This window comes from Panthera pardus, unplaced genomic scaffold (assembly GCF_024362965.1).
Source record: "Panthera pardus isolate Hobbes unplaced genomic scaffold, ASM2436296v1 HiC_scaffold_17, whole genome shotgun sequence".
In the NCBI taxonomy this organism is placed as follows: domain Eukaryota; kingdom Metazoa; phylum Chordata; class Mammalia; order Carnivora; family Felidae; genus Panthera; species Panthera pardus.
The window spans coordinates 102,770,882-102,915,060 of NW_026526732.1; the positions used below are offsets into that span (position 1 = coordinate 102,770,882).

The following is a 144,179-nucleotide window of genomic DNA, read 5'->3' on the forward strand; positions in this document are numbered from 1 at the left end:
CACCTGATGTGGGACTTGAACTCTTGAACTGTGAGGTCATGACCTGAGCCAAAGTCAGATGCTTAACAAATGAGCCACCCAGGGGTCTGGGACATGTAGATTCTTACGATAAATAATTAGTTGGATTAGAGTGAACTTTCCCAGTCTAAGAGAATCATTGGATTGCCCTATTAGTTAAGAGGTGAGTGCTGGAAGTAGAAAAGTGTGATCTTCTGGTTGCATACAGAATTTCAGGTAGGGGAAAGAGATACCATCTCCTGTGTTTAACCGTCTTGGTCACAGACAGGTGAGGGGAAAAGTAGAACCAGGGATGTCATGGCACATGTGAAGTGAAGGGAATTTGTCTCTCCCTTTCCAATGTTCCATGGGGACTCCATCTTCTCTCAGCTTGTCACATTCTCATGGACCTCCACCACCCTCTCAATTAACCCTCCCATTTCTTGCTCCCCATCTTTTTGTTGGGTTGGATTCTCCGGCAGTGCTTGAGCTACTTGAGGGAGATTGGTGTGCTTTTATATGCTTCTTTCTGTCTTCTGATCCATTTTCTCAGCAGACTGCCCAGAGAGGAGTCCTTGAAACCCCCTAACCCTACAAAGTCCTGAGATGGCCTCATTCTTTGTGATTAACTCACCCCAAACTGCCTAGTGGTTTCCATGGAGATTTTACCAGTGTTGGAAATGAATTATGATATTGAATCTAAATACGTTGTAATAAATGAAGAAATGTGATTAAAACCAACAGTCCTTAGCACACACTCATACACATTCATAAATACTGCTCTGAAAGTCATAGGGGTTTTCTAGCTTACACAGTTCTGATTTTTACCAAGGAAAGAAAAGGCAAAAAGGAGAGAAAGAGAGGGTTAAGGAGAGAGATATTATAGTGGATGGGGGTGGAGGGATGGTGGGAGAAGAGAAGAAAATTAGGAAATCAAAACAGACCCAGTCCTGGGGATGCAGGCATCAGAGGTGAACTTTGCTGCCCTCCCTGTTCTAACCTTAGTTCCCTATTCTAAGATAGTAGTTTTCAAACATGACGGTGCTTTAATGGGGAGCGCACTGTTAATACTCAGGTTCACCCCTAAACGTCATGATTATGTAAATCTGGAGTAGCGCCTAGGGATTTTCTTTTTAACAAAGACTTCAGAACATTCAGATTCAGGCTGTCCTTTGAAAGCTATAGGAGGGTCCGTGTGTGTGTGTGTGTGTGTGTGTGTGTGTGTGTGTGTGTGAAAGAGGGAGAGAGAAAGAGAGAGAGAGAGGGAGACAGAGAAAGATTATTTTAAATAAATGTGACCATACTGGAAATTCAGGGCTAACTTATTTTGACAAAATAGAAACGATGTCCAAATCAAAGGAGGGAAGATGTACTGTAATTCTTTTTCTTTTTCTTTTTTAAGCTTATTTATTTATTTATTTATTTTGAGAGAGAGATAGCAATCGTGAAGTGAGGACGGGCAGAGAGAGAGAGAGAATCTCAAGCAAGCTCCACACTAACAGTACGGAGCCCAATGTGGGGCTTGAACCCACGAATCTCGAGATCATGACCTGAGCTGCAACCAAGAGTCGGATGCTCAATGGACTGAGCCACCCAGATGCCCCGGTAATTATTTTTCTGTTGACATCTGTGATGTGAGTAGATGTAGGGTCTGAGGTTACAAAAACCGCAGGCTAGGCTTCCTCATAAAACTTTCAGAAAGTGGGGCCATTCAGACAACAAGCTATATTAGGAGAAAACAGAGTGATAGAAATAACCCGCCAATCTGACAATGAGGAGTTCTCGCTCCAACTTTGGTGCTGCTTGGGGCAAATTTTCTAAGTTCTCTAGATCATTATTCTTACCTCTAAAGTGAGTCTGGGAAAGAGGGTCTTTTGATTCTTTTCTAGCACTGAATTCTCCAGGAAGACTCTGCAGTGTTCTTACTGAGTGATCCATCACTATTAAAAACTGGCTGTCAGGTTAGTCCATAAGCACCAAGTTGTTAAAAGACAAAATACCAGCAACGATTTTACTCAGCATCTACCTGGTACCAGGATCACTGCATCACCCTTAATGTGTATTCTCCTCATTCTTCCCCAAATCCAGCAACCTAGGTTTCTTTACTATCATTTTATAAATGAGGAAAATGTGACTCAGGGAAAAGAGGTGGCATAATGTAGGTCTTGAAAGCAAGAATTCTAGAACCTTGAGCCCTGGTCTTCAATCCTGACTCCACCACCTATTAACTCAGTGACTTAAGTATGTAAAAGTTACTTAACACTCTCTGTGCCTTAGTTTCCTCATTCGTGAATGGGGATTATAATCTCCCTTCCCTCAGGGGGCTCTTATTCATGGTACATACTATGCAAGTATTTGTTTTAACAGTTATTAAATGTTTTGTTAGAGCTGAGATTCAAACCCACACTTGTCTGAATCTGAAACCCATTCTGGTTTCTCGCCTAGGGATTGGAATAACACGGCCATGCCACTGTCCAAGCCCAAACACAGCCCCAGTGAGTCAAGATGCATGATTCAAAAGTGAATGTCAACAGTAGCTTGCAAGGGAGTGTACAACATGACCCCAAACTAGGACTGATTAAAATTTTAAGCCATTATGTTTCAAATAAACCTTTTCACATACACACAAACACACAGTGTTTGTCACCCTTGGTATGCTTGTAATGTTGGAGTAAAAATTTTAGAGGTGGGTGAACGAAGGCACAAAACCATGCAATTATTTACTGAATGTTCTGTTAAGTGCTCTCTAGGACTTTACATTCCAGTAGGGCTCATAATTAAATAAATAAATGTATTAAAAATTATGATGTTTTGATAAGGTCTTTACCCATTCATTTATTTATTACTTGACACCAATTTTCCTGTGTTCTAAACTAGATCTTTTCCCTTTACAGAGAATCTTCAGTTTATCAGTTATCTGGACATTGTTTAGAATCATCTCCTTCTGCATTCCCTACCCATCAAATGCTTATCATTTTAAGTGTTATCCCAGTTTTATTTTGCTGGTTTGTAGAAGTTTAGTCTAGTTCTGTAAAGAGGCCTAATACAGTTGCAGTATATAGATACTCGGGATTGTCTCTCAAAATATTCTATCTATCTTTCTATAATCTATATCATTTGAAACAATGGCTGGCAGGTGATAAATAATTTGTTGTTATATGAAATAAAGAGAGAGCAGCCATTTCTTCCACCCGCTCTAGCAATCTAGTTGATGGGTAATAACTCCCCTCATCTTCCAGCAGAGGGCAGTAGAATACGCTCTCTAGCTTGTCAAGGCCTTGGGAGCTACTGCCGATATTTTAAAAGGAAGCACTGTGTTCAGATAAATTTGAAGAAAGAGTGAGAATTTTTGCTGAAAACAGATTTATAGGAAAAGTGGGGGTTATAAATCTGAATAAAAAATTATTTCTCATTGTAACTTTCTTCTTCTTTAGGGAATTGGTCATTGGTACGTTGTTCAAAAGCATTTAGCACCACAAAATTCTGTACTTTTCAAGTATTTTTGTTAATTATCTTCTATATTCAAATAATATTTTATCTGTATTATATTTCCTTGTGAAATAGATTATAGGGAATATAAATCTGCCCCTAGAGTTACTAGTTTATTTAATAAGGTAAAGCTGCCTTACAGTGACTAAAATATTTAGTCAGATAAGTTCATTCATTCATTTGTTTATTTATCAGTTTACTTACTAGTTATTTAAGAAACTTTTAAAAATATCTTTAAAAATGTTTTCAGGCAGAGGTCATTTTCTAGAGCCCCACTCTAGATAGTTTTTTTTTTTTTTCCCCCAAACTTTGTTTGTTCATGCCAAACCTATAGATGTGTTAAGATCTGGAGAAAGTTTTCTCCATTTTCGCCTTTTGATCTCACTGCCTGTTTGATCATATTTTCATATTCTGCCACTCACATGTACATATCTCTATCATCCACAAATACTCATACCTCCCTTGTCCTTCCTTCCACTGTGGTTATCACTGGCTGTGCAATTTTCAGTTAGGAAGATAAAGAGTAAAAGCAGTAAGACCATCCAAATGTTCCTGCAGACAATAGCTCCTTGAGGTATCCTGGGGTTGGAGACACTTAGCTGCTTCTTGGACATGATGAAGGTGGCACTGGAATTTGGGGAAAGATAGGGGTGGGGAAAGAGTGGATCATAAAGAAGAGAAGGAAGGATTTGCTGAGCAAAGTCACACACAGCAGCTTGTGTCCTGGATAAGATTTAAAGGCTATTATCTTCTCAAATATTGTATTAATTCTTTTTTTGTAAAGGACTAAGAGACCGGGTTGTATTCCATCGATGCTTCATTCCAGTGTCAAATTCTCTAAATAGCTTCTCTTACCTGAATGTTTGTCTGAGTGGTCTCATGTAACAATCTTCATCAACTTTTTCTTCTGTCCCAGGCACTATAGGAATAAGATACATTAGGTCTCTGCTCTCTCGCAGACTTTACAGTCCAGTAGCGATCATAAGTGAATAGAGAACAGATAAAGAATAAAGAATTATGTGATAACAGATGGTAACTTAGACTTATTGTGGTGACCATTTCATAATGTATATGTGTCAAATCACTATGTTGTACATATGAAACGAATGTAATATTGTATATGAACTTTACTTTTACTTAAAAGTAAAATAAACTGCAAATACCCTTTGGTAAAAAAAAAAAAAAAAAAAAAAAAAAAAAAAAAGAATGATGCTGCCCCTCCATTTAACCTTTATTTATTTGACTAATGTTTATTGATGACATACTCTGTGTCAGTTACCTCACTTCCATGAAGACAGGAAATCAATCAGTAAACAAATAAACAAAACTTCACATAGTGATAAGTGCTATGAAAAAAGTAAATATAATAATATAATATGGATTGGATGGGAGAAGAGTGTGTTTGATTGGATCTAACTTTGATTTAGAGGGTAGTTTTGGTATTAGTGAAGGATATCACAGAATACTTACCAAAGGATATGATGTGTGAACAAAAGTCCAAAGGATTCACTGGTAGGAGAGGCAAAGGGAACCTGAGGGAAAGGGAAAGAGAGCATTCCAGTGTGTACAAGATCTAGGTACACGATTGCTAAAAAATGGTCAGCATCTTCCCATCTCTGAATGAGTGTGGTGGGTGGTGGGGCTCGAGAGGCTGGAAGGGCAAAACCAATGAAGGGTCTCTATGCCTTGTTAAGATATTTGGACTTGTCACAAGAGTAGTGGGAAACTAATATTCATTTAAATAGAATTGCTTCAAGTTTTGAGAAATATTTTCCAAATATGCTTTGGTACAGGGTGCCATTTTCTACCTTGTGAACTCTTACTTTGGGATTGGCAGAAAGTTTGTTTTTTTGTTTTTTGTTTTTTTTTGTAAGAACCCTGTATTAATCCTGTATTAAACATGAGTTTTCCAACAAACACTTTTTTTAAAGCAGGGTTTACCCCACCATGGACCCCAGTGCGGGGCTTGAACTCACAACCCCGAGATCAAGACCTGAGCTGAGATTGAGTCAGATGCTTAATTGACTGAGCCACACAGGTACCCCTCAAAAAACACTTTTAATTTCATTCATCTATTCATCAATATTTAAGTGAATACTTCACATAAGGCACTGTTTTGTGTGATGGGGATACATCAGTGAAGAAAACATTAAATTTCCCCCCATCTGGAGCTTCATTTGTAGGTATAAATTGGAAGAGAATTCCTTAGGGAATAGTTTTGTCAAGAACTGTAAATGGTCTGGGGCGCCTGGGTGGCTCAGTCGGTTAAGCGTCCGACTTCAGCTCAGGTCACGATTTCACGGTCTGTGAGTTCAAGCCCCGCATCGGGCTCTGGGCTGATGGCTCAGAGCCTGGAGCCTGCTTCTGATTCTGTGTCTCCCTCTCTCTCTGTTCCTCCCCCGTTCATGCTCTGTCTCTCTCTGTCTCAAAAATAAATAAACGTTAAAAAAAAAAATTAAAAAAAAAAAAAAGAACTGTAAATGGTCTGAAATTTTACTTTACTTGGAAACTAATAATTTAATCTATGACAGTTTCACAGAAGCTGGCAGAAGACATGGGACTCCTAGGTCAGAGACTAAAGACTTTATTATTTATGGTAATAGCAGTAGCCAGAATATAAGCATGTGGGCCAGTTTCTAGTTCCCACAGGACAATGTGAAGAGGGCCAGTTGATAACTACACATGCAGTGAGTTGTGTTATAAGAAAGGAAACCCAAGTTTATGAAACATAAACCTTTTATAAAGGGCAGTTTAAAAAAAAAAAAGTATGACTATCCTGTCCCCTAGCAGGAGATTGTGGGTTCAGCTTTTGCCTTTTCCAGCAAAGCCGAGGATGGCAGAAAGGATTACTCAAGACTCCAAGAGAGGTGAGAGGGAGGCTAAGGGAAGTCTCCTGGAGCTGTTGTCAAGCTTTCATATTTATTAAGCATATATTCAGGGAAACATTGCTCAATAGGTCAGTGGGCTACACCATTAAGAATGTATAGAAAGTGTGCAGAAAAACAAGGTGTTCCCAAGACTACAAAAGAGCAGATGCAGAAAAGCAGGGTGGAGAACAAGATAAGATATTCCATAGATAACATGGTGGAAGGAATTCATGAACACAGGCAGAGACCCAACCCCTACATACGCATTAACTAGATACTGGCCTGCTGTTTTCAGCAAGGCCAGAAAGCAGTGTTCTGCTTTGCAATATGTTCCCTATAATCTCCTAACCCAGGATATAGCTATTTCATTTCCCACGAGAGATATCATCTCTATTTGCCGAGGCTGTCGGCAAACCTGCTTTTGGTTCCAGAGGGAGACACTATCTCTGTTTTCCAGGCCTGTTCACAATATAAACATCCTTGAGGACCTAGTTCAGATGAAAGCAGTTAGTGCAAAAGACGTGTGGAAATTCAAGGGAACTGTGCAGAATTGTCTCCCAACAGGTTTGTCTTTGTTTTAGTCAACTTAAAGCATGGGTCACAAAATTATCATATGGCCAAAATAAAACTGAAAGTTTAACTGCTTCTTTTATTAGAGACAGTATTACTAGATATATCCTTAGTGAGTCTCTATAGGTGAGCTGCAGAGCTGCCTCATTGCATTAGATCTGTACAGTTTAGTCCTGTCTACAGACATGGTCTCAGAGAAGCTGAGAGGTTTGAGGGTTCTATATACTCCTTTTCATGTCTCTTTTTACTCCTTTTAGCACACTTCAAGGGTGCCTTTTATGTTTATGTTGAATTTGTGTGCTTGTGTAAAATGATAAGAACTAGGTGTGATAAAAGGTACTCAGAAATAAATTTCTCCTCAAAAATTAATTTGTAAAATGGTCAAGGTGGTAGCTCTTAAGAAACTGTCATGAAGGATCTTCTGACCAAATTTTTAATAGACATTTAAGATTGGGGATCCTCTTGATGGATCTTGCCAGTGCCTTTAAGTGATTTTCAGTCTTATGTATAATATTTTAATTATGGCTTATTATTTTTAACTCTAGAAGTCTAGTTAATTTGACATTTAATTTTATAATATTTCCATGGAACATATTTAGTTCTTTATGCAACAAGAATTATGAATTTTTAAAATAAGAAATGCTATACTTGTGAAACATACAGAAACGTCTAAATTTTTGGGTTGCCTGAATCAAAGTATGTTTGAAATACTGTAGGAGACAAGACCAATGGCTTATTTAGGTAGTCATAGGATATTTTAGAAAATATATTTTAGAATATTTTAGAAAAGAGAAATCACACTTGAAAGATACATTTTGTTTAAAACCGCTGCTCAATCCAAAACAACATTTAACTCTACATGCTCTCTTTTTTGGAAAAACAATTGCATGGTAAATCTAGAAGACTTTTACCTCACGGATTAAATGGGCATACCTTTCCATTTTTTTCTCTCAAAGATGATAGGGTTGGCATTTTATGCTGATGTTATGAATGCTTATATTTCTTGGTATCGGAGAAATACTCATAGTTTTAAAAACTAACACATCATAGGTTGGAGTTCCTCAGGCCAGTCTTAGGATTTAACTGCTTATTTTGTGCATCAATTTTGGTAACAATCTCTTACATGTGACACTATTAAACTTGGCATGAGCCCCATGTTCTTAAAAAACAGCAATGGTTAAGAAATCCTCCCACTCTTTTGTGTTTGTGAACATAGCTTAATGGCAAGAAACACCCTTCTCCAAATGACTTAGATGCCCCCTAGTTGATCTCTGACAATGCCTGACACACACCCTCCAAATACCCATTCTTTGTGTTATTAATGATTCCTTGAACTGCTTATACCACTGACTAATCTGAACAAAGTACCTGCCTTGACCAAGGTAATCTCCTTCCCCAGGCCCCCAATTCCACCCCCACCCCCCAACAGCCCTTTGAGAATCAGCTGACCCAAAGGAAAGACATTCCTGGAACAACTGTCCTGTGACTCCACCCACTCTCCCACACCAGACTCTCTCTCCAGCCTGGTTACCATTCATATTGAGAACAAGTCCTTATTGGCTTGACCATTGACGCTCTGCAGACTTTGCAGGTGTAATGTTCTCTCTATTGCAACAGGACCCCCTTTCCTTCTTGCAATGATGCCTTTGAATTAAGATTTCCCTAAGCCCAGATTAGTTTGTTTTTTTTTTTAACACATGTTTAGTCTCCAATACTGTTCTCCTTTTCACTGCTCTGCAAGGAAATTATGGACCTTGTCTATATGGAAAATTAAGTTCAGTTAAAACATATAGCCCATGTATGGTGATAGATATAACTAGGCTTATCATGGTGATCATTTTACAATATATACAAATATGGAATCATGATGCTGTATACCTGAAACTAATATAATGTTATATGTCAATTATATCTCAAATGGAAATAAAACAAAAACAAAACACAGCTATTATTTCTAGAAATATTTGGAATGTGTCTAAAATCTCAAATTCATTTTTAAATAATTTTTTAAAATGTTTATTTATTTTTGAGAGAGAGAGAGAGAGAGAGAGAGAGAGAGCATGAGTGGGGGGAGGGGCAGAGAGAGAGGGAGACACAGAAACTGAAGCAGGCTCCAGACTCTGAGCTGTCAGCACAGAGCCCAACATGGGACTCGACCCATGGATTGGAGGCTCGAACCCACAGATAGGGAGATCATGACCTGAGCCAAAGCTAGACACTTAACAGACTGATCCACTCAGGCGTGCCCTTCAAGTTCACTTTTCAAGGAATCTACACTGAAGATAAAAGATGATGTAGCTTATGTTTGCAAATCAATTGGTTGTCAGAGCCACTATTAACAAGCCTCCTTCCAGGGAGTTAGAAACCTTGGACACCAAAAGGAGTGGTTCTATGATGATCTTTCGTTGGGTGTCTTCACTGAAGTCTTCAGTGACCCTGAGTTTTGAAGATGAGCATCATCTTGCTCACATGTGTATCTCTGTACCTGAGGGCTAGGGTGGGTGCTGAGGGCTGGGCAAATACTAGAGTGTCCCCTTGGGATCTTGCCAGTGCTCCCTGTCCATCTGGTCCCATGGGCACACACATGCTTTCCTAATAAAATGTTATTTTATTTTTTAACATTAGTTTCAGGTGTATACAATTTCTATTTTGAGTTTTAGAATATTGCAATTTGTTTGGACTCAATGTGAATTACATTTACATCACAACCAATTCAAAATCCATTTCTACTCCACAGATTTTTCAATTTGGTACAAGCTTTTAGTATGATGATATTCTCAGAAAAAATTGTATTTGTGTTATTATTGAAAAAGTATTTAAAAACATTTATTTCCAAGCTCCCCATATCACCCATCTGCTTTGCAACTAGAAGCAAGCTGGAAGAAAAAAAAAAACAAAGAGTGGGATAAGATAAAGGTCTAAAGAGTAGATGTTAAGAAGCATCAAGGACTGAAAACCTCAATTGGTTTCACCACTTTCTAGATTTAAAACCGTCCCTATTGTATTTACAATGAAATACAGGATCTTCAGTGGGGCCACCCAGCCCAGAACATTTCTGCAGCCTCATCTTCACCCCCAATCCTGGCTCATCTGCCACTGGCTTGCTGTATGGCAACCTCACTGATCTCTGGCAGTTTCTATAAACTCCAAGCTCTCTCCCCACTCAGGGGTTTACACATACTGTTCCTCTACCAGAATACTCTTCCCTTCCCCCTTTACGACTCATCCATCAGGCCATCTTCCCATCCATTAGAGAGGTTTTCCCTATCTCTCTTTGTCTAAATTAAATCTCTGCCATTCTGTATGTGTTAATTAACTTTAATAAAAATATAGGCAAATGAATATTTACTGTGAGTCAGGCATATGCTAAGTACTTTACATAATTTATCACCTTTAATTCTCCTTCTAATATTTATTCCACCTTATACAAGATTTAGAAAGGTTATGGAACTCCCAGGGCACACAGCTAGGAGTGGTTGAGCCCATATTCCAACTAAAGCAGTCTGACTCTAGCACCCTCCTCACTCCTAACCCTTTGCAAAATTGCCTCCAAAATAACTTTTTCTTTGCTACCTCTCTGGTAAGCAATTTGCATGCATTTGTTCAGTTAAGCCTCACAATAATCTTGGAAGGTAATACTATTAGTATAAACATCCTCATTTCACAGATAAGAAAATCAAGGCATGGAGAGTAATTTGCCTAAGGTTATACGCAATTTGAAATGGCATATTAGCACAAGTAAAGGACCTTCCTGAAAAGTGGCCAAGCCAAGATCACCACCCAGGCAACTTGATTCCAGGCTCTGCTTTAAACCAGTTTTGTATATGACCCCCAGTGTTGCTCTCCCACTCTGGTTCCATGGGTGTCAATTTTATTTAGCATCACTTACCCAGTACAATGCTAAGGTCAGAGGAGTGAATCAACATATATTTGTCCTCTGAATGAAAAGATGGTGGTTAATCTTTTCAATCATGGCTGGAAATTTGGTTTGCTTAGATCATCATGTATTTTATCATCAGAAATTATTCTCCAAAAACTTACAAATACATTTTTTATATTGAGCTGTGAAACCGTTTCCTCCCATTGACCGTTGGTTCAAACCTGTGGCAATTCTGGAGCATTTCCAACAGACAAATCATTAGCTCACTCAGAGAAAAGGTCATACATCCTTCATTGGTCCCTCAGTTTTTCAAAAATGATGTCAACACATTTCTAGTATAACAGGTTTTAAAAAAAATTTTTTTTAATGTTTTTATTTATTTTTGAGATAGAGAGAGACAGAGCATGAGCAGGGGAGGGGCAGAGAGAAAGGGAGACACAGAATCCAAAGCAGTCTCCAGGCTCTGAGCTGTCAGCACAGAGCCCAATGCGGGGCTCAAACTCATGGACTGTGAGATCATGACCTGAGTTGAAGTCGGATGCTCAACCGACTGAGCCACCCAGGAGTCCCTCTAGTATAACAGTTTTTAATTGGTAACTATATCAGTTACACATTGCTGGGTAACAAACCACCCCAAAACTTAGTGGATGTTAACAGCAACTCTTTATTATTTTTTTTAGTAAGTCTAAGGGTTGCCTGGGCCATCCTGCTGATCTGGGTGCATCTCCACTGTGCTGGTTGGTCTTGCTCATGCATCTGGTTGAGCAAGTTGGCATGAGCAGGTGATCACCTGGTAGGTTGGCTGGTAACTCACCTCTTTTTCCACAAAGCCCCTTCTTTTCCAGTATCTTAGTCTAGATTTGTCCTCTAGACAGAGGCAGAAATTTAAAAATGGTGCGGGGGAGAAAGAGAGAAAGGGAGAAGGAAAGGGAGAAAGAGAACAAGTGCTTTTTCAAGGCTCTATTTGCATCAAGTTTGTTACTTTCACATTAGTTAAACTAAGCCACATGGCTAAGCCCAGAGTTGGTGTGGGAGGGCACCACCAAAGAGTGTGAGTACAGGGAAGGTGGGAAAATTAGACCATCAGTATATCAGTAAGCAAAATGTGAAATACTATTTACCTAGAAGGACAGTTTTGAAGTCACTGCAATCTGATACCCATTAGAACTTCAGCGGAGAGGAACAGTCTTCTTAAAGTCCTGATAGATATCAGTTAGCTGCTCTAATATAACCTGGATTTAAGTCAGGCCAGTACAGGGCTAAGTAACTGGACAACTATTCTGACCAAAAAGGGTCTTGTTTCTACCAAACTATGTTTTGATATAATGCAATTTGTCTAAGGAACAATCTTTCTCTTGTTGGATCTACTAAAATGGTTGTTAATGATCAAAGCATAGGGGAGGGACTTTTAGCAATGTCTGGAGACATTTTGGTTGTCACAGCTAGGGGAACAGTGCTACTGTCATCAAATGGGAAAAGTCCAGGAATTGCTGCTAAATACTCTATAAAGCATGGGTCATAACCCCACAGCAAAGAATTACCCAGTTAATATATCAAAGGCACCAAGGTTGAGAAACTCCAATCTGCTGAAAGAACGCTGTTCATAGATCTTTTTCCAAAGATTCTTTTGAAAACATTTTTTTCCCCTCTAAGTGTCAGAAATAGTTGTGTATCTGCAGAGCAATTGTTTTGGCTTAATGTTAAACACAAACACAGTGAATTGAATAAATAATCAACTTTTCCATTTTTCAATGGCTGTTAGAAAGCTCAGGGTTGGGGCACCTGGGAGTCCCAGTTGGCTAAGCTTCCAGCTCTTGACTTTGGCTCAGGTCATGATCTCATGGTTTGTGTGTCGGAACTCTACACTGGGCTCTGCACTGACAGCACAGAGCCTGCTTGGAATTCTCTCGCTCCTTCTCTCTCTGCCCCTCTCTCACTTGTGTGCTCTATCTCTCTCTCTCTCAAAATAAATAAATAAACTTAAAAAATTAAAAAAAAAAAGAAAGCCCAGAGTTAAATTTGTTATACACCTGTATGTAGCAAACACTCATAATTCTAATTTTATTAGTCTCATTTCTGGCTTTATTTTATCACTTTACCATTTATTTGCCTCTTTATTTCTCAGCCATAGTATTTTATCATTTGTATAAGTTCCTGAAAGCTGTATTGAAGCTTATTTTTGAGGCTCTAGAAGGATAAATAAATAAACACATAAAATAAAATAAAATCTTTATAGTCTGTGAACAATGACTTACTCAAAAATAAATACATAATGAGAATTGCTACTTATAGCCAGTAGAAATAAGCATGAGCTCTCAGATCTAGGACTTGAAAGTAATATGAATCTTGAACAAGACCAATGGAAGCAAAGAACTGAAAAAGATTTAAAGATCCAATGCTGAACTTATTGAACATCTATTATATGGTTAGCATAGTGACTGATATATATTAAGTTCTCAAAAAGTATTTGTTGAATGAATGAAAGAGTTTAATTGGTCTCCATTCTGATAAAAACAAAGAAAGGATTTTATTTTAAAAAATTCTGGGTTCTGGGAATGCAAGCTGGTGCAGCCACTCTGGAAAACAGTATGGAGGTTCCTCAAAAAACTAAAAATAGAACTACCCTACAACCCAGCAATTGCACTACTAGGCATTTATCCAAGGGATACAGGTGTGTTGTTTCGAAGGGACACATGCACTCCCATGTTTATAGCAGCACTATCAACAATAGCCAAAGTATGGAAAGAGCCCAAATGTCCACTGATGGATGAATGGATAAAGAAGATGTGGTATATATATACAATTGAGTATTACTTGGCAACCAAAAAGAATGAAATCTTGCCATATGCAACTACATGGATGGAACTGGAGGGTATTAATGCCAAGTGAAATTAGTCAGAGAAAGACAAAAATCATGACTTCACTCATATGAGGACTTTAAGAGACAAAACAGATGAACATGAGGGAAGGGAAACAAAAAAATTATAAACAGGGAGGGGGACAAAACAGAAGAGACTCATAAATATGGAGAACAAACTGAGGGTTACGGGAGGGGTTGTGGGAGGGGGGATGAGCTAAATGGGTAAGGGGCACTAAGGAATCTACTCCTGAAATCATTGTTGCACTATATGCTAACTACTTTGGATGTAAATTTAAAAAAATAAAAAAACAAAACAAGCTAATAAAAAAAATTCTGGGTTCAAGAAAGTCTTTGTTTACTAAATCTGATTTGCCGCTGACGATTAGAATTTTACCTTGACCAATTTGCAAAGAAATCTGGAAGGTCCAAAGTTAACATTATGTGTTCTAGGAATTATATGTCCACATGTCAATTAAATACATGCTTTCATATAAAGTAAGTTTACACAGACAACAGGGGGGAAACATACACTATATGCTCTGAGTATAGGAGTGCTTTTTCCTCCATCTTCTAAGGAAGTTACAAGCAATCTTCTCCAAATCCCTTTCCATAAAACCATTACAACAGTCTTCTGTCTCAAAGTCATTATAATAGCTTTATAACCTCTAGGATAAAAGACTATAATTTCCTGTGGAATTCTGTCATTCATTAAGAAAACAAAAACTTATCTGCTCTAAAATGGAAGTTAACTAATTAGAGAAAACATTTATGAAGCCAGAAAGGAAATGCAGCCTTTCCATACCCTCTCAACTACCCTCAGAAAAAAAAAAAAAATCTCTACTGTGTTAGTAAATAGGCTTCAAATAGATAATTAGGATAATTAGGAACAATAAGCATTTATACCCATTTCAGTGCTGTTTGAGGATATAATTTGTGCAATGAATGCTTTGCTGTAGATGAGACCATAAGTTGTCAGTTTTATTTTCCATTACTCTTTTATTTAAAAGTGTAGTTTTAACAATGTGCTCCTAGGATTTATACACTGGAGACTTGAGTGTGATAATGACTTTCTGTGTTAATGCATGAGATATTTTGTGACTATCACTTTCTACTCTGAGACTGTGAATCTGAAAACACTCCTAGGGCTTCTGGCATTTTATGATTTGTCACCATTTCTTCCAGAGAGTGTTACATATTTTCTCTTTACAACTTGGGTGAGCACAGAATTTCATATTCATTCATTTGCTCATCATTCATTCCTGCCAGATAGGAATTTGCCAGGAAAGTACTGGGATTGTTGCTGGAAATACAGAGATGGTCAAGATACATGGATTCCTTCTTCAAAACCTAATGATATTTAGTATTAACAATTCCACATATGCAATAATATTAACAGCTAACATAATTTGGGCCCTTACTATATGTCTCAGGCACTATTATTATTGTTTTATATGGAAATTTTAATTTAATTCTTATAACAACCTGATGATGTAAATACTATAATTATCCTTGTTTTACAGTTGTGGGAACTGGGAATCATCTAATAGGAAAGATAATTAAGCAAATTATTAAAAGAAATCTGTAGGGGCACCTGGGTGGCTCAGTCAGTTAAGTGTCCTACTCTTGATCTTAGCTTAGGTCTTGATCTCAGGGTCATAGGTTCAAGCCCCACAGCAGGCCCCACAGTAGGCTCCATGCCCACTTAAAAAAAATCTTTAAGAAGTGACATGCATAGGATAAATGGTGGTAAGGTAGCACAAAGGATAGAAATGCTTTTCTTGATTTAGAGAATCAGAGAAAGACCCTGCAGTAGAAAGAATTCTAATGATGAACTCCCAAGATTTCCCATCTAATCCCGGGACTCTGAATATAATGTAGTGTCACATTCATAATTACATTACAACTTAGGTGATAAAGGAGTTTTGCAGATGTAATTAATGCTACTAATCAGTTGGCTTTAAGTGAATCAAAAGGGAGATCATCCGGATGGACACAATCTAATCATGTGAGCCCTTTAAAAGCAGAAGTTTTCTCCACCTGATAGCTGAAGGGAAAGTCCAATTCAGCACTGATTCAATGCACTGTCACTGGCCTTGAATATGGAGGGGGCCATGTGATAAAAAGCTAACAGTGGAGTCTGGGAACTCTGAGTGACCCTTAGCCAACAGCCAGCAAAGAAAGGGGGACCTTAGTTCTACAATCACAAGGAAATGAATTTTGCCAACCACCTGAATTAGCTCGGAAGTGGATTCTTCCCTAGAAGCCTTAGACAAGAGCCCAGACTGATTGTTATCTCGAGTTCAGCCTAATGAAAGACTAAGCAGAGACCCAGTGGAGCCTGGCTGGGCTTGTGATTTATAGAAATGTGTACTAATAAATGGATGCTAATTTAAGCCACTAAGTTTGTGATAATACATAGCAGTAGAAAACTCATATAGTTGCACTGAATTAGTGACTTTTAAGCTGTTACCTAAAACATAAGTAGAAGCTGGCTTGGTGGAGGAGGTTAGGTAGAACCTAATGTTCCAAGTTTAGACAACTATACAGTCAGTCGTAGATCATGGATAGTGTCAGGAATTCAAAGAAGCTTGATGTGACTAGACCATGGAATGTGTATGCAGTAGGCAGGAGGAGGGAATGTGATGAAGGAAGCCCAGATACAAGATAAAGCTGGAGGAAGCTGGGGGAGGGAGCAAAGGCCAGGTAAGAAGGATATCATAAATCCTCAAGAAGAGTTTGACTTTAAAGGATAGTGGCAAACCTCAGAGAGTTTTATTTAATATGTGGAAAGCAGAGTTGCTTTTTAGAAAGATTTTTCTAAAGAAGAGCAGAACCATAGGCAGGAAAGCCAGTTAGGAAGCTATTGCAATAATGCAATCATAAGTTGATGGTATCTTGAACTAGGAAAATGGCTGCCTCATACAGTCAATCACTAGGTCCTGAAAAATTAATTTATTATAATATTATTGTATTAGTTTTTCAGAACCTAGTGATTAGCTGTAGGAAGATGGTAGAGATAGGGAAGCACTTAAGATAACTCACTGGTTTTTGTCTTTAGGCTACTGTATACAGGCATCCTTAACAGAAATGGAAAACTCAGGATGAGGAAGATTACCTGAGATTGAGGAAGGGGATTGGGGTATTGATTAGAAGTCCCTATATATGTATATCTGGAGATGGTGTTTTTCATAAGGAGATACCCATAGAAAGTTGATTACATGGATCTGGAGTGCAGGAGTAGTCTGGGTTGAAGATATGGATTTGTAATTCATCAGCATTATGTTAAGCTAGGCTAACAAATACTAGCAAATAGACCCTCCTGCCTACCCCACAATTCCAGTGGTTTAACATAATAGAAATTTAGGTTGAAGTAACATGTACTTCTCTTCTACCTGGTAATCCGGGGGTCCAGGTACTTTCCATCTTGTGTTTCTGACATCTCTAAGACAGCAGTTCTTAACTAGGAGTGATTTTGTCTCCCAGGAGACATTTGGTAATGTCTGAAAACAATTTTTTAAAATGTTTATTTATTATTTATTTTTGAGAGAGAGAGAGGAGAGGGGAGAGTGCACAAGTTGGGGAGGGGCAGAGAAAGAGGGAGACATAGAATCTGAAGCAGGCTCCAGGTTCTGCACTGTAATCTCAGAGCCCAACATGGGGCCTGAACTCATAAACTGTGAGATCATGACCTGAGCCAAAACCAAGAGTCGGATACTCAACCGACTGAGCCACCCAGGTGCCCCATGTCTGAAGACAATTTTGATTGTCACAATTAGAACAAATGCTACTGGCATCTACTGTATCGAAGCTAAGGATCTGTTAAACACCCTACAACACACAGGGTAGCCTGCACAATAAGGAATTATCTGGCCCCAAATGCCAGTAATGCCAAGGTTGAGAATCCTTGCCCCAGGGACTCATTATCATCTCATGTAGCTGGGAGAAGAATTTGTAAACTCTGGAAGTATCAAATATGACTTCCACTCCCCCACTGAAAAGAACTTAAGTATATAGCTACAAACAGCAAGAAATGCTGAAAAATGTAATCTATGTCGGGGGTTAACAAACTACAGTCCTCAGGATCAAGCTCAATGCCTATTTCTGTAAAGAAAGAGTTCTTGGAACAGTCACGCCCATTTATTTACATATTTCCAATAGCTACTTTCATGCTACAACCTAACAGGAGAGTTGAGTAGTTGCAGCAGAAACCATATGGCCTGCATTACTTAGAATATTTACTATCTGGCCTTTTACATAAAAAGTTTACCAACCCCTCATATACACATATACCCAGGATAAAGGTGAAATGGACTTTGTTAGATTGTTATTGGTCTTTGCCACAAGTAAAGCCATGATACAAGATGATATTATCCAGGGAGAATGTGTGGGGCAAGAAGATGAAAGATCCCAACATTTATACACATTATTAGCTGTTATTTGATGCAAGAGCATCCTCATTAGACCTGGAAGACTAAACATAACCGTCACCTTAGTGCCCTTTCCCCAAATACCTCTTGACATGAAAGAAATAATTAAGGAAATACAATGTTAAAGGAAGAATAGCTTTGAAACTTACATCAGACTTTGGCAATGACTTACACATACACCTTTACTTATTTTTATTCTTTTCTGCCTCTCACGGGGATTACTACTTTAAATTTTCCTAAGTGTCTTGTTCTTTTTGAATTCTCTGTGATACAGATGGGAAGTAGCTGAAGTATCGTTTTTAAGTGTAGTAGGTATGAATGTCTGTCTGCCAATTCGGATACATGAGAAATGTCACTTCTTTTTCTGTAATGTGACATAATTTCTATATGCAAGACTTCATTTTAAATGTGGCAGTAATTTGATCTTAGTCCATTTAGGGTCTTCTTGGGTTGCATCTATGTCCCATAGTTGAGGGAGGAGGGCTTATGTAGAACCATGTTGTGTGGGGAAACATGTGATCTGGATCTTTGCCTGTTTTTTTTTTTTTTAAGTCTATTTTGGAGAGAGAGAGGGATAGTGAGAGAGCAGGAGAGAGGCAGAGAGAGTGGGAGACAGAATCCCAAGCAGGCTCTGCACTGTCAGTGCAAAGCCCAATGCGGGGCCAGAGCCCATGAACACTGAGATCATTACCTGAGCCAAAACCAAAGTCGGATGGTTAATCAACAGAGCCGCCAAGGCACCCCTGGATCTTTGTCTATTGATGCTTCATCTACTGGCAACTGCAGAGAAGCCCACTCTTCTGTATTGTGTGATGCTGGGGAGGAAGTCTGCAAGCTGTCTTTCTCACAACCCTTTGCCTGTGGGCTTCTAACTGGACTCTGACAATGGGAGACACTGGTAGAAAATGGGAAACACTGGTAAAAATTTGAAGGAAGGAGGAGGTGAAAAGGATGCTTGCTCCACTTATTTCTAGTTTCTGTCAACCTCCCTTGAGCAGAAGCAGAAGGTTCTGACTCCAGCCTCCAACTTCTTTTGCATTCCCAGAGCTAGCCAAGCTCTACCCCCTCAGAGGTATCACCAGCCTCAGTTTCTTAGGTTCAAGCAGCAACTATGGAGGGAAGGATGTCCCACGAGTTCCCAGATGCAGGTAACCTCACCTCCTTCCTTGTGTTCTGCCATCTATAGGGATGGTCGCTGCCTTTTCAAGTACTAATATTTGAGTGGTTCAGTGTCTCATTTTTCACTCTTTCAGCCTTCTAACACCTGTTCAACTTATTCTTTTTAACAAATCCTTTCTTCTTGAAATCCCTAGCGGGTTTCTGTTCTCCTAAATGGACTCTAACTCGTATGCCTAAATTCCCAGCTGGTCTTTGGCATCTCCACTCTCTCCTGCGTGTACTTGTGTCCAACCTGTGAGGACTGTGTGCTTGTCAACTACGCGGGTTGTCACTGGGTGCTCCTAAAAAACCCTTTTGCTGCTGTATCCCTCCGCGGTGCAGGAATTGCTGCAGCTTTGTTTTCTGCTGGTACCCATAAATCCTGGTACCTCAGGTGCCATGTTGAAGAGAAACTCCTTGGGAGAAACCCTGCGAGGCTCTGAACCATCTGCCTAAACACATAACACATAGACAGTTCCCGGTTCTGCACTCTGCTGGGACCTCTTCCTTGCTGGGCTTTCCTCTGGGATGGGGACATAGTTGCCTCTGTCTCCAACCTCACCTTCAAGGACATAGCCCATTCTCTGAGAGATCAATGATAGCTGCACTTTCTTTTTTCTCTCATTCTTTCCCCAACACAGGGACTATATTCTGTTCTCCAGTGTGTGTGTGTATGTGTGTGTGGGGGGAAGAAAAAGGTCCTGGCTGATACGCTTTTAAACCTCAATTCCTCCTTTAGGGCCTGAGATTTTAAAACTGAAAACTTGTACAGAAGTTCAACTCTTTTGTTGCCTGCATTCCACTGGGTCACATTCCCACCTTGAGGCAGTAGAGACAAAATGTTAGCTGCTCCAAGAGGATGAGGAAGGTAGGAATAACAAGAACTACAAGGTAAATTTGTTAGTTTTCAAAATAGCATCCTGCCCCAAATGTTTTGAAATCACCCAGAACCATAACGTCCCTCTTTTCTTGATCACCTTTCTGTTTCCCTGATCATAACCCCCATCTCCCACCCTCTATGCTCTCCTCTCCAGTTCCCTGGAAGTTACTCTGGTTTGTGTTGGGGCAACTTGTGCACATTTTCACTATGATACCATGTTCTAATGGCTAGAGTCTTCACAGGAGACTGTGAGAAACTTGAAAACAAATGTTCTATTCTACTCTGTATTTTCAGCCTCTAGGACAGAGCCTGGCATATAGAAAGGGTCCAATAAACTGAAGAGAGACTGATATCTAGATTTTAAAAATTGCTTGTCCAAGCTAAGTACTAAAGACACTAGCTAACACTCACACAGCACTAACTATGCCCCTATTTGCTCTTAACAAATTAGATAACATTAATTCTTTGGTTCTGACAGTAATTATGAGAGTAGGTACCTATTAGTAGCCTCGTTTTACAAATGGGGAAATGGAGGCACAGAGAGGTTCAGTAGCAAGTGGAAAAAGCCATGATTTGAACCAGGTAATTTGGTTTTAGAGTCTATACTCTTAGTCACTACACCATACTACCTCTCACATATTGACTTGGATTTTGTAAGGACACAGCACGCTCCTTGTGTAAAGGATTCTGATACATTTTAAAAATTACGTTGCTCTAAAATGCTTCCAATGAGGCATAGAAGGAAGAAAATACAGGAAAATGGGATTATACTATTTTACTTATCATTAACAAGGTTATTTATTGACACATTTATCTTGAAAGCAGCAGGTGACAGAAAGTCAAATTCTTAGCACTGCCACAGTAGGGTCAGGGGGTTCCTGGGTGTGCTAAAGGGTCATACTCTGTCCTAGACATTGAAGAGAATATACCCTCCAAGAAGGAAAAGGAAAAGGGAACTGCAAAGCCAGAAAAAATTATTCCTATTTTCAAAGCATCTGAAAAGAAGAGAGCAGGAGAATGGGCTAGGAACCTTCCAGTGCTGATCTTTCCAGAGGAGAAAAATAGAGTAATTCAGAGTTTCATTTATTTTTCTAGAACCACCAAACTTAAGTCTAATGAGATAGCCATGGAGGTGGCATTTAAATTGGTTATTGAAACAGCCTTAGACATTTCTTTTCATAGGAATTTGTCTTCATCTTTCACAAGTTTAAATATAAAAATTTTACATTTATTATTAATTATGAGTAAGTATGAGAGATTTGGACAATTTTTCTGGGCAATAGTTAATCTGAAAAAATTTTTCATTGCTTTATTACTTAGTATAACACTGAAAATCAAATAGATTTTTGTGAGCTGCCTTCACTATAAACTATGATACCGATTATAATTTCACTTTTGTGAAAATTCTGATACCTAGTTTTCTTTATTGTTCTATATTAAATATATCTACTTGGAACTAATGTGATACAGTGGAAATGTGATCTTATTCAAATAAAAAGAGTTATTTATAAATTACCATGGAAGAAGCAAGCCAGATTGAAGCACTGAGTATTGAGGGAAAATAAAATATAAATCAAAAGTAATAGGTCCTTTGGCCCATTTTGGACAAAGAACACACACACATTCATTTACTCATTTATTTAAAAAGTGTTGAGTACCTATTATATACAAGGCAAAAGTTGGTATGTTAACAATGTCTATTAGAATATGATAATAAATGACTCTAAACATGACCAGTCCATCAATTCATTTATGGCCTAATGGCTGGTTAAGTTAAACAATGGGTGCTGTCCATTTAAGGCTCTTAAGACACCCAGAATCCTGGTAAATAATATGCACTGTAGTTTTTTATAGTTATACTTTTGTTTCCAAGGCTAATAAATAATACCACCCCATTGAAGTGTTAAGAACCCCAGCTAGTCACAACTATGGGTGGAGAAGGTGGTACTGTAAGCCAGATCTAATTTTTCATCTGATTATTGGTGAATATTTGACATGGTATATAACTACATTAAGTATCTAGCAGATATGCATATCAAAATGCCATATTAAATACATATGTAACTGTTAATAATAAAAGGAATAAAAGAGTATTAATGTGGAAATTTCATTAAGGAAATGTTAATAGCCCACATTATCTGTATATAGCCTTCCTACTACTTATTAAACTGAAATATTCATTTCTGTTTCATGTGTATATTTTACAATATGGGAAATTTCATGTAAAATGGAATAATTTATTTTGTGATGAAATTTGGAACTGCAGCAGAATTCCTGCTTTATTCTATTTTATTTCAAAAAACTTTTAATCCATGAGTAATGGCAAAATTTAAAACATGGAACTAGGTAAACACATGAAATCACAACTCATTACTGTTACATTTATTTTAAGCTCTTCTACAGTATAACTATAAAACCCCTTTATTATAGAATGCCTTAGTAGTGTCTTCTGTTAATTGAATTTAGTCTAGAAAATTTAGATTTTCATTGATTATTGTTCTTCTTTTCTGTACAAGATTGAAGATAAAGGTCAAATAACTTTAAGAATTATTATTAGGTAAAAATATCTTGTGTGCTCTACATGAAAAATCTTGAGCAATTTCTTCTCAATTAAAAATAATAGTAATATTCCCCATGGGATTATAATACAACAGAGACTTTTTGAAAGTAATTGAAATGTGTTAAGAAGAGGACAATATTTTCATGCTAACCTTAGTATCAGGAGTCCATATATTATTAAAATAATTTTTTTCATAGACGATGACCTACATCTTTATTTGCCTAGAAGTTTGACACTTGTTAACAATAGAAAGGTCAGTACAGTGTGGTACGAATCAGGTTTCTTGACACGTTCAGGTTTAAATGGACCAAACTTTCATTCAATTAGCCCCTAGCCTTTGCAGCCAGGAACCTCGTTTTCAGTGTCTTAACTAAAGGACAATGAAGGTACAGAACAAGCTATAAAAAAAGGAGGCATCTTAAAAGCAAAAGTCTTCTCTGATCATTCTGGTTTTGTTTTCTTTATTGAACACAGATCCGAATGCTTCTGTGCCTCTAAAGGTTTAGAACACAGCCATCAGGCATGTAGAAGAAGCACAAAGGTAGAAAAAAACGGCTCATATTTTAACCATACAATCATTGGCCACCAGCACTTCAAGGAGCCTCCACTAGTCCCTTGGGCTCCTCTCCTCTCTCTGAGGGGCAAGGATTCCTGGAAACATCACTGTTCTTATTTCCAAGCTTTTCCAGGCAACACAATACCACTGCTTCTCCTTCAGGAGCCCAAAAGCAGCAAAGCTACCCTTTCCTTTAGCCATCCTGCCAAGAGCCACTAAGTGCAGTCTACTTCCTTGAACTCTTAGGCTGGGGATGCAAAGAAAATGAATGGAAGAGTTCATCTCTTATCTCTTCAATATTATGCTGTGTCTTCTTAGTTATGGAGTGGGGGTAGATCTTAGGGTGGGGTGGGAATGGTCATACATAAAGAGGGCAGAGTTTCTCAGAATTTTGAAATACCACCAAGGCACTGGTAGTTAAGTGGGCTTAACCAAAATATAAGTGGGGTGACCAAAATTTTAGAATTTCTGTCAATTCACAGGACAAAGATTCATGACTGCCCTGTTCAGTTCCCAAAGCATTTATTGATGGATTGATTGCCAGACTGGTCTATTTAATGGAAAGAGGCACTCTTCTGTTATCAGGGAATTAAGTGAAGAAAGACTGGAGCTGTAAGCACTGGTGATGGATTCCAGTTGGTCATGCTTTCTAATCCCTAACTACATAGTTGGATAAGAAAGTGCATCCGTTAGATGTGAAAAAGCATGTGCTGCCTCTCCAGAGTCCAGAAGTGCTTAAAAACTGTGATGTATATAATCCTGAACAATAAATTACGTGCACAAAAAGTTTATCATAACATAAAATTAAAAAGTGACAATTTCATCACACGGTTACACTGCTGTTTTCCTTTTTTTTTCTTTTTTTTGGGGGGGGGTTTGTCCTTTTTGTTTCATTTTTCATTTCCATTTTTATTTTTTTTATGGAGGGTTGGGGGAGGGTAGAGATTTGGTCCACTGAAGATTAATCACCCTCAATGATATATATATTAGAAAAAATATCAGCAGCAAGACTCTCTAGAAATAGATTCTGTTTGATGTAGCTAGTCTGTCTTTTCTGTTTTGCCCTCTTTCACGGCAGCCTCTGAAGTTTTCCGCAGGGGGGCTTTCTCCGAGTTGGCATGTCCTTGGCCAGAATCCGCCGCTCCGCCATTTTTGTGGGTAGTGTGTTTTTCCAAGTAGTTCAGCATTTCACTGAGGACTGTTTGGAAAGTGCTTAGGGCTGCACATATTGCTGGAGTCCCAAAGCCATGAGTGATCAAACTGGAAATGAGAAGTGGTAGGGAAAAAGAAATGAACAACTTACAGTATGATACAGAACAACCACTTAACCCAGAACGTTCAATTAAACAGTCATTTATTGTGGTCCTAAATAGTGTCAACCGTAAAGAAAGGCAGAACACAAGTCAATGTATTGCTTTTGATCATAAGAAATTCAGGATGCATCTAGAAGATTTGTCATTGATAGACTTGATATACGTTAATGATTAGCAAGTCTAGGTGTTTAATACATGATTTAGCTCTGATTCTCTATCTCATTAAGAAATGAGTGCTTGGGTGGCTCAGTCAGCTAAGCATCTGATTCTTGATTTCATCTCAGGTCATGGTCTCACGGTTTGTGACTTCAGGCCCACAACTGGCTCCACGCTGACAGCATGAAGCCTGCTTGGGATTCTCTCTCTGCTCCTTTCCCACTCTCTCTCTCTCTCTCTCAAAAGTAAATACATAAAGATTTTTTTAAAAAAAGGAAAAAGTCGGGGCGCCTGGGTGGCTCAGCCGGTTAAGTGTCCGACTTCGGCTCAGGTCATGATCTCATGGTCCGTGAGTTCGAGCCCTGCGTCGGGCTCTGTGCTGACAGCTCAGAGCCTGGAGCCTGCTTCAGATTCTGTGTCTCCCTCTCTCTCTGACCCTCCCCCATTCATGCTCTGTCTCTCTCTGTCTCAAAAATAAATAAAGATTAAAAAAAAATTAAAAAAAAAGGAAAAAGTCTTAAGACTTCATTTATTTAGAAGAATAGTCAGTGCTTAGACAACTATGCACACCAAAATTTTAAATATAAGACATCATCATAGTTCAAACATCTGCATATCTTTGCTATAATATCTTGCATTGCTGAGTGGGAAAACTGACTTCAGCTCCATTTCTCAATGAGACAGCTAGAAAGGAATCCATATGCTTTAAGGTCTATCAGGGAGTCTGGACAATAAATGGAATTGATTGGAGCAGTAGAAGAATTAATCATGGTTGCATCCACAAAAATAACTGAGTGAAGATATCCATTAATGTCTAAATGTTTGGCTCTGATTACAAACTGCCTCTCTTCTCATGCTTTATTCCGTTTAGAGCTCTTTGTACCACTGGGTGAATTTTATTTTCCTCTATAGTGCCATGTTCTCTTGGTTGTAACTGCCCTCTTTATCTATGGAAGAGTATGCAGAATTTAGTTTCACTAGGTTAAATATTAAAGTTAATAGCCAATATTTGAGTTCTAAATCGATGCCAGGCCATGTTCTATGTGCTTCATTCTGTATCACTGTATATAATTCTGGAAACAACACTAAAAATGAGGTATTATTATTTCCATTTTACAGATGAAGTAATGCCCAGAGAAGTTAGGTAATTTGCCTGACAAATCTAACATTCTGTACTGCCTCTGTGCTTATGTTCTTCCCAGGCTGTGGGTATGTGTTACTCTTTTGTTTGTTTGTTTTTGTTTTTGTCGTCGTCGTTTTTTGGGTTTTTTTTTTTTTTTTTTTTTTTTTTTAGAAATCACATTATATTGGCGGTTTTAGCTTAGTTTCTCAAACTTTGAGTTCAAACATCTGCATATCTTTGCTATAGTATCTTGCATTGCTGAGTGGGAAAACTGACTTCAGCTCCATATCTCAATGAGAAAACTGGAAAGGATTCCTTTATGCTTTAAGATCTATCAGCGAGTCTGATAGATCTTATCAGACTTGTAGTCCTGGAAGATGATCATTCTTCTTACTCACTTGTTCTGTCTAAGATCAAGGTTTTTAAAACTCAAGAACAAAGTGGACAGGCCTATGTAAATGTGGAGAAGAGTTGTCACCATGATGAATAGTTTTTAAGCTGGTCTCCTTTCTTGGCAGATGACCTTTCTTGCTTCTATAATATGCAACTGATCATTAGCAGGATGCGTTGTCACCTTTGTCCTGCACTGAGACCCAAATGTGCCAAGTCTTCACTCGGGCTCTGACTTTAGGCACTTTGTGATCTGGAGGAAGTTTTTTAGCTTTGTAAGATGATAACAGTCTTACTAAAACATCTGCAAGGTTCTTTCCAACCCTAAGCCTCAGTCCACAGGTACTAAAGCTTTGGATGCTCTCCTTTAAACCCAGGATATGGACAGAAGGTTATGGAAATTGGAGCTCAATAGAAGAGCCTAAAATTGATTGTGGAATCTTCAACATGAGAAAAAGTATTTCTTGTGTTGTATACCCAGAACTAATATAACATGGTACGTTAATTAGACTTTAATAAAAATAAATAAAACTTAAAGAAAAGTAACTGTTTATAATGTTATCTTTCAACATGGAAAAATATGTTATGTAAATTGTGTTCATTCCTTCATTTAACATTACCTGCACATTTAAAAACACACAGGGCAGACTGCATAGGATGATAATAAGTACAAAAGATGGTTTCTGTTCTAGCAGTTTTCAGTGAGGTTTATAAATCCTAATATTTCAAGTAATGCAATGTTGTATTAGAATAGCACACAAAAAAAGTGTGAAATCACAGGATGATTAAAAGAAATTTCTGGAAACATCATGCTATTCTGTTAGCACCAACCACTCCGGAAAAAATAGGTTTATATTTCATTCATAGTGACATACAAAAAAGAGAAGAGGAATAATGTAGAATCTACAGAAAAATAAAAGTAAAAACAGAAAGGATAAGGCTGACTTTCAGTCCTAGACAGAAAACAAACTAAGGTGATCTGTTAGTCAAATCTCCAAAATCTTTTACAACAGAGATCAATTTTTGCCTTTGGAAAATAACATTTTCAGCCACAGGCTTAATATTAAAGTTTTACTTGGTATTTGCATATATTTTCATCAGATTAATCTCAGAGAGCATTTCACAAACAAATATTACTACCTGAGTTAAACAGTTGCCATAACGGTTTGAAGTAGATAGTCAAAATGTAAAAGTTCTAATTCAAATTCATCAAAAAGTTTCTCCTCCCAAACCAGACAAGTGAAAGAGACAACTAGCACTGCACTCAATGTGTCATCTTCATGCCACATTTTCAACATTTTTGCTGAAGGTGGCAGACGATACAAACACCACATCAGATTTCATATCATATTTGCATTTCTCAGGCCTCCTTCCTCCACCCTTTGTGATCATGTATTCTAGTTCTTTATTTTGAAAGGCTTATCTCAGGCTCTAAGCTTTTCTATCCCCAAACCTGTGATGGCCATTCCTACTTGGGCACCTTTGTTTGCCCTCCTTCTTCTCCTCAGCCGATCCAAAGTCTACCCACCCATCAAAGCTCCTTGGATGATGTTGAAAACATGTGCCAATTTCCTGGTCCCATGATTAAGAAATAGAAGGTGTGCTCCTGCCAAAGAGTAGACACTCGCCAAAGTTATGAGAGGACTTAAAAAGAATTTTGAGGAGAAAGGAGTAACATACCCTCCAAAATTGTAACACTAGAGCCTGGCAAGACCATGGGATGACAACAGACAGATGAGGGTAAGATCTCAGTCACCAAAGTAAGGAGGAGGACTGAGAGCTATATGGGTGACCTCAGAGCCCAAGTGATAATCAAAGTACACCAGATCTTTCTCTTTTTTTTAAGCTTATTTATTTTGAGAGAGAGAGATAGAGAAAGAGAGAGAGAGAGAGGGCGCGCACAAGCAGGGGAGGGACAGAGAGAGAGGGAGATAGAATCCCACGCAGTCTCTGCACTGAGCCGGATGTGGGACTCAATCCCAAGACTGTGAGATCATGACCTGAGCTGAAATCCAGAGTTGGATGCTTAACCAGATGAGCCACACAGGCGCCTCAAAGTATGCTAGATCTTAATGTAGTGGCAAATAAGAAGTTATCTGTATCTCTAAAACTTTGCGGTTTGAGCTCTTACTATAAATTGGTAATCAAAAGTTATAGTCTAATCTTAAAAAAAAAAATGAAGAGTTGTCAAGATAAAAATAAACCACAAACAAACAGCAACAATGAAAACAAACAGGGCTGAGATGCGACACTATCATCAACCCGTACTCTTCCTGACACTGCCCACTGTCAGCACAGTGGCTTCTGGTGACCTCCTGAGGCAGCAGCCCCTGGGAAGAGAAGAGGCTGGGTACCTCAGTGTCCAGAATGATTGACTTAACAGAAGGCTAAAGTTCCCTGATTTCATTTGGGAGTCTCTGAAGCCCAGAGTAATAGGATGTAGTTTAAATTTCTGTTCCAAGACCGAGGAAGAGGAACACTGCAGAAAAGGGCCCAAGGTTTGGAGGGAACACAGTGCTATGTTAGCATATGAAAGATTAAATGGTAAGTAAGATACTTTGCTTTCTTTTCAGAGAGTTTAATCTTTAAAACTGGCAATGGTATAAGGAATGGAGTTGAGACTTTTCTTTTTTTTAAGTATAGGAAACTATTTCAGGATAAAGAAAACACGCATGTGTTTTTGAGACACTGGAGTTGTTAGGTAATCTTTGAAAATTCCTGGAAGATTGGAGAGGAAGCATGAAATAGAACAGAGTAACCCGCCTTAATAATCAGAGCAAGGGATGGGGCGCCTTGGTGGCGCAGTCAGTTAGCCTATGACTCTTGATCTCGGCTCAGGTCACGGTCTCATGTTCCTGAGTTTGGGCCCTGCATTGGCCATGGCACTGATGGTGTAGAACCCGCTTGGGATTCTGTCTCTCCTTCTCTCTGCCCCTCCCCCATTTGTTCTCTCTCTTTCTCTCTCTCTCTCTCTCAAAATAAATAAACTTAAAAAAAAATTTTTTAAGTAATCAAAGAAGGGAAAAAGAGACAGAGTTCAGAAACTCTAGCATATTTAATTACATTTAACTCATCCTTTAACAAGCTTCTTGTAATGGGACATTTTTAAAATCAGGTACATTGAGGTTAAATTTACGTAGGGGAATATTTATCCTTTTCGGGTATATGGTCTGTTGAATTTTGATGAACTCATACAGTTGTGTAATCACTACAGTTACGCAAAATGTTTTCTCATGTTCCTTTTCAGTCAATATTCCCCTCTTCCCCTCCAGCTCCTGGGAATCAGTGCTTTAATTTCTATCCCTACAGTTTTTCTTTTTTCCCCAACTGTCATATAAACCAAATAATAAAGTCTATAGATGATTATAACTAGCTCTTTTCACTTCGCATAATAATTCTGAGATTCTTCCATGCTGTGTTTATCAATAGATTATTTTTTTATTGTTGATTAAGTAGTCCACTGAATGGGTTTATCACACTTTGTTCACATGATGGGTTCTTAGAATTCTGAAGTATTAATATTTTAAAAAGGAAAGTGACCACAGAAGTGCTGTATGGATTCAGTGGAGAGCCCAATAAAGTAACTATTTTTTTTAAGATTTTTAAAAATTTTTGAGTAATCTCTACCCCCACTGTGGGGCTTGAACTTACAACCCTGAGATTAAGAGTTGCATGCTCCATTGTCTGAGCCAGCCAGATGCCCCAGTAACTGTATTTTTTTTAAATAAAAGTGTTATTAAAGGACTAACAATGTACTTTACTATAGAATTTTAGCAAAGCATCTGACAAAATCTCCCCAAATAAGGAGAGGGGGCAAGTGAGCTAGATGAGGGCAACTTAGATAGACTCACAGCTGGTTGGATAATGATGCCCAAAGTGCAGACTGAGGGCATTTGTCAACCTTGAAGGGTGTTTCCAGTGGAGTTCTGCAAGACTCTCCCATTCATCACACTCTGCTTGCCATGTTAATTGACAATGTGGTTGAAGGCATCATAGATTTAAGTGCTGGCATTAAAATAGAGAGGAAAATTCCTATGTTGGATAATGGAACCAAAATTTTAAAATACCTTAATGTGGTAAAAAGTGTAGGTGGTGGGCCAAAATCAATGGTGTGAAATTTAGGTGAGATTAAAGGAAACATATCCACTTGCAGTATACTGACAGAGAGATCTGCACCAAGAGCAATTCTCAGAGAAAGGCTCCCCAAATCAGTAAGTCTAAACTAAAAAAGCAAAAGTCAGAATTTGAGGTTTAGATCACAGCTAGTCAGGCTTACAAGCTATATTTACCTTCATCTATTCCCTCTCTCTCTCTGTCTAACTAGATAGATTCCAGCTCATTGATTTCATTTTCCTATTACTAATTTCACACTGAGGAGCAGGAAGGGTCTGACAACTGACTGTGAGCAATACAATTACCTGCTGAGAAAATCCAGACTGCTATCATTTATGGCACCTGATGTTAGAGAAAATGTAACTTCTATTTAATAGTCATTTTCTTAATTTTATTCATGGTTTTAAAAACTCCTATTCTGCTAGGTCCCCCCAATTAACATTCTCAAGAGCATCTTTCTGCAATATAAACCATCTTTTCAAATTGGCTCAGCTCAGGAAGATAGTAACTATGCTGGATCCAAAAGGTAATGTTCTACTTTGGACTTTCCCCCTGAGCGTTAGGGTATGTTCCCATTTCAGCAATTGGAGGGAGAGCACAGGGTAGAACCACCCTTTCTAAGGAGGGAGTATGTCCGTGTGTGCATGTGTACCTGTGGACTTATACTGCTTTTTGTCTTTTTATAGGGTGTCATCCTAATCTCTTCTTGACCAATGGGCTTGACCTTATGAATATGCTCTACTGATGATAGAATTTAACTTTTTAAGGGAAAATGTACTGCAGCAGTTCAAACTCTGTTCTCTATTAGTAGGGTTAAAAATGAAGAAATTGAGACAGAAATGCAAGAGGTAATAATAACAGATGGGATGGGGTCCCTGGGTGGCTCACTCCGTTAAGGGTCCGACTTTGGCTCAGGTCATGATCTCATGGTACATGAGTTCGAGCCCCACATGGGACTCTGTGCTGACAGCTCAGAGCCTGGAGCCTGCTTTGCTTTCTGTGCCTTCCCCTCTGCCCCTCCCCTGTTCATGCTGTGTCTCTCCCTATCTCTCTCTCTCTCTCAAAAATGAATAAACATTTTTAAAAAATTAAAAAGAAATAACAGATGGGAAAGAAGAGATTGCTATTTGAAAGAGAATAAATTAGAATCCTTTCTTCTTTTTCCCTGTGTGATTTTGCTAATAAGATGTTAAGAACAGTCTATCTTTAACTCAGTGTTTATACTTATAAACTACCTGACATTATTGATGAGAACCTATCAGGAAATTTGCATATAATAGAAATTTCACAAACTTCTCTTCACACCTTATGATCTCTGGGTAAGTGCATTTTTTGCTTCTGGCTAAGGCCTTATATGTTTATCTTGAAAGTCTCCAAAGCTTCAATGCTTACTTGGAATATAAATTAACATAGGATTCTCAATAGATAACTACCTGAGGAACAAGAGCTATTTTACTTTTCTTAATCTAAGTAAATATGGTTTATATTCCACTAGGTTTGTTGTAGGCCAGAGAAATGTTACAAAACTTTTCCCATATTGTTCTAGCTGCCCTTCAGAAATACACTATCATTACTTTAATTGATTTGTCTAAACTAATTTAAACAAAACAGCAATTTATAAAAACATAGCCTAAAGCAAACTCCTATGGAATCTTCCCCCGAATTCTTCCTATCTTGGCAACAGTTGGACCTAGGATTCAGCACATTCTTTCTAAAAAATAAGCAAATACTGAATTAAAATATATTGAAAGGTTGGGGGGCCTGGCATGCTACCCTTGATGTCTAGGTCTTGAGTTCAAGCCCCACATTGAGTGTGGAGCCTACTTAGTAGAAAAAAAAGTAAAAAACAAAAAAACAAATAAAATGCATTGAAAAGGAAATGGAAGCCTCATTAGTATTTGCCACTGAAGACTAGGTCACTCAGGTGTGTCTGACAACCATGGATGGATTTTTTTTAGCTTTCTTGTGGGACACAAAAAGATGGATATAATAGATACTGTTATGCTACACACTGGAAGACAGAGAATCAAGAGAAAATCACCCCCATCATCATTCAGGTAATTAGAGTAAAAGCTAATTTCATTTTGTCAAATTCCAACTTTCTACCTGGAAAATGTTTGACAAGCAAACTTCTCTTTGTAAAGGTTGAAACAGTCTGGATTATTATTCTCATTATTTTGTTATGTTGCATCGTTCCAATAGGTGTTTGCTATCATAGATCTTTGATTTCCCAAATTGAATACAAATGCCACTGTCACCAACCTCAGTTTTTGTTTTTTGGCCTCTAGAGGCTGCAGGCAGCAAGGTTTAAAGGGAAGACAAGCCTCCTCTTTCCCTCCCGGATTATTCAGCTACTGCAGGTTTAGGTCCAAATGTAGCCTGAGGCTTAGTCCGTACTCCCCACTACAGTTTTAGGTGACAGTCAGCAAAATGCCTTCTTCTACTCCTGAGAACAGTCGTGAGGCAGATGGCTGGGAACCAGCCCCTGGAGAACACCAGCAAAGGATTGTGGGGCTTTTCTGCAAAACCTTACTTCTTTTCAGGGCTGTGAGGGTAAGGCGCTTCATCTCTCTGAGGTAGCACAAACCCTGAATATAGGCCATGGACAGAGACCTCACCCAGAGGAAAGTAGCTGGGGCTTATCCTCCCAAAACTTGATGGCATCTATCCTTTGTAGCCTAACTGGCTGCAGATATAGAGGAAGAGAGAAACTGTCTGATCGAGCTTATTTTCTACATAGATTATATTGTCCCATGGTCCTAAGTGCTTTTAAAATGGAATTTAATTAAGGAGCATAATTAAGGTATATAGTTCTCTGGTGGTGACAAATTACTGAGATGTACTCATTAGCAAGGCCTTACCAGCACTCACAAGTGTTCTGTGCTTCCTTCAGCTGGTGGTATCCCCAGATACAGCTACCAAAGTCCACCCAGGGAGCTTCTTAAAAGATACCAAAGTGCGGGTCTGACTCCAAAGATCCTGATTTAATTACTTTGGTATAGGTCCAAAACATTAGTATTTTTTAAATGGTACCTATTCAATTTAAATGCAACCAGGGAGTTGGGTATGTGCCCCTAGTGCCAAGAAGTAACACCTAACTACCATGTCTGCTATCCTTCCCAGAAAAAGAGAATGAAGAACTTAGCATTTCCCCCAAGAACTTCTGTAGAACCTGAGTTTCATGGGATGTGAATAGTTATTCTGAGAAAAAAAGAGTTCCTGTGATCGCGTTTTGGAAACATGGGGCTAAGCATTTCTTCCATTCATAAAGGGTTCTGGGAGCTTTTGATATGCTAATGTGTAACTGGCATACTTCAAGGAGAGTATAATAGGCAGGGTTTCCTGAACCATAAAACACTTGACCATGAGACACTTTCAAGGAGCATCTCATGAGGCTAATGTTCTACAAAACTCACTTTGGAGAAGTGTATTTATGACATCCCTGAATCTCTGCCAGACTGGGTGATGTGTTGCCTATCTACCATCATAAGGTCTCATTCTTCCTGCTCTTCTCAGCCACTTACTCAGGTCCCAAAGGGGATTGAGTCCTTGTGATTCCATTTTACTTCAATCCAGCTCATTAGCAAAGGAGGCTAAGGATATGATCATTGCATGTGCATTAGGAAAGACCCAAGTCAGTCACATTCTAGTCAACTCTTTGAAGGTGAAGATATTTTTGACATCTGCACCCTATTTTTGCATATAAGAATAGAGTTTTTAGGAATAAATTAACCATCTCCTTATATTTCTCCCTACCAGGCAATTTATATTTTCTATTTAGAATAAGGGAATGGAAATGCTAAGCTTAGGGCTCTGTGCTTTCTTAGATGAATTTTATTCAATTGTCAACTTTTTAAAATGAACAATTTTCTGAAACATAAAGAGAAAAAAATGAGATCATATGGTAACACAGAATAGAATAATGATTTAACAGGGAGCAGGAAATGGAGAATAGGGTAAAAGATCATTGGTGTAGAATGAACCTTAGGGATCATCCAACTTAAACGTATTAATTTATAGATGAACATGCAGAGGCCAGACTGGTAAAATGTCACTTCTAAAACCATACTATCAGCTGGAAACAAGACGAGACAGAGTTAGGTCCCTGAAACCCATCCTGAGTGCTTCCCACAATCCTGTGTTGTCTCCCCAGACCCTCCCCAAATCCAGAGCTCAACAAAGATAGAAATTATTGAAATAAAAATGTATCCAACTTCTTTACCAACTATGCACTCCTGAGGCAATAATTCACATGTGTTGTTTTTACAGGGCCATGTTTGCGACTTGCAGTTGCCTCAGGGGGTGCCTGGGTGGCTCAGTTGGTTGAGTGTTGGACTTCAGCTCCCGTCATGATCTTGCAGTTTGTGGGTTCGAGCCTCGCATTGGGCTCTGTGCTGACAGCTGAGAGCCTGGAGCCTGCTTCAGATTCTGTGTCCCCCTCCCCTGCTCATGCTTTGTCACTCTCTCAAGAATAAATAAACATTAAAAAAAAATTTTGAAATAAAAAGGAAACAATTTCTTCTGGTTTCTATTGTTTGAATTACTAGTTTCCTATGTGCTGACCCTAAAAATCCATTAAATTGCCATCAAGTGACCTTCAAGGGATGCTTTTATATGTGTATCTCCTGCGGCATTTGCTTTGGTACCATGCAGCTTGTGAAGTATGATAAATATTGGCAACTGATTTAACTCTTAAATTTCTTGCCCAATGTTAAGTTAATCTAAGTAATTTAATGTAGGTTCCTACAAGAAGTTCATCATGGTTCCACCTGTTTGCTAAGGAAGTGAAATTGTTTACTTTTTACTCTACATTTTATTTTTACTCTACATTTTTACTAGGAAATTTTTTACTTCAAAGGAGACTATTTTTACTCTTATGTAAATAGAAACTGTCCTTATTTAACTAGTGAATAAAAGGTGACCACCTACAGTTATGTGTTGCTTTGTTTGCACATGGGAATTGTACTCAGTTTCTTGAAGTTTAAGCTAAAGTTTTAAAGTTTAATTTCAACCTTACATAAAGGAGCTTAAGTTTGGGAAATATAGGACTTTTATTCTTCACAATTCAGGCCCATTATTTTGAATATTCTTAATTTTTTTAGTTTTTTAAAATGTTTATTCATTTTTGAGAGAGAGAGAGAGAGTGAGTGCAAGCAGGGGAAGGACAGAGAGAGAGGGAGACACAGAATCTGAAGCAGGCTCCAGGCTGAATACTAAATCAGCACAGAGCCCAAAGTGGGGCTTGAACCCATGAACCGTAAGATCATGACTGGAGCTGAAGGCAGGGGCTTAACTGATTGAGCCACCCATGCATCCTTCATTATTTTGAATACTCTTAAATAAAATGGTCTTGAAAGACCCCTTGAACTGGCAGAACATCCTGAAGAAGGCTTAATAATTTAACTTCTTAAATGCCAATCCTAGTTGTATAATTCCATGGCGTTTTCTCTTTTGAAATTAGACATTTAATTGAAATGCCTTCATTTCTCTTGTGACATGCAAGAATGCTTTCACAAGATTAATAAAATCATCCAATGCTGATTACCTTCCCTAACACTTTTCCATCCCCACCCCCCACCCCCCCCCACCCCCCCGCCTACAAAATGAGAAAAATAAAAACAAGAAACAAAACATACACACTTTGGGAGTTTCAGTTTCTGGAGAAAACCAAACATGTCATGTTTAAGTAGAGACACACATCCTCTCTTGAGGGTGTTGTGGAGAAGGTAGTCGAGCTGACTGGAATTCATGTCATATGTGGAATACTAAAGCAAAGGGGGATGAACAGCCCAGAAAGAGAAAACTCAGACACCAGAGCTGTCTTTAGAAATTGGGAGGGAAACAGAACTAAACTGACTCTGGAAGGCCCCCAAGGAGTGGGATGTTAGGGAGACAGACGTTGCCTCCATGGAAGGAAGGCATTTCAAATAGAGTTGGTAGAGATAGAAGGGATGTCTAGGAATTAAAAGAGCAGTCTATCATTGAAAGTTTTTAAGCCCGGAATGGGTGACAACCTGACAAGGATGTTGAAGAGAAGATCCAAATGTTGAGGGAGAGTGGGAAATGTAAGGGGCCTTCCAACATTGAGAATCAATGAAGAAAATGTAATCACAAGCAAAATACAGTTATCTGGGACTGCCTATACATTTCTTATTTCCAGGAACTATGGGAGTAGTAGAAAGGTCTATTTCTGAGAAGGTGTGATGTCAATACACTTTTTGACTCAAACAGAAGAATTAAGCACATTGATCATTTCACTTCCCCAGCCCATGGTTCAATTAAAACACCATGGCCCTGGGAATAAGCCAGTGGAGAATACATCCAAGACCTAATAGAGATATTATCATAATCTACATTGATTAACATATTTATTGGGTACATACTATGTGCTAAATACTATGGATAGATAGATGAAAGCCTTTCCTAATCACCCCAGGTAATTACCTCTACTGTGCTTAATCCTTCATTACAAAATTTCTCATATATTGCAAGTCTTTGTAAGTAATTTTCCTCCACATTACAAGTTCCCAAGGAATGGGACAATCCTTTAGTTCCAATCTTTGTACCACTGGCCATTACCACAGTAAAATACAAGAAACAATAAAATTTCAGGCAAGGTGGGAAGGAAAATTTCCTCATTTTTCTAATAGGCTTCTCTTTCAGAACTGAGCTTTAAAGATAGTCTAACTTCCTCCCCTTATTTACGTTGTTAGACACACTTTTACTGGACCTTAGATTCAAGGCAATTATGAGAATGTAAGAGACAAAGAAGGGAAAAGTTGTTAAGATTTCCTAAGATCGCAAAGAGGGGAATTCCTAACATTTCAGAAAATTAGGCATCTGGGTTTCTGTCTGAGCTGAGTGTGTTCTGTCCAGAGGCCCAATGCCACCTTGGTCTAATTGCCACCACTCTTTCTGGGAATTGTATTTGCAGGGTCTTCTGCAGATTTCAATCAATTCTCGTCCCCCTTCCAGTAGATATTATGGTGTCTGCTGTCTTCTCCACACTTTTGATGGTATTCAGTAAACTATAAATAATGAATAAATCTGCCTCCTGTCATTTTGATGGAAACAAGCAGCTTTCCAGGGTATGAATTTGGAGAAGGGTCACTGCTATACAGTTACCCAGATCACACTAATATGTCAACTACCACAGAAAACTGGAAGTAGTTATCTGTGCTTTATAAGGTCAGATCATTCCCTAGTTTTACCTGGACACATTCAATGTGCTGAAAGTAAGCCACAGTTCTCAAGGTACCAAATCAGCCACTCTGCAAGGTGTAATTCAAGTGGTCTGCATTGGGAACAGTATTTTGACCAAGTAAAATAGCACAAGTTGATGTTACTAATTACAGCATTCTCTATGTCTATTCAACCATGCTGTATCCTTACTTCTTTTCCACCCAGAACTCAGCAAAAATAGTGGAAAATCAGACTACCAATGGACTGTTTTCAAAGTTGTGTTATGCTTCCTTTCTAATTCATTTTTCTCTTGAGCTTATACTACTATCAAAATTAAAGTTACTGCTGTCAGTTGGAAATTATGAAGGAGACACATTCTATGCGGACATATTTTTACCCAGATTATTAGAAGAATAATAAATGTAGAATCCTTTTAACACGTTAGTATACAAGATAGAGCTTTATACAATTCTCAGTGTCATTTTAAAAATGAATTAGAATTGTTTCTCTTCCAAAGTTAAAAAAAAAAAGTTAATAGTCTAGAAACATCCTAGGGCTCTGTTTCTTAAAGATGTCTAACTATCAGAAACAACTTCAGAGCTTTGCAAACAACCCAGATGCCCAAGTTCAAGGCTAAACTTGACCTATTAAATTAGATCTTTTAAAATGTGTTTGTGTCCTTGAGATTTTTAAAAAGCTCCAAGAAAGATTTAAGGGCTTACTTAAAAAGCATGAAGTCTTTTTCAAGGTTAGGCAGCAAGCTGACCTTTACTGTCCTATTAAGCTATTCTACTGAGGTTTCTTTTAATAAATGCATAATAAAAAAATACATACATTTAAATTTGCTCTACATTGGGAGACTTCAACTTGGGTTTTAATTGGAAATGTCAACCACGTATCTTTTATTTAAAAGGACATAGTTTAAGACATGCAAAAAAATGGCCACTTATGTTATACCATGTGTAAAAATTAACTCAAAATGGATCAAACACCTAACTAAACTTAAGACCTACAACTATAAAACTCTTAGAAGAAAACATATGGGGGAAGCTTCATGACTTCGGATTTGGCAAGGATTTCCTGGATATGACAACAAAAGCACATGCAACAAAAGTAAAAACAGGCAAGTTGAACAACACAAAAATTTCTGTGTATTGAAGGACATAATCAGCACAATAAAAAAAGACAACCTACAGAATGAAAAAAAATATTTGCAAATTATATGTCTAAAAGGTGCTAACATTCAGAATATATAAAGAACTTCTACAACTCAACAACACAAAAGCAAATAACCAGAAAAATGGGCAAAAAAACTTGAATAGGCATGTCTCCAAAAATGACACATAAATGGTCAACAAGCTTATGCAAAGATGCTTCACATCATTCATCACTGGAAAAATACAAGTCAAAACCAAAATGAGATATCACCTCATACCCATGAAGATAGCCGCTATCAAAAACAAAAACAAAAATAGTAAATAATAAGTATTGGCATGGATGTCGGGGAATTAGAACCCTTGTACACTGTTGGTGAGAATGTAAAATGGTGCACTCACTGTGAGAAAGAATTAACATATTTATTGGACATACTCTGTGTGCTAAGTACTGTGGATTGAAAGATGAAAGCATTTCCTAATTACCCCAGGTCATTACCCGTGCCCTGCTTAATCCTGTATGATAAAGTCTCTCTCATATATTATAAGTCTATGGCAGTTTCTCAAAAAATAAAAAAAAATTAAAAATTACTATATCATATAGTAATTCTACTTCTGGGTTTATATCCCAAAGAATCGAAAGCAAGATCTCAAAGGGACAGTGGCATACCCATATTCATAGCAGTATAATTCACAACAGGCAAGAGGTAGAAGCAACCCAAGTATCCATTAATGAATGAATAGATAAGCAAAGTGTGGCATATACATACAATGGAGTATTATTCAGCCTCAAAAGGAAGGATATTTAACACACGGTACAACACAGATGAACCTTGAGAACATTATACTAAGTGAAATAAGCTAGTCACAAACAGACATACTGTATGATTCCACTTATATGAGGCATCTAGAATGACCAAAATCACAGAGACAGAAAGTAGAATGGTAGTTGCCAGGGACTAGTGGGAGAGGGAAATGGGGAGTTGTTTAATGGTTATAGAGTTTCAGATTTGCAAAATGAAAACGTCCTGGAGATTTGTTGCACAACAATGTGCATATATTTAACATTGCTAAACCATACATTTAGAAATGGTTAAGATGGTAAATTTTACATTAAGTGCTTTTTTAAAAATATTTTTTACTGTTTATTTATTTTTGAGAGAGAGAGAGAGAGCATGAGTGGGAGAGGGTCAGAGAGAGAGAGGGAGACAGAGTCTAAAGCAGGCTCCAGGCTCTGAGCTGTCAGCGCAGAGCCTGATGCAGAGCTTGAACTCACAAACTGGGACATCACGACCTGAGCTGAAGCCAGATGCTTAACTGACTAAGCCACCCAGGTACCCCTATAATTATATGCTTTTTACCACAATAAAAAATATACAATTTAGGAAGTTTGCTATAAAGCGAATTTTAGTTAAGTGATTTCTATCATCCTTCTACCTTCCATTATGAAATCAGAAGATGTCATTAAAATAAGTAATCTGGAATGTAGTAAAGCAAAGTAAATGAAAAATCTAACAAATATTAGAAAGGCATAATAAATAGGAAATCACAGGAGCACCTGGGTGGCTCACCTGGCTAAGTGTCTGACTCTTGATTTGGGCTTAGGTCATGACCTCACCGTTTGTGAGATGGATCGCTATTAGCATAGAGCCTCCTTGAGATTCTCTCTCTCTCTCTCTCTCTCTCTCTCTCTCTCTCTCTCTCCCAATAAATACATAAATAGGAAATCACAACTTTATGATAACAAAATACTCAATATATAAATAATAATACCAAAATTTTATATATGATACCATGTGGTATTAAATTGTTTTAAGGTATGGTTGTGTGTTTCAAATTGTTGTGATTGAGAATCTGCAGCCATACATAATCTTAAGAGTTTTGCATTCAAAATATAATGCCTTTTTTGCTGAGGATGGGGAGAGCCATTTTCAATATATTTAGCTCTTCTCTGGCCAACACCAGACTAGCTTGTTACCATATTCTGCATGAGGAAAGATAAACAAGAGCATGTAAAGCCCACATAGGAAACATTCAGCTCAAGTTTAGAAGTGAAAGTTTTCTCTAAGGAGTTCTGTGGCATTAAGTTGGCAACTAACTAAAGTATCAACAAATTAGCAGATTGTGCCTATGCTGAGCAAACAAATGGTTTGCCCATTTATTTCACACTGTCACTAATATTCAATTTACACATTGATGCTGTATTTTGTTTTGAGCCTGAAAAAGGACAGCTCACTGTCTGATGAAGGCTGTGGCACCTGTAACTGGAAATAACCTGGTAGCTATCATATAAAATCCGAGTTCTCCAAGTTTTAACAGTATGTTCTTCCTTATAGTATATTGGTAACTTAACAAACCTCCTTAAATTGAGAATTGAATTTGTATAAAAATTTTTATTAAGCTCTGAATTGAACTTGTATAAAAATTATACAAATACAAATAAAGTATATTTGTATTTTATACAAATAAAATATATAAAGTATATAAAATTTGTATTTTATACAAATAAAAATATGAAAAATATTGGGGCACCTGGGTGACTCAGTTGGTTAAGTGTTCGACTTTTGATTTCAGCTCAGGTAACCATCTCAGGGTTTGTTGGCTCGAGCCCTGCATCAGGCTCCACACCAACAGTGTGGAGACTGCTTGGGATTCTCTCTCCCCCCACCCCTCTCTCTGCCCCTTCCCCTCTCTCACTCTCTCTCTCAAAATAAATAAATAAACTTAAAAAAAATGAAAAAAAATATATCCGTATGGGTATGACAGTGAAGCAAACCATACCTTTTAAGTCTGGATCAGTGGTAAACAGTACATTATTTACTAAATGCTTACTTTATATTCATTATCTTATTTTATCTTATTTTATTTTATTGTTTTTTTTTAAAGTAAGCTCTATGCCCAACGTGGGGCTTGAACTCATGACCCCAAAATCAAGCGTTGCATGCTCTACCAAGCCTGGTGCCTGTGTCTATAATCATTATCTCACTTTAGCTCACTACCACCATATAATACAGGGTCCTTATTCCATTTAAAGCTAGGGAAATCAAGGCTTGGAAAGAATGCATGTTACCTCAAAACAACCCAGCTCACATGTGTCAGGGTCCAGATTTGAAGATGGTTCTACTCCAAAGCCTTTTTCTCTTAACTTCTGGGCATTGCCATTTCTACCAGTTTTATTACACTCACTTTCACTAATCCAACTAAGTGGTAGGGAAAAAGTCCTGTGAGATATATGTTTGGTACATCTGGTGCATTGTTAGAAGGTAAACCCTAAGTTTATTCTTCAAAGATGTATCTATTACATCTTGAGGAGCCTTGTGGCATTATACAAAATAAAATATTCTATTTAAAAGCCTCTGATGTTGAAGATAAAATTCCAACTCATTTAAATACCCATTATTTTAGGGGCGCCTGGGTGGCGCAGTTGGTTGAGTGACCGACTTTGGCTCAGGTCATGATCTTGCAGTTTGTGAGTTCTAGCCCCGCGTCGGGCTCTGTGCTTACAGCTCAGAGCCTGGAGCCTAATTCAGATTCTATGTCTCCCCCTCTCTCTACCCCTCCCCTGCTCACGCTCTGTGTCTCTCTGTCTCTCAATAATAAATAAACATTAAAAAAAATTTAAAAATAAATAAATAAATACCCATTATTTTATATAATGGAGTATCTTCCTCAACAGCATTATAATCAGTGAGAGGTACTGAAAACATTTTAAAATTTAATGTGTAATAGTCTTTGCTTAGCATTGTTTTTTAAACTAAATGATAATTATTAAAAGAGGATAACATATTTTTTACACTGATGAGAAATATCATGAAAGACATTAGAATTTTAGTCTTAAAACCGGAAATTACCTGAGTAGTTAATATATTCCTTTCCACATTGCATCTAGGGCATAAATTATCTAGAAAAAAAAAATTCTACTATCTTCCAAAGAACCTCAGAAAATAAAATTTGAATATGCTTTCAGTAACACATTCCAGAAGGTTTAAAATACACTCGTGTGGTCTAATTTAAGAACCATTTGCAATTTCTAATTGGGCAGAAATTAACACACGCCTGTAAAATCAGTGTATGATATCCCATTAATTTGTGTCATATCATCTGTCCATTCAACAATGTGCCTCACCAAGATAATGTACTATTTAAATGATTTCAGAATCCTCACTCAAAAGTACCATTATTTGAAATAATAGTGTTCACTTTCAAAGTCACAATTTCCTGAAGATCGCACAGACACTAGATTTTCTGATCTAAAATGCTTCATGCATTAGTTATTTTTATAATTTGACCTTAGATGTTTGCAATTTCAAAAGATTCAGTCTTATATATTCACTATATGAATATATAAGTGATATCTCTAAACGGAACTGTGACATGAATATAAAAATGCCTGGGTTAATAAGGATGGTTTAACAATTTAAAAAGAGTCTGAGGAAATTGGAAAACCAGTCTTACCTGAAATGTGTTAAGTGTCTCTGGATGTCAAGGTCTAGGATTGGAGTGGGTCTGGAGGATCCCAGTGGTGATCTATCTTGGCTCAAGAGGTCTTGGAATTCTTTACAAATTTGTCTAGAATAAAAGATTCAACATTGAAGTTGAACTCAACATGGGGCTTTAATTTCATCCCGTGATATTTTACCAAAGGCTTGTTTTCTCATTTAAAAGAGGAGTAAACTTTCATAAAGCAACCTCCAAAGTTCCATCTATAACACACAGGTAAGGTTCACAATAGCAACTTTGTTTTCAAGCACTACAGGATGATTGTAAAATTTTTGACGTGACTCACAGCCCATGAGCACTGACAAAACCAGTGTTCATTTTTAAGGTGAATATTCATAGATTAACCTCAGCATAAGGAAAAATCTATATGAAAGGATCACACTTAATCATTGCTTTTTATAAAATTAAAATATGATTTTTGGAAGGATATCACATTTATAAATAAGTTTAAATCAAGTTGTATAGGCTTCTTTCAGAGCCATGATTCAAGTAGACTTTGGAAAATCCTGTTTCCCAGCATTTCATTATAATTCAGACTCCTGTGAACCGAATTTATATTTTAATATTTAAAGTATATATTTATTTGCCACAATTCAGCCCACTAGCCTCAAAAAAAAAATGATTGCTATGTCCCATGTAAGATGGTTCCTTGCAAAAGGTACCCTTAATAGCATTTTCCTGCTACTTTTCTTAACATTAAACAATCGTGATTTCTGGTCACTGGTTTCACTTCTAATTACCACATTCCTGAGTATGTTGACTAACAGTAACGCTTTTGTGAAACATAATAGAAATGCTGTATTTCTAAAGAAGCAAAACATATGAAGAAAACAGTTCTTTTTTAAACAAACAACAAAACACTAGATTAATACAGTAGCTGAAGAATGAAGTAAAGGACAGCCAAGGAACTGTTCAAAAGAACACATCTAAAGTGATGCTACTCCATATTCAAGAGATAATGAGAGAGCGATTAGTCCTTTTCTTCTGGGTTTACAGTGGGTAGTCATAAAATCTAACCACTGGCCCTGACTGTAATTATCAATGTAGCCAAAGACAAGTACAAAAGAGTCCAATTATTCCAAGTGAATGTCCCTCCATGGACCCAGCCACTAATGCCTCTCCAAAGCATTTGTGTCATTAACAAATAACTACCAAAAAGTGACAAAATGTCTTGTGGCACAAATAATTTATCACCGAGTTAAAACCAGTGGAGTTTTATTATTAGGTGCCTAAAATTTCTTCTGAAGATCATTTGTGATTTTTTTTATGAACAATAATCCTCAGGTTTATTGCCAGCATTATTTTCATATTGTGTTATTTCATAGAATTCGCCTCTTTCATTCTGATCACAGCTGAAAGTAAAAGGGGCCATAAGGAGACGAAAAACAAACAAAAAAACAGAGATAGCCCTTACCTGCTCTAAATCAAACAGGATTCTCTATATCCTCCAGCTAATGTTTTAGTTGAATCTCTGAGATGTAGCATCTAAATGCATGCTTTGAATAACTGCATGTATATATTTTCATTGAGGATACTTGATCTGAACTTCTCCTTTTTTCTGTTCTGAGTTAGACTTAGCTGATTGACTGTCAACTGTATTGCTTATGTTTTAATAGATGAATAGCAGTATTAGACTATTTTATGTTGATCGGTGGCATCAAAAAATGCCATTTGGTGGGGCATCATTATCTGTTATGCTTTGTGTTAGCTTTATTTTTAGGAAATTTCTAACTAAAATTTTAAATACAGACTCATGCTATCATTTCTCAGACTGGCAATAGAAATTACTATGTGGTAGATGATCAGTGTGATCCATTATTACAAAAAAAAAAATACTGGAGTTGTTTAAAGACAAGTATTTAATTTTATATCAGATTAAAATATATTTAAAACTAAAATAAAAGTTGAAACATTGCTTTAGTTCTTATAGCTAGGATTTAGGAATTATTTGGATAATTGAATAAATCAATTTATAAGTTGGTAAATAAACTTCCTTACCATATAAACATTATAGCAAGTTACAATAAACCAAAAGTCGATGAAGAAATGAGGAAGAGGCAAAGGGTGGAAAAATTTAACTCATGCTGAGCAATTCAGCTACACCACACAGGAAGCTGTATCTGGAGAAGTTCCAGAATTCTCAACCTCTGGTATTTGATTCTGCTGCTTAACTCACTGACTTAGGACAGCCTCTCGACTTAAAAACAGATGACAATTTTGTAGACTCCCCTTAGGCAATTATGATCATCATCTCATTATGACAGTTATGGGGCTATTATTTTTATGACTAGTTTCATCCTTATTTAAAATTTTATTTATAAAGCTACAATAAGAAATACTTCTCAAAACAAAATGTCACATTATGAATTATGTAACACGATCTTTGGTGAATCATAAATTCTAACTTTATCACTTACGTCATTGTCCTTAAGGACATAATTTTTAAGCTGATGTCTGAATTTCAAGTTCTGTGTTTCTCCTTTTGACGATTATTGTAACGGTAACAATTAAAACTTGTTAACAATTCTGCTTTACCTTAATGCAGATCAAATGTTAAGCATATTTAGTTATAAATTCAGTGAAGAAGTTTAAATGTGTTTTTCCATATATCAAATGTTTTGTCTGTACATGTTTGAATTAAAAAATTGTCTAATTCAGTTTCTATCCCTCCTATATATAATTGTCTAATTACACCAAAATATTTGGCTAATCAACAAAACATAAGAAATTAAGAGGAATTAGGAGGCTAGCCCCTTAGTCAATGGGCCCTTCATATAATTGTACAGTTGGCAACATAATTAAATAGAACTGAATTTGTTTATTCACAGAGGTAAAAAAGAAACATGTGAGCCAATCCAACGATGCAGATCAGCTATTGGATCTCTCATCCGAAGATTTTGAATTTCATATGAATTTTTGATGCAATTGTCATGGTCTTACGAACAAAGGTGAGCTAACTAGGATGTAATGAATACCCACGTAGTTGACCATTTCAATGTCGAGCATTTTAATTGAAAATATCCAATGAGTTACCTTTGGAAAACAAGAAACTGCTCAGACCACACGTTAGATGTATCTATACATTGCAGGAAAGGCATGTTATTCCTACACACCCCTTAACTCGTCTACTTCTATTGATGACTGCTTTTATTGTGTGTGCTTATATGACTGCATCGTCTCTGATTCTTTAATTCTCATTTCACATTGTCTAATAGGAAGATGGGATGGATATAAACAACCAAAAAGACAAAAAAAAATTATACAGGCTACCTCCTAATTTCTAGATGCTTATGGCCTCTTTACACTTACATAAAATAAGTTATTTGGAATCAGTGAACTCAATTCTTGATATTTAATGGTTTGCAAATGTCCAGCTATGGGCAGAAGGATCAAAGGAAAGTACATGTCCTTGCAATATTGTATGAAACCACAATATCATCAAAAAAGAATTCACTATTCTAAAATAGACATCTCAGCATTACTTTGACAAATATGAAAGTATTTCTCCTAATCCCCGAAAGTGCTTCTAACACTGGACTTCTGTGAAAATGAAATCTCCACATCAGTTTGAATGCACGAACATTTAAACAGAGTTATGGGAATTCTCAAGAAAATAAGAACCTCTATTTCAAACGTTAATGGTGGCATTGCTGCAGGTGGCAAGGGTGGGCAGCTGTGGAAGCATTCCTGGGGGAAGGAGGACAAAAAGAAGGATTTCTCTAGATTAGGGAGTGAAGGTCTTAGAACATGCATGATGAGGGGAGCTTGGGTGGCTCAGCCAGTTAAATGTCTGACTTGGGCTCAGGTCAAGATCTCACGGTTTGTGAGTTCGAGCCCCGCATTGGGCTCTCTGCTGTCAGCACAGAGCCCACTTCAGATCCTCTGTCCCCGTCTGTCTCTGCCCCACCCCCTTCTAAAATAAATAAACATTAGAAAAAAAAAAGAATATGCATGATGAAACCTCAAGCAACTAATTTTGAGGTAGAAAATATAAAGGTGTTTTTTCTTAGATAATTTGTATTTGGGGATAACTGTCATTCAGAGGTGTCACATGAGTGCACATATTGGCAAAATCAGTATAATCCTGCCAGCCCGAATGATATTATGCTTTGGGAACACCTGGAGGATACTACGTAAATCCTAGCATTGTATTCTCTTTCGAAAAAATTTTTTTTGAATGTTTATTTATTTTTGATAGAGAGAGAGAGAGACAGAGCATGAGCGGGGGAGGGGCAGAGAGAGAGGGAGACACAGAATGTGAAGTAGGCTCCAGGCTCTGAGCTGTCAGCACAGAGCCTGACGCGGGACTCAAACTCACGAGCTGTGAGATCATGACCTGAGCTGAAGTTGGACGCTCAACTGACTGAGCCACCCAGACGCCCCTAGCATTGTATTCTCTTGATCTGTAACGTGTCTTTATATTTCTCCCAAGACTATATCAAGGATTCAAACTGACTACATGTACTTTCAGTTCCTTCTGGAGAAACTGAAATCTTACTGATGAAGACCCCTTTGGGTCTTCCCTTGGAAGAGGGCAAGAGTAGAAGCAAAACAGAAGTAAATATCCCCCAGGAGATACACCACACAAAATAATCCAGATCCAGCTCGTTCTACCAAGAAGTTTTCAGGAGCTTGCACAGAACAAGGTTTTCCCAAAATCTTAAGTCCACATTTTATAACTGCCTTATAATTTTCTTTCTCTGCTATTCCTTTCCCCTTCATTTCCTTGTTTTACCTTTTTTCTCCTTTGCCAGCACCTTTTGTTTTCCTTCTCTTTGGGGCGAGATGAATCATCTAAGTTACTGTCCTAAACAAATATATCCTAAACCCAAACAGTGCCAGCCACAAGCAGCACAAATCCCTAACAAGAGACTCAAGTATCTTGGGCTAGCCTGTTGGGTGGCAGGTGTCCCATTTAAACCCTTAAACTTGTAAAATAATAATAATAATAATAATAATAATAATAATAATAATAACTGTGTGACATTAGAAGTTGGTAGAAGAAGAAATATTTAGTTTTGGTTTTATACATTTTGAGCCCATTTAAATTTTAGCCAATGTGATGGGAAGTCATGTTTCATCAGTTTCTAAGAAGCAATGTCTTTAACACTGTCTACCTTATACTATCTCTTCAGAAGTTTTCCCCAAGGGGCACCTGGGTGGCTTAGTCTGTTGATCGTTGGACTCTTGATTTTGGCTCAGGTCATGATCTGACAGTTCTGAGATCAAGCCCTGCACTGGGCTTTGCACTGACAGTGGCGAGCCTGCTTGGGATTCTCTTTCTCCCTCTTTCCCTCTCTGCCCCTCCCCCACATGCACACAAGTACATGCACTTTCTCTCTCAAAATAAATACTAAAAATATATATATAAGTTTTCCCCAAATAAGAGACTAATTTAGAAATAATTTAACCCACCTGGGACTATTAGTTCTAAAATCTGATCATAGAGTTAGGAAATTAGATAAAATTATTAATCATCTATTATGTACCAGAACTTAATTTAGTAAAGAAAAGAGCAAAAATTTGCTAATGCCTCAAAGATTATTCTCTAAAAATTTCAATTTACTGTTCTGTTCTGCTGGGCTTTCACACAATAAATGGCATTCTTCCATTCCTTATCAAGGAACATTTTTCAAGTTTGAGGGAATTTGAAGTCATCTTATGCATAAGCTTCCCTTTTCCTACATCATCTCTGTCACTATTTTAATTCACATTTTTGTTGGGCTTCTTACAATTTTCAGAAGCTTTCTCATACATTATACTTTTCCTTTTCAACAGTATCATTATTGTGGGTAGAGCAGTACAGGCATTATTTACCTAATTACACCCAAGAAAAGATGAGAGTACTGATGGTGATCCTTGGTCCCACAGATCTCCCTTTTACCTCTCACACATTTCGGTCCTCTTTTGTCACATTCTCCAAACATTCATAGTGTTTTGAGATCTTCCCCTCTTGTGTACTAAGGCACAGTGAGTGGTTTGGGCTAAATTACATAGCAGCTAATGACATACTTGCCTGGAATCTACATTTCCTAAACCTACTTTTCTCCTAGGAATTCCTGCGTATTCTGGAGACGTTTTCGTCAGTGTCAATGATAGCTCCTAAACAGGGGCAGTTTGTAAGTCTTGCTACGGACACAAGGCCAGGAGTGGGGAATGTCCTTGTATAACTAGCTACTGAAGTGTGAGACACCCTGTTGTAAAGAGCTGATACTTACTAGACTCATTCAAAGAAAATGAAAAAACGGAGATAAGGCACATAGAGACTTCCCATTCTGCTTACTTGGTCGCTAGGATCATCTTTTTTCTTGCTGTCTGTTCTTTCTGTTCCATATGTTGTCTGGCAAGATGTTCTCCTACAGCTTTGGCTGGAAACTCTGTTTCACAAGTGTAGCCAAAATCCCGAGCCAAGTGCAAAGCTTCCCCTGTTGGCAGAAAATAAAAGTCAGTTTTCCACAAATGTCTAAACTCAGTAAGAGTAACACTTTATATTTTCCTCAAGCCTCATTCCTGGTTGTGGTCTGATGGATCACGGTTTCTATTTATTCTAAACAATCTTAGGGAAAGGACTCTTGGGGGTGGAGTGGGAATGGGGTAGGATGAAGAGAAACTGAGAAACAGAAGCTACTTACCAGGCAGGTGTATGTGAAAAAGTAAGGGGGAAAACCAGAACCACAATCTGGGAGTTTTGACTCCCCTAGGGGTTCTGGCCATTAGACCAGACTGGCTTCTCAGATCCTACACGTCAATGCCCTAAGGAAAAAGCTCCGTGGGCTTGCAATTCTGTTGTTGTTCACCCTCCCATCTATTCTTAGTATATCCGACATATTCAGATATCTTTCCCATGAGATCTATCAAAATATTGGCAAAAGGTCCACGTAACTTTTCAAAGAACCTGAAACACGTTGGAAAGGGGAGATAAATGGATTTTATCAACTTCCTACCATGATGTTGCCAAAGACACTATATTGTGTGATTATACTAACAACATTATTGGGCTTTCCGGCAGGCTTCAGTACCTTTTAGTGTATGCACAATGCTTCTTAAGTACATTGTTAAAAATACAATCCTTTTAAGTATAATAAAATCATAAAGAAATTTTGTTCTTTCACAAAAATCTTAACCTGAGTAAATTTTTGAGAAATGAGGTAAAAATGGCTTATCAGCAAAGTAAGGTTTGGCAATGTATTTCAACCTCGAAAACAATAGTACTTTCAAAGCTCAAGCCAAATTTTACCTGAGCAATAAACTAAAAAAAAAAAAAAAAAAAAAAGTGAGCTTTCATTGCGTGTATACTGAGCACATATTTTGTTTAAGGTGCAGTGCTATGTAGGAGTAATGAGGGATTTAAAGAGCCATCCCTGTTCCTAGGAGGATGGCAATTGTCCCAATAATAGTAGCAAAAACACCTTAATAGTACTTTATAATTTATATTGCAACCTATATAAACACTATAATCTGCTCATGTTTACTGCCTTTACATTGGTATTATATATAACACAAGCTTCTGTACTGCAAGTACCAAATGAGTGTTACAGATAAAATGTTTTACAGAAGTTCAAAGGAGAAGGTGGTAATTATAGGGAATTAGATCACATTTTGTGAATTACTGATCATGACTTCCATCCCCCCCCCCCCACTCACACACTGTTTCAAAGCAGTAGCAGGTTTTTAGTTAAGATTTTTATATTCACTCAGTAGGAAACATTCTAAATAGGAAGATGACATAACTAAATGGAAAGGGTCTCTTTACTGATTAGTCTGAATAGTGCTAGTTGGTGAAGGGTGACAGTTTTAGATAAAGTTGCAATGTAAAAGCAATATTTTTAAAGTGCTGGTTACCAGTGGCTTATGACGCTAACTGATTAGGAAAGAAAACGTGTGCATATTTGGCAGAACAATGGCACCAAGTTTGTTTTTTTTTGTTTTTTTTTGGTTTTTTTTGTTTTTTTTAAGGATCTAGTAATGTCATATAGGATGGTCACTTTTGCTAGAAAAATGATAGAAGGGAGATAATTCAAGACCTTTCAAATTTCACGTATAAAGTCTAAAAGCCTGATGAAACAGTGGCAACAGCATGTGACAAAGGATACACTCATGTGAACTTAAGACTTATAAGCATCTAGCCTGGAACACAATGACCCATTCAGTATCATCTTTGTACACACAGCATGTTGAGTTATGTATCCTGATAAGTCTGTATATTGCAATATTATCACAGGAAGAGATATTTAGATACCATTCTCACAGAATGTTATATACAATATATATTTGTGCCCCCCCCCCTCCCCGCCAATGCAGTAGTGGGAGAAGTGAAACAGCACAAACAGGAGGGTGGCAGCATGTCGCCTCAATTTTATGCTAAAACCTGATTCTGGCCCATTATATGCAAAGCTCTCACCGTGTGGTAGTTTTAAAAACAGTTTGAATGGAACAGCTGCTATTTACATTTACACTGACAGCCAGATCCCTCCTTGCCTTAGTTCTGTTTACTGCTTTCCTTCCCTTGCAATGTAACATTGTTACTGGATGTATAGCGATGCTACATCAAAAGAAATGGCAAGTGAAGACACTCTGATAAGTAGTTAAAATGTGTGTATCATGCCACAAAAGCTTTGTGTGTGAGGGCCCAAGAATGAATGAAAGAATCCATGAATTAACATACACATGATACTCAGTAAGGAGAACAAATCTATAGTTAAATCCTGTACGGGAGGTATTTTAGAGTCAACAAGTTTGAGAAAAATAGAAATTTTAGGATCAAAAAAGCATGTGAATAAGGCTCTCGGGGATCTGACTGATCCGTGAAGATAGAGATCAATGAGCTTCTCTGTCTCTGTGGAGGGACAAAATGCCCACGTGAACAGCAAGCAGGTACAGTAATCTGTGGTGGAACACTGATCCAGGAAGGGCCGGGAATGTGTTTCCTTCTGTTTCCATCTGGCAAATACTGCTGTGTCACCTCCTATCTTTGTAAGATGAGGGAGGACGCCCTAATTCTTTGTTTGCAAAACAGGTTTAAGCCTTTTTAAAAATTTCAATGCATTGTGCCTCTTGACAAACCAGTATCCCCTTCCCCCCATTCGTTTTTATACAACCACCAAAGCAACACCCCAACTTTGGCATGTGTGACCATTTTATGTCATGTCATTTCAAGAATATTTTAGAAGTAGGGCGGATGTTGGGGGATTAGGGTTATTGCTTGTGCAGGAGTATTTTAAGTACAAGGCTTTACGGTCTATAAGCCAAGTAGTGCTTACCCCCCTTCCAAAAGAGTAGAAACCACTAAAAGTATTCAGCTTTTCAAAAACAGCATCAGCAGTGGGTGACTCATACTGAGTAACTCTCAAAAAGCCAACACAGGTCAAATTTCAGAACCTGAGAAGAGCATAAAAAAGGAATTTGCTCCCGGTTTCAGGACATTCATTTTTCACAGTTGAAACCAAAAAGTGAACAACTAGGGGAAAATATTAAGAAAAATTTCAATGTCCATCACTGATGTAGCCTAGAAGTGGCAAGTTAATGGGAAAATGCTTTCTGGATCACTTGTTTTACTGAGTTTCTGGGCTCCCACATTATTTTACAAAAAGAAGCTCTAAATGTATTTTTAAAGAGAAATAAATGCACCTGATTTTTAACTTTTATAAGTCAGTAAGGATTTTTCCTTCCTTTAGAATTATTGTTTTTTGGGGAAAATGTACTTTAGACAATTAAAAATCAACATCTAGTACACTAATTTGCACTAAAAGATACTTCTACATTGTTATCACTAGATAATTCTGGTCAACTGTCACTGTAACAATATTGCCTTAAAAACAATTTGTCTAACTTAGTATTGCAATACCTAATGTTATTAAATAAAAGCAACAATTCATATGTGTTAAATTCCAGTCACATAGCTATGATTGCAATTTTATTTATATATATGGAAAACTAGCACATTCAAATCTATCTTTGGGATTATTCCAAGAAGTACCGATTAGAAAGCAAATTTGAGGGGCACCTGGTTGGCTCAGTTGGTAGAGCACACAACTCTTGGTCTCGAGATTGTAAATTCAAGCCCCACACTGGGGGTTGTGATTACTTAAAAATAAATTCTTAAAAGAAAAAAAAGCAAAATTGAGAATATTTTCAAACCTGAATAAGATATTCTACTAAATAGGGGTGACTGGGTGGCTCAGTCGATTAAGCGTCCAACTTCCACTCAGGTCTTGATCTCACGGTTGGTGAGTTCAAGCCCTGCGTCACACTCTGTGCTGACAGCTCAGGGCCTGGAGCCTGCTTCGAATTCTGTGTCTCCCCCTCTGCTGGTCCCTGCTCGTGCTTTGTCTCGTTCTGTCTCTCAAAAATAAATAAACGTTAAAATATTTTTTAAAAATTTAAAAATTTAAAAAAGATATTCTATTAAATAAATTGTCTCATAATATCAAGCTGTAGTAAACCCTAGAGCTGAAGGACAAAGTTAATATATTATAGGGTTCCCAAAGTATTCTGAAATGAATGTACTCTATATATGATATGATACGTACACTACATATCATATAATCTACGATATGAATAAAGGTCTTATAATGTGGTAGTTCCCTGGCTTAATGATAATTTTGTTTAAACACCAACACTTTGTTTTTTAAAGTGATAATTTTGTTACCTATTCCACACCTTACACTTAGCACAGCACCTGATTCATAATAAGTACTCAGTAAACATTTGTTAAATGAAAAATCTTTCAAATATCTTATTGGTTAATTATAACAATAGTTTTGTGAGGCACTCCTTTAAAGGAAATAATGAAAAACTAGAGCAAAAGAGAATTTCTAGAAAGAATAAACTGTATAGGAAATCCATAAAAATAGAGCATATCATTATATCAGCAGAGCCATTTTATAAAATAAGTCTACTTACACTTTGCAACACTTGCTGCTCCCATAACCTGGGTTTTTGTTTGGTTTTTTGTTTATTTTTTTAAATGTTTATTTACTTTTTGAGAGAAGGAGAGAGAGAGAGAGAGAGAGACAAAGAGAAGCGGACAGGCAGAGAGAGGGAGACAGAAGATCCACAACAGGCTCCATGCTGACAGTAGAGAGCCCTATGTGGGACTGGAATCACGAATCACAAGATCATGACCTGAGCTGAAGTTAGACACTTAACCTACTGAGCCACCCAGGTGCCCCTATTTTTGTTTTTAATGTATGGGTGTCATCCCATATCAATTAACCTCTAGGTATGTGAATGTTTTAAAGCTCCTAAAGTAATAAATATCAAGTCAACATTAAGAACTACTGTCTTAAGGTGAAGGGAAAGTATTATGTAGGGATGAATGATACATCTTCAGAAAATTCAAGAATTCTGTGGCTTATACGAAAGGAAGGCAATAAATTACACTAAATAAATACATTTTAAATTGTAAAGACCTCTATCTGGGCTCTTGCATAAAGAGTTCTGCCTTATTTGGCTGATAACAGTATAAACTCTAAACACAAAAACAGAGGGGTGGCTTAGTTGGTAGAGCTGGCTAGGTCATTAGAGATGCAACTCTTGATCTCCGGGTGGTGAGTTCAAGTCCCACTTGGGCATGGAGCCTACTTAAAATAAAAATAGAAATAAATTTTTAAAAACCCCAAACATAAAAAAGGAAATGTGGTGGCAGACGTAGAGACAGACAACATTGCTAGGGAAACAAAGTCATCAGTCTACTTAAAAAAAGTCTATTTGTATAGAGAGATTTAGTGTAAGATGAAGCCTGCTTTTCATACTGGTAGGGAAAAGATGGATTTTCAATAAAAGGTGTTGGGACAACTGGGTGGCCATCTGGAAAAAAAACAAATAAAATTGGATCTATACCATGCATCTAACAACAAAATAAGGTCCAGATGGATCAACAATTTAAACATAAAAAAACAGGACCGCAAAGTAATTGAACATGAGAGAATTCTTTTATAGTCTTGGGATAAAACATCTTTTAAAATATTACAATTAAAACTAAAAACCATGATATAAAATATATGAGACATATGATTATATTAATATCAAAAAGTCTGTATGGCATAGACCTAAACAAATAAGCAAACCAACAGAAAACTTATAACAGCAAACAGACAAACCAAAGCTAGTGGTGGGGAGGCTTTGCAACTCACATCAGAGACATACAGCCAGTTTTCTGTTTTATAATGAGTACTTACCAATCAATAAGAAAACAATTTAAAATTACCCCATAAGGACAAAGTAAATGAACAGACAGCAAAGTTCATTAAATTCTTCTAGGAATACTCAACTCAACCCAACCTCCTTCATAACCGAGGTAGCCTTTTTGTTTGTTTGTTTGTTTGTTTGTTTAACCAATAAAATTAGCAAAGATCCAAAGTTGACAACACTCTATTTGGGCTCAAGTTCAGGGAAGTACTGTCATATGCTCCTTATCCCCTTTGCTGATGGGATTATAACTGTATGACCACTATGGAAAACAATCTTCCAATAATATGCTCAAATCACAAATGCTAATATCTTTAGACTTTGCAACATCCCTAGCAATTTATGAGTGGATGTACTTGCACATCTGCAAAATTATTTATGTAAATGTGAGGATATTCATTGTAGCACTATTTATAATAGCTGAAGATTGAAAACATCTATATAATATTTAGCAGGGAACTGGTTAAATAAATTATGAAACACTCAAATAAGGGAATACCATGAGTGTTTAAAAGAATGGAAGCACTTGTAAGCACTGAAAAAAAAAAAACACTATTATAAGGCATGGGGAAAAAACCCCAACATGCAGAATAGTGTGTAGAGAATACCATAATTTCTTTTAAAAATTAAAAAGCCCATGCATACATACATATATCCCTGGAATGAAACAGAGAAACCATTTGTTTAACAAAACAATTGCTTTCTTCCAGGAGGGGAACTGAACAGCTAGGGAATAAAGTGAAAAGGAGATATTTTACTCTATAGTCTTCTGTAGCTTTTAAATTTTTTATTTGAAGAAATTATCTATTTAAAATTATATTACTTCTAAAGTAAATTTACTCTCTGACTCTGTTCTCAGAGAGACTTTATTCTAAACTCAAATATTTGTTGTAAATTAAAACACAGGCAATATGAAAACTGCCATTGGTATTCTGTAGGATGTAGACATTGATAGGAATAACTACCATCCAGGGGTGCCTGGATGGCTCAGTCAGTTAGGTGCCTGACTTCAGCTCAGGTCATGATCTCACGGCTCATGGATTCAAGCCCTGCATCAGACTCTGTGCTGACAGCTCGGAGCCTGGAGCCTACTTCAGATTCTGTGTCTTCCTCTCTCTCTGCCCCTACCCTGCTCATGCTCTTGCTCTCTCAAAAATAAACATTAAAAAAATTTTAAAAAGGAATAACTACCATCTGTAATTTTATTTAAATACCTACAAATTTTGTTAAATGGAAATAAAGCAAAAACTGAGTGTTTGAAAAGCACATTAGTCAAGGCATATATATTGGAAGAGAGAATAATGGAAAGAAGAAAATCAAATCACCAGCGAAGTCATGCAAAGACATGAGTTTTTTTTTTTAATTTTTTTTAATGTTTATTTATTTTTGAGACAGAGAGAGAGCATGAATGGGGGAGGGTCAGAGAGAGGGAGACACAGAATCTGAAGCAGGCTCTAGGCTCTGAGCTGTCAGCACAGAGCCCGACGTGGGGCTCAAACTCACGGACTAGGAGATCATGACCTGAGCCGAAGTCGGACACTTAACCGACTGAGCCACCCAGGCGCCCTGGGACATGAGTTTTTAAGTGAGCCCAAAGTGGACAAGGGCAGGACTGAGCCAAAAAGGCTTGGATACACTTGCTTTTTGCAATGAGTAAAAACAGTAATTTAAGGCCACTCCAAACACATAGGCAGACACAAAGGCATATGGATAGTAGCCTATTTCCTCTGCCCCTACATGAAAAACAACTTTTTTCCCTGAAGGTGAATGAAATCATAAGCTGCAGATCAGGGAAGTAATATTAGGAAGTGTTAGTAAGCAAATAATTTAAAAGCCTATCCCCTAAGATGGGGTCTACTTGTCCATAACATTGTATGCTATAATCTCTGGGTCACTGAGATCAACTATTGAAATTCTGGTAAGTGCTAGTTCTCAGACACAATATCTAATTACCAGTTATCAAAGCAGAGTCTCTCAGAAACTCTTCCATAATTTAGAATAAGAAATTTACAGTTAAGATGATACTTATTAGTCTGAGAAAACAACAACAACAACTTTTCCAAGACAGAGCTTAAAATGAGTAACATAGGCTCTCCTAGCATTTACTTTTTTAGCTCATTTCCACTGTCAGTTCTGAAATGCAAAAACTGTGCCCAAGACATTGTCAAAGCCAGAGAGTTTGTGTGCAAAAGGGAACACCAGGGTCTCCTAGTGATTGCACTGTTCCATGTGACTGTCTGACCAAAGTGAGCACCAATTAGAGCTATTATTACAAAGGGACAACTTATTATCCTTTTTATATCACATACAGTTTTAGAAGAAAGCTGGAAACCTTTATCCTGAAGGAGGGACTAAAGTGGGAATGTGAGGTGTGGAATGGCCAGCAGAGGAGTTATTTGGGGATGAAGGTCCTTTCAGACTGATAATCATGCCGTGAGTCCCCAAAGGCTAGCCTTAAGTTCCACATTTCCACAGAAACCCACTGGGGTACCGTGTGAAGGCAATGAGAATATCAGTTTTGTCCTAAATTCCATGAGAAGAGCAACTAATACTAAGCATGCCCTGTGCATATATTATCACTAATACTTGGCAAAAGGATTTGGTGTTTGAATCTTATAAGCCTCAAGCAGTGAACAATACTTCTTCCTAAAATAAAAAGCCATGACTAAACACATCAAGAAAACTTGATATACCTAAACTCACTCACTATACCTCATTTATAGGAAAGAGTTCATTGCTAAATCAGTTCTAGTCTATGCGAGTCTATTTAACCCAACAAAAGACATACAAGACAGATGCGGCAGAGATGAGTGAGGGACTTTATCCTTTCTTTATATATTATAGCATTGCTGCTGAGAAAACTCTGCCCAGCTAGAGACTACATTTTCCAGTATACCCCACACCCACCTCTGGAATTGAGTGTGGCCGTAGTTCTTAGAATGTGAACAGTAGTAACGTGGGTCACTTCCTGGCCACGTAGGTAAGAAGCTGCTTACTTTTCCATCCTGTCTCTCCTCATGGTGAGCTGAATGAATAGGACTCCTAGGACCTACAGAAGGTCATAGCTACAGAGGGAAGGACTCTGGGCCCGTGAATGAAACTGTGAGAAAAGACCCCTGGTGAGGAACACCCACATCAGACTACAATGAGAAATAAGCTTCTATCATGTGAAGCCACTGAAAATCTAGGTATTAACTGCTGTAACAGCTAGCATTCTCTCAACCATTATAAGTATTATTATCTTTATTTATAAATTAAGAAAATGAAGCTAAGGGCCACCTGTCCCAACTCCTGATTTTGGCCCAAGTCATGATCTCACGGTTCATGAGTTTGAGCCCCATATCGGGCTCTGTGCTGACACTGCAGAGCCTGCATGGGATTCTCTCTCTCCCTCTCTCTCTTGCCCCTCCTATGCTCTCTCTCTCTCTCTCTTTCTCAAAAATAAAAAAAAGATACACTTAAAAAAAAAGAAAATGAGGGGCACCTGGGTGGCTCAGTTGGTTGGGTGGCCGACTACGGCTCAGGTCATGATCTCACAGTCTGTGAGTTCAAGCCCTGCATCGGGCTCTGTGCTGACAGCTCAGAGCCTGGAGCCTGCTTCCGATTCTATGTCTCCCTCTCTCTCTGCCCCTTCCCTGCTTGCTCTCTGTCTGTCGCTCCCTCTCAAAAATAATAAACATTAAAAAAATTAAAAAAATAAAAAGATAATGAAGCTGAGTCAGGTTAAGTAACCAGCTCAAAGTCTGACAAAATTTCAAAGGCGACATTATTGGGGGGCGGGGGAGGTGGTACTAGCCCAAGAGAGAATACATTTTGCAAGTGGGACAACTGTTCACATGAAGTAAGAAGTGCAGGGCAAGGTCTGGAAGTTTACAGTGTTTAAAACTAAAGAAGGAAACAACAGTGACAAAGGATTCAAACTTGAAAACTGAATGGAGATAATATATAACATTTGTAAATAGTCCCCTTTCTTTTCCTGATGTATATTCACATCCTTCTCTGCTCCACTGTTTTTAAATGCAAACACACACACACACACACACACACACACACACACACACACACACACACACACAACACAGAATTTGACTCCCTGTCACAGCAAACTACAAGCCAAGGTATTTATGTTTAAGGACTCAAACTGTGCTTCCAGAACTCCTGGTGTTGCCTGAGAATGTTATACCAACTTTTGCAAATTCAGCAGAACTGTCCCAGGAAAGCACCCTACCCCAGGGAACAAAACTACCCTGCAGCAACACTCTGTAACCTTGGCCATCTTGGAAAACCTCAAGTGAGGAGGGAGCAATGGGCGGGAACAACTAGATCATTGACTCCTCATGTTTAGCAGCTACCAACTCTGCAAAGATTGTTCTGGAATAAAATACAGAGGAGGCTACTAACAGAAGCTGCTGATTCATAAATAATAAATATATAGTAAGAGTATTAGAATGAGAACAATAATATTGGCCAAATTCTCTGAATCTCCAGAGATAGAATTATTTCCACTATAGAAGAGTCTGGGATTATCCTAGGATCTCCTCAAGAAGATCAGGGTATTGGGTTAAACAACCCTAATCCACTATATTTTCCAGAGAGTAACATCTCTCTGATGTCATAGATACCAAGATGAGACAATTAAAGGGAATAGAATATCAAGTTTATGATAAAGTGGGGTACAAGAAATCATTATCAACCACTAGTTATATATCTAAAACTTATTAGATGAAGACATGTGGATAAAAGTGGGATATGATCTGCTATTACATTCTGGGGACTCTGGATTCAAAAATTCATATCTCACTCTAGGCCAGATATATGTTATATGGACCAAAAAAATCCCCACTCAACATCTGCCCTACCAAAATGTTCACTTTTCAAACAGCTTTGTGAGGTGAAAAGATATCAGTCTCAAGTTCTTCATCTCATTGGTTACTAGTTGCAATGATATTTGTAACAGAAATGTTGTGAATTATACAAATATATTACAAATTTGTATTAAATAGCCCTCTCCTTTAAATTCCTAAAATAATCCCTAAAATAATGACTTTAATATGTTGATTTGAGAACAATGTTAGGAAGGCACTATTAATTGAATGACTCAATTTAAAAGAAATAGAGGGGAAAATTATTATAAAAAAATACAAACAGAATGATTGAAAGCCCAGGACAAGCATGGAAACTTGGAATATCCTGATGAAACTACCATTATGTCAGTGACAGGTGTAGTTTTTGAAAAACAAATGTTCATTTGCTGATTTCAATCCCCATTATAAGGCACCTTGCTCTTCACTGATTGGACCTTTACAAAGGTTATATCATCTCTACATGGAATGCCTACGAGCGTTTCCATATGCTACTTTTTTTTTTTTTTGGAATTTCTATCAAAATAGAAACAATGGCAAGGCTATATTCAAATCTGTCCCCGGGAAGGGACAGATACAAGTACTATAACATGATAGAAAGTTGACCTTCGTGAAATTTATTACTAAATCTGGCCTATGAGGAATAAAGCCAGTTAAATATTATCTCACTTGTGCTTAAGGGTGTGTTATTGAATGCCAATAATATATTGAACCATCAGGATGTTTGAGAAATAACTATATAAGAGTCTCAATCAACAGTCTTAAGAGACATTTAAGATATTTCAAAATAAAAAGCTTTTGCACAGCAAAAGAAACAATCAAGTATACTAAAAGGCAACCTACAGAATGGGAAAAGATATTTGCAAATGATATATCCAATAAATTGTCAGTATACAAAATACATAAAGAACTTATAAAACTCAACACCCAAAAAAGAAATAATCCAATTAAAAAGTGGGCAGAGAATCTGAATAGACATTTTTCTAAAGACATTCAGATGACTAACAGATACATGAAAAAATGTTCATCATTTAGCATCAGGAAAATGCAAATCAAAAGTACAATGATATATCACCTCACACCTGTCAAAATGGCTAAAATCAACAATTTAAGAAACAACAAGTATTGGAATGTAGAGAAAAAGGAACACTCATGCAGTGTTAGTGGGAATATAAACTGGTAGAGCTACTGGGGAAAACAGTATGGAGGTTACTCTAAAAACTGAACTGCCCTATGATCCAACAATCATGATACTAGGTATTTACCCTAATTCAAAGGGATATATGCATCCCTATGTTTATAGCAGTATTATTTACAATAGCCAAGATATGGAAACAGTCCAAGCGTCCTTCAACTGATGAGTAGATAAAAAAAGATGTGGTATGTGTGTATATATATATGTATATATATATATATATACATATATATATATATATATAAAGAAATATTATTCAGCCATAAAAAATGAAAATCTTCCCATTTGCAATGACATGGAAGAAGCTAGAGAGTACAATGCTAAGGGAAATAAGTCAGAGAAAAACAAATACCATATGATTTCACTCCTATGTGGAATTTAGGAAACAAAACAAATGAGCAAAGGGAGAAAAGGAGAGAAAAAACCAAGAAACAGATTCTTAACTATAGAGAACAAACTGATGGTTACTAGAGATGAGGGGTTGGGGGGGATGGGTAAAATAGCTGAAGGGTATTAAAGAGTGCACTTGTCATGATAAGTGCCAAGTATTGTATGGAAGTGTTGATCGCTATGTTGTATACCTGAAACTGATATTGCACTGTATGTTAACTATCTGGAATTAAAATAAAAACTTGAAAAAATAAGCCACTTAAGAGAAACTAAATTACTAGGTATTGTTTTTCAAATATACTGTGGGTTATTGTAGAAAATCTGGAAGATAAAGGGGAGATATCAATAAAAATGGTAAGAAAAATACTATTCCTCCCCACAAGACTAGAGATTTATAAGAAAGCTGATGGACCATTTTTGATGACTAATCTGAAATGTTGCTGGCACTTGCAAAAAATGTTTGATGGAAGGAGTAAAGTATCACCCAAAGACATGGTCAATTCAAAGTCTTACCAACACCAATTGTAGATATGGTGGAGTTTTAATTTACCACTTAAAACTGGAAAATCAAAACAAACCTGAAAGAACTGAATCAGATCCATGTTAGCTCAAAAATAATCAAGGTCCCAAATGTACTGAAGAGAAGCATTCACTATGTAAATGTTCCAGGAGCTTGATAAATCAGAATTGAGGCACTATTATTTTGTATCCTATAGCATCATCTATAGGATTCCCAACACTCTGAGCCTAATGTAGAAAATGGCATCTTGTTGGCTGGAAAGAGTCATCGACTGTCATCACCAACCCAACTAAAATGTGGGAATAAAATATACAGTAGAGTCCTCAACAATGAAACTGTTGCTCTGCTTGTCAGCTCAGGAATAAAAGGAAGCCTATTTTAATTTAGATTGGCATGTCCTTGTTCTTCAACTATTAGGTCCTCTTCATATCCTAAGGCAACTTGTACTTTTTAAAATTTCCTTACTTATTTTATGGGGCGCCTGGGTGGCGCAGTCGGTTAAGCGTCCGACTTCAGCCAGGTCACGATCTCGCGGTCCGTGAGTTCGAGCCCCGCGTCAGGCTCTGGGCTGATGGCTCAGAGCCTGGAGCCTGTTTCCGATTCTGTGTCTCCCTCTCTCTCTGCCCCTCCCCCGTTCATGCTCTGTCTCTCTCTGTCCCAAAAATAAATAAAAAATGTTGAAAAAAAAAAAATTTAAAATTTCCTTACTTATTTTTAAATGTTTATTTATTTATTTTGAGAAAGAGAGAGAGAGAGATAAAAAGAGAGAGAGAGAGAGAGAGAGAGAGAGAGAGAGAGAGAGAGAGAGAATGCATAAGCCAGGGAGGGGCAGTGGGAGAGGGAGAGAGAATCTTAAACAGGCTCCATGCTCACTGTGAAGCCTGATGCAGGGCTTAATCCTACAACCCTGAGGTCATGACCTGAGTAAAAATCAAGAGTTGGCCATGCAACTGACTGAGCCACCAGGCGCCCCTAACTTGTAATTTTTTTAAACTGTGGGTCATGACTCATGATCCAGCATGAGTCCTGAAGTAAATTCAGTAGGTCTATAATCAGCATTTAAAAAGAACACAAAAATAGGGAGTAGAATAAAAATCAGAGAACACATGGTAATGAAACTTCTAGTGTGTGTGTGTGTGTGTGTGTGTGTGTGAAAGAAAGAGAGAGAGAGAGAAAGGGGAAGTGTGCATATGTAGTTTGTGGGTTATAATATGTGAGGGGTTGAGGGATATAAAACGTCCCTTTGCCTCTAAATACCTTTTCCTCAGTTCCATCACAGTGCCTGGAATTCAACAATAAAAGATTTATTTCTCTACAGCACAAAGATTTGGGGGATTTCAAAAGCAGCCAATTAAAGTATCTGGAAAGAATAAAATCTTATGTTTCATCAGCCAAGGCTGATGTGACTCCTCCATGAACACAAACCAAATGAATAGAACACAGTTAGATACTCCTATGGTAGGACAGTATGTTGAAAGAGTAGATGGCAAAACCACAAAGATCATCCTAGGAGTTCACATATTTAACCTGCAATCCTTCTGTTAGTACCGTTGACGATTCCCACACAGAATACTTCAGTGGTTGGCCACCATAAAAAGCAGTAAGAAAAATTGTGAATATACCCTTTTATGTATGGCTCTTCAGTTCAAATTAGCCAGTATATTCACAGACACCACAGGAAAAGGTGTCTTTCATAGGGCCTTTAATTTTCACACCAGTTATAAATTTCATGAGCATTCATAGTCAGTCCTTCAAAGAAGTGGAAAGAATCTAAAGAAACATTTAGACCAATGATCCCTTAAGCCTCATTATACATCAGAATCACTGGGGATGTTTAAAAAATATATACGTACCTAGATCATATCCCCAGAGACTGAGTTCTAATTGGTTTAGGGAAGGGGCCCAGACATTTTTTAATAAACCTCCTGAGTTGATTCTCCTGCAGAATTGAGTTTAAGAACTAATCAAGTCCTACCACCCATATGATTCTTTAAAAAATTTTTTTTAATGTTTATTTATTTTTGAGAGAGAGAGAGACAGAGTGTGAGCTGGGAGGGTCAGAGAGAGAGGGAGACACAGAATCCGAGGCAGGCTCCAGGCTCTGTCAGCACAGAGCCCAACATGGGGCTTGAACTCATGAACCATGAGATCATGACCTGAGCCGAAGTTGGATGCCTGACTGAGCCACCCAGGTGCCCACACTCATATGACTCTTGAATCCACTTCATTATATTCTGAACAAGTGTTTTGTTCTATTACTAAATAGCTATAATTACAATTATCTTCTTACTTAAATTGAGCAGCAATCTGTCTCCCTTTAGAATCAACCCATTAGTCATTTTTTTTCTACTTTGTCCTTTTCCCAGTACCCTCAACCCATATGTGTAGATGACAGGTCAACCTCCTCTATGATATGTCAGTTCTCAGTAACAGCACACCCAAGCAAACACATCACAAAACACAGAACATAGTAACAGTAACACTTACTAAATGTTGGTGACCAATAATATTATTGTTGTTGTTATCATTATCACAATTAGGGAACAAAGCAAAGGTAACTATTAGTAGCAAAATTAGCCAAGCAATTTTGCTAAAACAAATGTCTAGAACATACTGCTTCACAAAATTGTATGGTAAATGGTATGAAATTATGATCTGGAAAGAGGCAAAATGTTTGTTTTTGTGTTTCCCTTACTTTTCACTTCCTACAGTGCCTTATAAAGAAGAAAGTAACAAGTGCAAGAAAAGTGTCACAGGTATGTTCAGGTGAGTCTTGGTAACAAGGCCTCTTTATTCATATTTAAGACAATAGCATTTGACATTCAAAAGCTCTCCCACAAAGTTAAAAATAAGTCTCTAGTAATACCTCTTCTTAAAAGAAGTTTGAATAAGAATATGTAATTTTGTCCTTAAAGAAGAAACAAAAAGGAAAAGGTAAATTGGAAAACAATAACTTCTGGGAATATATTTTTACTTCTGTCTCTATACCACTGGTTAGCCTTAACCCTTCTGTAACTCATTTTATCCACCCATAAAGCCATGGAACTTCGCTGTACTTTAAGAGATGTCTACTAGGATTAATACAATATGCTCTCAGGCTTGGTATCATGTCTCAACTCCTGTGAACCCTCTATAAAGGATTACTATTTATCCTGTAGATCATGTTGCACTGAATTATAATGAGGTAAGCCAGATTTATCTGAGCTCTAAAATAAACAATAATAAAAATGACAATAGCACAGCCCGTTTTTTTGTTGCTGTTACTTAGGAAGTACCAGTGAAATACTTAAATCTTGCATTGTCTTCTGTATTTTTGCCAAGATCAGTAAATTAAACAACATTTTATGAATTACCTAAGCCTTATGTTGTCTAATTTAATCATGTATGTCATGATTAATTGGGAAATTCACCTGTAACTGTTAACTGTCTTGCTTAATACTATAGACAAAACATGAAACAGCATAATCTAACAAACCTGAGTTCCAGAGGATTGCTAACTTCCCATCATTACTTTGCAGAGCTGAAAAATCATACCTTCAACTAAGGAAGTAAGGAGGGTAACATTGGCTGCTTTCCGTCTTCCTGCTGGTAAATTCAGGCCAAGCCTATCCAGTTTCTCTCTCAGGCAGCGACCCCCATTCTTGGATTTTGCTCTGTCCAGAAACAAATAAAAACTAGGTTTTGAAAGTTCACATTCTGAGGGAAATGATGAGGCGATTTGACCAGATGGGGAATTCAACATGAGATAGGAGGTCTACGGACTGAGGGTTGAGGAATATGGTATCAGTACAGCCAGAAAACAATGTCTTACCTTCTCAAAATGCCTCCCAACAGTGAAGCATTGAGGCATTCGGGTGGTGAGAGGCGCCTCTTCACCTCAGCAATGGTCACCTTGTATTTGGAAGTTGAACTGAGAAGGGACAAACGGCCAGGGACAGAGCAAAACAAGTCTGTGGGGTTGACCACACAGGTGCCACCTTGGGGGGGGGGGAAGTATATCACATATTAGTGACAGTGAGAGGAGATCATTGAAAGACAGTTAATATCAAGCCACTACTTGGGATTTGGGAATACATGGCAACAATTGCTCCCATACATACACCACCAGGATCATCTCAGAAAGCTGCTCTGAAGATGTCCTTTCAAATAACAAGGCTTCATCTTTCAAATATCATACAGTACATGTTTGTGGGGGCACTATTTTTTAATTTTAACAAAAACCAGCATTCTATAGAGTGTTTACTGGCCCACCAGTGCTAACGTTGACATCATACACACCAAGAAACACTTCAATTAATAGAAAAACCCCAAATCCATCAGTGAACCCCACAGAGGGTATGTATTGTTTTTCCATGGCTCTGTGTATGTGTGTGCATAGATGTGCACATACATACAATGGATGGATATATTTTGTCTGTGACTTGTTATATAGACAAAAGTTTGAAAGCTCTTTTCTAAATTATTTGAAAACTTCCTTCTCTTTTCCCTCATCCACCTGCCAACTATAGGTACTTGAGTCACTCAGTTCCCAGGTACCACCAAAAATAATTTTCTTATTGTCATAAACTTTCAACTCATGTCGGGGGATGATAGGTCACAGCCCTCTACCATATGTCAGCTGTCAGGATTGGCACACACAGTCAAATACAGTGCAAGACTTAGAATATAGTAACAGTCACATTAAATGTTGGTGGCCAATAATATTGTTTTTGTTGTTGTTATCATTATTACTATTAGAGAACAAAGCAAAGATAACTGCTGATGGCAAAATCACCAAAGCAATCTTGCCATGCTGGGGCTCCTGGGGCAGAAGACTTTGTCTCCAAGCTCCAGAAAGACCCTTGAACTTTGCTCTCCTCCAGGACACCAGAGTACATTCCCCAACCTCAGGCACCTGAAGTAGACTTGAGGACCCAAGATGGTCATCGCTGAGGAGAGTTTCCCTCTGCCCAATCCTCCCTTACGGCAAAAATCCTGAGCTAATATCCATATTACTAACACTGTGCTAAATAGCATTGGGGTCCAAGGCTGCCTCCTTGTGCTTTGAGCAATCTGAGGACATAGTTTTTAAGGTTCACTGGCAAATTCAAATTCAAGCTTTGCTTTCCTGAGCATACATTTGATTTCTTCAGCTATGGGAGATCTTAAGACTCATCTCCCCAAAAGTCAAGCTCTATGAGAGAAAAGAGAAAGAAGTAGGTGGAAGAAGACAAACAGGCAGGGGAGCATTATCCAAAATCTTCCTACTTGAAGGGTGTTCCTCAACTGGCATCACTGGCATCTCCTAGGGGCTTGTTAGAAATGCACACTCTCAGGCCCAACTCCAGACCTTCTGAGTCAGAATCTGCATTTTAACAAGATCCTCAGGTGGCTAACGTGCATGTTAAGGCTTGAGAAGACCTGGTCTAGGACTCACCATTTGCCTCCTACATAGGTCCTCACCTCCTTTACTAAGCTGCTCAGGTGAAATGCTGTGTTGCTAGAGTCTCTGGCATTCAGATTTGGGTGTGTTCTCTGAGCACAGTGGCTAAGGAACCTGGGAGGATGTTTAAAAAGGCAAAGGGGTCCTGGACCTGGGTGCAAAGAACAAGTTAACTTTACCCTACTCATAAAGTGTTTCTACCCTTGTACTACCTGGAATTCTTCCTGGTTGTCTTATTGTCATCCAAGCTTCCCCTGAGAGTACTGGGATCAATGTCTTTCTCCTTAAGCATTCTGAGGCTGGTGATCATTCTTAATGACCCCCCCAAACAGAAGACAGGATATTGAGAATATTAAAGTAGCCAGACCTCTCCAGACTTGGAAATGAGTCCTGTATGCTTGGCTAAATTTCCAACTCTAGTGCCTGGAAGCTGGCCCTTAGTTTGAAATCTGAGACATCACAGTCTTAACTGTCAAATTGAAATCCTTTTCCTGGGGGCACCTGGGTGACTCAGTCAATTAAGCATCCAACTCTTGATTTCTGCTCAGGTCAGGATCTCATGGTTGTGACATTGAGCCCCATGTTGGGCTCCACTCTGATAGCTCGGAACCTGCTTGGGATTCTCTCTCTCTCTCTCTCTCTCTCTCTCTCTCTCTCTCTCTGCCCCTCCCCATAGCATGCTCTCTCTCTCTCAAAATGCATACATACATATATACACACAAAGTCCTTTTCCTGGCATTAACCTTGTGGTCAACATTGTGGAAATCATGCAAATGCTTGCCTCAGGAGCTCGAAACACAAACTCACCTGTGCTTCCCCACCTTGCATTGTCATAGAGAATTTTATTTTATTTATTTTTTAAATATTTCATTTTTAAGTAGTCTCTACACCCAATGCAGGGCTCGAACTCATAACCCTGAGATAAAGAGTTGATTGCTCTGCTGACTGAGCCAGCCAGCTGTCCCTGTCATAGAGAATTTTTAAAACTAATCATCATCATCATCATTTTCCCCAGATTTGGGGTCCCAAAACTACCATCATCCTTTCATTGATGCTGTCTCCTTTTATATCTATAGATGCAAAATGCATTTTACAAACAAACTCTTAAGTGACTTCTCAAATGTTGAGATGAACAGGATATCAATGAAGCTGGCTTTTAGCATCATACTGTGAGAATCAGGATCCCCAAAAGTTTAGAATTTAGGCCATTATGAGGTCATCCAAAGCAAAAAATATTAAGAAATCATAATATCTACATTCAAAATTCACAGAGCTCTCTCCCAAAAATAGGCCTCCACCCATGGTCATGGAATCATAAGTAAATTTACATTCTTACATAAACTCCCTCCTCTTGTAAAATAGCCAATACACAACTGAGGACACAAGGAATCTCACCCAATAGGTCTCAAGTCAATTATGAGAGAAGAGTGTTTGTGCATGTGTTACTTTCCCAGCCGGTCAAGGGAAAAGAAGGACAAAATTTTAGACCTTTCCTATCTTTACTAGTCTACAGTGGGTTAGAAACCTATTTTAGGGAGATGCAGAAGACTCTAAAAGATTGTTTAAAAAAAAAGTTAAATCAGCCTTTCTCCACTTGGAAAATCACCCCCTTTCAGCAAAATGAACCCCATGCACTGAAAGCCAGCTGCTCCCAGAGAAGTCACTAGATCTGCTATGTGGCCAAGTGCTATCTTCCTGGGCTCTGGGTCTTTCTCTCCTGCATCCAGCCCAGGTTGGGCTTCTGGCTTATGCTCAAATAAGCATTTATTAGGTAAGTTACACAGGCTGCATATTAAGAGTATTCTTTATGCACACACAAACTGCCTGGAGGATTTATTTTGTATTCAGGATTAGCCATCAACTCTAGAGTCTTTTATTTTTTATGTCACAGCATCTTTAAAGGGAATTTCTGTTGCTTTGATAGTTGGCATTGCTGCAGCCTTGGGGAACTCTCTTGTCCTGGCTAAAGATTTGGCAACTTGTAGAGTTTACAGCAGCATGGGGAACCTGCTATCTTTCTTCCCAGTGGTTTATTTGGGGAGGGGGGAGGAAGAAAAGGGTGATAGGTCAACATAACAGATGTTTGCATTTAGAATGAAGAACCAAGGAGGTGGGGTTTCATTCTGGAGATCCAGACTACAGACAGCAATGATGAGATTTCAGAGGAAAGTCATGAGAGTCAACCATACCAAGCCATTTACAGTATTCATCCCCAGTATTACCAGTTGAAGTTCCTCATGGTGCCTGTGTTGCATGTCAGCTCTTATTGAAATGATGTAACATTCATTCTAGATCCAGCACTCCAGTTAGAGGTGTCTCTGGTGCCACAACCAAGGTATTCATGCAGAACTTCTCTAGAGTACATCTCTTTTCCATTCATAGTGCACAGAAGCAATACTTCCATGGAGGGCACTATTTTTAAAATTGAAATTTGGAGATGGGGCTTCCTATTTCCAGTGATGCTCAAACTCAGATCTGTAGCTATAGAAACAGCATAAGAAATCAGGGACTATCTATTTAAGGTCACTTGTCTAGAACATGACTATCATAAAAGGGATAACTTTGCCACAGCTACAGGGAAGTCAGCCAAAGAATTACTGTGCTGGGGACAAAACCAGGCATGAGACACACAGACACAGATTCTTCGGCTGCCAGACCTTGTTAGATCCCATGAGGCAAGAAGAAAAATGGGGTTGGGCTGCGCCATTCCTGGTATGCCTGGAGACCTCTGGCCCCGTGTGTGCAAGCACCGCGTGGGGGGAGTGGAAAAAGTACGGGGCTGCAAGTAAGAAGTTGGCCAACTAGCCACCCATGCAACCTTAGATGAGTAACAACTCTGGGCCTTGATCTGTCCATCTGAAAAATGGGGATGTTCACGCCTGCTCAACTTATTTCCCCAGCTCGTCAGGAGGTGCAACAGGAAATGGATGCACATGTGCTCCACAACCTAAGTAAAGCCCACCCAACTCCACCACTGTGTCGAGCAACTACCGCGTCTCAGGGCGCTACCTGTGCAGCACAAGACCCCCACCCACCTTTTGCCGGGCTATGGGAGAGAAAGGCTGAGGTCTGAATGCGCTTTTTCCCTTCTCATCCAAGGCAATTAGGGCAGAGGAAACAGCCTCGGCAGTCTCCAAGGAACTGTGGCTCTCCTGGAGCCCCCAAAGCTGCCTCTAAGCCACGCGCCCCCTCTGGGTGCCTTCCTCTCTAAGAACAGAGCTGCTGATGGCTAGAGGCCCTGTGCGCTCTCCAGGTGCGATCAATACTTCCTGGCTGGCTTCTGGGCGCGGGGCCCCTGCGCTCAGCCTCTCCAAAGCCGCAGCGCCGCCCCATTCCCTGCCGCTTCGGTGTTGACATAATTAGACCAAATCTTGAGAGCAAAATAAATGTTCTGTTCGCCTTACAGCCAAACAGATGTTTACAATTCAAATGAAAGAAATACAAACGGCAGGGATTTTTTTTCTCCCCTTCTTCATCTCCAGTGATCGCTCGTTTTTTCTGACACATTAAAAATGTGTAAGCGATTATAGGAGTTTCCTGTCCCTGTTTGTTCTGCGGGTGCATTTCTGCGAGGTGCGCGTGGAAGCTGGGTGGGGTAGGATCATTCTCGGCTGCTTCCTCTCTAGCCCCTCGCCCTTCTCAATCCCAAATCCCTGGTGTAATACCCTCCTCGCTCCTCTCCTCCCACAGCAGATATTAATTGTAATCAAACGGCAAAGGGATAGTGGTTTAATTGCAATCAAATAGGCCTCAGATGAGGCATCAGCTGCTAACTGCCCTATTTCAGGGAAGGATATACCCTTGCAGGTATAAATGGATTACCAGGTTTGAAAGCGCTTCTTCCCGTGCAGATTCGAGGCAGAACAAAAGAAAGGGATGTCTGAGCGGGGAGACCTAGTGGTTTAATGTGGCTGTGTGTGTGTGTGTGTGTGTGTGTGTGAGAGAGAGAGAGAGAGAGAGAGAGAGACGGAAAGAGAGAGAGAGAGAGAGAATTAATCCCCATTTCCCAATGCAGGGAGTGCTCTGGCTTTTGGTGATTTTCAAAGCAATAAAGAAATTAGAGAGAAGACAGTAGGCTATGGAAAAAGATCTCCCCTTGCCAGCAAAAAAAGATTTCCAAGAAACCATGCCTATAGACCCTTTACTATATGAGTTTTAGACTTCATATAAAGGAGACTGGATTTCGACTCTCCAGCGTCTGTATTTGGGGACTAAAGAGGCAGGCAAGGCTCCAGGTGTGTTTCTGGCTCTGTTTTCAAAATGGATGAGCTATAGAGATGAGTTTGGGCAATTCTCATAAAGAGAGATTCTGGGGGTTCTGACAAAAGAGAAGCAAGGCTTTCCACCCCACTCCAATCTTAACGCGTTCTGGGAGCTGCTGAAAGAGCCGTTGGCTCTTCCAAAGTCGAGTTCCAAAGCTCAGGGCTCTCACAAAACTGAAGGAGCAGAAGCAGCTCATCCTCCTGGCCCAGGCAGACTGTAGGCAGCCAGGTGGTGGGGGGGCGAGGGGGCTGTAGAAGGGGACAGCAGGCAGGTTCATCTACCCCATTATTGGCAGGCTGGATGATTGATGCTAAACTCCATTTCACAGAAGCATTTTTAAAAAATTAAATCAGATCTGACAATGTTTGTACCACAGCGTAACTGCCTCCTCCTTGGCGTGCCAGTCACCTCTAAGCGATCTGACAAACTCCAGCTCTCTTAAAACGTGCAGAGTTCAGATCATATTAATTCCCCAAAAATGTTTTGATTCAAAGTAGTTTGTATTTTGTGTAGCCACGGGCAATCCAGAGAGCGCTCCTGCCTGCCCGTGGCCTGGTCCGCTCCCTCTCCGCGTGGCCCAGAGGCTATGGCGGTATTTAAGCGTCTGAAATTAGCCTGGGGCTGCAAGGCAGAGTGATCACAAAGCGAAACAAGGGCGCTTCCCCCTCTTCACTTTTTTTCATTTTTTTCTTTCTTCCTTTTTTTTTTTTTTTTTTTTTTGAGTTTGCCATCCTGATTTCTCAAAAAAGACCAGGGCCAAAATGTCACTTTCCACCCAAATATGGGAAAGCTGGGTCTTCTCATCTCCCCTCCATCCTCTTCTCAAGGCCATAGCCCCCTACCCAATTGAACCCCTAACCCCTCAACTCCAATCTGGATCCACTCATTATTAGCATCATCATCATAGTCGTCGTCATCATCAACATTGTTCTCCTACTATTAAATTCTCAGAGCAAGAAATGAAAGGGACCAGCACCTGACAAAGGGGAGGGGGCCATGAGGGAGCCTCAGAAGATTCTTGGGGAAAAGAAGAGTGGGCTTTCCTTTCTTTTTAATGATTAAAAACACAGACGACTCCTGTAAATAGAAGCCTCATTTCTTCAAGATGCCTTTTGAAACCCAGTATCTGAATATTCAACGAAGGCAAAGCCCCACTCTGTACGTACAACATTAATATGATCTCTGCAGAATTTGCTACTCAGAAATATTAACATATCAAAGCCCAAGCCGGAGGCGAGAGAAGCTATCGATACTCAAGCACAGGGTAAAGTAAAGATTATTGGTTCTGATGGTTGGAGTAGCGGAGCTGCGGGCAAAATCGAGCACACCATTAAGCGAGAGTGAGCGTGCGGGAGCGGCACCTCCGAGGCGGTGGCAAATATTTTATCTAGGTGGTAATTACCTCGTTGGTGCCCCTCTTCCGGGCTTTCTTTGGCTATCCGGCCTTCATTATAGGCAAAAACAATGTAACTACCACTTACTGAAGTGAGTCAGAGAAATGGTATTTTGTTCTTTGCTAATAGAAGTGGCCAAATTTAAAGAACTGAGTGCTCTTCCGTCCTCCAACACACACACACACACACACACACACACACACACACTCACACACACACACACACACACACACACACACACACACACAGCAAACCAGGACAATCTCTCCCTGGTGAACTCATGTGGGGCACTTAGGGATCTTTCTTCTAGAAGAGCACTTAGGAGTCTTTGGAAATGAAATCTGTTTTGTTCCTCCCACAGTAAATTCTGGAAATTGTCAGAAATGTAAGTTTATCAGAGAACTTAGCAGGGGAGGAAAAATGGCAAAAAGTTGTGCTTTTCAAGAAATCATGTTTCCTGTGGAGAGTCACCTCGAAAGTATGGATTAAAAGAGAAACAGGCATTCCTATCTAAACAAAACCATTACAGAATATGGCAGAGTGCTTGACTTAGTGTCCTCCTGATTTATGATGAACAAAGGTGACTTGAGTTGTTTATGTTAAGAATCCAATGCACTACCATGACAACAGAGAGAAGGGGCTTCCTTAACTTTTCTTCAAAAATGGGGAGTCCTGAGATTTAGGGCTGTGTGGGATCCAGCACGATGTACACAACCTTTAGGCAAAACTTCCTTGCTATCCATTTGTAAATTGTCATGAACATTGATTGTTTCAGAGTAACACACGCACACAGACACACACTTGGTCTCCTGGGCTCAAACAATTTAACTGGCTTTTCTCTTAAACATGTGGAAATGGAATAAACTCAGCAGCTAAATTCTGAATTCCTTCGCAGGGGTTGAGGGAGGGAGGACTAGGGTTTAGTCACACAATACAGACAGAAACCCCAAGTTACCTCCCCTTCCTCTTTGGAGCCATGCTATTCTCCTAAAAGATCAATATTTGATTTAAAATAGCAGGCTCCACCTGATTTTCAGGTGATACGGAGTGACACCAAATTCTACAACAACAATAAAACATCACCTAAGGAAGACCATTTATGTGCCTGTAATAGGACCGGACCGCAGTTCTCATTTTATAGTTACCCAAGAGCGTTGACCTTTCTTTGGGGCATGCTGCGGGGGTGTCCCTTAAATCTCTCTCCAAAAATTCAACTAATTACACAGCCACCTCCCTTCCAGCTCCCGCCCTCGATCTCAAATAATTCCCACCCTCTGGCAGCTATTGTAAGATCTGATGCAATTTCCAGGCATTTGAGAAGGTGATCTTGGAACAAGTGCGGAACTGAACGCGTCGACCGCAGTAGCGCCAGCCGGACTCTGGGAGGAGCCGGCTCTGGGCGCTAATTAGTGGCGCTGTCCTTCAGCACCACCGACGTCTCCATGCGCCCTCAGTGTTCAGCCTCACCTTTAGTGTGACCGCCCCAACAGACCCAGATCAGCACACCTCACCTGATTCCTCTTTCATCGTGCATTTTTAATCCCTCCCTTCAACAGTATGTGTATTTTATTTCAATTTTTTCTAGTCTGGGCCTATTTCATGTCACTTCAATATGGCTGAATATTAGCCTGGCTGGTAAGCATAATATTGCTCATTTTAAGAACTCCTCATCGAGCAACACTAGTAATTTTTTGAAAAACCTCTATGGGGTGAAACAACAGAGTTGAATGGCTATTTTGCATTTAATGGAAGTTTCAAGTACCCACTATGACAATCGTCAAGTTCCAAAAAAAAAAAAAGCAATCTTTGTTTTCTTTCTTCCTCAATTTAAATGGAATTTCACATTGGACATTGGGTTCTAAAGCCTGCCGTTTAAACATGAAAGAATCCATTGCTTTCTTTGGAAAAGCACTGGAATCTTTCAACAAGCTTTGAAAGAGATGGACAGGGACTGAAGGACATTTATTTGGTGCCATCAGAAGTGACTCAGTCTTTAGCAGTTCAGTTACTAAAGACAACTGTGACCCTGGAGCTGGAATTAGTCCTGGTGAATAGGCCACATCTTATTAATTCGTATGAAGTTGGGATAACAGCTGGTCCCCTTGCCTTGTGTGCTCCTCGGGTTACTCAGCTTGCTGGGAAAATGAGCTTCAGAGGCTCTGGGTACAGTTAAGTGGGGAGGCCAGCAAAATCTGCACTGCCTTGAGGCCCTTAAAATGCCATAGTTCAAAACCTTTTGTCAGAATGGAACATCTGAGATGCAGCCCCCTTCAGTGTCTGAGCCAAAATCAACAGCTCTCAACTCTGGCCTTCCCCCCCCCCCCCCCCACCTTCCGATTCCATGGGTAACTCTGGATTCAGATGTTTTCCTCAACAGATGGGAACAAGAAAGCTTTATCCGGTACAGTTAACACCACCTCCTCCTCCCACCTCCCTTAAAGAAAGAAATGTTCTGGACACTTAGAAAAATAAGGGCAGCTACAATATTGGTGTTTCATTAGCCTTCCCTGAAGCCTCAACGAATCTAGCCTTTCACAGTATCCTTCAAAGCCTCAAGCTAACACCATCACCTCAATCACCCAGGCGGTGGCTGGCACATTTGGGGCTAAAAGAGACCAGAAATTCTGCTTGAGGATGTGGTGATGGGGAAAGGAGGTGTGACAAGGATTTTTTCCCTTTCTTTTCTTTTTTTCTTTTTTCCCCCTTCTAACTTTGATTCTGTCATTGTTCCATGAGAAACAGCAAATCTCTTCTTTTGTAGGTCTTTTGGGAAGAGGCTAGATCCAAGCCTCAATGGAGGAAGGGACTATGCCTGTGTTGGACAAAAGTAATTGACCAAGAGTAATTGTTTTCTTAATCATCAGACAAGTGTCTGATGGTTACAAGCACCACCAGATCTTCAAAACAAAGTATCAGATGAGAGAAGAATGTTTCATTTTAACATGTCACTTACCTCTTCTTATCACTCCACCTTGACCATTGAGAACAAGCCCACATTGGGCTTCCACGGAGCCCTTAATAAAAGAAAAAGAAATAAAAGCACTCAAATAGATACTAATAGGTGTGAACACATGAGTTAAGTCTTTCAATCTGCCCCATTCCTTGAACCCCCATATCCCAATAACCCTGTAGTAGACATTTAAAAGCAACCATTGAGCTGGAGCAAGTTTGGCAGCACACGTGATTTCAAGGGGGAAAAAAGTGCCAGAAAAACCACAATCTAAAAGTTGTATAAATCTTAAGGTATGCATTTTGCAGCACCATACAATATTGCACTTCAAAGCACCTGAGTGCCTTTCATCTTGGCATAAGGGAATGAGAAGCCCTTTGAGTCCCCATCAAGGCACATAGCATATATACAGACAGTTTCCACGGCACTTTCTGCATGGAGCAAATTACACTGAAAGTGTCAAGTCTGGCACTGTGGGTTTCTTGGGAGCTCAGAGGAGCCATTTCAAGTGCAGGCTTCAAGATATCTGATGTTGGTTCTGCTTTACCACAGAGTAGGAGTATCCTACCCAAAATATGCCTTAGAGAGGAAACACCTTCAGGTTCACTCACTGTAGGTCTTCAGGCTCCTAATGGATTGAGGGATCATTTGAGCTGGGAAGAAGGAAAGGGTTTGCTGATTTTTTATTAAGAAAAATAAAAAATTTCTCTCTCTGTCTTTTTTCTCCTGAGTTGAAATGTGTTAAAGGCTCATTTTCCTTTACAAACAAACGAGGTATTGGACATGAAAGAGGCCTTGAAGGGTGTTAACCTACCCAACAGCCCGTGAAGAGTTAAGTAAATGCGGAGAGAGTCGGTGCATAATAAAAACCCACTTTACAAAACAACCTTTACAGCCCTGGCTCCCTTTCGCTTCCCCATTTTCACCATATTGAGGCAGGCCTGTAAGACCCCCCTTTTCAACCTACTCACGAGCTCTTTCTTATTTTAAATGTTCTGCCTTAAAGTGATTATCAAATCAATATGAAAAAAAAAAACTTGGAGACTGAGCATAAATTAAAGCAGTGATGGGAAAAGGTGTGACAGTTTCCTTTGTTGGCCATAGCAAATCTTTTTAGGGGACTCAAAGATGGAACTGAAGCCACAAGACTGTTTGCATCTGTTAGGCAGACTTAGACCGCCCTCCAAACCATTGGACTTTCACTTAAAATTCTGTGCAGGGAAAAGTATATTTACATTTGTTGCATTTGAAATGAGGCATATGCTGATGAATGTTTTAAAAAGGAAGAAATAAAAGGAGAGAGACGGGTTTCTCCCACACATCCCCTCCCTATTTCTCTTTTTAAAAGTAGCTATTACTTTTTTTCTCTTTCTTTTTCATTCTGCCAACTAAGTCCAGGAGGAGTGGAAGAAAATAACTTGCCAGATTTACAACTTGCTTCATATATATATATATATATATATATATATATATATATGGCATGTATCTACATACATAACAATGATATATGCATATATAGATGTGTCTATAGACATAGATACATAAATATGTCATATATCATACTCCTCAAATTCTTTTAGTATCTTGGAGTATATCCCTCAGTATGAGCAATAAACTGAAAAGAGGAAACCAAGAATATAAAAAAAATATAGAATTAAAAAAAGGTCTCGAAATATCTGAAATGTAGAAGGTAAAGGGCCTTGAAGCTCTCCAAGGGAGTGAACCGCTTTCTCTCCCATTCTCTGGCACACTGTTAAGATGTTTATTTCCTTAGAAGAAACGAATCTTGGTCTCTACACTTAACAAACTTTTCCCCCTCATAAGTAAAACATGTTGTTTGGTCGGATGACATTGCATAAATGACCAGTTGAATGGCACTAAGTCGAAAATTGGATAAACTACGGTGTTCTTTTGCACGGGATTCGCTCTTTGTCTGGTGCTTGCAAATGTTCTAATCCCCTCTTTTGAAAAATGCCCGGCTTTGTGCCTAGCACAGAAAAAAAATTTGTACAGATACAAAAAAATCAGCAGCAGACGCGGCTATTAAAAGGAGTAAATAGGTTTTAGTTGAGCTAAGCATTGAATGGCAGATTTTTTTCCCCTCGAGACATAAGGGGATCCTTGTGAAAAATGTAAAAATGTTCTGAGTGTATAAAATTATTTTGTGTATATAAGTGGAGAAAGTCAAGGTTTATGGAGCCAAATCTCTTTTCTTGTGTGCCGATCTTGCACCTATGGTTCTTTGTTGGGACAGTAAGGGCTTTCACTTTAATTTCAAAATAATCCCTTTGTCGGAGGTAAATGAAGGGAAAAGATTTTCTGTGCGCAACAAGGGATCTCTTACGTCTCCAACTTGTGCTCTTCCCGTATCTTCCCTTTCGTTGTGGAGGCTGTGGAGAAGCTGGCCCCCTTTGTGCGGACTGAAAAAGTAGGGACTCATCTACGGCTCCTCTTTCAGCCAAAAGAAGCTACAAATTCATGTCTTCTAAGTTCTTTTTTAGATATTTGTGGGTTCATTTGCTTGAAATATGGCTGGGGGCATATGTTTGCAAAATTATAAATTCTATTGTTGGCAAAGAATGTGCAAAAATACATTGAGGAAGAAAGTAGGAGACAGATACATCTGATTGATGGCCTCCACAGTATCTGTATTTCTCCCTCCCTCCCTCCCTCTCTTCCTCCCTTCGGTCCTTCTTTCCTCTCTCTTTTTTCCTCTTTCTCTCTTCCCTCCTGTTTCTCCTTTCCTCCCCCCCCCCCTTTTCCCTTCTCTCTTTTCCTTTATTTCTTCATTTCCTTCTTTTTAAGGAGTTGCATCTTATGTAAAAGTTAATAACCTGGTGAGAAAAATAAAGTTTGTGAATTACCCAACTGGGTGGTGGTTGGGGGTGGGGGGAGGGCTCCTTAGAGAGAATTAGGCTCAAGTCCACAACCTCGTAAACGGCGTTGTGCACATTTTTTTCCTTGGGGTAAAATTTTGAGAGTTGCATTTGCGATTCTTTACTTTCCACAGCAATCTAGTATATTCGGGGAAACTTTTGCTAGAGCTCAACAAAGTCGCCAGAACAAACCAGTTCCCCAATTCTTAATAAGTTCCCCATAAGCTCAGTCTGGGATAAACACCTGGCACACGCGGGTAGACCCAGCAAAGCGCAGAGACTGAGGGTGCGATTGGTCATCAACTTATCGGGTCTTATCTGAGTCCTGATGGCTCAACCAGCCACCGCGATCTCCTCCATCCCATCCCCTCAGGGACAGAAATGAGGATTCACAACCGACTTCAGTGCAGACCGACCGAAAGTGGGGGCCCGCAGCTAGCCAGACTCCCGGGCGTCCAGGTGAAATGCCTTGATCCAATGAGAGTGACAGAATGGCACACGCCTCCTCTAATTGTTTTGATAACTTTCCATAAGTGGTGTGTGTGTGTGTGTGTGTGTGTGTGTGTGTGTCAGAGAGAGAGAGAGACGGAGTGACAGAAAAAGGAGAGGAGAGGAGAGGAGAGAGGAGAGGAGAGGAGAGGAGAGGAGAGGAGAGGAGAGGAGAGGAGAGGAGAGGAGAGGCGAGGAGAGGCCGGGCGAGGCGAGACAGCTTACAGTCAGAGCTTTAACGGAGCGGGAGGGGGAGGGCGAGGAGGGGAGGGCGCAGACAAATTCGCTGCATGCTTATTTACCTGCAAGTCGTCTGCTCCCGCGGCGGCCAGCCCCAGGCTGGGCCCTGGCAGGAGTCTTTGATCTGGATGCATTCCATACTGAGAGCCATGGCTCATGAGGGACAGGTCGTGGCGGCGGTAGGCATCGAGGCAGCCCAGCTCCCGCCTCTGCTCGTCCAGGCAGGACGACTTGAGCGCCCGCGCATTGTGCAGGTTAATAAAGTCGGTGGGCTCCCCGTGGTGGATCTGCTGGTAGTACTGTTGAGAGTGGTGGAGCGAGTTCAGAGAGTAGGCGTCGGGGGTGACGGCCGGGTGGCTGTGCTGAAATTCGTAATGGAAGGACTGGTGGTGGAGCGGGGTATACTGGTGGTTAGTGGAGAAGTAGGGGGACGCAAACTCTGTGCCGGTGGTGGAGTAAGTTAAAGGAGAGGAGGAGGAATAGGCGACAGTGGAATTGGCTACGGACTCCAGACAGCCAAGCTGCATCAAACGGTAGCTGTTTGATCCGTCGTGACGTATCTGGAAGGAAGAGGGGGAAAAGGGAGAGCAGAAAAACTTGAGGTTTGTCATTTTGCAACCGAGGCGCCGCTCTCCCGGAGCCAGGAGCTTTCTCTGGCTCTCCAAGGAGAGCGAGCACGCAGGGCTGGGGCCGAGCCGCAACCCCGGCTCAGCGCCTTTGCCAAAGAGCCTTTGCGAGCAGGCGAACTGGGGGTGGGCGGCCTCGTCCTCACAGTCGAGAGGGCGGAAAAAAATCCCCCACCCTATATAGGTGCGGGTGACACCACACACACACGCACACACACACACACACACACACACGCGCGCGCACACACACAGAGCCCCTGCCTAACTTGCACAGGGAGCTGGGCGTCGGGAGCCAGGTTTGCGACTGACTCCGGGGCCACGGGGAGCAGAACCGGAGTCCACACGCACAGAGCGCGGGCCGGCGCCTGGCCGCCGCAGCCAGATCCCAACACCGACATTCCGCGGCTGTCCATGCTGCGATGTTCCGCCAGAGCTGCTCAAAATCATTATCCATATATTTACAAAATCCAGTCTGTGCAAATCGTTCAACTTGCTCATTTCCTTAACCATTTGGGGCAAGGAATCCGACCCCCCTCTTTCTGCTACACTTTCCTAGAATAAGCCCATTCCAAAAGGGGTGCGTTGTTCCCCACCCCCCTTGTCCACCTACCGCCCCCCCCCCACCATCAGTCTCTTTACTTTGCCTTTCTGACTATCCTTTTTCCATCTCTATCTGTTTCTCCTCACCCCCCTTCTTTATTATTAGGATTATGTTTCCCCCCTCATTATGGCAAATGTTTCTTAACGTGGCAGAGAGTTGCCCTTCCTGGCGACAGATGTCATAACGAACTTTCTCCCCTTTCCTTCCTTAACTTCCCCCGAAAGCCAGATTATAATTAAATGTAACGGTCCAATATAGATTAGAGACAGGGAAAGCTGCCACCGCCGCCGCCACCGCCGCAGCCGCTGCCACACACACGCGCGCTCAAAAAAAAAAAAAAAAAAAAAAAGTAATAATACCTCGGCATCGTGGACTAGTCCCGGAAAGGTAGTTGACATGTTGGGTTTCTCCGAAAGCTTACGATGCAATTTCCCCCTCCAAAAAAAGAATCGGGAAAAAAATCCAAACTTCTTGTATTTTCCAATTTTTTTTTAAGGAAAAAAAATGTTCTATAGATAGAGATCTAAATTGTAATGGCTTTGCCCGGATCAGATAGCTCCTTGCCTGGTACCAACTTAAAAACCTGTAGGAACAAAATTTTCCCTCTGCACAAAAGCAGCTCCCTGGAACAGATTTTGTACTTGCTGAGTATTTCTTTGGCTGATGTCGTAGGTCCCTTGGTAATATAGAAGTTTTGAAAATTAAGCATCAGCACTGAGAACTGGGAGGACAATAGGCAGAAGAGATTTATCCCAGGAGACAAGGAATAAATATTGTATCTTCGCCTAATAAGGAACTGGAGGTTCTTTCAACATTTTTATCCATTTTTTCCAACCTTTATCATGCTTTTCTATACCGACCGAGGTGGGGACTCATCTCTACAGAGAGCATTTGCACACATTTTATTGGGAAGATAAAGATCTAGCCTCGATATGTGTATATTAGGGATAGAAATATATATTAATTAAAGCTTCCTTTTACATGAGTAAGTGTTCATTCCTATTGGTTCCACTTTCTAGATGCTGAAAGCTGCTTTTTCCAACAAGCACCCAAATCAATTTCACCCAGATTGGGGTGACTGCCTTTGCCCAAGTGGAAACAATACTGCTCTTTCCATATTTACATCGAATTTGGGTTCTTTTTCCTTTTTTGAAAGGCAACACCCTGCGGTAGCTTACACTTTCAGCAGCTTTTAAAATAAATAGGCACGGTGGACAGCCCCAAGTTTTCATCATAAAGAAATGGTGTAACTGGCAATATATTTAAGAAAAATAAGAGAGAATAAAGACGTGTGACAAGATTCTACATTTAGGTAAAACGTTGTCTTTCACTCCCCAACCCAACCCATTTCCCCCCTCTTTTGTGTTTTCCTTCTTCCCTTTCAGAAACAGGGCTGGTTGGGGGTTGAGGGTAGCAGACCATTTAGCAGTGACACCAGGTATTTGAACACTATTACCCCAAAATAACCCTCAAATGTTTCGAAGTTATATTTTACAGAGAGGACAGGAGGCAGTGCACACCTATCTCTGTCTCTCTGGTGGATTTCTTGACTTTCAAACAGTATTTGAGCTTTACTTCGTTCAAAATTCAGTTTCCTCCACCAGGTGTTCTAGCACTTGGAGGGGCTCGTGGTGGCCACATGCCCGCAATACTGAGGCTTTGCAAGGTCCCCTCTCCAACCCTGTCTATCTCATAAGAACTGGCTGGCCCCATAGACTCATCTCAGAGATAGAAGGGGTAATTTAGTCTTAATTGCCATTTCATTTGGTTAGCTTTTATGTGTTTAAGCTGAGAAGGTGTCTTAATAATAAGCCGCAGGCAAACAGGCATGTGGCTTCTTTTTTTTTTTTTTTTTTTTTTAGGTCGGGGTTTGGGAGGGTTTATTAGGATCTGCTCATGCAGGCTAACTGGGGCTGTCACTCAGCGCTCTTTGCTTTATATAAATGGACAAAGGCACATGACAAGAATTGAAATGCACTGTCTGAAATGGAGATCCGTGATGCTTCAGCCCTGCACAAGGGTCAGCAGCCAACACTTGCTCCCTTTTTCAAGGTGTGCAAGCATCCCCTCCCCCACCCCCAACTTCTTGAAATTCTATATTTTGGTCTAATGAAGTCAGGAGAATGAGAGCCCAATGAAGATGAAAAGAAAGAATGGTCAACTTGATCTTTAAGTAGGAGCGTGTAAGATGAGTGCCCTTGGCACTGAGGGGCTGAATCCCAAAATGCTTGCAGCGGAATCTTTTGTTTGCCAGGACTGAGTGAGGCCTCTATATTCCACCCACAGACGACATAAATAACAGTCTGTGGGAGTTAGGGCCTGCCCCCACGACCTAATCCCAGGCACCCCCACCTCTGAGAAGGCACAACATCCGCCCCCGCCCCAACGTGTAGAGCCCGAAGGTTATCTTGGGAATTGCCAGACTCGCTTTTCTTGTTGGATGATGTTGGTTTCCCTGTGGGTCCTAACTGAAGTGGAAAAGGATGGCCCCTTTTCAGAAGAGCCGCAAACCCCTCCTCCAACTCCCCTACTGTCAGATACGTCTTCATTCTAGGCGAAGGGACCTTCTTTCCCCGGCTTAGGTCCAGGCAGCAGACGTAAAACCTTCTCCCCTGGGAACAACGAGAAGGCTCGGGACTGGTGACCGCCTGCTCGGCCCTGCTGGTGCCAGCGCGTTTGGCCCATGTGTTTGTCTCCGTCGGGGAGAAGATCCACACGCAGCCCCCGCATCTCTGCTACTTTTGGTAATGAGCTGGCCTCGAGCTGAGTACATCCACAGAATGACCTCTAGTTGTCTCGTCCCTCTAGATACTTCAAGACATCACGGAAGCGCTGGCAATCTTAACTCTCCATTCCACTCCCTATCTCATTCTGTTTTCCCGAGTGACTTCCTGATACTAAGACAAAAGGCATCCAGGGTTCATTTAGTGTTTCTTGAACCCCTGTGGAATTAGAGGATACTAAAGATCACGCAGAATGAGGAAAAAAAAAAAAAAACCACTTGTATTTGTATTTAAAGGAAATTAAGCCGGGAGGGTAAAGTACGTCTCTTAGCTTTAAAGGGTCGACTTTGCCAGGGCCCACATCTGCCTTTGAAATCTCTCCTTCCACCCAATGTCCCAGCTTCCCACACCAGCGTCTGAACTGTAGGGAAACTCCATTTGGCCAACTGCTCCCTCTCGCCTCATCCCAACAACAACAACAAAAAAAGCTGTCTGTCCCTGAAAGAAAAGTTGGGGAAATCATCCGCACCATATGCACATACTGGTCAGCGCTCCCTTCCATCTGCTCTGGGGTTGCTCGGCGCGCCCCTTTTCTAAAGAAACTCATCGAGGCAGGTGTGTGGCTGTGCTTGGTGTGTGTGTGTGTGTGTGTGTGCGCGCGCGCGCGCGGTGGGCGCGCGCGCGCAGGATTTGTTTCTGTCAGACAGTCCCCCCGCCCCCCCCACCATCTTCCCTTCCCATCCAATTAATAGTCTTGAGCAATTAATAAGTGCCATCTTGCTTGACCCAAAGGCTGGGCTTTTCAGCAAAGCTAATTCCTCTTTCTCTGCTTTGCCCCTTTCAGGGAGAGCGATTGGCCACACATTCTCCAGCGGGCGCGTAATTGAATTAACTGGCCACGGCGAGTTGGAGACATGGTGACAATCGCCTGGGGCTCCCTCCCTCGAGAAACCTGTAGTGAGCATCCCAGCCTGAGCCCAAGGCCCCGCCGGCTTCCGCCCACTTGAGCTAGCTCTTAAAAGCCTTGGAGAAACCCCGCCAGCCCCGCACCCTAGAAGCTGAAGACTCTCCCTTAGCACCCAGCACTTCTGTTCTGCCTTCTGATTCCATGCTCCACACTCCAGGAGGGATTGTTCTACCGCAGTCGCTTTAGGAATCCGCAATCTTTATATCTATCATTACTGTTTTGGTTAGGATCCTGGGCTAGAAAAGAGAGTTTATTAACTGTTTCCTACAATTCAGATGCTGGCATGGGAAACTTAGGTCCCTCCCTGAGCTTCTAGGCTGGTACCATACAAGTCACCCCAGTTTTCATCCAATCCCAAACAACTCTACTGAAAGGATGTGCCACCCACTGTGTGTTTGAAGTTGGTGGACAATTACTAGCAAACAAGTGTCTACCCTAACTTTATTAAACAAGGGTTTCTCCTTTCCCTTCCCCCTCCTCCTCTTCCTTCTTTTTCCTACTTGGGATTTCCTTTGCTCCTCCAAATGGATTTTGTGTGTTTTCCTGTTACCTAAATAGATGTCCCCCACAAAATTGCCTACATAATGCTAAGTGAAATGGAGTAGACTAATTATTTGGATATTTTTAACCAAAATTATTTTCTTGGATATATTCAAACCAACCAGAGTATCTTCCTTCCTCTCTCTTTTTCTCTCTTCCTCCCTTCCTTCCTTCTTTCCCTCCTTCTCTTTAGAAGGTAGAGATGAGATCAAATCTATTAAACTTATGCTTTAACAGAGTAAGTGTGTACATTATCTAATAATGAAATTTAGTATGTTCTGCCACAGTGGAGCATGAAGTTCCATAACCCAGACATGAGTTTGCATAATAGGAGATCATTTTCATGATTACAAAGACCCTGGCTTTGGAAGGGTAATTGTACGGGGAAACAGTGGAGCACTGAAGATGCAATATAGTAGGCAGATGTTTTTTCCACAAAGCAAAACCAGAGGTATGATCTGAATATCAGTACCTCTCTTAACCCTTCCAATCCTCTTTCCTTCCACTCTTTATTTTGGATGCACATAAAGAGCAGAGGAGCCTTTAGAGAGCCCAAAGACAGCCAAGGACTGCAGCATCCTTACTTCCTTCTTAAGTGAGCTCTACACCCAATGTGGGGTTGAACTCAGGGAACTCAGGACCAAGAGTCACATAGTCTACCAACTGAGCCAGCCAGGGGCCCCTGCTGAGTCCTATCCTAGCAGTATCTGGTTCTATCCTCGCTCAAGCACCTTCCACCTCTTCTTGCGTCCCTTGCCCTCTGAATGCCTCCTCCCTGGGTGGATAAGCTTCTAAGCTCAGCCTGGGGACTCTAAGAGCCAACAACAGAGGAAGCTCTCAGGACCCTACGGGGGCAGGTGGGGGGGCGATCAGGGGGAGAGGAAAAGGTTCAAGTTTCACAATCTCTCAAGATTTTAATGACAATGGAAAGGTCTTATCCAAGGACCACTTTCGGTGTGAATCCTCTAATCTCTCCCACTTACTGCTCCTACCGGCAGGTAGGCGGGTGGGGACAATCCTTCAGGGAGCTAAAAGGCAAATGTCGACCACACAGTATCCTAATCCCTGGTTCATTCATTTTTCCTCATTAGTGATGTAAGATGGAGAGAGAAGAGTGTTCCAAATACCAGGAAAATTCTAGTCAGGAGCCAGGAAACTAAAACTTGGCCTAGTTACAAGGGCCAGGATAGTTCAAGAGGAAAGGTTTGGACAGCATGGACCTTTATGGGGAGGGACTCGAGGTCAGACACCCGCTCCCAGCCAAGAACGAATTGCTTGTCTTTCCTATTTCTATTAGCCTGACGCTGACCCTGAATGTTTTTGGAAAGGTTTCTCCATCCTTTTTCCAGTGATTATGTGATAACATTTCTACTTTCTCTTGGTAGTCTCTCCCCCTACCCCAATTCCACTTTCAACAACAGAAGGGCCACTTTGCGTAAAACGTTACCTAATTCCAAACGAGAAAAAGCAGGCCAGTTTATAAAAGAGCTTTTGGGATATTTAGGGGAAATTAACATTTCTGACAGACTCTCCAGTCATTTCAGTTTAAGGGTTGTCATTGATTTTTTTTTTTAATTCCTTTTTCTTCCTTTCCTTTTTTTTTTTTTTGAACCTCCTCCATCACGACCCTACCCCGCCCTCCGCGCTGTTTGTCAAAAGCCTAACGCGGATCTGTATTCCGCTTTAGCCTTGCAGCCGACAGGCAACACGGATTCCATAATCGTACAGAGAAGATGCATTTGCAAGCAATTAAAAAGCCTTGCGAATGTATTAGTCGAAAATTAAATAGAGGAACTCTCGTCTGAAGTCTTGTCTTTGATAACAGTGAAACTTGGAGCTGAGGCCCTCATCTGCGAGGGCAGACCCCTCGCCCGTGTGTAGCAGCTGCCGAGTTGCACCCAGGCATGGCACGGGCTCGCCCACCCTCTCCCGGGGCACCGATAGAACCAGCCTCGCCAGCCCTGCGGAGTCAGAGGGCGCTCACCCCTCTGCAGCCGCGCGAGCCCGGGAGGGCGCGGTGCTCTCGGGAGGGCGGGGGTGGGGGTTGGCTGGCTGCGCTCTTTGAGGCGGGGAGCCGGCTCACTGGCTCACTGGCTCGCCGGCTCAGGCTTCGCTCTCCCTGGGGAAACTTGCTCCTTTCCGCAAAGAAACCTGTGAGCTAAGGAAGGGCCACGCTCTGTCCTCTCCCGCCTCCTTCAGTGTTAAACCTTGTAGGGCGTAAGGGGTTTCTGAGGCTTGAGGGTCGTGTATGGAGCCCTCCTGTACTAAGCACTTTCACTAGGATTGACTCATTTGGTCCTGAGAACACTCCTCTCCCCACAGCGCAAGTAAGGAGGATTTGTATAGTTATGGCTTTGTTTTTACTGAGCAAAGAATAACAACAAATAACAGCAAGGATTAGCATTTGTTGAGCACTTACTATTGTCAGGCTCCTTACAAGCACTGTATCCTTTGATCCTGAAAACAGCCTTCTGAGGTAGGTATAGCTTGTACTAACAATCTTTTGAGGTAATGGGGGTCTAAGTGCAAGGAGGGAAACTGCCCGACTCTTCTTCCTCCGGCAGGTAGGCAAGCCTCCAAAGTGAGGCTTGAAAAGGTAGGAGTAATGGCCAAGGGGTCCCTAAATCTTCTGGCCTGTGCTGTTCGTACTGAAACTTTTCCACATTTTAAATTCCCTTCTTTGTATCTCTTGTCTCCATTCTTTTCTGGATGCCTGACAGAAATCCCCCACCTGGAGGCCCGGCCCAGGTTTTTTTTTTTTTTTTTTTTTCAGAGACATGCCATCTTGACGTCTTCCAGTGGAAGTCTTCCGGACTCCGGAGGCCTCAAATCCAGTCTCTCTGAGCCTATCCCTCTCTTCTCTGGTGATGACTGTGTGCCCGGCGTCCAGAGCCTGTTACCTGCCCTGGTCTGTCTGTCGCGGGCCCTACCTCTGGGAGTCGGTGGCTAGCCTGCTGTGAAACTGCTGAACGCGGCCAGAGCCAGGCCACAGGCGACCGGAGGTTTCCACCAGTCTACTGCAGCACCTGCTCCCAGTGGGTCCGGTGGCGTCCACCTGTCTGTGGATCCAGCCCTAGATTCCAGGACCCCCTTGTAACCTCTGCAATCACAGGGTCTGGGCTTCAATCCCTATTCTACCGTAGCCAGTTATTTCATTTTTGACCTGTAAAACGGGAAAAAAGACTATGAACTCTTAGCTTATCAGGATGTTGTGAGGCTCAAGGGAGTATATATATTCCTTGGCTGCAGGGAAGTTCTTAAGAAATGTTGGGTATTATTATTTGAAAGGATGGGGGTTGCTAAGGAGGTTAAGTGAAGAAAGACATTATTAGCAGGGCACGCTTGCTTCCCTAGAGTTGGTTTTTGTAGCCCTGGACAGATGGCACCAAAGAAAATCCAGCTGGGGGGAGCTGTAGGAGGTCATTAGGTCCTATCCTTTGCTGAACCAGACAGCTAAGCAAGTGACAAGGCCAGGGCTGGAGCTGGAACTCTGAAAGTTGCATCCACTCAGTCCAAAGCCTCTCACTCAGGATCCAGGGAAGGGACAGCTCAGTCCTCCTCCCCCACACCTCAATTCCTTTCCCTTTATGGCTAATTACTTCCAGTATTTGCTCCTGGCTTAATTAACATTGTGGTCTTTTAAATTTTAGAGTTTCATTTTTTCTTCTTCTCTCCCTTTCTTCCCTTCCCTCCCTCCTTCCTTCTCCCTCTCCATACCCTTCCCCTTCTCTTTCTCTCCTCATCCTTCTTGTTCTCCTGGCCTTCCACTCCCTCATGGGATTGTGCTCTGGTCTAGCTCGCTTCCTTCCAATGTCCACAGGTTTCTGTCTCTCTTTTGCTTCCATATCTTGGGCATCTTCTCAGTGACATGGGGGCTGTGAGAGTGTGTGCTTCTCCATTTTAATACTTCAAGTTCTTGTCACCCTAGTGCATATCTCATCACCTACCTTCTAACTGACCCCTGTTGATGTGTCTGGTTGCTGACCCTAAGCCCCTGCCTCTTCTCCCTGTTAGTAGCCTTGAGGAGCTTTGAGGCAATCAAGGCCTCCTGTTCCTTTTTTTTTTTTTTTTTTTTTTTTTTTACTAAAAGAGCTTTGTCTTCCTCTTCTGTCAATTACCCCAGCAAGCCTCTCAGAGGTCCCGTTTATTTTTCCATTGACCTTTTCTTCCTTATGTACTGGAACAATGCCTTATTATTTTATTTATCTTAATCTCTGGTGCAATCGCCCTTTATTCTTCAACTTGGCTGTGCTAGTGTTTGCCTTTACACTTTCTTGACTTCATTATGTAATCTTGCCGAATCTCCACGCTCTGTGCATGCTGTTTAGACCTCACGTCTGTCTTTTACTTACCCTTGAATAGTTTTGTTTTGAAACTCCTGGTCCATCCATATTTACCTTATTCCTTTGTTTCCTACTATCTGCTGCCTGGAATGTTCAGGGACATTGTCCAGAAATTTGTAACAGTTCTGCTTTATTACATATCTTACCTAACAGGACAGTCCATTACAATTTTTTTTCCTACTTTGGCCTGTCATTTTTGGTGGCCTGAGGTAATGCCCCTTCTGCCCAAGTCAGTTCTGGTTATAGGCATCATATGGGCATTAGACACAATTGCTAGGATGAACTGATCTCTTTTGATTTCCCTTTGAACAGTGGAGGATGGTGAAGGATGTGTAAATTCTGCCACTGACTGGCTCTGTGACTTCAGGCAAGTCACTTAACCACTCTGCTGTCTTTCACAGCCAGGTTGTATTAAATGGGGATAAATATATATGAATCAACTTTGTAATTGTTAGTGTGCTTTACAATGATTAGGTAAGATTTGCAAATCACCTTCTTGCTTGTAGAACAACCCTTCTCATGGGTTTGTATCAACCCTAATAGTGATAAAGTGTATTGCTTCTCTTCCATGACCCATCCTTTCCAACATTAAATTCTACTTTCTCTGTCTTCAATGTAAACATTTCTACTGATTTCCATGTCAGAGCACTATCTTTTGAATTTTAGATTCAGAAGGGACAACTTTGTGTATTCTCCATTCTGGTATCATGAACAGCCTTGAGGGAATCTATAAGCATACTCCTGAATTCATTCCCTCTGTCTTCCAATGTTCTCTCCAAAGGATGGAAGTAGAAATCCCAGAAACACCGTATCACCACTACTGCCCTTTGGTAATCCTCTATTAATATTTTTTCCTGCTCTCAATCACTCACTCCCTTTCTCTCTCTCTGTCTTCAGATAAAGCACTTTACTGAAGAAGTTACTGCAGAAGGGAAGACAACCACTCTAATGATTCTTGGAATCTTGTCCCCTTAGGCATATCCTGCCACTCTGGCTGGGAATGAGTCATGTCTTGGAATGTCCATTTTAGGAAGTTCGGTGAAATGGGGACGGTATAGGTTAATGTAAATCTTCAGATGTAAAAATAACACCTCTCAAGCCCTCCTTTTTGGAAAATTAGAGACCAAATCTAGCATTGAGACTTCTCTCTAGTATAAGACACTGGAAACACATATAGACTGTGATGTATTAAATATGTACTACATATTAGAAATACCTGTAATGAATGCAGACATTCTGATAAATAATACAGTGTAAGGTTCTTTGTATGATTGAACACTATCTACTTCTCATATATTTATGTGCCAGCAGTTAAAGAGAACAGGTTTCTTTCCCTAGTTAAACACGTTGAAACAGCATTAGGTCTTTTTAGGAGTGTGTTCCAACCTGAATGCTAAGATTTAGATGGTGACAAAACTAAGCACATGTAGATGCTGTTCTCTGGCACATCCAGTTTTGACTTAGAAAAGGAAGCTCTTTCAGTAATTATCTAGACTCTGGCAAGGGAGGAGGAGGAGTAATGCAGAATGTTAAAGAGACCTCATTCTAATGTACTTTTCATTTACAAGGTCAAGTGTGTCTCAGGTATAGTCGACAGCAAAGTTCAAAATCCTTGAGATGCAGAAATTGTATACCTTGGCAATGGGTTTATTTACCATTGTTGTATAGATTGTGGTGGCCAAAATAACCCAAGAGCATTATTTTAAAAGGTCTGGGATTTTAAGTTGTTCATTCTAACATTTTTTCTCCCTTTTCAAAATCAGCAATCCAAAGATCACTCCAAAATCTGTGATTTTCCATAGTACACGGAACTTACTCATATTTCCACAGAAAAATAAGACTACTGGCCTATTAAAAATAAGTGTAGAAAGTTCATCTTGTCCCTTCCCAAGATGGTATATCTAGCATGAGACAGAGGCTATTTTATGTTTCTTGCTAGGTTGGAAAGAATGCCACTTGTGTGGCTTTGAATGACAGAGTTAAAGTTCTTATGACACCATAATATCTATTCTCAGAAATGATTCACTGATTGGAAACAAGAAATGTTAAATGATAGGGGTGTCTGGGTGACTCAGTTGGTTAAATGTCTGACTCTTGATTTCGGCTCAGGTCATGATCTCACAGTTCATGGGATTGAGTCTGAGTTGGGGTCTGCACTGACTGTGGAGCCTGCTTGGGATTCTCTTTCCTTCTCTCTCTGCCCCTCACCCCTCATTCATTCTCTCTCTCTCTCTCTCTCTCTCTCTCTCAAAATAAATAAATAAACTTAAACAAAAAGAGAGAAATGTTAAAGGATGGACGGAAGGATCATCTTAACACCTAATTACAGAACTCTTTACCATGAAGTCAGTATGTTACATTATAGGGAGAGGACATAATGAAAAGAGTGACCAAAAAAAAAAAAAATCCAGAGTTCCTTTTAGCTGTGAAACTTTCATTTTTTTTTTATTCTACTGAGAAATGCCCCTAGTCAGTGTGTCTCTAGCAAATAGACACAATCAATTTCAAGTTGTCTGCAACTGTACGGTGCTATGCCTAGGTACATGTGGCTATTGAGTACCATTTTGGGCTGAATTGTTCCCTCCAAAATTCGTATATTAAAGTCATAATCCCCAATGTGACTATATTTGGAGATGGGGCCTTTAAGGAGGTAATTAAGGTTGTATGAGGTCATAAGAGTGGGGCCCTAATCCAATATGACTCATGTCCTTCTAATAAAAGGAAGAGAAACCAGGAATGTGTACCCACAGAGGAAAGACCATGTGAGGACACAGCAAGAAGGTGGCCATCTGCAAGCCAAGAAGAGAGGCTTCTGGAGAAACCAAACTTGCTGACCCCTTGATCTTGGACTCTAGCCTCCAGAACTGTAAGAAAACAAATTTCTGTTGTTTAAACCTCCCAGTCTGTGACATTTTGTTATGGCAGCCCTAGAAGACTAATCCAAACACTTTGAGAAAAAGTTATACTAAACTAAACCACCCCCCTAACCCCCAAATAGTTTCTGACATCCAGGAGTTGAGCTAGCATTATCCACTAGGCCATGGTGTTGCTATAGGCTGGCCTAACTCATGGTCAGGTCTTGGTGTTCTGTTGAACACAAGCCATCTCACAGAACATCAACATTACATAGGGCCACTCTGTGACCATGGTAGATGAAGATGGAAACAAGACTACTCTGTAATCATATGTGAACATAGACAAGACATGAACATTTGATCACACCTGAAAACACCCAATATACTCCTTTCTTGGCTAATGTGAGTTACTGCTGCTTCTTTACTAATTACAGCTTTGCCTTTAGTCTTCCCTCAATGTAAAATGTTTATCGAGAAACCTAATCACAAAGTTTTCCCCTCTTTCTGAGAACACTCAATCCAGTGTGAACCTCTGCTTCTCGCACCATTCCTGAAATCACCTAACCAAAGTTAAAATCCTATAATAAATTTTTTCTAATGCACTTTGTAGAAAGTTTCCATGACTTCCCATGGTGTTCATACAAGTTATAAACCCATTTTCTTCAACTACAAGTGTGTGTTTGGTGATTTTTGGCTAAAAGGCATTAGCAATTTGAAATCAAGCTAGTCCAAATTGAGATGTGCTATAAGTATAAAACACACACTTGATTTTCATACACTTATTTGAAAAAGAAAAGTTAAATATCTCATAATTTTTGTATTGACTGCAATGATAATATTTTGATATATTGATAAATATATTATTAAAAGGAAATTTACTTGTTCCTTTTTTCTTTTTAAAATATGGAAAACTTAAAATGACTTATGTAACCTGCATTTTATTTCTGTTGAACAGCAATTGTTTATAATGTCCCATAAAAAGTGAATCATTGGCAATTCTGAGCAAGAGAAGCTTACTATTTATTTTTCTTTACAGGATTTATTAGTCAGATTAGAACATGCTGCACCTTGGTAACAAATAGCTCCCAAATCTCTGTGGCTTAACACAACAGAAGTTTATTATGCTCAAATGTACACTTCATTGTGGATTTGGACACCCCACCAAGGCTGCTATCCTCCATATGGAGGCTCAGGCATCTAGTGAGATCTTTATCTGTGCATTATCACAAGGTGGAGGTTGCAGAGGGTTCTGGAAGTTCTGGCACAGGTAAACAAGTTCTTTGTTCCAGAAGCACATTGGCCAGATCTAGTTGTGTGGCTGTGACTAACTACAGGCCAAGGAAAGAGTATAATCTTCCTATACACTCAGAAGAAGGAGAGAACTACAGATAAGGAGCAATAGTTCTATCTCCCAGATGAGGAGAAATGTAAATAGAAATGCATGTTCTATGTCTTAGTTTAACAAAAATGTGTGATATATTTGATATATGCCTAATGTATTTTATTTTGACTCATATTTCTATGAAAACATCTTAATGCCTCAAGGTACTTAATGCAATGTGTGGTTACCAATAGCTCACAATTCCTTACATCTTTTTCTCACACTCTGATGAACTTTAAAACACAGTTCAAATTTTGTTTGAAAGCAGTATGCAATTGGAATAAATGGAAGAAATTTTCAAGATCAGCAATATTTTTAAGTTGGTTAATCAGGCTCTATGTCCATCTATATCTATTTCCATCTTTCTATAGATACCTATGCATACTTGTATATACATGCACATTCACATATATATATACATATACATATATATGTGTGTGTATATATATATATACACATATACATATGTGTGTGTGTATATATATACATATACATATGTGTGTGTGTGTGTATATATATATATATATATATACACATATACATATATATACACATACACACAGGCCTGTATTACTTCATTTAACAAGGTTTCATAATATTCAAAACAAATGTGATCCTGGAGATTTCATTAGTTAGAATCCTCCCATCTGCAGAAGGGATTCCTAAAATGCAGGCGAACTTGCCTTTATCTTCAAAGGTTTCCTCCTAGCATCAGAAAAGTTGTTTGTAGTAAGCCCAGGGGAGGGAGGAGGGTCTGACAAGCTTTCTCCTCCCCTTTTGTGGCTGAACTGAGAAGCCTTCTAGTATAACTAATTTTACCAATATAGATCAGTAGGTTAATTTCTGAAGGAGGCAAGCCTATGGCTGTGTGGGGTATAAGAAAGAAAGAGGTGGGGGGAGTCAGCACTTGATTTCCTCTCCCGCCCTCTTTCTCTCCTCTCTCTCCAGGGTCTGCCACTGCCCTTATAGACTTCTAGCCCCCAGCGCACAGCCTAAGAGAAAGGAGCTGTCCGTTCAGTACCAGGACCACGTGCAACCTGCCCGCCAAAACACAAAGAACTGAAATATTAATTAAAAAAAGCCAATCTGCTCAATCCTCCGCCCGCAGGCAGGCTCTAACGGAAAACCGCATATGCTTTCCCTTTCTCCTTAATAAATCTTCATGTGGGCATTAAAATACCTAAAAGGATTAGTCATTAAATGCTTGTACATTTGGCTTAATTCGCAAGAAACTGTATGTCACAGGGTTACATCAGAACTGCAGTTTAATCTAATTTGCAGTATTTGCGTAAATGCTCTATTTCTTCTGCTGATTGTTACAGAGGATAATATTAATATCCCAAGTGTCCAGAGGGAGAAGGTTAACACACCAGTACGGAAATGAGCTGGATGCTGACTGATGTACAAAAATATCAAAGCTTCTTTTAAGGTAAAACACAAAAAAAGAATAAATGGGAGTGTGGCTTTTCCTCCTCAAGCTGCATTTATTATTATTATTTATTATTTGATCCTTGGGTAATAAGGAAAATGCGTTTTTTGAAAAGGATTTTTGCACTTCAGTTGGGTATGCTGTCCTACATATTGCATTCAAAAGCTGTGTATATGGAGACAGTGAAACAACTCTTCAAAGGATTTAATTGCAGAATCATTCTTACTTTCTTCTCAGACATTGCTCTTGTAGCAACAACATCCAGTCCAGTTATATGAACCATCCCTTTCCCCACCCTCCTCCAAACATTTCTCCTTTCACTGAACTACTTACTGGACGATGCATTGTTGTCTGTATTATGCATCAACATCTGGCCCTGATAATTTATCTTTTGGTGTTTCTACTTATTTTTGTACATAAAATAATTCTAATTTTACTGGACAGTAAGTCCCCAGGCAAAAGGGATCAAAACCCTAACATCTATCTAGAAAAATAATTTTATTCATTAAGTACATGTTTATTGATTACTCTGAGCACTCTGCTGGTTTTCACTGAAATAATTTTTCAATATTTCATTGAAATAATTTTTTTATTACATATTTGGGACACATCTCAAATTAATGAAAGGAGCCCTTAATTTGGGTTAGTTCTTGCTTTCTTTTGCCAGAATGCTCATGCCAGAATACAATACAAGCTAATATATTTATTAAAATGCATTTAAAAATCAAAGCTCACATTAATTTTAGTAGAATTAGTTGTTAATAATATAAGGTATTTGGGGCACCTAGATGGCTTAGTCAGTTAAGCATCCAACTTTGACTCAGGTCATGATCTCACAGTTCACGGGTTCAAGCCCCGTGTCAGGCTCTGTGCTGATAGCTTAGAGCTTGGATTGATAGCTCACGCTTCAGATTCTGTGTCTCCCTCTATCTCTCTGCCCCTCCTCAGCTAATGCTTTGTCTCTCTCTCTCTCTAAAAACATTAAAAAATTTAAAAAAGATATTTGAATATGAATATCAAATATGAAGTCAACATTTGATTGCCCCAACTTTATCTATTGGTGAAAAGCAGCCTCAGACGGGTAGAGTCCATTTCAATTTAGGTTTTTCTCTGTCCATGATGTAGTGTATGACATAGACATTTGATTAGCAGGAAATACTCTATTGGTATATTGGACAGGTGGTGAAAAAAAAGGAGATTAATGGACAAGTTGAGGCATTCCTTGGAATAGAAGAAGTTTTTTAGGGGATTCAAAATAACAGTATTTATAATTGAGCCAATATACATTATTATACATGATGAGTGAATGTCTGTCCATGGTGGTAAAAGGGGCACTTGTTTTATCTATTCCTGGTCCAGTCACTTATTTTCATACCCATAGCAAATCTCTTGGTCTCTAATCCTCATCTCTTATGTTAAGCAGTTATATCAGGCATCTTTAAGACTTCTTCATGCTCTGACTGAATATCTTCAACTTTTGAAGTTTTTATTCCATGTCCTATTGTGACATTTGGTTTTAAGTAAAAGGTGTCTTCTTTTTTTTTTTTTTTTCAACTTTTTTTTTTTTTTTTTTTTTATTTATTTTTGGGACAGAGAGAGACACAGCATGAGCGGGGGAGGGGCAGAGAGAGAGGGAGACACAGAATCTGAAACAGGCTCCAGGCTCGGAGCCATCAGCCCAGAGCCTGACGCGGGGCTCGAACTCACGGACTCACGGACCGCAAGATCGTGACCTGGCTGAAGTCGGACGCCTAACCGACTGCGCCACCCAGGCGCCCCTTCTTTTTTTTTTTTTAATGTTTTTATTTATTTTTGAGAGAGAGACAGAGAGACAGAGCATGAGCAGGGGAGGAGCAGAGATAGAGGGAGACACAGAATCCAAAGCAGGCTTCAGGCTCTGAGCTGTTAGCAAAGAGCCCAACTTTGGGCTTATGAAGTCTTGACCTGAGCCAAAGTCCTGGCTAAGCCACCCATGTGCCCATTTAAAGGTGTCTTCTTTGGGGCACCTGGATGGCTTAGTCAGAGAAATGTGTGACTCTTGATCTCGTGGTTGTGAGTTTGAGCTCCATGTTGGGTGTAGAGATTACATAAAAATAAAATCTTAAAAAAAATTGTCATCTTTGAGTCGCTTTTTAGTTTGTTTCAAATACAAATAAATAATATGGAAAATATGATCAACAATCAGAGCTGAAATCATCAGATTACTTCAGCTTTTACTTATTTTCTCAATTTATGGTTTATCTGTTATTTTTACTCCTATCTCCTTTATCTTGTATTATTACTGAATAATTAATTCTTTGTTAAAACATGAATGATTATCATTGCTTTCTTAATAGTTAATAAGGGTCATGATGATTTATTTATCATCAAAATTTTGTTTTTATTTGAAGAAACTGATTATACAAAATTAAACTGATTCTGATACTAAATTCTTGTATTTTGCCCTCTGTTACATGTAAGTTTAACATGTTAACTTTCAATAATTTAATTAAATTAAAAATTCATTAGCAAATACCTATCTTATTTATACCTAATACTTCATTAGATAGTGAGGGAGGCATTAAAAAGTGTATAAAGCATAACTTTCAGTATTTGGGGAACTTACAATCTAGTTGAGGAAATAATATTCCCATATTTAAAAAGTTAATTAAGAATACAAAATCAATTATATGAATGGCAAAATGTAACAAATATGATATCATAAAGTGGGCATTGTGGTTTAGGTTTGTTTTCTGGGACTTGGTGGAGAGGGAAATTCTAACACAACATAGTCATAGCCTTAACATTGATATATGGCATTAAAAATCAAAGCCTATAGGGGTCCCTGGGTGGCTCTGTAGGTTAAATGTCTGACTTAAGCTCAGGTCATGATTTCACAGTTCATGAGTTCAGGCCTGGCATCAGGCTCTGTGCTCACAGCTTGGAGCCTGGAGCTTGCTTCAGATTCTGTGTTTTCCCCTCTCTCCTCCTTCCCTACTCATGCTCTGTTTCTCTCTGTCTCTCGGAAATAAATAAATGTTAAAAAACATCAAAGTTGTAGAATCATAATAATTTATTCACATTTTCAAGCTGTAACTCTTGTTTGACAGATAATTTTTTTCTCCCACTTTTATATTAAAACATGAGTATCATTTCTTTTTTAATTAATTAATTTTTAAATTTATATCCAAGTTAGTTAGCATATAGTGCAACAATTTCGGGAGTAGATTCTTCGATGCCCTTTACCCATTTAGCCCATCCCCCCTCCCACAACCCCTCCAGCAACCCTGTTTGTTCTCTATATTTAAGAGTCTCTTATGTTTTATTCCCCCCCCCGTTTTTATATTATTTTTGCTTCCCTTCCCTTATGTTCATCTGTTTTGTTTCTTGAATTCCTCATATGAGTGAAGTCATATGATATTTGTCTTTCTCTGATGGACTAATTTTGCTTAGCATAATACCCTCCAGTTCCATCCACATAGTTGCAAATGACAAGATTTCATTCTTTTTGATTGCTGAGTAATACTCCATTGTATATATTAAAACATGGGTATCATTTCTGTTTTGTTCTTTACATTAAGCCTTGTTCTTTCCAGGAAAATCTTATGTTTTATTTGCTCTAAGAAGGGAAATGATACTCACATTCAAAGCATAAACCCCAACTTCCAAGGGATTGCTTGGATAATAACTGGGTAAGAGAATTACATTAGGGCAGAAGTATGGGTCATAATCGTATCACACCAAAAGTTAGAGCCAAGTTCGGTGAATTTTGTTTGTATAAGGTCATTTTCAGGCCAGCTCTACAATTAGGTTTCCTTAAATAAGGATGATATTCTTGTCACTGAACAATAAATTGAGTTTTTTTAAGACAATACTCTAGCAAATAGAGTACCATAGAGCCAGAAATTAGACTTGATGTGGAATGAATTGAGATAAATAACTCCTAATTAAAATAATGACAATTCAAATATGTGAACCATAAAATTGATTGTATGAGCTTTTAGGCTAAGGATATTGCTTTTTAACAAGTGCATCATTTCTAATGCACTGATAATTCTAGGGAGGGAAGTTTTGTAGAAACATCTACAAGACTCTTTAATATCATCTGTCATCTACAAAAATACATAGCATTTACATCTAATTTGTATTTTTAACAATTATTTTGAGAAAGTTCTTGCTATGACAAACACTTTTTTGCTAATATATTCTGTCTGTTACATTTGATACACATTTACAAACTCTGAAAAGAGAATTTAGGGTAACGGATGCCATAATAATTTAAAAATATGTACTATGTGCTATATAATGGCTTTGTTTAAATAATGTTTAAACTGTAGTTTTAAATTTCAAAATATGGGGTATGTTCAGTGTAGAGCCAGAATATGTATATAAAAACTTAGGACCTAAGTCCAAAATATAAATATACATCATATGGAGTTTTTAAAACTTGTCTGCAAAATCTTTTGCACTTTTTCCATCAAGAAGTGTGTGTGTGTGTGTGTGTGTGTGTGCGTGTGTGTGCATGTGGGCGTGTGTGTATTGCTTTTCCTTGGATCTAAGCTGACTTTAGCTATTGTTTTTAGCTAACAGAATGCTGTGGAGGTGATAATGCATGACTTATAAAACTAGAAAGGCTTCCGCCTGTGGGCTTGGATTCTTGCTGTGGAACTCTTTGTTTTCTTATTCAGCCTAAGAATTCCTGTAGTATTCTTAAAAAATGTTAAAGTGAGGAAGAAGCAATAAGTGATGTTAGAGTTTTGTAATATTCTCCAGACAAAATTTTATAGTTCAAGGTGTCATTTCTTGTTTCTTCCTGTTTTTGCATGTTTGTGTGTCCGTCTTTTTTGATGCTCTCCACTAGATATATTAAAGTCCTTATACCGTTCTCAGTCTAGGTGAAGATGAACAAAATGCCTTAAAGCTAGTTGGTCTAACAGCTTACTGAAGTGGTGACTGCCATAGTGTCTGACTCTAACCTGCTTTCCTTGGGAAATAAATAGACCTACTTTGCCTTACTCAGTCCCCACAGAAATGTAGTTCTTAATAATGTTTGGTTTGGCATATAATATATTCTGGATACTGTGCTAACTACTTTATATATATTGTCTTTTTATTCATCACCAAAATTCTGTGAAGTATTCATTATTGTTGCCCATGAGGAAATTGGCTTAAAAGATTAAGTCACTTTCCCAAGATGACTTGTATTGTAAGGACAGCAGCCAGGATTTAAACATAATTATCTTCCTCCAGAGTCTGAGATTATTTCATTTCCTCAGAATCTTGTCAAGTAACACACACACACACACACACACACACACACACACACACAGCCATTGGTAGAGCCATTAAGAAAAACAGCGTAGAGGTTCCTCAGAGGAATAAAAATAGAACTACCACTAGATCTAGTAATTCCATTTCTGGGTGTATAGCCAAAGGAATTAAAATCACTACCTTCAAGGGGATATATGTAGTTTTATGTTTATTATAGCATTATTCACAATAGCAAGATATGGAAACAACCTAATGGCTGTCAATGGGTGAATAAAGAATGTGGGGCGTGTGTGTGTGTGTATAAAGTATATATCATGCAATTTTACTGTATATATTCCATTATTGTATGAATTATAATTCTATATGAATATTATATGTATATAATGGAATATTATTCAGTCTTTAAAAAGAAGGAAATCTTGTCATTTGTGAAAATGTGGATAAACCTGAGGACATTATGTTAAGAAGATAAGCCAGACATGGGGAGGCAGATACTGCATTATCTCACTTGTATGTGGAATCTGGAAAAAAAAATTGGAAGAAGAAGAAGAGGAAGAAGATAAAGAACATGAAGAAGGAGGAGGAGGAGGAGGAGAAGGAGAAGGAAGAGGAAGAGAAGAAGAACTCATAGTTTCAGAAAGTAGAATGATGGTTACCAAGCCTGGGGGGAGCAGGTCATGGGGAGTTATGATTTAATGGGTACAAAGTTTTAGTTTTGCAAGACGAAAAGTATTTCGGAGATGGATGATGGTGAAGGTTGCACAACAATATGAATGCAATTAATACCATTGAGCTGTAAACGAAAATGGTTAAGATACTAAATCTTGCTATGTGTATTTTAACACAATAAAAAAATGGAAAACAATTAAAGAAAATTGTGCATTTACTATGTTCTTGCTTAACCATTCCTATTGTAGTCATCACTCAGCTTCAACAGAAGAGAGAAAAACACTATCCCAAGTGTAAAAGAACAAGATGGCAAAAATCTTTGTCTTGAATGGCCACACTAAACAGACCTGTCCCACTGGTGTGAGCCACTTTTTATCTGGACTATTACGTGTGAGAGAAATGAACTGCTCTCATCAAAGCCATTGTATTTTTATATTTATTTGGTACCACAGTTTAGCCTATAAAACAATTCAGTCTTCTAAGGTTAGTTTTATTACTCAGAAGTTAAATTATCATTCTGAGATTACACAGATCTATTTGCCTGTGTTCAAATTCCATGCTTGTTCTACTGCAGCGCACTAGTTCCATACACAATGGGAGGAGTCCTAGGAGCTACAGTGAAATAGATTTTTGGGAGCTCACTGAACATTAGACAAATATAGTCTAAATGTGGAAGCTGTTTGGGGGCTTTCTTTGCACACTGAGTCCAGATCTATCCAACTATTCTGAGAAATTTGTGTGTGATAGGCATTTTGCTAATCATTGGAATTAAAAGATGAGTAAGATCCAGCCTCTGTCTTTGGACTGCCATGTCAGTCAGTATTATGACAGGAAAGATGATGCCAAGATGATGCAAATAATGAGACTTTTATGAAACAACTATTTATAAAGATGTGACTTAGGTTAAAGGAATGAAGGATATTGAGTTACCCAAGGAAAAACAATTGTAGGAGGCCACAGTAGATGTAAAAGAAGGAGACCACTGCTAGGACTAAAGGAGAAGATCAAAGAAATACTGTTATTAGAGACTGGCGAGAGCTGAGTCAGACCTAAAGGGGTTCTGAACAGGAGCTGAGACACAACTTCTGCAGAAGACACTGTGCCATTGTTGTCACCCATTGACCAATCCAAAGGGAAAAAGTGGTCACAGAGTCCAAATGATACAGATTACAGGGTAAGCATACTGGGGTGCAGAGAAGAGCATAGTACGGTGGAGAATAATCTTTTTATTCCCAGAGGAAGCTAATTGAGAAAAACTAGATTGTTTTATAATCTACTCTAGGAGGTGGGAATGGGTCAGTGACCATATATGTTGATAGACAGAATATAATTTTAGGCATGCATTTTAAGTCTTTAACTTTACCTAAAATCTACCCTGATTACTGAATAGAACAGATAGGTAACCTTCCATGGCCTATTGGGCTCAGTCAATCATGGTGGAAGAAACATGTCAAGGGAGAGCTTTCCACTACCTATTTAGTTTAATGTTAGATGACCAACTACTACTATTTTATTAAGGTAATCACAACTAAGTGATTGTATGCCATGGTTCTTTCAAAGATTGCCAAACACCACAGGTAGCATATTTCACATCTTGATATCTTTCCTGAAAAGCCCCAGTTTTCCATGCTGTAAATAGGTAAGAATCCTTGTAACAATCAACCCAAACTGATTTTGGCTCATTATACAGAAAGGGAAGTGATTAAGAAGACGTTGAGTGGCTCACTGAATTGCCAGAAGACTGGATAAATTGACTTAGAGAACAGACAAGGTAAAGGAGCCAAGAAGTGTGAACCTCAGGCATAAATCATAGCTTAGAACCCATTCTGCTGAGGGCAAGACTACCTCTGCTTGTTGAACACGAGAGGCCATCCTGAACCATTGTTACTACCTCCAGCATGCATCCTCCACCATTCCTGAATTTTGTTCTATTAGAAGCTCTGGGAATCAAACCTGGAAGAGCTGTGTCTGATTGGCTAATCCTAGTTCACGTGTCCCGCTTAGCTATAACAGAGGCCAAAAAAGCAAGTATGTAGATTTTTCATCCCTTTGTCCCCCAAGAGATAGATTCTTCCTACCAAGATCTACAAAATAAAGAATTCTTAAAATATAGAAAGAGGATTAAAATACTGGGAGCAATACATATTAATTTCACGTGGGTATCCATTTGTATCTATATCTTGTACATAATAAAGCCTAGGATATACATATTACATATACATATATAATGATAAAATGACCAGATGATTCAAAAAAACTCTATCTTCGGGGAAAAGACACTGACAATTACTGACTGATGTTCTTCCCACTCTAAATGTAATATTGACCTTCAATTATAAGTTATTTAAAAGACAAAAAGGTAACCCTGGTGTAGAGTAAATGAAATCATTTACCACTTACATGAGTGCGTACATCTAAGCAAAGAGAGAAATATAAATCAAGCATCCCAAGTCTTAGAAGGTCGCCACATGGTTAATAAAGCTTTCCATAAATTTCATCTTAAATCTGCAAGTTGAGTAAACAACTGTATTTACTTTTAGACCAAACACATTATATAGTCCCTACTGTTTACATTTCAGCAGCTATGCCTCTTACAAGGACCTAATTATCAATACAACAGCAAAATTTAATTTGTTTTCCAACTCAAAATAATTTATAAAGATGTAGCTTTTCCTATGTTATCTTACAGGTTTAGGACTAAACCAGGACTTGGACTTCATTTCAATGTTCATTTTCCTTTTGATCTGCTTGAGGAGTAATTACTAATACTGTTTTTCTCTATCTGAAGAAGGAAAACTTGAGTTACATCCCTCACTCCTTGCAGTTTTGGCTATGATCATAACCATAAGAAAATCTGGTGTATTTTGAATAGGGGAGACAATGCTAGGATTTTTAAATTTCATTTTGAGCTGACACTGAAATATATGGAGAGCAGCTTAGATGTGGACATAACATGTCAGAAAATTTTCATGTTTAATTTTCATGTAGAGTAACAAGGATTTTTGCTTTTGAATTCAGGAGTGATTTGCTGATTGGAGACACAATATGCTTCAAACATATGTTATTCAAGATTGGAACAATTTTCAGAGTCCAGTCTTAAATTATTTCTGAGAATGTCCTGTGGAAGGAAAATGAATTAGAAAGGATCTGATAAGGGAAATTCATTTGCATACCACGTACAACAGAGAACCTGTTGAATGACATTTAAAAGAGGATTAAAGCTGATTTCTTACAAGCTCTAGGATAATCAGATTTCTAAGCTAAAGCAGAATTAGGACTTCTAATTCATTTACAAAGTAACTGATGTCATTGACCAGAGGCTTCACGATGCATTTGCTTCTGGACATATGATCCCTCCATCCTTTTATCTCTTTCAGGACTTTGCTTTTTTCCAAAATTTTTTAATGAGGGGGGGTTTTGTGTTGCTGTTTTGTGTTGCTGCTGTTATTAATATGCAAACTCTAAAATGGTATTTTATAGTCAAGACAAATTAGGCCATGCCATAGTTCCTCAGGCTCAATTACATTTACTTGAACAGCAGAGACACTTCCTTTAATAAATATTAATTTAAAGACATCAGCGCATTGTTGAACAGAAAATATTCTTTAAGTGAATAACAATATGACCATTTTCATGTTGTCAGTGCAGTGTGCACCTTTGAGATCAGCCCACTCTCCTTTTGGAAGCTCTAGATACTGAGACCTGTATACTGGATCTCCTTGGGAATAGCCTGATGTTCTCATATTTTCCTTCTCTGTATGTCAAATTTAACTCTGTTCATTGTACAGTGAAAAACAGATTTTGAGTATGATTTCTATGTAGGAGAGACAATGAGAATCTTTCCCCATACTATTCTTTAAGTTGAGATATAGCATTGCATTAGTTTAAGTGTACAATGTGTTGGTTTGATACATTTATATATTGCAGTGTGATTGCCATGCTAGCATTAGCTAATACCTCTATAAAGTCACATGATTATCATTGCTTTTTTGTGATGAGAAAAGTTAAGATCAAGTATCTTGGCAACTTTGAAGTTTATAATATAGTATTGTTGACTATAATAACTGCTGTGCATTAGATCTCCAGAACTTATTTATCTACTAGTTGAAAGTTTGCACCTTTAAGGGTTGTACTTCACAACCTGAGTTGTGCCACACCCCACCCTATGGTAACCACCATTCTATTCCATTTTTACAGATTTAGCTTGTTTAGATTCCACGTATAGGTCATTTATAGCATGTGTCTTTGCCGGACTCATCTTACTTAGTCTAATGCCCTCAAGATCCATTCATGCTGCTACGAATAGCTGGATTTCCTCCCCACACTCCTCTTTCTTTTAAAATCCTTCTCACCTTCGATGTCAGCTGGTGTGATAGGATTATTTTTCAACAGATATTTACTTTCTTCTCCTCTTACTGAGAGAATATGCTTGACTATCCCATTTAATGTCATCTTTGGTCATGCGAGTTGCTTTGGCCCATGGAATGTTATAAAAGTCTAAAACATGCTACCATAATTTTGCTTCGCTCCTGGACTTCTGCCATTTCCATGAGAATATGTCCTGGTGGCTACTGTCCCTCAGCTTGACCCCAGAATCAGGCTCATGGAACAGGTTTGACCTAGCCCTTGCCCTAGAGCCAAGTTTGGCTGAGTCTGGCTGAGATCAGCAAATCTTCACCTCCTGTGAATAAGAAAAACAAGTACTTGTTGATATAATCCATCAAGAATATGAGGTTATTATGCAGCATTATTGTGGTAGTAGCTGATTAGACAGTGGGTAAAGTCATTGATCAAGACAAGGAAAAAGAATTCCCAGTGTATAATTGAATCATTAAGAATACACTTGGTCTATCACTTTATTATTCTGAGAGTAAATTGCTTATTTTGCATTATTTTGAATGATACTTAAAATGACTTGAGTATTTGCTATACATCCTGAACTGTGCTAAATGCTGTACATGGAATATCTCATTTAACTTTCACTAGAACTCTGAGAGATGGGCCAGGTTATTACTATTTTAGAGCTATGGAAACAACTGCAGTAATTTTACTGTAATCCCTCAGCTGGCAAGTGATGGATCTAGGATTCAAGCATAGAATAGGCAAGTGGACTCAAAGGACATACTCTTGACATTGACATGATAAAGAAACACTTCTTGGAGTGAGACAAACAGCCCATTGTGCCCAGTCCTGACACATTGACAGGAAGGCAAAATAGTATTTTGTGTGAGAGTATCACAGCCTTTATTTACTTTTACTTAAAAAAAAACAAACCTCAGAAATATATAACTAGATTTCCTTTATCTAGTTCTATGTTTATTATTTTGATCTCTTTTCAATGTATATGTCTATACCTCTAGTTTATGCAACTACTTGATGTAATCTGTATCATAAATTTACTACTCATGAAGGCGAGTAAAAATATCGCCTTCAAATTTCATGGTTTAGTTCCTGGCTGTGAAATTTTCATCTTTGGTGAAAATCTAATCGATCTTATTCATAGCTTTTCTACAAGTTAAAAACGTTTGTACCTTCTCAAACTTTATTTTTCTAAGATTCTCCCATCTGTGTAGTTAGTTAGTTAGTTAGTTCTTTCTTTCTTTCACGGAGTAGTCCTTATTTTCCACCAGAGTTAAGTAGTACTTTCACTTGTGTTTCCGGTTACCCTTCTGGAAGATTTCCAGGATTTTTCTGAACCTTGATGACTTGGCCTTATCATCTTCAGGGATGTGCTTTCTTTAGAGGGACTTCAGCTGAGCTTATGAACTATTCAGCAGCACTTAGGCCACATTTCACCAATACTTTATTTTTCCTAAAATAAGTTTTCTGTCAAATTACAGTGAGTCAATTTTGTGGTTATCTCTCTGGTAAGAATGCTCAGATTACAGCAAGATTTTGTTGGCTTGATAATGCAAATACGGAGGGGGCATCCATTCATATTATAGCTACTTTTGAAACATCCCTGACAAATGCCATGTAACAGGAGGATTGTAAGCATGACTTTGCCAAAGTGTATGTTTGGTGGTTGTGGTGGTGGTGAGTTGTAGAATAAAAATGAACAGTGTGCTTGTCTATGATCTTCTTTTAGCTATGACAAACACAAGAGGGCACACATAAATATCAAGGCAGTAGTCATGTTTACTCATGCCAATCAAAAACAATTATAGAAGATTGGGGTGCCTGGGGGACTCGGTCAGGTGAGTGTCCGACTCCGACTCAGGTTATGATCTTGAAAATTCGTGAGTTCGATCAAGCCTTGCATCAGGCTTGCTTCTGTCAGCACAGAGCCTGCTTCAGATCCTCTATCCCCACCCCCCCCCCCCACCCCCGCTTTTCCTCTGCTTGTGTTCTCACTCTCTTGTAAAACAAAACAAAACAAAACAACAACAACAACAAAAATACCAACATGAAAAACAATTATATACAATCTAAAGCAGAGCAAAATCTAACATATAGGTTGGGGTGGGGGATGGGATTTGGTTGAGGACAGGATCAGTTAATTATGGTCTGACTTCTCATTGCTTCAGTGGGAATGTGTTGGATAGTTGGCATAGTGATACAGTAGGCCTTCCAAAATGTATGAGTAGAAAGTAACAATATATACACACAGACACATGCATAGCACATATACCTACCTGGCCCATGATCCCTGTCAACTGGACTATGAATTATTACTTGGAACCAAGTTTTCACAAGCCTGTGATTTGGGTGGGGCCCAAATATTTAAGACCAATCATATGATAGCATCATCACTCTAGATAGATTTTATTTTCACTCCATTTTTGGCTTCTCACAAGGGCAAACAGACAGACTAATAAATCTGAAAAAATCCATTTTCATCCATCTGAATGGTAAGTGTGACTTTTACATTTAATATTTTATATTCTTTTTTTTAAATTTTTTTTAATGTTTATTTATTTTTGAGACAGAGAGAGACAGAGCATGAATGGGGGAGGGTCAGAGAGAGAGGGAGACACAGAATCCGAAACAGGCTCCAGGCTCTGAGCGGTCAGCACAGAGCCCGACGCGGGACTCGAACTCACGGACCGCGAGATCATGACCTGAGCTGAAGTTGCAGGCTTAACCGACTGAGCCACAGAGGCGCCCCTAATATTTTATATTCTTAAGAAAGGCTCACAGACCTCTATGAAAATACAGGGGATGTGACATCTATTATATGGCATGGAATGGAGGCTAGTACAATAGTCCAAGGTTTTTACCTCATCCACCAGTGGAAATGCACAAGGATATTACCAAAAGAAAGAAAGGAGAAATTATTTCTTCTATTCAGAAAAGGAAGTACCACAGAAGTTGGAGAAAAGATTTTCAGCGTGATTTTTAGTCCTGTTCTCATTTTAATTGGGATTGGTTTTGGGTGTAGTGAGAGGTTACATATGTATAATGATGGTTTTTGTGCAAGGCTATGTAAAAACATTCTTGTACTGATTTCCTTTTCTTGGAGCAGCAGGGGCCTTGGATCATCTTTTCCCTGTCACTCAGGTTTATGACTAACTAGAGAAGAAAACTCTGCAGGAACTAAAGGGACATTCTTCTCCCTTCCTCATCTCTCCAGGGAGACCTTCAAACAGCAGAAAGTCAAAACCACTGGATATCTACTACTTATTTTTATAACTGTGGCTAATTTCTGCCTGTGACCATCGACCTTATATCCTTCTTTTCATCTTCCTGAACGCACCCCTGGACAATACTCTGAAAAGAAGGAGGAAGGGTGCTTTGATGGGTAAATGAAAAACCATCTACTAAACAATAGATTCAGCAGCATCTTTGAAAGAGGAATACAATGTCCGGAGGAAGGGTAAATCACTAAAACAAATAGAAGTAGCAAGTGACTTTCTGCTTCCTTAAAAATTTCAGTTGGCAACCCCCATTTTGAGCAGCTCGACTGTGGTTCAAGAGCTCATTTGAAACCAGGACAGTTTGGCCCTCTGGATTAAGAACTAATTTCATAGTTCTCTTTTTTTTTTTTTTTTTTAAACCATCTTTCTTTGTTTTCCTAAATCTCTCCAGACTTTGCTGAACTTCAGTTCTCCACTGTCATTCTAGCAGCTCATATTCAGAAGCTTCCCTCCAGGCTAAGAAATCATCAGAAGGTGGCCAAACATCTTTTTCCTTCAAAAAAAAAAAATAATGATTGCATTCCTTTTTATTTAACGTTTACTTACATTATATGATGAGAAGCTACTAACCAAGTTACTACCTTCTGGATCCTTAATACCCAGAATACAGTTTAAAATTTGAATTCAGCTATTATTGCGTTCATGATTTTTGGTTCTTAGACATTTTATTATTTAAAATGTTTAACATCTACAATAGTAATTAAATAAGATAATTCATGAAGGCACTATCAATATAGCAAATATCCTTCCCTAAAAAACAGTAAAGTGAACAAAAAGAAAGTCATAAGTTTTATTCTACATAGTGAACAACTCTTTTTCTTGCAGAAAGTTATATGTGGGAAAAATATTTTCAATTGCTTAAGAAAATACTGTGATTATGATATGACAAACAGTTTAGAGAGTAAATTATAAAAACACTTTACAAAATAAATATAGTACACTATATTTATATAGTACACTAGAAAATATATACTAGAAATATATTATATATACTAGATATACTATATATACTAGTATATATATATACTAGAAAATATATACTAGAAAATAAATATAGTACACTATATATAGTACACTAGAAAAAGGGAATTTTCATTTACTAATTCCCTACTGTGTGTATATAAGTAGGCACTATATGTTTCAGTGTGTTATTGAATTTTATTTTCTTTGTTGGTGAAGATAAAATTCAAATTAGATTTATACTGCTTCCTCTTTTTCCTACATCTTCCTACAACAGAGAAATGAATACATTCCAGCTTGTCTGTAGCAAAGATGAACAATCATTAATTCTGTGAAATTTTCATCTGTTAATATTCTCATTCCGAGATTTTTTTAAACTATTTTAAGTATGTTAGTAGCACCCAATTGCTTCCAAAAATGAACATTACGAACAACTCTTATTTATTAATTGTTAAAAGACTTCAGAGGCCTCTCTTAGGCAATGCTTCATGAATGTTTGAGGCATTTGAAAGTAAGTTTTGTTTCTCAAAAATTATCTCTGATACTGACTGTTATGCTTCCTTCCTTTCTTTCAGTTCATTTACTAACTCTATCAGATCCTACTATGTTTCAGAATAGAGCAGGAAAGGGGGTTAGAGATTGCTAGATGTTGGTGCGGAGGGGTTGAAAGTCTAGGTAAGTAGGACATCTGACTAAAGACCTACAGAAAGGGAGAGAGCAAGCCATGTGGGAGAGGAATGTGGTAGGTAGTGTAAAATGCAGGTGCGCAGGTGCATTGAATAGAAATGTACCAGGAGTGTTCAAAGGACATGGAGGGAACTATTGTAGCTGAGTGGGAGATAGCAAGGGAGAATGTATAAAGAGGAGTTCTAGGGGACATGATAATTTTGATAAGGTATGTTATTTATTTATTTATTTATTTATTTATTTATTTATTTATTTAATCTTGTGCTTTTACTTTGTGCGAGATGAGACAAGATTGCAGAATTCTGACCTGATTTGACATAGTGGGATCGGTCTGGCTGCTATGCTAAGAATTTTCTTGAGGGAAGCACAGGCAAAAGAGTTAACTATTGCAATACTTCAGATGGGAGATGATGGTGGCTTAAGCCAGATTGTTAAAGGTGAAGGTGGTGAAAAATGGTTGCATTTGTATATATTTTATTTTTTAAATTAAAAAAATTAATTTTTATTTATTTATTTATTTTGAGAGACAGAGTGTGAGTGGGGGAGGGGCAGAGAGAAAGCAAGAGAGAGAGAGAGAGAGAGAGAGAGAGAGAGAGAGAGAGAGAGAGAATCCGAAGCAGGCTCCACGTGGTCAGTGTGCAGAGCCCCATGCAGGGCTTGAATTGATTAAACCGTGAAATCGTGACCTGAACCAAAGTTGGACGCTTAACGGACTGAGCCACCCAGGTGCCCTGGAAATAATTTAAAGCTGTATCTGATAGGATTGGATTACAGATGAGAGAGAAAGAATTCAAGGGTGACTCCCAAGTTTTTTTTTTTGACCAATTGGAATTGTTGACTTATAATTATTCATGATGGAAAAGCCTAAGAGAAGAATAGACTGAAGCAGAAATTTGTGACTTTGATTTGAAGATGTGCTGACTTTTGGAGGCCTATCAGACTTCAAAGTGGAGATGTTAAGAAGGCAATTGGATAAATGAGTTTGGATATTGGGAGTTTGGTTTGCCCTAGAGTTATACCTTTGTTACAAATTTTGGAATTATAAGCATTTGGATGATTTAGAAACCCATGGATCTGGCTCAAATAACACAGAGAAATAGAAAAAGACAAGTCCAAAGCCTCAGCCCTGGTGTCCACCACTGTTTATTTAGAGTCTGGGAAGAAGAGGAGCGATCCACAAAGAAAGTTGAGAATGAATATAGTGAGGTAGGTATGGATAGGGAAGCAACTTTAGTGTTGCCATTTGCAGCAACATGGATGAACCAACAACATGGATTTCACTTAATATAATAAATGAAATAAGAGAAAGACACACCATATGATTTAGTGATATGTGCAATCTAAAAAGCAAGACAGGGGCGCCTGGGTAGCTCAGTCGGTTGAGCGTCCGGCTTCGGCTCAGGTCATGATCTCACAGTCTGTGAGTTCGAGCCCCGCGTCGCGCTCTGGGCTGACAGCTCAGAGCCTGGAGCCTGCTTCTGATTCTGTGTCTCCCTCTCTCTCTGCCCCTCCCCTGCTCATGCTCTGCCTCTCTCTGTCTCAAAAATAAATAAAAACATTAAAAAAAAATTAAAAAAAAAATAAAAAGCAAGACAGAGGTGGCTGGGTGACTCAGTAGGTTAAGCATCTGACTCCGGCTCAGGTCATGATCTCACAGTTCGTGGGTTTTAGCCCCTCATCAGGCTCTGTGCTGACAGGTCAGAGCCTGGAACCTGCCTCGGATTCTGTGTCTCCTTCTCTTTCTGCCCCTTCCCTGCTCGCACTCCATCTCTCTCTCCCCCTCTCAAAAATAAACAAACATTAAAAAAATAAAAAATAAAAAGCAAGACAAATGAAAGAACAAACAAACAAACAAACAAACAAAAACAGACACAGAGTGATAAATGTAGAGAACAAACTAGTGGTTGCCAGAAAGGAGGGGGTAGGAAGGATGGGTGAAATAGGTGAAGTGGGTTAAGAAGTACAAACTTCCAGTTATAAAATAAGTAAGTCACAGGACTGAAAAGTACAGTAGAGGGAATAATCAAAAATATTGTAAAAATGTTGTATGGTGACAGATGATCACCACACTTACCATGGTGAACATATGGTAATGTACAGAACTGTGGAATCACTATGCTGTGCACCTGAAACATAATAGAACATTTTATGTCAGTTATACTTCAATAATAAATTAAAATATGAAACAGGGCAATGGTTACAAGAAGAAGTGGGTTCAAGACAGCAGTTTTTTTTGGTTGTTGTTGTTATTGTTTTTGCGTTTGTTTTAAGATGAGAGAAACAATAACATGTTTGTACACTGATGGAAAAGATCCAGTGGAGAAAGAGAACATGGGATTCAATTGAGGAGAATTCCAGAAGGAATCATTGGTTTTGTATTGATCTGAGTGTATGGATCTGTTGTACAGGTGGATTGGTTGACTTGCCCAGGAGCACAAAAAGTTCATCTTTAGTAGTAACAGGAAGACATCATATGCTATAGAGGCTGATCGGGATGCATATGGGAGCTGGCGAATGTTCTCTTTTGAAGCAAGTATGAGGTAGGAATTACCTAAAAAAGCACACTGACTGATCTCACTTCCTCAGGGGTCCTCAGGAGGATTAGAGGATAGAGGATATTAGAGCCTGAAATAGACTTCTATATGTATAGCCTGGATGAACAAAGGAGATACAGTATGATTTCCAGACAGCACTGAGGACCCCATTGAGGCTCCTGGTCATGCCTTGGAAGTGAGATCAGTCAGCATGCTTTTTCTTCTACATACTTTTCTCCAGCCTGGATGAGCTGTTCAGATTAATTATTAAAAACATTTAATTTTTTCATGCTAAATACCATGTACTGGAGATATAAAAATGACTAAGAAATAGTGCTGCCCCAGAGGAGCTCACAGTCTACTGAATAGAAAGGATCTGTAAGCTGATAATAAAAAAGTACTGTTGACAATTTCTATAGTAGTTGTACAAATATGTTCACACCTTACGTTACACTGAATGGAACTCGGTCTTTTACATACCAATTGGTCACAGCAAAGCTTAAAAAAAGATCTTTAGGGAATATTTATTCACTTTGATATTTGGCATGTCTGTGTGAAATGTATCCGTCGTATTTGTAAATGATCGCAAAGTATATGCTTTAGGGAAATTGTTAGCATTATGGAAAATCAGAGCTGGAATGAAACATAACTCAGTCCCTGAATTTGACAAATGAAGAAACTAGATCTCAGACAGGAATGGCAAATTGTGTAGAAAGATGTGCCTGGTTACTCAGCCCAGGGCTCTTTCTGCCTTGCCACTTCACTATCTCCAGACCAGGACTTTGCTCAACACAAGGCTCTGTGGCAATTCTTACTTATTATTCTAACTGGATGTGGCACTAGGCTTTTCTATTTTGTAAGACTTTCCACCCTTCTGTAGTTTGATAATAAAAATTTCTCATATTTCAGAGGCTAAACTCAAAAAAAGCTAAAGGAACCCAGAAGTGAAAAAGAGATAAAAGAAAAAAGAAAGTAAAAAACTCTTCAGGGAAGTTACTACAGGGGATTTACATTTTCTCTAAATTTCTGCCTTTTCTCAATATAACATGGAATTGGTGAAGATCTATTATTTATCATCAGGCATATGGAAAAATATAGAACGTCCAAACCTTTGAGAAAATTAACATCGTTGGGCCAAGAGAATTTGCTTTTCCCTCCATTCTGTCTTTCTTCCTGTTGTGGTCTCCTCCATTCATAATCCAGACTTATAGAAACTCTTAAGTCAAAGGAGGCATTCTGTGTAATGAAACTATTGAGCATCTTTCTCCTTAAATTTCTGAAAATATCAACTAGGTTTGGGTAACAAACACATATAGAAAAGAGGAAAGACTTTTTTTCCCCTAAAGGACATAATAAAAACTCATAGTCCAACCAGCCAAGTTATTCAATTAGCTAATTATTAAATCAACATTTGAGTATCTATAATATTCCCTGATATTTTGAGGGAGAGAGAGCAAGTGGGGGATGGGCAGAGAGAGAGAGGGACACAGAACCCCAAACAGGCTCTATGCTGTCAGTCCAGAGCCCTATGTGGGGATGGAACCCATGAACCGTGAATTCATGACTTGGAATGAAACAACTGAGCCAAGATCAAGAGTCAGGTGCTCAACCAACTGAGCCACCCAAGAATCCTGACAAAGAGTATTTCTTAAAAAAAAATTTGTGTCTGTATACTTAAATAAGAATATTTGTTTTCTATTTTTTGTTGTCAGATACTACTTGCTAGTAAAAAGAACATAAGATGGAAATGTGTGTGTGTGTGTGTGTGTGTGTGTGTATGTGTGTGTATGTACACATGGTAAAGGAACAGTGACAATGTAGTCGATAACTTAGTTTGGTGTTTGGGGGGTGAAGGCTACTGGAAGTTAGAGGGCATTAGGGCAGAATAGAGTGCACAAAATCCCTTTTTAATGATCATAAACAAATAACTGGATGAAATATTTATTATTATTATTTATTTTTGGCTTGGGTTTCCAAATTTATAGTCAAAACTAGAAAATTGGAAAACCACATCCATCTTGCACCATTATTCTTGCTTTTTCCTACTGGTGAACAATCTTCCCTAGTTCTCCATTCCTTTAATTGGTCCTTGGAGAGTCCTCTCAAACCTCTACAATGACATTCAGTGAACATTTCTGAGTGGTGCCAAGCCAGAATCTCTGTGATAGCTCACAAATTACAGATTGAACTAAAGCTGTATTACTTCCTTTTCCGATGTTTAATGCATGAGTTTTCTTATTTGGTATGGCTAAGCTGATGACATACATTCTTTTTTTTCTTCTTAAAGCTTCATGAATTTCTGTGAATATGGTTTAAAATGTATTCTTTAAAAATGATTACACGGCAAACCTTTCCTCCTATTGTTTCCTCTGCACATGGTTTGAAGCCAAATGATTACGCATGAACGATATATTTCTGAAAAAGTAGAAATAGTCTGTGGAGATGGATTTAAGATACTTAAAAGTCAGACTCTACTTTGACAGTTCTACATAAAGAAAAGTGAGTTTTAGAATACCTGCAGATCTTGTCAACATCTCATAAATGAGATGAAAGGCATATTTTGGTGGTTATAGTACATCAGCTTCAAAATATTTTCAGTATTGACCAGATAAGCTTTAGGTGTAGGAGAAAATTATAATAAGTTCTTTGATATAGATGGGAAAATTTTCAGAATTTACTCATGGGCAATTTTTGTCTTCTGTTTCCCTACATTTCAAAATGGAGTGTATCGTGCATAAAATGCAATAAATGTTACTTTGAAAACATTTATTGAGTCATTAAGTACTTCACTTCCATCTCCCCTATATTCCTTCTTTCCTTCCTTCCTTCCTTCCTTCCTTCCTTCCTTCCTTCCTTCCTTCGTACATAACATTTTCAGACATAATGTGATGTGCAGTAATTTTTATGTTTACTGCTTTTCTCTAGTGATTAGAATGAAAGCTCCAGGAGGTCAGGGATTTGGTCTAATTGTGTTCACCTCTGTATCCCCAGCATCCAAAACCTAGGCTCAGGAAAAGGTGAGGTCAGCACTGTCTAAACAACACACAAAGATTTTCCATTGGAAAAGAGGATTTTTTTTTTCCAGGAAGTAAGAGCTGCTAACAGTCTAGTATATTTGACTTACTGCTTTCTTAAACCCTCAAGCTAAGACATACATATTGCACACATACAGTTGCACCTGTGTGCTTTTTGCCATTTATGATTTTAAGAGCCATCTCAGATTGCAACTAAAAATATACTCACTCCTCCCCAGTGGGAGACACGTGTCACTTCTTGCTACTGCATCTAGTCCCAATTCCAGATGATGTGTTTTCCTGGAGGTTGGGCCCAGATTTGGCTCCACATGATTTGACAATGAATCAATTACAAATTTCACTGTCTCTAACACTCTCCTGGGCAGGAAAAACGAGGAATCTCTGCCTTGGCAGGGGAGATGGTTTCTTGGTGAACCCAGCAGAAGCCTCTGCCTTGTTCATTGTTTTCCATAACCACCACTGAAGTAGACAGAGAGCGATTTTTATTCTAGAAGCTGCACCACTTGAACCTCTTATCCTCTGTAAGTGTGGTTTGTTGCAGACAGCAGGTAAAGAATTCTTTGCCTTGCTACTTTATTGAATTTCTTTTCCACGCTGTCAGCTATTCACCAATCTTGGTGTTCTTAAACAGTCATGGTCCTTGAATGTAGACATCCATCAAAATCTTCACTTTTGCCTCCCTTTGTGGTTTCCATTCTTTAGCAACTGGTTTCAGAACTCTGTCCATTTCCCCAACCCTCCTAACATTGGCTTTAGTCTGTGCCTGGTCCTTAGATCAATAGGAAAGAACAAGGTTATAGCTCCTGTCCTTAAGCTTCTTCTCTGTAGACAGTGTTTATAATGTAGATAATTAGTACTGCAGTCAGGCTGGAGAACATTGCAGAAGAATTTTGGAGGGACCTGTCAGATCATGCTCCCCCATTGCACTGAGCCATAGCACAGCTTAGTTTTCCCCACATACTCCGCTTCTACATAGAACTTCATTTGTGCTTACACTTTATTTGGCTTGAAATTGTCTACCGGCTTTTGCAAATTCTGAAAAATGCATGATTAATAAGACCCACAGGAGTCTTGAATTTCTTGGTCTAGGTGAAAAAGATTTCTTGTAACAAAGATTCTTGTTGTTTACCTTCTCTCTTTTCTAATTTTTTTAATGCTTATTTTTTATTTATGAGTAAGAGAGAGAGGGACAGAGCGCAAGCAGGAAAGGGGCAGAGAGAGAGGGAGACACAGAATCTGAAACAGGCTCCAGGTTCTGAGCTGTCAGCACAGAGCCTGACGCAGAGCTTGAACTCACAAACTGGGAGATCATGACCTGAGCTGAAGTCAGATGCTTAACTTACTGAGCCACCCAAGTCCCCCTAAACTTCTCTCTTTTCAAAGGATACTGTATCAGTCTGAAGAGTCTCTTTTTGACACCACCTTATTTCAATAAGCCAGCACAATTTAACTTCACGATATTTTTCTACCAAATTGCTCAAATCTCCAGTCTAGGTATGAGCATGAGTTACAAGATACAAAATTTTATAAAATATCTGGAGATAAGATTATCCCTAAGCTAATTATGCTTCTTCTGGGCTTAGTAAAAGAAGGAAAACATCATAATTTTGTTAATGAAACAACTAGCCCGGCAAAAATTGTAACAAAATGAAAACTACAGATTATTAATGCCAAATGTATAACTCAGAAATTAGCAAACAGATTCCAAGAGCACTAAAAATGTATAATGATCAAGTGGAGTTTACTTCAGGAATACAAGGGCAGTTCAATAATAGGAGTGCCATTAATATAAGTTAACAAATTATTAATAGAGCTAAGGAGAAAAACACTTTATCACTTGATGAGAAAAAAATTTGACAAAATTCAACAGTTTTTCATATTAAAAATACACAATCAATTATAAATTGGAAGTTACTACCTTAACCTGATTGTATATCTAAATTGACATTTATCCATATATACCTTAGCCCTAGGTAGTCAGCATCTTTGTTAATGGGAAAATACTAGCAGCCTCTTCTCTCTGCTGAAGTTAGGAAAAAGACAAGGATGGCTGCTGTGTACTATTTAATACAATATTACTCAATAAACTTAGATAAGAGAAAGCAAGTAGAAGCATAAAAATGTGAAGCAAGGAAATAAAACTTTTTTCTACATAGGAATAGAATTACTTATTTGGAAAAGCAAAAAGAATTGAGGGAAACACTACTACAAATAATTAGTCAAAAATATCATTCAGCAATCAACAGCCTACATATATTCAAATAATAACCAGTTAGAGTAAATAGTGAAAAAATCGACTCCATTTACAATGGCGAACATAAAACATCTAGGCAGAAACTTAACAAGAAATCGGTAAAAGCTATTCCAGAAAACTATAACATATTCCTAAAAGGCCTAAAAAGTAGAGTTGAAGGAATGGAAAGTTATCTCTTCTTTCTAGGTAAGAAGCTCAAAACATCGCAAGGAAATTCATTCTTGTTAATTTATAAAGATGAAGCAAATAGAAAAAAAAATGACATAATTTTGTTATTGCTTCTTTACTTTGATGGGCAAATCTATTTAAAGCTTTATTTGGGAAAATAAATAGGCAAGAGTAACTCGTTACCATAAAGGAGAAAGGCAATTTGGGGAGGAATACTAAACATACCATATATTAAACAGTAAAAAAAGAAAATTTGAGTAATTAAAACACTGTAATATTGATGCTTGATGAAAACCAATGGAGCAGGATAAAAAATTACACAGGGAAATTTAATGATAGATGTGGAATCTGAAATAAGTTGGGGCAACTAGATAAAGCATATGGAAAAGATTAAAATTTGTTTTATTCTTCATATTGCACACTGAAATTAATTCCAAAAGAAAGATCTAAAGGTCAAAAAAGGACAATCTGGAAGAAACCTTAGACGAAATCCATTAAGTGGGAAAAACTTCCCTATCTATGACTTGAAACATAGAAACTATTGAGAAAAGACTGACACATTTATGTGCCTACATGCAAAAACCATTTTGCATAGCAAAACAACAACAAGCAAGCAAACATCTAAGCAAAACAGAAAGGCATAAATATTTGCATCTTATAACATAGACAAAGGGCAATTATCCTGGCATAAAAATACTTCTGAAAACTGAGAAGGCCAAAAATTTAACAGAAAAATGGGTGAAACAGAAAACTCATAAAGGTGCAAATGGCATTAAATATATGAAAAGATGCTTACTGTTGCTCATAAGAGAAATACAAAAGAAAACTACAATGACATATGATATCCAAAAGTTTGAGAACACACTCTGTCGGCAAAGATGTGGGGAAATGGGCACTTTCATATATTCCTGAAGGCAATACAAAATTACATATGCATTAACCCAGTGACCAAGAAGTTACTTCTAAAAATTTATCTCACAGATAAACTGGCAAAACAAAACAAAAAAAGGAAAAAAAAAAATGTATGTTCAAGGCTATTCATTGCCACATTATTTGTATAGCAAAAGACTGGAAACAACCCAAATGTCCATTAATAAGGGACTGCTAAAAAAACATGGCACATTCACACAAAAGAGTACGCTAAAAGCTGTAAAAAGGAACGGGAAAGATTATTTTATTTTTTAATTTATTTTGAGAGAGAAATAGAGAGCAAGTGGGGGAGGGGCAGAGAGAGAGGGAGACAGAATCTTTAGTAGGCTCTGTGCCCTCAGCACAGAGCCCAGTGCAGCGTTGGAACTCACAAACCGTGAGATAATGACATGAGCCAAAAAATCGACTGAGCCACTCAGGTGCCCCAAGATTTCCACATCCTATTATGGAGTGAGTGACAGAATATATAGTGTCATAAAAAAAAAAATGCAACGTGAGAATAGTGTGTATAGAAGGTTTCCTTTTGTGTAGTAAAGGGGTAGGGTATGTGCTGTAAATACTCTAATATGACCCTAAAGACTGTAGTATGACCTTGCGTCTGGTATTCATGCCCTTGGGTGATACTCTTGAATGTTGGTGAGAACTTGTTTGCAGCCTGTATTATATGACAAAGGTGATGAGTTGTCACTTCTATGATTATATTATTTTTCTTTACCTTATTAATGTGTGGGGATCCTTTATGTTTTCTGGATTACACCTATACTTTTTATTCTCTTAATTTTATTCTTTTTGATGAACAGACGTTTTTAATTTTAAGGAAGTCCAACTTGTTAATCTTTTCTTTAATGGTTAGGTTGTGTGTGTGTGTGCATGTGTGTGTATTGATTGATTGAGTACCTGAGTGTATGCTTTTATTTTTATTTTATTTTTATTTTTTAAAAGGTTTTATTTTTAAGTGATCTCTATACCCAATGTGGGGCTTGAACCAACAACTCTGAGATCAAGAGATGCACGCTTCACTGACTGAGCCAGCCAGGCACCCCTGTGTGTGTCCTTTTAAAGAAATCTTTGTATATGTGAAGGTTATGAATATATTCTCTTATATTTTATTCCAGAAGTTTATATTTTAACTTTCACATTTAAGTTCGTGAACCTTTTCAAACTAAGTTTTGTGTATGATATAGATTCCCATGTGCCAGAGCCATGAATGGAACGCATCATACTTTCCCGATAGAACTGAAACAATCTCCTAACTGGTTTCTTTGCCTCTAGTTTTGCCTCCTATAGAGTTAGTTCTTCATGTAGCAACCAGGGTGATTTTTAAAAACTGTGCTCAAACCTAATAATTTCCCATCACACTATAAATAAAATTAAAGAATCCCGTGACAAACAAGAATCCATGTTACCTGGTTCATGCACAAACCGTCTCCATATCTGACCTCATGTTCCGTCACTCTATCACTCATGCTGCTATACTCATACACACTCTGGTCCCTTGCTGTTTCTTGAACTCTCCAAGGCCTTTGTTTTTTTATTTTACTATTTTTTCAAATTTTTATTTGAGAGAGAGCGCGCGAGCAGGGAAGAAGGGCAGAAGGAAAGAGAATCTTAAGCAGGCTTCGTGCTAAGCATGGAGCACCATGTGGGGCTCGATTCCACAACCCCAGGCTCATGACCTGAACCAAAATCACATGGTGGAGGCTCAACCAACTGAGCCACCCAGGCGCCCCTCCAAGACCTTTAACCTAGTGTTTCCTGTTACTCAAAATGCCTATCTCCAGATATAACTCACTATACTACAGCACCTCCAATGCCATATCCCAGACAGGCCTCCTCGGAATCATTGTTCTAAGTGGTCTGTAAGAGTACTGTTTTTCTATTGCTGTGCTGCTTTATTTTTCCTCATGGTACATTTCATTACCTGACACTATACTTGTTTGTTTATTGGCTGACTCTGTAGTCTGGCAACGGGTCAGTGTGTATATGACTACAGCAGCATGAAAAAAAAAATTGGGTTCAAATCTTGATTCCATTATGTACCAGTGCTGTGATCTTTGAGACTCTCTGAGCCTCAGTTTCACTGTAAAATATCAGTGCCTTGCTGATATTTGTTAAATGAGTTATTAAATGCATGGAAAAATAAAAGTTGATGCCAATGATGTAGAAAGACATAAAAGGATGCAGAGAGAAGAGGGGGTTTGAAAATATACTTCTCTCTTTCGTTTTAACTTTTAATTAAATTTGTATTGTGATACTGTGCTTCTGACATGTACCTTTGCTGTTATTCATTAACAAAATGCAAAAAAAAAAAAAAATTGGGTTCAAATCTTGATTCCATTTTGTACCAGGGATGTGATCTTTGAGAGTCTCTAAGCCTCAGTTCCTGTAAAATGGGAATTAAAAATACCTGCTTTGCTGTGTCATTATTGTCAGCATTATAAACTATCCATGTAAAATGCCTACTCAAAGGTATACATGTAGGATTCCAAAAATGGTAACTATAATTATTATTATTATATAATTTCCTCTTTCTAAATTAAATGAAAAAAAAATTAAATTAAAAAAAAAAATCTCTTGGTATACTTCATAGTCACCAGTGGAATTTTTGCATATATGAAGAGCACAATAAATGTTTTTGAAAAAATGAACAGATGCAGACAGGCTCTTAAGAACTAAAATCCAACAAGAGTCTATTTTCTTCTTTCTCTCTGTATTTACATTGATTTAATCTGATTTACATAATATTAATCTGTCGTTGGGCTAATTCATTAGAAAAATCTCTGGAGGAAAAAAATCCCCATTTTACAGTCTCTTAGTCCTTACAAAATATTTTTGACTTTTTATTTCTTCTCTAACTTCAGAGCTAGACCTTTTTGATTCTTTGGTATGCACAATTGTATATTTTAATGATTTTTTTCAATAGGCAAAATACTTCTCCCTCTTCCCTTTTCACTTCTAAAACCTCACAAGCTGTTAAAATGTCCATCCCTTCTGCTCCATTTCCTCACCAAAATCCTATCACATACCATATGAATTTTTAACCCTAACACCTGTCTACCCACATGGTTCCAGAGGGGTAAATTAAAAACAACAACAACAATAAAGCTCATACATATCCCTACGCAACTAGTCTACAAAGTCTATAAAACAGTTTGTCAACAATGATTACCTAACCACAGGGACCAGAAGAATCCAAATTATAGGTATAAAGGTCACCCCTTTTCCACTTTCCTTAGTTCCTGACCAATGATTGTGTTACTCGTAAATTTGTATGGCTTCAAACCCTTGGATTTATGGCTTTTGTCTCATTACCAGGTGCCAAGCAGTCCTCCAGGCTGCAGAGAAAGCTGTTCTGTGAGATCTGCTTCCGCTTTAGGGTGTGGTGGATAGCAGAAAAGAACAGGAAGGAAGTATGTGACTGCCAATTTTAATTTAATTCATTAATTACACAAATGCTTGATATTCACAATTTACTTAATCTTATATTGAATGTGGGTAGGGAAACCTTTCACAAAAGCTTCTGTATGAAGCTGTAGCCCTGTGAATATTTGGATTTCTATATACTGGAAGTCAGTTAATGCTTCTGAAGGGTACTTGGAATGATTGACAAGCTTCTTCCCCAAGCATCCTTTATGATCCTGTGCCTCCTCACATTAACCTCTTATTTATTTGTTCGTTCATTCATTCATTCATTCATTCATCTGATGATCCAGTTGGGAACCAAGGGGAATTATGTGTAAGAGCAGCCCACTGTGGCAAGGAGTATTACACTGTTCAGAACTGCTGGTGGTATATGGTGACATAGAAAACTAGACTGATTTTTAGTTGGTTTTATTGTTGTTTTAAGATTTTCAACAGACAACAGAATCTCTTACGGCTGGCACCCAGAGCGTACCATTTGCATCCCTTTCCTGACACACTACTGATAGCTTGGCACAGTTGATGTCTGAAGAGATACTGAGGTATGTTTTCGGGAGTTTGATTCGGTAATTAGAAGATGACTATTTTGATGGAAAGAAGAGAAAGATCTATCATAATCTTATTCTATGTTAAGTATTTTATTTAGGGAATTTCATTTAGCTGGGGTGGGGTTATTCCTTTTTTTTTCTTTTTTCTTCTTCTTGTTTGGACAAGTTTCATGCTTAAGGATTTTGCTGGTAGGGCATAGGAGTCAATTTATGAATTATTTAAGCAGCCTGGTTTATACTTTACCCCCTGCTTTAAAGGTCACCAAGAAAGTAAAATAAAAACAATAAATTGGGCAGAAGGGCTTTTTATGTGAGAAGAATACTTTTTATCATTCAATATAATATTAACAAGGCCAAGTTGGGGATTCTAAATCAACAATATTGTAATTTATAGTCACAGAGCACAGCTCAGTTTCAATCTTGATTCTTTATCTTGAGAAAACATGCCCTCTTTTGTAAGGTGTTCTGGGGCTATAATGTGTGCAGATACCATTGATTCTATTATCAATTTGGAAAAACAACTCAAAAGCCATGTCTTGTCCAGTGATGTACCACATTTTGTTGTATCTAAAATGCCTTTGATTATTAAGATGACCCTTCATGTCATGTATCATAAAGAAAGAAAAAATATGCCAACTATGTATGATACAATGCTTCCTTATTTCTTAAATATTTATTTTATATGTATTGAAAACAGTTTTTGATATCTATTTAGACACAAATTTTACATTTTATCACACTTGGGCATGCAAATAAAGGAGAAATATAAGTAAAATGAATTGTTCAAGATGCTCTTAAACTTTTTTCATAGTCTATTCCATTTGGAGTCACTTTTAAACTTAGAGCTTCAATATCTGTATTTTTCTAAAAAATACTGTCTTGTGTGTTATTAAGAGTTTTGGTGACTTAGTCTTTCTTAAAATAATATCTTACTATTATTGTTAGGATTTTTTTTTCAAGCTAGAGATACCCATTCTTCAAATTTTGATAATGGTGCTCTTTTCGTCTTATTGAAAAATGTTGAATAAGCAGAAGCAATGATAGCTGCATCATGACTGCTAACTTTCCAACGGGAATTGTAAGATAAATTGTACGATCTACTATAAAATGAATTCCAATTGCAAGTATTTTAAAATCAATAAGATGTGCTATATCTTAGTTGATTAGAATCTCACCCAATTAGCTTCCTGGTAAACCAGCAAAATAAGAAAATCTTTATGGTGGTAGTGTAGGGTAGTATAGGATACCGACTAAAGAGTATGAGACTTGAGATAAGAAAGGCCTACTTTTTCTCTATTATTGTGTAAACTTGGGCAATGACAACCTACCAGAGTTTCAGTTTCCCCATAAGTAAAGGGAAGATAATATTACCTCAACTTTATTATAAGGATTAAATGAGATACTGTATGTCACAGTACTCAGTGTGACTCTTAGAAAATAAGTATTCAATAAATGGTAGCAGTGATGATGAGGATGATGATTTGATCTGCAAGAGACACATTTGTTATGCAAAAACTCAATCTTAAGGTTATAGAACAAAAAAGCAAGAAGGGACTTTTTGCAAAGTTACCTTTGAGCATGTGTGTTAATCTTGGCCATTAATCAGAGTATCTGACTACATCAGACATAACAAAACTTGAACAACTTATTACCAGCAGATCCTCACTGCAAGAAATATTGTAGCAAGTTCTTCAGGCAGAAGGGAAATGGTATCAGATGGAAATATGGAAAAAGGAATGAAGAATATCAGGAATGATAGCAACATGAATGAACACAAATTATTTTCTTGTTATTTAAGTCACCTTAAAGTATGACTATTTTAATATAAATAATCACAATGTTGTATGGGGTTATAACATGTCAAAGTAAAATGTGTGACAGCCATAACATACGGTTGGGAATGGAAACATGTAAGAGGGATATTTGAAGTTTCTTACATTATATAAGGTGTATTATCACTTGAAAGTAGACTATGATAAGTTATGGATGTATAACGACATAAATATTTAAAGTCACACATAACATGATAAAATGTGGCAAAAAAACCAACAAAGAAGATAAAACAGAACTATAAAAAACCTCAAATAATCCAAAAGGAGGCCGGAAAAGAGGAAAATGGGAGAAAAACAGATTGGGGAATTAGAAAACAAAAAGCAAGATGACAGATTAAACCTATTAATAATCACATTAAATATAAATACGGTCAATTAAAAGGTAGAAATGGTCAGATTGAAAAAAATAAACAAGACCTAACAATATGCTGTATACAATAAAGACACTTCAAACATAAAGACACAGCCAATTTGCAAATGAAGGTTAGATGAAGATATAACATGGAAACAGTAATTAGAAAACAACAACCCCAAGTGGCTATATTAATATCAAAAGAAGTAGTTTTCAGAGCAAAGATTATTACCAGTGATAAAGAAGTCATTTCATAACGATAAAGGAGTCTTCTCATTAAGAGGATATAACAATCCTACATGTTTATATACCTAATAACAGAACTATAAACACTAATAAAACTGAAAAAAAAATCACAGTTATAGAGATTTCACATTCCCCTTACAATAACTGACAAAACAAATAGAAAATCAGTATGATTAGAGAAGATTTGGACACTATCAACCAATTTGATCCAATCAATATTTGTTGAACAGTGTATCTAACAATAGAAGTATACTTTTTTTTTTTAATTTTTTTTTTAACGTTTATTTATTTTTGAGACAGAGAGAGACAGAGCATGAACAGGGGAGGAGCAGAGAGGGAGGGAGACACAGAATCTGAAACAGGCTCCAGGCTCTGAGCTGTCAGCACAGAGCCTGACGCGGGGCTCGAACTCATGGACCGTGAGATCATGACCTGAGCCGAAGTCGGACGCTTAACCGACCAAGCCACCCAGGCGCCCCAGAAGTATACTTTTAAACTGCACACAAAATATTTACCAGGGTAGATCATAGGTGGGTCATAAAACACGTTCAAATAAATTTAGAAGTATTTGAGTCATACAAAATATGTTGTGACAAGAGTATTAAATTAGAAATTAATAACAGAAAATCTCTGGAATATAACCAAAGATTTGGAAATCAAATGACATACTTTAAACAAAAAAAAAGTTTTATTGGGCGCCTGGGTGGCTCAGTCGGTTGAGCATCCATCTTCGGCTGAGGTCATGATCTCGCAGCTCTCCTGAGTTCGAGCCCCCGTCTGGCTCTGTGTTGACAGCTCAGAGCCTGGAGCCTTGTTCGGATTCTGTGTCTCCCTCTCTCTCTGCCCCTAACCCACTTGCATTCTGTCTCTGTCCCTCTCAAAAACATTTTTTTTAATGTTTATTTATTTATTTTGAGAGAGAGAGTGAGAGAGAGAGACTGCAAGCAGGGGAGGGGCAGAAAGAGGGAGAAAGAGAATCCTAAGCAGGCTCAGCACTGTCAGTACACAGTTGGACACAGGGCTTGATCTCAGGAACCACAAGATCATGACCTGAACCGAAATCAAGAGTTAAACGCTTAACTGACTGAGCCACACAGGTGCCCCTCAAACACCACACTGTTAAATAACCCATGGGTCAAAGAAGAAATCTAAAGGAAAATTGATATATTGTAGTGAGAGAAAACAAAAGCACCAAGTAAGGAATTTGTGAGATACTGTTAAAGCAGTACTTCAAGGAGTAATTATAGCATTAAACACTTATATTAGAAAAGAAGAAAGGTCTCTGCTTCTGATTCTGTGTCTCCCTCTCTGCCCCTCCCTAGCTCATGCTCGCACCCTCTCTGTCAAAAATATATAATAAAAAAAAGAAAAGAAAAGAAAAGAAGAAAGGTCTCAAACCAATGACCTGAGCTTCCACCTTTAAAAAAATTAGAAAAAGTGAGGCAAATATTAAATACAAAGAAAAGGTAAATATTAAAGATCAGAGTGGAAATCAATGAAATACATTACAGAAACACAGTAAATAACTGAAATTAAGAGTTGCTTTTTTGAGATCAATATAATTGAGAAACATCTGGAGAGACTAATGAGAAGAAAACAGAAAAGACACAAATTACAAATATCAGAAATCTGAAAGATAATATCACTAAAGCTATACAGATATTACCAGAACAATAAGGGGATATTATCAACAACTCTGTCAATAACTTTGACATCTTTGATGAAGCTGACAAATTCTTTGGAATGTACAAACTACCAAAGCTTAGTCAAGAAGAAATAGATAATCTGAATATCTCTATACTTAAAGAGATTGAATTTTGAAGTTAAAAACTTTTCCACAAAGAAACCTGTAGGCCCAGATGACTTTACTGGTGAATGTTACTAAACATTTACTATCAATTCTAAGCACACTTTTCTATAAAATTGAAGAGAAGGAAATACTTCCCAACTCATTTCATGAGGCCAGCATTACCCTGATACCAAAACTAAACAAATATATAGGAAGTAAAGAAAACTACTGACCAAAATCTCTTGTGAACATAATGCGAGAATTCTAAACAAAATTTTAGTAAATTAAATTCAAGGATACATGAAAAGGATGATATATAATGAATAACAGGTCCAATTCCAGAATGCAAGGTTGGTTTAACATTTAAGATCAATGGAATGTACCTTATTAACCAACAAAAGAGGAAATCCATTTGATTATCTCAATAGATACAGAACAATATTTAATAAAATCTAATATCAGTCAGAACTCTTGGTAGATTAGGAATAGAAGGAAACTTTCACAACCTAATAAGCTCATCTATATGCATCCTAGAGCTAACATCATTCTTAATTATGAAAGGCTAAATGCTTTTCCCTTAAGATCATCAGCTTTCACTTCTTCTATTCAACATTTTACTGAGAATACTAATGGTGGAATAAGCTAAGAAAAGGCTTCTTCCATCTTGGGACTTCACCATCCCCTAGAGATATGCTGCCCAAGATTGTTACTAGTCTGCATGTGGTTACTGAGCATTTGAAATGTGAGACACTGTTGAAAGATGTACTGGAAGTGTGAAATACACATAGATTTTGAAAACTTAGAATTTTTAAAAAATGTAAAATATTAGTAGTTTTTAAATTACATGTGGAAATGTATATATTTTTACATATTTATACATATATTATATATAGATATACATATATATTAGGTTACATAAAAAACATTAAAATTAATTTCACCTCTACTTTTAAACTTTGGGTGGCTACTAGAAAAGTTAAAATCCCATGTGACTTGTATTTCTGTTAGATTGCACTGTTCCAACGTTCTCTTGGATCTTCTATAGCTGGTTGGAAGATAAAAGAACCAGTGTAAACAATCATAAGTTTTTATGAGGCAGGCCTGAAAGAGATATATATCACTTCTGCTCAGAACTCAGTCTTCTGGCCAGAATGACCACATAAACTGTCTTTTCTGCATGTATTTGTGAACATATGTGTGAATAAATGTTTTGCTCTCCATGTCAGAGGCCAGCTCCTTAAATGTTAACATTTGGAATCTTTTCCTGCTGAGCCTTGAACAGTCACTTAAGCACATGGAGTCTCTACTTTTTGCCTGGTTTGAGTATCAGTGAAAACAAGGAGGCAGAGGTGAGTGCATCTGAATGGGGGGATACTGAAGATACTGACCTTACTAGAATGTGTGAATGTGCGTAGGTCAGGAGGTGGGGGTGGGGTAGGGAGGTGAGTGCAAAATGAGGAATAATTGGAAACCTGACAGTGGAAGAAAATTTATGGAAGGCAAGGAATGCCAGGCAGAGGAATATAGACTTGATGCTATAGAATATAAAGCGATTTCATGATTGTGGTGCAGGGGAGGTGGTGAGATCATTATTTAAGAAATTTGATGCTGTGTGCCTGATATATTGGAGTGGGGAAAAGCTTTGAATCAGTGAGGCCTAATGGGAGAAGGCTATTGATGATGTATTGAGGTCAAGTCAGGTTTATTCCTAATATGTATTAGGAAGGAGGCAGGAAGAGAAAGTGCTGTGTTGCTAACCTGCTAAACTTTGCGGCTTCTCCTTTCTAAACAAAGACATCAACTCTGTTTTTTTTTTTTGACACGGTATACAGCAGACTTCTGTTTGTTTATTCTTCACATGCAAATTGCCTCTTGTTTTCCAGCCAGTCTGCTCATTTCAAAGCCGACCAGGATAGGTGGGAGGCTTATGGCTTTGTAGCCCCAAATAACAAGGAAATGCTAAAGTTTCTTCATTTTTAGAAAAATTCCATGTGGTGTGCCATGAAATCAAGCTGTGTCTGTTTGGTGTCAGTCTCTTTTGTCATACCAATTGTTTCAGAACCTTCTTTCTACTGTAACGGGTAGTAGAAGTCCATACTCGTTCATGACTGAGAATGGAGTCTTCTTGGGGCCCTACAATGCCCCCGTGGGTCAGTGGGAGTATAACAGTCGTAACAGTTAGTAACACTTGGATGTTAACTCACCTGCATTGTCTTAAAAAGAGAGATCTTTAATCTTTTGATGATGTCTAGAATGGAGACAGTGGAAAATCTGCCACTAATTTAGCAGTGGCAATCCTATGTATATGTGTGTGTATGTGTGTATATGTATGTGTGCATGCAGGTGCATGTGTGTGCACATTACTAAAGGATTTTCTACACTCCACAGTGGTTATAAATGAAGGCTAAGTAAGTCTAAGAGGTTATAAATGTAGACTTAATGTCGAACTATTGTTTGCAATATTGTGATCAGACAACCCTGTATTAAAGCATACAAATCAACCTGTGTTGTATGTCTTTGTTTTGTTTTTAAAACATCTTTAATACATTTAAATAGTATTTTCTGCTGTTATAAATGTGTGGTATCTATTATGTCATTCTATCTTTGTATCAATCCTTTGAGGTAAGGAAAATACAATTTTTCTCATTTAACAGACTAAAGAAACCAGGATCCAAACAGAAAGCGGTTTACTCTGGTGTATACCATATGGTGATTGGTGGTGGAGCTGAGACTGTGGATGTGTATAATCTTGCTTCATCTCTAGGGGCAGATGAGAGGAAGCAGGTATAGTCAAATCCTAATTGGAATGTCATCCAGTTAATTGCGATGTGGGTGACTTGGTTTAGAATCATGGGGGATCACTGTTAAAAATCCTTATTTCTGAGCCTAAGGAAGATGCTGAGTCACCATCCCCAGAAACAGTGCCGAGAATCTGTGCTACAGAAACTACCTCAGGTGATTTTATGTATACCCGTTTGAGAACTGGAAAGGAGGGTGCAGTTAGGCCTTGGAGCTTAAAAGTTCTAGATTTGAGGCACAGCTATTCTATTAAACTATCTGCCAGTGAGCTTCAGTGTTCTTGTAATTAAAATATGGATAAAAACACATGCAATTATGGAAAATTTTTACCATACAAAAAGAAAAGTGGTGAAAAAAAGGGTATGTTAAAAAATGAGTGAGTAGAGGGACGCCTGGATGGCTCAGTCAGTTGAGTGTCTGACTCTTGATTTGAGCTCAGGTCATGCTCTCACAGTCGTGAGATCAAGTCCTTACAACCCTTTTATATTACCTGCATAAGACTAAAGAATGAAAATAAAAATTAGTAAAAATAAATATACTTTGAAAAATAACAGAAATTTGGCTATAGACCATGCAAATGTATTTGGCTAACTTCAGAACCCATGTGAAAACCATGGGCTCCAAGTTGAGAAGGAAACATAAAACTTATGAACTTCAGAGTTTAGGTTGTTTCTAACACAATATAATTCAGCTTGGTTAAATTTTTTTTTTTTTTATTTTGAAAATTCAATTCCCCTGGCAATCCTAGAAGCAGGACATGAATAACTTTCAAAAGAAAAAAATCTTTGTTGTTTGCATAGCACAGCTTTCCATTCAGCTGGAAAAAATTACTAAAATTTCCCTTGAAAAGCAGTGATTGAAATGTTCTAAAAAATTCAAAGAACTTTTTTGAAACTATCAGCTTCAAAACAAAATTTCTCAAGGTTTTTATAAAACCAAAATACCAAAACCCTGATGGGTGCTCTCTCATCTCGGGCCTGTGTGTCATCAGCTAATCTGATGCTCTGAATATTTTGGAAAAAGGAATTTTATGTACCATGGAGCCAGATTTTCCCAGTGTCTAGCTTCATGCTGGGATTGGGCCAAAAAATGATGGAATCTTATTTATTTCTGTCAGGCAGAGAAGTTGATAAAAAAAATAAACCTTTCTTGAACCCATATTTTGGGCCAGACACTGTAGCAAGTGCTTGGGAAATATGAAATGAATAAAACAAGATTCCTATCCTGTAAGCATCAGCAATTTCATATTTATAGTTTATAGAGAGGAAATTGAAATGCTGAGGAATTTATATCAGCAACTATCACTACTTTAGAATCCTTTTGGTACTCAAAGCATGGAGCTGTCAACTTGATTTGGGGGATCTTTAAGAATGAAACATTTCCTGTAATATCCATTATACAAAGAGATGTTTGGTGAATGGTTTAGATTTGGTCACCCAGAGAATCAAGAATTTTGGATGCTTTTTGGTCCTGATGCTGATATCCCGTGTGAGTAAGGACCAGCCTTTTTGATATTTCGCCCGAACTTCAGAAAGAGAAATTACTTAGAGAACATTTAAATCATTTTGGGATGTATTTTTGCAGAACCAGATGACTACCTTGATGTTCAAGAGATAGACCAATGAGGGGAATTGGTTTTATTGATTGATTGCATGATCGATGAAAGTTGAGAAAATTGATTTAGAAAACAAAGTACACAGAAGTGGGAGAAATATTACTTTGAATATTCTGAGTGAGAGAGCAATGCATTTGGAAAAAAGTTCTAATCAAAGGTGCTAGGTTAATCACTACCCTACTTGTTCTGCCTGTGAAAATTTTTTCAAGTATAAATTAATTCTTCAAATCTGCATTTCAGTGTCACCATGGCTCCTTTTATACCATACTTGTTAAGGGTAGCGAGTAAACATTTGCACAGCTGATGACAGACAAACCCAACTCAGAAACAGATAACACAACCTGGCCTTGAAACCAAGAGACAGAGTGGAGATGTGACGTGTCCATAAAATGCCATAGCTCTGTTTCTACTGCTGTTAAGGGATACATGTGCCATAACTACTTTACAGGGGTACTGGAGAGACTTTAATAAATGAGGGAAAGTTCTTTGAAAAATGTGAGCATCACATGCAGACTTCGTCTATTACTGTGAAGTCCTTAAAAATTGGTATTACATTTAAAATTTCTCTGAAGTTGCATCGTTAATCTATGGTAGCTGTATTTCAAGGGGGGATTTTACCAACAGTGGAATCAACGAACTAAAAGCATTAAATAAAATTTTCCTCCCATAAAGCCAAATTTCAATTAGACCCTATGAAGAATTGTTCATTAATTGATTTCCAAACCAAGTTGGGCTTGGCTTCAAGGGTCTAAGCAGGTTCTATGAAATATTATTTCTTCAAGTTACTTTGGAATCAAGGTTCCAAAAATTTAGAAAACAATGGTATGCTTTCTTTAAAAATTCACAGTGAGAATAAAAATATTACTGACTCTGAGAAGTCCTGCAAAGAAAAAAGCCATTGTGTTTATTTTTGTTGAACTGCATTTCTTACAATTAGTTGAGAGGAAACCCCTCTCACTTTTGTCTGGCAGAGGGTAACATCTATTCATATCTGTTTTTTTTTTTTTTAAGTTGGATATAGGCTCATGCAGGGAGTTTTAAAAAGTTAATTAAGGTCAAATACTTTAGGCTTAGGAATTAATTACTTAAGCAACCTTGTATGGACATCTTTTTCTCAAATAATAATTACCACCATTCCACAGGGTTTATGGTATACAGAGCACACTCCCAGGAATACCGGTCTCAGGGAATGATAAACTCTGTCTATTCCAGAAATGGGATTTGCTGAAGCTCTATGGAGACCCTCAGTGATGATTGCATTTGGTTTATAAATAGTATCCATCAGAAGCAGCTTCTGTCTAGGAACCCTACCAATCATCTTTTTTTTTCTCCCCCTCAAATTTAAAACACAGCTAGTTTGGGATAAGACCTTTATTGAGCTTATCCACTGGAGTGGAAATAATGGTTTTTGTTTGTTTGTTTCTTCTCAAAGCAATCATCCTATTTTCAGTTACCTGTTGAATCAATGCTAACCACAGTAGGAGGCAGATCAAGGGGCAGAATGTTAATTTCTTTGGTTATTTGTAAATACAACATTCTTTTTACATTTTCCTCTCCATTAGTTTTTGCCTACCGGATACTTTTGAAGCCTTGTTATCTTGTCTTTCATTCATTCAACAGATATTTGAGCACCTATTTTATGCTTGGAACCATGCTAACCGGTGATATAAGAGATAAATAAGATGTGATCCCTGCCTGGAAGGCCTGTGGATACAACAGTGAATAAGAACAATATTTGCTTTGCTCTCAGGGAGCTTCTTGTCTGCTTTTAGGGTTCTGGTCCATCTGCCTGGCTTCTCTCCCATTGCAAGCTCTAACACTTTTATCCATTCCTCAACTGTGATTTACATAATTGATTTCTGACTTTCAAATATTTTGTGCTGCACAGTTGGTTGCTGACGCCCAGCTTGGCATTGACAACTAATTTCTCAGACTTTCTCTAAACCCAGGGTACTCTGAAACAGGCCAATGGGGGCCTCAGTCTTGCCTCAAGGCTTTCAATCTGTCCTGGCTGCACAACTACCACAAGTGGAATGAGGAAATGTTTAAAGGTTATATAACTCCATCAAACAAGTTTTTGGAATCTATCTTCTTCATCTTGTCAAACAGGCTGAATATCTATCTAAGATGATTTAGGAGTGCCAATGTGAAATTTTTGGTGGGTTTTTGAGCACAGAAAATATTTTGATGTTTCCTTAGTCTTTTAAATTAATACTAAATTTATTACAGTATTAAACTCAAAATCTTATTTTACTGAAGCTTTTTGATTTTCATATGTAGTAAATTTTAGCAATTATTTTCAAGAGGGCTTTTGATCAATGTTCAATCGACTTAGAACAGAATAAACACATTTGATAATCAGTTCATTTTCAAAGTTCATTAGTTTAATATCCTTAAACATTTAAAACTGTATTTATAAATTCAGTATATTCACCTTTCATTTATAAATACTTCAAATATTTAACCTAGCATGTAAAACAATTTAAGTGTGAGTGCCAATATATCTAACAATTAAAATTTATAAATATAGTGAACCATATTTTTTAATCATTTCAAGAATGTTTACAAACATTATTAAATAAACATACTTTTCAACTTGAAATCAGAAAGCTGAAGTCAATTATTTATATTTTGCATGTTTGATTATATGTCCACTTTTACATATTCAATCATGGGGCTGAATCTTAAAGATATTTATCTAACCTACACATAGTTTACATACCAAATCAACAGATTAATCTTTACATAAATTATTAACAGCGTTTTGATTTACTTAATAAATCTTCTTGAATAAAAAAATTTCTCAGAGTTATAAGACATTTATACACCTGTGAACAATTTTAGCTTTCTGAGAAAGTTGTGGCTATAACTCCGGGAAACTTAGGACCAGGGAATTTTGGCCAGGACACAAAACCTAGGATTACAGATATACAAGGTAATTCTAATTACAATGTGGACGGATGTGTTGAATTCTTGTTTGTGGCCTTTGCAACTCTCACGTACAATAACGAAGTTAGTCTTAACATTCATAATCCTGGGTACAAGTCATACCATTAATTTGTTACGGTACCTGCTCTGGATCACTTGGCAGAAGAACCAAGCGGCACTCGGCACTAGGAGATCTTGGAAGGCAGGAGGTTTATTTCACACCAGTAGCACCGAAAAGATCACTCTCCAGAGGTCTGAGACCGGAGGGTAAGCAGAGGGAACACTTTATAGTCTGTTAACTTCCGCATTCTGCATTAGTAGTAATTTGGGACGTGCGCACAAGCGCGCGCCCGGGGCAAGCTGGGTAGGAAGAAGAACCCGGAAGGGGAGTGTTCGTTAGGTCAGGGACTGGAATTTCCCGATCAGTCCTGTTGACCATCTTATAACAGATTTTTCCCTATCAAATTGATTTTCTGTCTGAATTGAATAAAGAGAAGTCTGGAACTTCCTCTGCTGCTGGTTTGAACTTGAACCCTGGTAAAACAAATCTGGTTCCAAAGATACCATTAATGTTGTTCCATTGGATAGTTCACACCCTGGTATAAATCTCTTTTAACCTCATTTAATTTTTTTAAAAAATGTAATTGTGATACAATACATATAAAATTTATGATATTAACCACTTTTAAGTGTACAGTTCAATGGCACTGAGTGCATTCACTTTGTTTTGCTACTTTCTGTTTCCCTGAGTTTGACTACTCTAGGTATCCCATACAAGTGAAATCATACAGTATTTGTACTTTTGTTACAGACTTGTTTCACTTAGCACAGTCTCCTCAAAGTTTGTCCATGTTGTAGTATATCATTTATCTGTCAATAGACACTGGAGTTGCTTTTGTCTTTTGGCTATTGTGAATGATGCTTTTATGAACATGGATATACAAATATCATTTTGAATTGGTTTTCAATTTTTTGTGTATACACCCAGAAGTAGACTCATTGAATCGTGTAGTAATTCTATTTTTAATTTTTAAATAAACGCTATAGAAGTTAAAACTACTGCCTTTAATTTTATGTCCTGATTGGGTAGAGAGAACTCTGCTCATCCACTGTATCCCCCCACCAGAGTTAGCTGCTGTTGTTTTTTTTTTTTTTTGTAACTAATTGTTGTACTGGTTGATTGAATGAATTTAATAATACTTATTATTTTTTTCTGAGTTTATGACCATATTGACTGCATCCTGAACACCTCTCATGGCTTGCCTTCATTCAGAAGTGGGAAAAAAGCACAAAGCTTTGTTGCTTAAAGTATAGTCCATGGACCAGCAGCATGGATATTAGCTACAAGCTTTTTAGAAATGCAGAGTCTCAGGCCCCACCTCAGACCGACTGAATCAGAATCTGCATTTTAGCAATATCTCCAGGTGATCCTTATGCAAATTAAAATACATCCATGTGCAACACCAACTTAAATGATTTCTTATGGCTCTTTTATTTTGGAAAATCTGTAAACCTTAGAGCGAGCACAGATATTGTAACCTAGTATTTGCTAAACATTTTTATTCCTGCTGTTGAGTCAGTATCAGATCTCAATGGATTAAAACTACAAGAAAAACTTTTGGTCGTGGGTCATAGCACCAGTGAGCTCCAGAACATTCTAGAATTTGGGCTCTCTGGGAAATCAATTATTTAGGTGATATTAGGCTAGGATTCAGGGACTTGAATACACACAGATGTGAGGGTAGAATATCTGACAGAGTAAAGACATTACCAAGACATAGTCAGTTTCTCAAGGGCAGGAATCATGTCTTATTTAAATTTGTATTCTCAGAGCCTACTAGTGTATGTGGCACATAATTGGTGTTGAATAAACATTTGTCCAATTCAGTATTTGCAGAGCTAACAAAAACCATGACTGATTATCTAGATATGGGGGTCTGTAGTCACAAGAGTTGAATGGAACAGTTATGGAGTCTGTCATAAATGGTACCATTAACCCTTCTGAAGACCTTCTGAGACCTTTCTGAGGGTAGATATTTAGGCATTTATATCTAGCTTTACTTTGACCTAAAGTAGCTCTTCCATGGGAGTCTGGAGAATTTTAAGTTCTGACAGTGTGAAGTTGGACTCTAAATAGAAAAAAGTAGTCTTTGGTCTTTAGGAAATCACTTTTTAAAACAGACCAAATGGTTGCAGAGAAAGGTGACCTAGCTTTGAGAAAACCCAATACATAAATATCAGAACTGCCAAAAGAGATCAATGTTACTGTCATGAAACTGCCTTAAATTTCCATCCCCAAACCTCATTTTAAAATAGTTTTATTTTAAAATGTTCTTTTCTTTAGGAAGAACATAAACTCTTTCAGGAAACAGCTCTGGGAACTCTGTACTAGGTCGGGTTGGGAACTCAAGTTATTACTAGAGAGTTTTTGAAAGAAGATCTATTGGACATACAATTCAAGGTCACCTAGCTACTAATTCTAATAAAAGAAAAACATAGCTAGTGCTTGTAATGTTTCCTTTTAATAAGAAAAAAAAGTAATGTTTTTCTTAAAAGTTCTAGTGTTAGATGTAAAAAGTAAGCTTAGACAGTAAGCAGTGAGACTTCTGAGCAAAGAGGGGGCTAGGTTTGGAAAAGAAGAGTCTCTTTAATTGATTCAAGTAGTAAGTGGGACAGAAGAGAATCCATCTGTCCAGTAACCTGGAAACAGGCTGAATAAAGACTTGCTCCAACAGTATGACTGAGTATGACTGAGTATCAAGGAAGTGTTAATACATTAAAGACTATTGATTCCAGCCCTCCCAGTTCTTGAAGGCTCGACACTTCAATGGCTTTTAAACTACAAGGTAGGGAATTTGACTTCAAGTTAGCATTCAGGATAAATGATAAAGGAAAGTTAATGATCAATAAAAAAGGTAATAGGTATAGGGATTTCCTTTTTCAAATTTTTCTCTAAAATGTGATATTGAAATGCATTAATTCAGCTAATAGTCACTGAATACCCAAATACTGTGCTAAAGGCTAAGGAAGAATAAAATAGGGGATTAATATTTAAAAACTACAACTTAAGTCAATGAGGAAGAGCTATATTTGTGCTAAAGACAGAGCATTTCCCACATATGGCTAGGGAAGATCACTTCCTCCTGGGATGAAGGTGGAAGGGTGAAAGAGGTGACACTGAAATTGAGCATTCATTGAAGGATTTTTATAGCAAGATAGGAGAGGTGGCATTTTATATCCAAATTTAAGCATTTTAGATACAAAGAATAAGTGAGCAAAAGCTTATAGGAAGCATTCATTTAGTCCCTCTAGGTACCAGGTGTTATATTCCTATACTAGTTTTTAAAAAAGGAATGTGATACAGAAGTGTAATGAGAAAAAACTATGAAAGAAGTAGTGAGGAGATCAGATTTGACTTACCAAATCCTTCTTTAACTGGGAAAATGTGGAAGCTGAGCCTGAGAAAGAAATTGGGGACTAATGATAGAGGTCCTTGAATGCTAGACTAAATCTGATTATTAAAGTAGCTAAATAGAAAAAGCATGAAAAGTTATATTTCAGTGAGTTACATGGAAAACATTCCTAGTTTTAATTTGAATCTCAAAGCAAATATTGGAGGGACCACCACCTGGTGGCAGAGTACTTACATTGCATCACCTGTTATTAATAACTGAATAAACATTTTGAAGTTTCGAACTGCTAATCTTTATTCATAAAATGATAAAGGACATGGTAAAAAAAATGAGATGACTATTCATGTGTAAGTCTTATCCACCAGATTCCTTTCTAAAAAGAGAAATCCCTCAGAACATCTAAAATGAATTTTTCCTAAAAATTTCAATATATTTGAAAATAGAAAAATATTCCTAAAAAATATTTCCTGTTTATCCAAGTTACTTTGATAATTAATTATAATTCCACCAACTGTCTAATGACAACATTAGGAGAGAGATTTAGCAATTTTATTTTAGGGTATCTTAATCCTAAAATATGCTTTGATTGTATTCTTTAGATATATCTTGATTTGGTGGTAGTTACATATGTGATAAAATTTCATAGAACTACACATACACACATAAAACTGGTAAAATCTGAATAAACTCTGTGGTTGTACCAGTGTCAGTTTCTGGTTTTAATATTGTGCTATAGTTATATGAGATGTTAGAACTGGGAGAAACTCAGTGAGAGTTACATGTGAGTCTTCTGTATGATTTTTATGTAACTTACATAATTATTTAAAAATGAAAGTTAGGGGTGCTTGGGAGGCTCAGTCAGTTAAGTATCCAACACTTGATTTCAGCTCAGGTCACGATCACATGGTTCAGGTTCAAGCCCCACATCGGTCTCCATGCTAGCAGTGTGGAACCTGCTTGGATTCTCTCTCTCTCTCTCTCTCTCTCTCTCTGCTCCTCCCCTGCTCATGCTCTCTCTTGCAAAATAAATAAACTTAAAAAAAATTTAAGAATGAAAAATTAATTATAAATATCATTTTGCTCCACTTCTACAAATTCCAACTGCAGAAATGAGGTATAAAAAGATTTACAAATGACCATTTGTAATGATAAATTCTATCAAAGAAGGAAGGTATTTTGGAAATTAAAGGACATCATGTATGAGCATTATGTTAATTTCCTTTCTTAAAAATATACTCACCCAGATTGATGCATTTTGTTCTACTTATAGACTTCTTTTGTCTCCATCAAATAAGTTTATACATTGAATGACATATTAACATTGTAGAAAAATTAGAGCAAATCAGACAATAAAAAGATTAAAGTAAATGGAATTATTATCTCTCAGACCCACTCAAATAGTATAGTTTTTTCATTGATCTATTGATCCATTCAACATTTATGAGCAAGTGTCTGCTCTGGATGCTCTTTGATAATATAGATTAGTGAATGGTAGAGCCTGTGGTGCCCTTTCTAATTTGCACAAAGGCTCCCTAAAGGCTGGCATTGGTTCAAAAGGTAGATATATACAAAGAACCTACATTAATAACTATCTCAAAACATTGTTGTATTAAATGAGTTTTTCTATATGTCTAGCATACGGTAGGCACTATAGTAGTGTTAGCTGTTATTGTTGTTGTTATTAGTACTAGTATAATTATTAAACTAGAATTTGTCATAAGTATTTGACCCCAAGAAAAGTAGCAGGGCCTGATGATCACAGAACATGGAATCATAGAACTTTTGCTTTTCATTCAACAAATAATTTTGAGTGCTTTAATATGCCAAGCACTGTTCTTGGCAATGGGACTGGGAAAAAAACAGATGCTCCCTCCCACTGTTGCCATAATATAGCTTACATTTATGTGTATTTTGAAAGAACTCACCAAGATTAATTAATCAAATTTATTGTATTTAATGGCTTTAATTAAGTTGTGCTAGATGGCAAGGGAGGAGCTAGGAGATTAGAAATAAAAAGTTTAAAACTGTATCTATTCTTGAGAGTTATGGTATTAACAAAGGAAACATGCTTTCATAAAGAAATATCAAGACAAAATGATAAGTGTCCAAACACATGGCACAGATAAAAAGTTTAGAGGGGAAGTGAATCATAGAGGCCCGTGGTAACCAAGTGCATTTTTATGGAACAAAGAGGACCTGAGCTGGGGCTTCAGGAATTTATATATCATATCCTGCTCTGAAATGCCTTTTGGATATGTCTTTGTGTGGCACAGAGTAGTTAGCTGCTTTCTAAATCTGACTGCTCTCCCTCTTCAGAACATAGCAAAAATTATACATAATACTTCCAGTTCTGTTCTATGGAAACTCCCCTTTGATGCTCCATTTGCCTTGTTTTCTCCAAATATTGGCTGAATGGTGATGCTAAGGGTAACCATGGAAGCCACATGTCAAATTCAGCAGAGACCCCATGAGTCTGCATCCCTGAATGACTATATGGAGCCAAATTTTTCCCTCCCTCTCTCCCCCCTGCCCCCAGCTCCTGGTCTTTACTTGAATGAAAAATCAACTTTCTCATCTGTTTCTAGATTTGCCTATTACAGCAAACAGCTTTAACACACTATGTAACATGACCAGACTGACTTTGATTTTTTCTTTTTCTTTTTTTTTTTTTTTAGCATTTTTGACCGTGTAAAAGTCAATATAATACAACCAGCAAACTCTGAATGAGCTAAAAATATCCAATCTACACTGAGGTTATGGTGTGGGGTGGGGGTGGGTTTCCTGTATGGTCATTAATAGATTCCAATCAATTCAGAATTCAAGAGTATGTGTGTGAATCTCTCATTCTACAGATATAGCGGTAAATGAGAGAAAAGGTGACACTAAGTGGCTTGCCTAATAACTAGTGTGTGAAAGTGCCTGTGTGGACACACAAGAGTGTGTGTGACTCCTGACTCCTAGGCTGGTTCACTTCCCATTATTTTAAATAAATTGTTAAATCTCATCTAAATTATGCTTTAAATCATATACCAGTAGTAAAAGTAGGAAAAAAAAGCGCAATTTGGTTATCATCTTTTAAAAAATGATTGTACAGGGGCACCTGGGAGGCTCAGTTGGTTAAGTGTCTGACTTCGGCTCAGGTCATGATCTCATGGTTCATGAGTTGGAGCCCCACGTCAGGCTCTGTGCTGACAGCTCAGAGCCTGGAACCTGCTTCAGACCTGTGTCTCCCTCTCTCTCTGCCCCTCCCCTACTCACACTCTGTCTCTCAAAAATGAATAAATGTTAAAAAATTTAAAAATAAAATAAAAAGTAAAAAAATGACTGTACGTAGGACTTAGTTGTCACCTGTATTTTATCTTCCCTGGCTATAATCCAGATTCCATTAAAATCCTCGATGAAATTTGTCAAATAAAGATTACCACTTTATAAATACAAATGTTCACAAGTTTTCCTTTTGGTGTGAATCTAGCTCTCTTCTTTGACTTTATAGGCCTTAGGCAGTCATGTGGATGGTTTTTTATATACCACAGCTTATGACATGGCTGAATAAAGAGTTTTTAGGGGTGCCTGGGTGGCTCAGTCGGTTGAGCATCCAACTTTGGCTCAGGTCATGATTTCAGGGCTTGTGAATTTGAGTCCCTTGGGCTTTGTGCTGACAGCCTAGAGCCTGGAGCCTGCTTCAGATCATGTGTCTCCCTCCCTCTCTGCCCCTCCCCGACTTGCATTCTGTGTCTCTGTCTCTCTCTCTCAAAAAATAAACATTAAAAATAAAAATAGTGTTTAGTGGCTGATGGGCCATAGTGTGGCTTCACATGCAAGGAACCAATCAGGTGCTAAATGACCATAACTGGGCAGGTTGTTATAGCTGGATCACAAGGGGCCAGATAAGAACAGTGATAACATGAGCTCACTCTGGACTTTACATTAGGACTCTTTATGTTCCCATTGCTTAATATCAATATTGACTCTTGACCTTTGGAAGATTCTGAGCCTGTAAGCAAGGGAAGAAGAGTTTGAATTTTGGGCAGAGAAATATGAGACAAAAAAGAGGCAAGTTTAAGCATCGACTCTTGATCTCAGCTCAGGTCATGATCTCATGGTTTGTGAGTTCGAGCCCTGCATTGGGCTCTGCGCCATCAGCGAGAGCCTGCTTAGGATTCTGTGTCTTCTTTTTGCCCCTCCCCAGCTTGCGCTCTCTCTTTCTCTAAAAGAAAAAAAAAAAAAAAAAGCTTTAAAAAAAAGAAGCACTTCCAGACAAAAAGGGGAGAATGTGTCAATCACGTAAGATGGTCTGAAAGACCCAGATGTGCTGAAACCTGCCTCTTTTTTGTCTCAAATTTCTCTGCCCAAAATTGAAACTCTCCTTCCCTTGCTTACAAGTTCAGTGTCTTCCAAAGGTCAAGAGTCAATATTGATATTAAACAAAGGGAACAGAAAGAGTCCTAATGTAAAGTCCCAAGTGGGCTTATGTTATCACTGTTCTTATCTGGCCCCTTGTGATCCAGCTATGACAACCTGCCCAGTTATGGTCATTTAGCCCCTGATTGGTTTCTTACATGTGAATTGGACTGCACCACCCAGACACCCCCGGAAGTGCTTCTTTATTTAAACATGGCCCCAGTGTCTTCTGTCTTAAAATGCCTCAGGCAGCCTCCTGGTGCTTACCACAGGCTGTGTTCTTACACTGACTGCACAGAAAGAGAAGGCAGAATAAACCTACCCATATATACCCCAGCCCAGGCCCTTTGCCTGGTCTGTGTTGTGAATGGAGGTCGAAGAGGGACATGGAGATAGATAGATAGACAGGTAGATAGATAATAAATAAATAAATAAAATGACTGGGGCAGTGATAATACTCTGAAAACCAACTCTTTTCTCTTAGATATGAACAAAGTTAAGGAGAGATTCTAAAATCTCTTGAGTCCTTGTCAGTGTCCTTGGGAACAGCTGAGAAGTCTCCATAATGGTAAAAGAAACCATGATGAAAACTTGAGAGATTATTTGGAGGTACAGATCCTAACTAAGGAGTTTAGTTTTTGCGTTCTGCTAGGAACACAGTGGAAGGTAATATGACTTTAGGCTATGGAAGAACTCATGTGTTTGGATGTCAGATGGGTGCCTGAGACACAGTTCCAGGTCTTGCTGACTTTCAGTGTGTCACCTAGAGAGTTGATGGACAGACAGATGCACCATATTCCTCATGTTTTTGTTCTGAGAAATAGTACTGCCAGGACCACATCCTGTTACAGTGTTGCATCTAAGAGGTTGTATGTCACTGCAGCATTAATTAGAAGGTGCCCCTTCCAGTGGCCAGAGCCCTATTTGCTATGATCGTGCTGTCACATCCAGCCAAGGATCTAGCCCTGACACATGGACCACAAAAGGAGGGATGCTTTTTTTTTCACCCAAGTGGAAAAGATGCCTGTGGTAAGCTCTTCCATGTTAGAAATTCACTCTTGCATATCTTATGTCTCTCAATGATACCTCCAAGGATTTCATTTCTTTAGACCTTAAGAGATCTTTGAGGAGATAAAGAGTGAGGATTATCAGGCAGTCACTTGAAGAACAATAGACAAAGGCAGAGGCATCAGAACACACACCAGTGCCTGCACACATCAATGCCTTTGTTATGATATCAGATCACGGTAATTTTCAAATGTTGTAATTTGGCAAATTGGAT

The 144,179-nt window shown here is 38.4% G+C and overlaps 1 protein-coding gene and 1 non-coding gene across 3 annotated transcripts; one reads left to right on the plus strand and one right to left on the minus strand.

The window, feature by feature from the left end:
- Nucleotides 1-23,132: 23,132 nt before the first annotated feature.
- On the minus strand, nt 23,133-81,750 carry TFAP2D (transcription factor AP-2 delta). 2 transcript variants are annotated; one of them, XM_019457386.2, is made up of 8 exons: nt 81,552-81,750; nt 80,028-80,525; nt 76,364-76,424; nt 66,143-66,308; nt 65,866-65,984; nt 49,459-49,600; nt 43,131-43,244; nt 23,133-24,504 (listed from the first exon to the last, which is right to left on the minus strand). In XM_019457386.2, exons 1-8 carry the CDS (start codon nt 81,588-81,590, stop codon nt 24,285-24,287), a joined length of 1,359 nt encoding a protein of 452 aa, XP_019312931.1. In that variant the 5' UTR covers nt 81,591-81,750; the 3' UTR covers nt 23,133-24,284. The 2 variants fall into 2 exon arrangements, with proteins under 2 accessions (XP_019312931.1, XP_053760782.1); XM_053904807.1 differs by lacking the exon at nt 81,552-81,750 and having other exon boundaries at nt 80,028-80,721.
- Nucleotides 81,751-143,147: 61,397 nt separating this feature from the next.
- On the plus strand, nt 143,148-143,278 carry LOC128777914 (small nucleolar RNA SNORA51). The gene has a single exon (XR_008423218.1). It is a non-coding gene; the product is annotated as a small nucleolar RNA SNORA51 (small nucleolar RNA).
- Nucleotides 143,279-144,179: the final 901 nt, after the last annotated feature.

Coding starts and splice junctions, on each gene's coding strand:
- TFAP2D (XM_053904807.1), bottom strand. CDS start 80,576: ATGACAAACCTCAAGTTTTTCTGCTCTCCCTTTTCCCCCTCTTCCTTC. Junction 49,601..65,865: donor CCTTACTTCCTTAGTTGAAG/GTATGATTTTTC, acceptor TTCTGCCAACAG/GGGAAGCTTTGCACTTGGCT. Junction 43,245..49,458: donor AAGATGATCCTAGCGACCAA/GTAAGCAGAATG, acceptor CTTTTATTCTAG/ACAAATTTGTAAAGAATTCC.